General features: G+C 42.3%; 4 protein-coding genes across 10 annotated transcripts; all 4 read left to right on the top strand.

The window, feature by feature from the left end:
- The first annotated feature begins 13,705 nt into the window (after positions 1-13,705).
- On the top strand, positions 13,706-51,137 carry jakmip3 (Janus kinase and microtubule interacting protein 3). 5 transcript variants are annotated; one of them, XM_034558940.1, is made up of 23 exons: positions 13,706-14,074; positions 14,853-15,052; positions 15,118-15,360; positions 15,886-16,125; positions 16,785-16,985; positions 21,334-21,447; positions 22,346-22,492; positions 23,504-23,641; positions 30,959-30,994; positions 31,496-31,567; positions 32,260-32,364; positions 32,694-32,822; positions 33,002-33,085; positions 35,184-35,246; positions 35,564-35,662; positions 35,894-35,992; positions 38,425-38,484; positions 42,074-42,139; positions 42,458-42,526; positions 43,047-43,124; positions 44,311-44,541; positions 46,461-46,526; positions 50,780-51,137. In XM_034558940.1, the coding sequence occupies exons 2-23, from the start codon at positions 14,915-14,917 to the stop codon at positions 50,879-50,881; spliced, it is 2,580 nt and encodes an 859-aa protein (XP_034414831.1). In that variant the 5' UTR covers positions 13,706-14,074; positions 14,853-14,914; the 3' UTR covers positions 50,882-51,137. The 5 variants fall into 5 exon arrangements, 4 of the variants coding, with proteins under 4 accessions (XP_034414831.1, XP_034414830.1, XP_034414829.1 ...); XM_034558939.1 differs by having other exon boundaries at positions 22,346-22,501; positions 38,425-38,478; XM_034558938.1 differs by having other exon boundaries at positions 22,346-22,501.
- A 5,548-nt stretch (positions 51,138-56,685) lies between these two features.
- On the top strand, positions 56,686-70,881 carry dpysl4 (dihydropyrimidinase like 4). 2 transcript variants are annotated; one of them, XM_034559129.1, is made up of 15 exons: positions 56,686-56,837; positions 57,180-57,268; positions 58,906-59,090; positions 59,172-59,336; positions 59,950-60,011; positions 60,133-60,213; positions 60,333-60,401; positions 61,541-61,661; positions 62,845-63,001; positions 63,391-63,532; positions 64,801-64,885; positions 65,108-65,193; positions 65,291-65,470; positions 65,911-66,076; positions 68,055-70,881. In XM_034559129.1, exons 1-15 carry the CDS (start codon positions 56,799-56,801, stop codon positions 68,144-68,146), a joined length of 1,719 nt encoding a protein of 572 aa, XP_034415020.1. In that variant the 5' UTR covers positions 56,686-56,798; the 3' UTR covers positions 68,147-70,881. The 2 variants fall into 2 exon arrangements, with proteins under 2 accessions (XP_034415020.1, XP_034415019.1); XM_034559128.1 differs by having other exon boundaries at positions 56,709-56,837; positions 58,906-59,336; positions 68,055-69,429.
- Positions 70,882-76,847: 5,966 nt separating this feature from the next.
- si:ch1073-416j23.1 (rac GTPase-activating protein 1) lies at positions 76,848-85,382 on the top strand. The gene is made up of 18 exons (XM_034559376.1): positions 76,848-76,955; positions 77,179-77,381; positions 77,497-77,633; positions 78,536-78,608; positions 78,962-79,015; positions 79,087-79,182; positions 79,819-80,163; positions 80,399-80,549; positions 81,160-81,251; positions 81,597-81,758; positions 82,049-82,144; positions 82,218-82,416; positions 82,575-82,680; positions 82,803-82,935; positions 83,340-83,454; positions 83,912-84,023; positions 84,267-84,344; positions 85,279-85,382. The coding sequence occupies exons 1-17, from the start codon at positions 76,865-76,867 to the stop codon at positions 84,310-84,312; spliced, it is 2,211 nt and encodes a 736-aa protein (XP_034415267.1). The 5' UTR covers positions 76,848-76,864; the 3' UTR covers positions 84,313-84,344; positions 85,279-85,382.
- Positions 85,383-95,218: 9,836 nt separating this feature from the next.
- Positions 95,219-114,297, top strand: LOC117749196 (rho GTPase-activating protein SYDE1). 2 transcript variants are annotated; one of them, XM_034559448.1, is made up of 15 exons: positions 95,242-95,432; positions 100,897-101,177; positions 102,864-103,291; positions 103,334-103,455; positions 103,840-104,172; positions 104,421-104,616; positions 105,147-105,310; positions 105,833-105,922; positions 106,040-106,128; positions 108,098-108,235; positions 109,058-109,184; positions 110,327-110,502; positions 110,966-111,215; positions 111,301-111,597; positions 112,008-112,222. In XM_034559448.1, exons 1-15 carry the CDS (start codon positions 95,348-95,350, stop codon positions 112,196-112,198), a joined length of 2,967 nt encoding a protein of 988 aa, XP_034415339.1. In that variant the 5' UTR covers positions 95,242-95,347; the 3' UTR covers positions 112,199-112,222. The 2 variants fall into 2 exon arrangements, with proteins under 2 accessions (XP_034415338.1, XP_034415339.1); XM_034559447.1 differs by having other exon boundaries at positions 95,219-95,432; positions 102,864-103,455; positions 112,008-114,297.
- The last annotated feature ends 20,509 nt before the right edge of the window (positions 114,298-134,806 follow it).

Raw genomic sequence — 134,806 nt, 5'->3', positions numbered from 1 at the left:
CCTAACCCTAACCCTAACCCTAACCCTAACCCTAACCCTAACCCTAACCCTAACCCTAACCCTAACCCTAACCCTAACCCTAACCCTAACCCTAACCCTAACCCTAACCCTAACCCTAACCCTAACCCTAACCCTAACCCTAACCCTAACCCTAACCCTAACCCTAACCCTAACCCTAACATTAACTTAATTTTGATACTGCAAAAGTAAAAAAATCTCTAATCTTATAATCTTTCAATTCTGATACCACAAATCTTAATGATAGATATTCATTGATTCTTATCCCTTAAAAGTCCCTTAAATAAACTAAACCTGAACAAACTGCCTAAAAGCACGACTTAACAACCTACAGGCCTCAAACCGAGCCAGTGACCCCTCATATTTGCTGTAAAGTAACACGGCCTGGGACTTGATCATCCCAGGGGGGCCTTCCTCAGAAGAGGGTGTCTTGTGATAATGGCCGAAACACTCAATGATCCTGAGGTCCATAACTGACGAACATGTTCTTTGCAGAAAATTTGAAGAAAGGGGTCACTGTATACCTAACATGGAACCTTAGAAAAGACCAATCGTTAAACCAAGCTTTCCTCGACTCTAAATACAATGATCTAAATTAAGTATTCATGATATAATAAACTACCTTTTAACCTGAATTCTCTATCAACCATATCAACCCTCTGCTCCTCCGATTTATCCACCAACTCGTTCATTTCCCCTAAATAACGATTCTAACCCTAACCCAATCCTTTTTACTAACCCCAACCATTCGATTACGCACGTCAAACTTAACCCTATCTAACCCTAACCCAATCCTTTATACTAACCTCAACCATTCTATTACGCACCTAAAACTTAACCCTAACCGTTTAACCCTAACCCCAATTCCTAAATAACAAATCTAACCCTAACCCAGTCCTCTTTACTAACCTCAACCATTCTATTACGCACCTCAAACTTAACCCTAACTACTTAACCCTTACCCCGATTCTTAAATAATGAATATAACTCTAACCCAATCTTTTTTACTAACCTCAACCATTGTAACACTTACCTAAACCCAACCCACAATATTACCTCTTCTACCTTACCTTAAAAACCTCTTATAACCTAAAACTGTAGTCCCTTAGATACCAAAACTTAGCCACTTTATCCCCTCCTACCTTCCGACGCTCCCCTCCAAAGGAGTGCCGGATAGGTATGCAGAATCGCTTAATCCAAGCGAGGAAGGGTTCTTGGCGTATTCACACCACCCCTTCCTATTTCTGCTCCCCTTTATTCCGTATTACTCTGTGCAACGGGTTAAATCCGTATATTAGATTCAATTTCCTGGGTCAAAGTGTAAAGGCGAGGGGAATACTAAGTGATATGCGTCGGCCAGTGCATTGCCGTAAGTCTCTATTCAACTGCGAAGTCGTCGGACGACATGGGGAGATTTATGTGAATATCATATACACCTAACCAGCCAGTGCCATCGGACTACTAGGTCCCCTTTAAAGCGAATATACTTTGACCCAACCCCAATCCACCTTAAAATAATCTTAACCCAATCCAATCAAAACTCAAACCGGGCTCTCTTCTGCGCCTAATGTTGGTTCCGCTGGGGCAGTCTTGGACCGAGGTCAGCTATGCTGCCACGAAGGGTAACCCTGTTGTCTCTGGCGGTCCACGCGGTTTCCTTCATTGACTGCGGAATTTGGTTTTCACGGACATTGAGAAAACTTACAAACTACGACCCCCTCTCGTATAGCCCCCCTTAGAAATATAGAAGAATAGAACGATAGCTTACCTGATCTCCTTCACTTGGTGTCGGTTCTGCTGGGGGCTTACCTGGTCCGTGGTCAGCTCGGCTGCCGCGAAGATTTCGAATCTGCTTTCTGGGTTTGACTGCTGGGGAACCGACTATAACTGTAGGAGACAGATTAAATAACTTAGAAACTACAACATAATAAGAATTTATAACTACTACAATCATATAACAACCAAGCTAACGTTAACTATAGAAACTACAACAATCCTATAACAACCAACCTAACGTCTAAATAATCTTAACCCAATCCAATCAAAACTCAAACCGGGCTCTCTTCTGCGCCTAATGTTGGTTCCGCTGGGGCAGTCTTGGACCGAGGTCAGCTATGCTGCCACGAAGGGTTAACCCTGTTGTCTCTGGCGGTCCACGCGGTTTCCTTCATTGACTGCGGAATTTGGCTTCCACGGACATTGAGAAAACTTAAAAACTACGTACACCGCCACCTCTCATATAGCCCCCCTTAGAAATATAGAACGATAGCTTACCTGATCTCCTTCACTTGGTGTCGGTTCTGCCGGGGGCTTACCTGGTCCGGGGTCAGCTCGGCTGCCGCGAAGATTTCGAATCTGCTCTCCGGGTTTGACTGCTGGGGAACCGACTATAACTGTGGGGGACAGGTTAAATAATTTAGAAACTACAACAATACTATAACAACCAACCTATTACAGCTAACAAAATACCAATTATCCACTTTTAAATTTTAATTTAAGATTATTAATCAAAGTAAACAACCCAAAACCAGGCATGCGCATACTAATGAGCTCCGCCCCCTCAACTTTGACCCCAAAGATTCAAAAACATGATTGTTCCAAAGATTATCTTACAACAAATCCTTATTACACAGTTATAAATACAAACACCCACACACAGGTGCTTAATACAACCCCCAAACATTAACCATAAGTATTTAAAGATCAGTGAACCTAAAAAAAACGAACTAAAAACAGTGTTATACTCAAAAAACGTGGCTACAATTATAAACACTAACACACAGTTGCCTCTTATATATAACCCCCACACATTAACCATAAGTTATTTTAGTTCATTAATCACAATAAACAAGCTTATATCGTTTTTCGCATACTAATGAGCTGCACCACGAGCGAAACACACTTCTGACTACAATTATAAACACTAACACACAGTTGCCTCTTATATATAACCCCACACATTAACCTATAAGTTACTTTAGTTCATTAATCACAATAAACAAGCTTATATTGTTTTTCGCATACTAATGAGCTGCACCACGAGCGAAACACACTGCACCAATATAGACCAGGGCTCTCATTTAACACTTATAATAGAACCTTCCTGGGGTCGTGCGGTGTATGGGGCACAGGAAGGGATTCTCAAAATGAGTTATATAGACCTTATATAATATAATAATTGTAAAAATTAAACCAATTTTTAAAAAAATATACTTTAATTATTTTAACATTTTAAATTTTAATTTTGATACTGCAAAAGTAAAAAAATCTCTAATCTTATAATCTTTCATTTCTGATACCACAAATCTTAATGATAGATATTCATTGATTCTTATCCCTTAAAAGTCCCTTAAATAAACTAAACCTGAACAAACTGCCTAAAAGCATGACTTAACAACCTACAGGCCTCAAACCGAGCCAGTGACCCCTCATATTTGCTGTAAAGTAACACGGCCTGGGACTTGATCATCCCAGGGGGGCCTTCCTCAGAAGAGGGTGTCTTGTGATAATGGCCGAAACACTCAATGATCCTGAGGTCCATAACTGACGAACATGTTCTTTGCAGAAAATTTGAAGAAAGGGGTCACTGTATACCTAACATGGAACCTTAGAAAAGACCAATCGTTAAACCAAGCTTTCCTCGACTCTAAATACAATGATCTAAATTAAGTATTCATGATATAATAAACTACCTTTTAACCTGAATTCTCTATCAACCATATCAACCCTCTGCTCCTCCGATTTATCCACCAACTCGTTCATTTCCCCTAAATAACGATTCTAACCCTAACCCAATCATTTTTACTAACCCCAACCATTCGATTACGCACGTCAAACTTAACCCTATCTAACCCTAACCCAATCCTTTATACTAACCTCAACCATTCTATTACGCACCTAAAACTTAACCCTAACCGTTTAACCCTAACCCCAATTCCTAAATAACAAATCTAACCCTAACCCAGTCCTCTTTACTAACCTCAACCATTCTATTACGCACCTCAAACTTAACCCTAACTACTTAACCCTTACCCCGATTCTTAAATAATGAATATAACTCTAACCCAATCTTTTTTACTAACCTCAACCATTGTAACACTTACCTAAACCCAACCCACAATATTACCTCTTCTACCTTACCTTAAAAACCTCTTATAACCTAAAACTGTAGTCCCTTAGATACCAAAACTTAGCCACTTTATCCCCTCCTACCTTCCGACGCTCCCCTCCAAAGGAGTGTCGGATAGGTATGCAGAACCGCTTAATCCAAGCGAGGAAGGGTTCTTGGCGTATTCACACCACCCCTTCCTATTTCTGCTCCCCTTTATTCCGTATTACTCTGTGCAACGGGTTAAATCCGTATATTAGATTCAATTTCCTGGGTCAAAGTGTAAAGGCGAGGGGAATACTAAGTGATATGCGTCGGCCAGTGCATTGCCGTAAGTCTCTATTCAACTGCGAAGTCAGCGGACGACGTGGGGAGATTTATGTGAATATCATATACACCTAACCAGCCAGTGCCATCGGACTACTAGGTCCCCTTTAAAGCGAATATACTTTGACCCAACCCCAATCCACCTTAAAATAATCTTAACCCAATCCAATCAAAACTCAAACCGGGCTCTCTTCTGCGCCTAGTGTTGGTTCCGCTGGGGCAGTCTTGGACCGAGGTCAGCTATGCTGCCACGAAGGGTAACCCTGTTGTCTCTGGCGGTCCACGCGGTTTCCTTCATTGACTGCGGAATTTGGTTTTCACGGACATTGAGAAAACTTACAAACTACGACCCCCTCTCGTATAGCCCCCCTTAGAAATATAGAAGAATAGAACGATAGCTTACCTGATCTCCTTCACTTGGTGTCGGTTCTGCTGGGGGCTTACCTGGTCCGTGGTCAGCTCGGCTGCCGCGAAGATTTCGAATCTGCTTTCTGGGTTTGACTGCTGGGGAACCGACTATAACTGTAGGAGACAGATTAAATAACTTAGAAACTACAACATAATAAGAATTTATAACTACTACAATCATATAACAACCAAGCTAACGTTAACTATAGAAACTACAACAATCCTATAACAACCAACCTAACGTCTAAATAATCTTAACCCAATCCAATCAAAACTCAAACCGGGCTCTCTTCTGCGCCTAATGTTGGTTCCGCTGGGGCAGTCTTGGACCGAGGTCAGCTATGCTGCCACGAAGGGTTAACCCTGTTGTCTCTGGCGGTCCACGCGGTTTCCTTCATTGACTGCGGAATTTGGCTTCCACGGACATTGAGAAAACTTAAAAACTACGTACACCGCCACCTCTCATATAGCCCCCCTTAGAAATATAGAACGATAGCTTACCTGATCTCCTTCACTTGGTGTCGGTTCTGCCGGGGGCTTACCTGGTCCGGGGTCAGCTCGGCTGCCGCGAAGATTTCGAATCTGCTCTCCGGGTTTGACTGCTGGGGAACCGACTATAACTGTGGGGGACAGGTTAAATAATTTAGAAACTACAACAATACTATAACAACCAACCTATTACAGCTAACAAAATACCAATTATCCACTTTTAAATTTTAATTTAAGATTATTAATCAAAGTAAACAACCCAAAACCAGGCATGCGCATACTAATGAGCTCCGCCCCCTCAACTTTGACCCCAAAGATTCAAAAACATGATTGTTCCAAAGATTATCTTACAACAAATCCTTATTACACAGTTATAAATACAAACACCCACACACAGGTGCTTAATACAACCCCCAAACATTAACCATAAGTATTTAAAGATCAGTGAACCTAAAAAAACGAACTAAAAACAGTGTTATACTCAAAAAACGTGGCTACAATTATAAACACTAACACACAGTTGCCTCTTATATATAACCCCCACACATTAACCATAAGTTATTTCAGTTCATTAATCACAATAAACAAGCTTATATCGTTTTTCGCATACTAATGAGCTGCACCACGAGCGAAACACACTTCTGACTACAATTATAAACACTAACACACAGTTGCCTCTTATATATAACCCCACACATTAACTATAAGTTACTTTAGTTCATTAATCACAATAAACAAGCTTATATTGTTTTTCGCATACTAATGAGCTGCACCACGAGCGAAACACACTGCACCAATATAGACCAGGGCTCTCATTTAACACTTATAATAGAACCTTCCTGGGGTCGTGCGGTGTATGGGGCACAGGAAGGGATTCTCAAAATGAGTTATATAGACCTTATATAATATAATAATTGTAAAAATTAAACCAATTAAAAAAATATACTTTAATTATTTTAACATTTTAAATTTTAATTTTGATACTGCAAAAGTAAAAAAATCTCTAATCTTATAATCTTTCAATTCTGATACCACAAATCTTAATGATAGATATTCATTGATTCTTATCCCTTAAAAGTCCCTTAAATAAACTAAACCTGAACAAACTGCCTAAAAGCACGACTTAACAACCTACAGGCCTCAAACCGAGCCAGTGACCCCTCATATTTGCTGTAAAGTAACACGGCCTGGGACTTGATCATCCCAGGGGGGCCTTCCTCAGAAGAGGGTGTCTTGTGATAATGGCCGAAACACTCAATGATCCTGAGGTCCATAACTGACGAACATGTTCTTTGCAGAAAATTTGAAGAAAGGGGTCACTGTATACCTAACATGGAACCTTAGAAAAGACCAATCGTTAAACCAAGCTTTCCTCGACTCTAAATACAATGATCTAAATTAAGTATTCATGATATAATAAACTACCTTTTAACCTGAATTCTCTATCAACCATATCAACCCTCTGCTCCTCCGATTTATCCACCAACTCGTTCATTTCCCCTAAATAACGATTCTAACCCTAACCCAATCCTTTTTACTAACCCCAACCATTCGATTACGCACGTCAAACTTAACCCTATCTAACCCTAACCCAATCCTTTATACTAACCTCAACCATTCTATTACGCACCTAAAACTTAACCCTAACCGTTTAACCCTAACCCCAATTCCTAAATAACAAATCTAACCCTAACCCAGTCCTCTTTACTAACCTCAACCATTCTATTACGCACCTCAAACTTAACCCTAACTACTTAACCCTTACCCCGATTCTTAAATAATGAATATAACTCTAACCCAATCTTTTTTACTAACCTCAACCATTGTAACACTTACCTAAACCCAACCCACAATATTACCTCTTCTACCTTACCTTAAAAACCTCTTATAACCTAAAACTGTAGTCCCTTAGATACCAAAACTTAGCCACTTTATCCCCTCCTACCTTCCGACGCTCCCCTCCAAAGGAGTGTCGGATAGGTATGCAGAACCGCTTAATCCAAGCGAGGAAGGGTTCTTGGCGTATTCACACCACCCCTTCCTATTTCTGCTCCCCTTTATTCCATATTACTCTGTGCAACGGGTTAAATCCGTATATTAGATTCAATTTCCTGGGTCAAAGTGTAAAGGCGAGGGGAATACTAAGTGATATGCGTCGGCCAGTGCATTGCCGTAAGTCTCTATTCAACTGCGAAGTCAGCGGACGACGTGGGGAGATTTATGTGAATATCATATACACCTAACCCTAACCCTAACCCTAACCCTAACCCTCTAACCCTAACCCTAACCCTAACCCTAACCCTAACCCTAACCCTAACCCTAACCCTAACCCTAACCCTAACCCTAACCCTAACCCTAACCCTAACCCTAACCCTAACCCTAACCCTAACACTAACCCTAACCCTAACCCTAACCCTAACCCTAACCCCTAACCCTAACCCTAACCCTAACCCTAATCCTGGGGTCGTGCGGTGTATGGGGCACAGGAAGGGATTCTCAAAATGAATTATATAGACCTTATATAATATAATAATTGTAAAAATTAAACCAATTAAAAAAAATATACTTTAATTATTTTAACATTTTAAATTTTAATTTTGATACTGCAAAAGTAAAAAAATCTCTAATCTTATAATCTTTCAATTCTGATACCACAAATCTTAATGATAGATATTCATTGATTCTTATCCCTTAAAAGTCCCTTAAATAAACTAAACCTGAACAAACTGCCTAAAAGCACGACTTAACAACCTACAGGCCTCAAACCGAGCCAGTGACCCCTCATATTTGCTGTAAAGTAACACGGCCTGGGACTTGATCATCCCAGGGGGGCCTTCCTCAGAAGAGGGTGTCTTGTGATAATGGCCGAAACACTCAATGATCCTGAGGTCCATAACTGACGAACATGTTCTTTGCAGAAAATTTGAAGAAAGGGGTCACTGTATACCTAACATGGAACCTTAGAAAAGACCAATCGTTAAACCAAGCTTTCCTCGACTCTAAATACAATGATCTGAATTAAGTATTCATGATATAATAAACTACCTTTTAATCTGAATTCTCTATCAACCATATCAACCCTCTGCTCCTCCGATTTATCCACCAACTCGTTCATTTCCCCTAAATAACGATTCTAACCCTAACCCAATCCTTTTTACTAACCCCAACCATTCGATTACGCACGTCAAACTTAACCCTATCTAACCCTAACCCAATCCTTTATACTAACCTCAACCATTCTATTACGCACCTAAAACTTAACCCTAACCGTTTAACCCTAACCCCAATTCCTAAATAACAAATCTAACCCAGTCCTCTTTACTAACCTCAACCATTCTATTACGCACCTCAAACTTAACCCTAACTACTTAACCCTTACCCCGATTCTTAAATAATGAATATAACTCTAACCCAATCTTTTTTACTAACCTCAACCATTGTAACACTTACCTAAACCCAACCCACAATATTACCTCTTCTACCTTACCTTAAAAACCTCTTACAACCTAAAACTGTAGTCCCTTAGATACCAAAACTTAGCCACTTTATCCCCTCCTACCTTCCGACGCTCCCCTCCAAAGGAGTGTCGGATAGGTATGCAGAACCGCTTAATCCAAGCGAGGAAGGGTTCTTGGCGTATTCACACCACCCCTTCCTATTTCTGCTCCCCTTTATTCCGTATTACTCTGTGCAACGGGTTAAATCCGTATATTAGATTCAATTTCCTGGGTCAAAGTGTAAAGGCGAGGGGAATACTAAGTGATATGCGTCGGCCAGTGCATTGCCGTAAGTCTCTATTCAACTGCGAAGTCAGCGGACGACGTGGGGAGATTTATGTGAATATCATATACACCTAACCAGCCAGTGCCATCGGACTACTAGGTCCCCTTTAAAGCGAATATACTTTGACCCAACCCCAATCCACCTTAAAATAATCTTAACCCAATCCAATCAAAACTCAAACCGGGCTCTCTTCTGCGCCTAATGTTGGTTCCGCTGGGGCAGTCTTGGACCGAGGTCAGCTATGCTGCCACGAAGGGTAACCCTGTTGTCTCTGGCGGTCCACGCGGTTTCCTTCATTGACTGCGGAATTTGGTTTTCACGGACATTGAGAAAACTTACAAACTACGACCCCCTCTCGTATAGCCCCCCTTAGAAATATAGAAGAATAGAACGATAGCTTACCTGATCTCCTTCACTTGGTGTCGGTTCTGCCGGGGGCTTACCTGGTCCGTGGTCAGCTCGGCTGCCGCGAAGATTTCGAATCTGCTTTCTGGGTTTGACTGCTGGGGAACCGACTATAACTGTAGGAGACAGATTAAATAACTTAGAAACTACAACATAATAAGAATGTATAACTACTACAATCATATAACAACCAAGCTAACGTTAACTATAGAAACTACAACAATCCTATAACAACCAACCTAACGTCTAAATAATCTTAACCCAATCCAATCAAAACTCAAACCGGGCTCTCTTCTGCGCCTAATGTTGGTTACGCTGGGGCAGTCTTGGACCGAGGTCAGCTATGCTGCCACGAAGGGTTAACCCTGTTGTCTCTGGCGGTCCACGCGGTTTCCTTCATTGACTGCGGAATTTGGCTTCCACGGACATTGAGAAAACTTAAAAACTACGTACACCGCCACCTCTCATATAGCCCCCCTTAGAAATATAGAACGATAGCTTACCTGATCTCCTTCACTTGGTGTCGGTTCTGCCGGGGGCTTACCTGGTCCGGGGTCAGCTCGGCTGCCGCGAAGATTTCGAATCTGCTCTCCGGGTTTGACTGCTGGGGAACCGACTATAACTGTGGGGGACAGGTTAAATAATTTAGAAACTACAACAATACTATAACAACCAACCTATTACAGCTAACAAAATACCAATTATCCACTTTTAAATTTTAATTTAAGATTATTAATCAAAGTAAACAACCCAAAACCAGGCATGCGCATACTAATGAGCTCCGCCCCCTCAACTTTGACCCCAAAGATTCAAAAACATGATTGTTCCAAAGATTATCTTACAACAAATCCTTATTACACAGTTATAAATACAAACACCCACACACAGGTGCTTAATACAACCCCCAAACATTAACCATAAGTATTTAAAGATCAGTGAACCTAAAAAAACGAACTAAAAACAGTGTTATACTCAAAAAACGTGGCTACAATTATAAACACTAACACACAGTTGCCTCTTATATATAACCCCCACACATTAACCATAAGTTATTTTAGTTCATTAATCACAATAAACAAGCTTATATCGTTTTTCGCATACTAATGAGCTGCACCACGAGCGAAACACACTTCTGACTACAATTATAAACACTAACACACAGTTGCCTCTTATATATAACCCCACACATTAACTATAAGTTACTTTAGTTCATTAATCACAATAAACAAGCTTATATTGTTTTTCGCATACTAATGAGCTGCACCACGAGCGAAACACACTGCACCAATATAGACCAGGGCTCTCATTTAACACTTATAATAGAACCTTCCTGGGGTCGTGCGGTGTATGGGGCACAGGAAGGGATTCTCAAAATGAATTATATAGACCTTATACAATATAATAATTGTAAAAATTAAACCAATTAAAAAAAATATACTTTAATTATTTTAACATTTTAAATTTTAATTTTGATACTGCAAAAGTAAAAAAATCTCTAATCTTATAATCTTTCAATTCTGATACCACAAATCTTAATGATAGATATTCATTGATTCTTATCCCTTAAAAGTCCCTTAAATAAACTAAACCTGAACAAACTGCCTAAAAGCACGACTTAACAACCTACAGGCCTCAAACCGAGCCAGTGACCCCTCATATTTGCTGTAAAGTAACACGGCCTGGGACTTGATCATCCCAGGGGGGCCTTCCTCAGAAGAGGGTGTCTTGTGATAATGGCCGAAACACTCAATGATCCTGAGGTCCATAACTGACGAACATGTTCTTTGCAGAAAATTTGAAGAAAGGGGTCACTGTATACCTAACATGGAACCTTAGAAAAGACCAATCGTTAAACCAAGCTTTCCTCGACTCTAAATACAATGATCTAAATTAAGTATTCATGATATAATAAACTACCTTTTAACCTGAATTCTCTATCAACCATATCAACCCTCTGCTCCTCCGATTTATCCACCAACTCGTTCATTTCCCCTAAATAACGATTCTAACCCTAACCCAATCCTTTTTACTAACCCCAACCATTCGATTACGCACGTCAAACTTAACCCTATCTAACCCTAACCCAATCCTTTATACTAACCTCAACCATTCTATTACGCACCTAAAACTTAACCCTAACCGTTTAACCCTAACCCCAATTCCTAAATAACAAATCTAACCCTAACCCAGTCCTCTTTACTAACCTCAACCATTCTATTACGCACCTCAAACTTAACCCTAACTACTTAACCCTTACCCCGATTCTTAAATAATGAATATAACTCTAACCCAATCTTTTTTACTAACCTCAACCATTGTAACACTTACCTAAACCCAACCCACAATATTACCTCTTCTACCTTACCTTAAAAACCTCTTATAACCTAAAACTGTAGTCCCTTAGATACCAAAACTTAGCCACTTTATCCCCTCCTACCTTCCGACGCTCCCCTCCAAAGGAGTGTCGGATAGGTATGCAGAACCGCTTAATCCAAGCGAGGAAGGGTTCTTGGCGTATTCACACCACCCCTTCCTATTTCTGCTCCCCTTTATTCCGTATTACTCTGTGCAACGGGTTAAATCCGTATATTAGATTCAATTTCCTGGGTCAAAGTGTAAAGGCGAGGGGAATACTAAGTGATATGCGTCGGCCAGTGCATTGCCGTAAGTCTCTATTCAACTGCGAAGTCAGCGGACGACGTGGGGAGATTTATGTGAATATCATATACACCTAACCCCTAACCCTTACCCCCTAACCCTCAACCATTCTATTACGCACCTAAAACTTAACCCTAACCGTTTAACCCTAGCCCCAATTCCTAAATAACAAATCTAACCCAGTCCTCTTTACTAACCTCAACCATTCTATTACGCACCTCAAACTTAACCCTAACTGTTTAACCCTTACCCCGATTCTTAAATAATGAATATAACTCTAACCCAATCTTTTTTACTAACCTCAACCATTGTAACAATTACCTAAACCCAACCCACAATATTACCTCTTCTACCTTACCTTCAAAACCTCTTAGAACCTAAAACTGTAGTCCCTTAGATACCAAAACTTAGCCACTTTATCCCCTCCTACCTTCCGACGCTCCCCTCCAAAGGAGTGTCGGATAGGTATGCAGAATCGCTTAATCCAAGCGAGGAAGGGTTCTTGGCGTATTCACACCACCCCTTCCTATTTCTGCTCCCCTTTATTCCGTATTACTCTGTGCAACGGGTTAAATCTGTATATTAGATTCAATTTCCTGGGTCAAAGTGTAAAGGCGAGGGGAATACTAAGTGATATGCGTCGGCCAGTGCATTGCCGTAAGTCTCTATTCAACTGTGAAGTCGTCGGACGACGTGGGGAGATTTATGTGAATATCATATACACCTAACCCTAACCGAAAAGAATTATTCGTTTGATCTATTTTGAATTATTTCCCATTTGTGAGTGACCCCTATTTGTTTCCAGACGAGGCCCCCAATTTTAGATGTGGTGTATATATTTAGATTCTACATGTTTATCTATTGGGGTTTTTCTCCCTTTTTTATATATTTATATATATAATATTTCTATCTATCCATTATATAATTTATTTATCCTTGAGTTTATTCATATATATATATATATATTTATTTATTAAGGAAACATCAATGTTTTATTTTGCTTTTACTCCGTCGTCCCCCTGTCTGTTCGTTTTATGAATTCTTCTTCCCACAGTCTTTTAAAGCGCGGGAACCTGCAACCCCCATGGCGTGATTCATGGAGCGCCTCCCTGTCTTCCCCTTAACATCTTCTCTCTAACTGCCCCGGTGGTGCTCGATCTGCTGCCCTGATGTTTTAATAGTGCCAGTGCCTCCCGTGGAGGGCCACGTCCCATACCAAACCTAACCATAATCCCCTAACCCTATGAGAAAATCATATACATCTAACTCTACAAATCCTTATTACACAGTTATAAACATTAACACCCACACACATTTGCTTAATACAACCCCCAAATATTAACCATAAGTATTTAAAGATCAGTGAACCTCAAAAACGGACTAAAAACTGTGTTACTCAAAAAACATAGCAAACTGGTGATGAGATGTGATGACCATGAGTACCCAGCAGAGGGAGACAGACCGTTGGTGGGTCAGCTCTGTGTCATACTGAAGGATGCTGGGAGGAAGTGGAGGATGACGCCAGCAGAGGCTACAGAGGAGCTAACAGCATCAACATACAAACACACACTGGCAAGAGCTAAAGGCTTACAGACAGACAGACAGAGATTGGTGGAAGGAGGCAGATGCCAGCAGCACACACTCAAACACACACACACACACACTGACAGAGGGAGCTGCAGTGAAGCTGGCTGGTTAGCATGGAGGTAGATGCCGGCAGCACACACACAAACACACACACACACACACTGACACAGGGGGAACTGCAGTGAAGCTTGCTGGTTAGCATGCTTAGAATATATGTCTAACCAATAGACACACACATACACACACACTCTCTCTCTCAGCTATGCAGTGTCTGAGGCTTCTTATTGGACGGTGAGTAATCTACATCTAATTATCTGTGGGTGCTCAGCTAGGCCTGTGTGTATGTGTTTGTGCACGCTGCATGTTGATGGGTGTTCCTATGAGAATAATCATATATTGCTGCTGTGCAGAGTCAACTGCCAGACAGCGTTGGTTCTTATAATTATTATAATATTATACAACCACACAGTACACATATGAGTACTACTGCTACTGCTAGTATTGATACTGCTACTACTACTACTACTACTACATTACTATAAATACTGATACTACAACGACACATCATCGACAACTTGTCCAAGGTACTTATACTACTACTAGTGACGCTATGCGTACTATTACTGCTACTACTGCTCTTTCCCCAAGTGTTTGTCCTGGTGTCAGTTACTACAGGGTTGCGTAGATAGTAGTATTACTTGTATTGTAATACTCACAGCATTTTATCTTCCATGTTATGTTAGAACGGGAAATGCAGAGTGTTAGAACTGAGAGCTATAAGTACATCAATATGTAACATGTAGATATGTTAATATGACAACGTAATCTACTGGTAATGTTTGCTTGTATGTATTTTATTGGATGAAACATAATCTTGAATGTTTTTCTCCATGAAGCTTAAACAGACCCTAAACAGAGAGGGTTCAATGTGAAGGGGTTAGAACCACTAACCCCAAACAGAGAGGGTTCAATGAGAAGGGGTTAGAACACCTAACCCTAAACACAGAGGATTCAATGCGAACAATGAAACCAGAGGAAGTCCACAATTGTTGATTGTCCACATTTCCAGATGTAGTCAAACTTCTGATTGACGGACAGCTCTTTGGGGGGGGGCGGACTCTGGTGGCGGAGATGATGTCAAAGAGAGGAGCAGGGGGGCGAGGAAAGGGGGAGCGACCTGATGCCATGGCAACTCTTCAAGCAGCCAATGAGGAGCTGAGAGCCAAACTGACAGAAATCCAGATCGAACTACAACATGAGAAGAACAAGGTAAGGACTACAAATCCCAGAGTACCATTGGGATCACTATAAACTACTGCTGATACTGATTACAGGTAAGCCGTCTGGAGAGAGAGAAGAGTCAGGAGCTGAAGGCGGAGCACCATCGGGCGACGGTCACCGTGACCGAGTTGAAGACCAAACTTCACGAGGAGAAACACAAGGAGCTGACGGTGACTAGAGAGACGTTACTACGGCAACACGAGATGGAGCTGATGAGGGTCATCAAGATAAAAGACGGAGAGATTCAGCGGCTGAACGGCCTGGTGCTGATGCTGAGGGACGGATCCACGGACAAGGTGATGCCGCTGATCCACACCTACCTGTCTGTCTGCATATATACCTTGATCGATAGATATAATTGATCATCATCTGTATAACAATAAAAGTTTATGCAGTCTTTCTGATAATATTTCTAGAAGGAAGCATATAAAAGGTAAATAAAATTGGTCCAAGCACAGAACCTTGTGGAACAAACTGAGATTGATCTGATGAATAGGATTTAATCCAGTTTAGTGCTATTCCTGCCAGTTGAATGTTCTAGTCTCTGGAACAAGATGTGATGGTCAATGGTGTCAAAGGGTGATTTAACTCCTCATCTTCTCGTTCCTCAGCTGAGAAGGATGATTTAACTAGTTTTGTCTTCCTTCAGGAGCGGATGATAATTCACTCATCTATTCTTTCTCCAGATGTGGATGATAATGTAACTCTTCCTCTTGTCTATCTTTAGCTGGGAAATATCATTTGATTTCTCCTCTTGTCCGTCTTCAGGAGTGAAGAATAAATTTGAAATATTTAAGACTCTCCGTCCTGTCATTCTTTAGGTGAGGAGCGCCCTACTGGCAGAGGTGGAGGAAGCGAGGAGGAGCTGGGAGTTGGAGCGTTGTCGCCTCCAGCAGGAGGTGCAGGAGCAAAGAGGAGCAAAGAAGAATGCTGAGGAGGCTCTGACATCGGCACAGCAGGCCTGCCAGGTCAGAGCAGCTGAACTGCGATCAGCTCATCACCAACACCAGGAAGAGCTGAACAGGACCAAGAGAGACTGTGAGAGGGAGATCCGCCGACTGGTACGAGTCACCATGACACATAACTGTTTACACACTTGTGAATATGTCACTACTAGTTTGGTATTTTCATCTTCCACCCCGACCCAGTATTACAACCACAATAACATCCATGTAGAAAACAAGAAAAAAGAAAACAAAGACTGCCACAATACAATGAAAAGACACTGTTCCGAGTCAAACACAGACTCCTCATACAGAACACACTCAGTATTTACGGACTCAGCAGTGTCTCACTTTAACTTCAACTAAATAGAAAGCAGCTATTTAGGAAAGTCATAAATAATTACATATAATACTATAAGAGAAGCTTTTCATTCAGACTGAGGTAACCAGAGTTCCTGTGATGCGTAGTGTTGGGCGGTATTATTATATTTCTGCTCATAATCATAGTTCTGCTGCTGGCGTTGGTCATCTCTGTGGGATCGATGACATTTTGCATTGGGTCTAATTGTCGTTGGGTCTATTTGACTGGGGTCTGGCTGAGCTCAGGAATGTTGAGTTCAGCCACGCCCCTTTACCTATGTGTCTTCCTAACCTTGTTCCTTACCTCTCTGACTCACCAAATCCGACCTAACCTGCCTAACCCCATCTACCTGTCTGTCTTTAACCTGTGTACATGTCTGTCTTTCCAACCTGTCTACCTACCTCTTTGTATGCAGATGGATGAAATTAAGTTGAAGGACAGAGCTGTCAGTGTTTTGGATAAAGCCCTGGGGCTGCAGGCTGGACACGCCCACCGCCTCCAGCTGCAGGCTCAGGCTGCTGAGCAGCAAATCGCAGCACTGAGAGATGCACAGAGGGTTGGGCTATACTACCCTGGTCAAGCCCTTAACCCCACCACTAACACTGCTCCTCACACTGTAAGCTCTACTTCATCCTGCATGAAATACATTCACTTCATGTCACAGTTTAAAACGCAGCATGTTAACTAGTCGTGGTTAACGTTAAACTTGAACTTGAAGTCATGGCATTCCACGACAGACTCCATCTTCTTCAGAGTCACCAGGACCACTGCTCAACTAGATTTGAAACATCCCAAAACTCACACACTCTACAGAAAAGTGATGTGGTCCCCAGGATCACACAATTCAGTGCTCACTGTTCACATGTCCTAGCAACCTTTAAATGCAGAAGAGGTCACATGGCCAGGTGAAGAGAACCAATAAAAAGCATCTTGCTGGATTAAACTTCAGAGGTTAGTAGTTTATGACTTCCCTTACTTCCAAGTCAAGTAAAAGTGACCACATATAGACTATCAATAGAAAATGACACAAATAGTGGCAGATACTGTGGGCTCTTACTGGAAGACGTCACAAACAGTGAAATATTCTTTAGATTCTTATTCAAAGATGTCACAAATAGTGGCAGATGCTTTAGACTCTCAATGAAAGATGTCACAAACAGTGGCAGATACTGTCGACTCTTATGGAAGATGTCACAGTGGCAGATATTTTAGACCAGGGGTGCCCACACTTTCTTGGCTTGCGAGCTACTTTTAAATAGATCTACCTACATTAATAATTCATATAAATATATATATATATTTATAAATATATATTCATATATATACACTAAAAATGTTGACTTTTCCTTGCAGCTCTGTTACATATATATATATATATATATATATATATATATATATATATATATATATAATATATATATAGCATTATTAATATAATATTGGCTGGCATAACTTTGCATAACTGCATGAACCCGTATGACACAAATCTTTGGTCATTACATTTTACTCTGAATGGAATCAGCCAGGGTTGCATTGTCCGGACAGTAGCTGCTAGTAGCCAGCCTCAGGCAAACTTCCAAATGGTCATCAGTCATGATGGAACGGTGTTTGGACTTTTTTTTTTTCATGTGGGAAAAGGCTGACTCACATAAATAAGTAGAGCCAAATAATGCAGTCAAGAAGGTAGTGCATTTCCTCATGTTTGGGTACTTTTCCTCTGTGAGTAAGTTCCAAAAAAGTCCATGAGCTCTGGACTTCATTATGTAGTGTTAACATCTCATCTCATCCTCCACTCCAGACGAGTTCAGGTGGAACAGCTTTGTAATTTTTGATGCGAGTGAATCAACCTCAATGTCTTCCAGAAATGGGTAGCACATGAATGTAGTGACTGGCTCCAGTAAAGCAAAGTCCTGACAAACACTTCAAGCTGCTCTGTGTAGCGTGCAATGTCAAGTTGCGCACATGCCTTCCGTTGTGTCTCCAGCTCTGACGCAAGATTTTGGAAGTTCCCCAAATCATGGCGCTGCAGCTTTTAGGACAGATGTTGCATTTTTCGTTTGACTGAGCTGATCATATCAACCACAGTTTTGTCTTTTCCTTGCAGCTCTAAATTAAGCTCATTCAACATGTTGGTCAGATCGGTTAAAAATGCCAAGTCTAGCAGCCACTGATCGTCATTTATTTGGTTGTACAACATGGAGAAACTCCTTAATCACCGGACAGAGCATCGTCCTCCCTGCACTTGGCAATAAATCCATTCAAGCGGCCGACTATTGCGGGCGCACCGTCCTTGGTGATTGACATTAATTTGCACACTGGGAGCTGGGTTCTGTCGATAAAGTTTTTGAAATACTGAAAAATGTCCTCTCCCCAAATGTGTATGGGCAGTATGGTTAACAGCTCTTCTTTTGCAGTCATGTCTGTAAACACCATCTGAATAAAAATGCACAAATGGAGCTATAAGCGCAAGTTCAGAAAGGAAGACCATACCCCTCAAGCCTGCCATTTATTCCTCACATGTCTGCCAATCATTCCTCACACATGCTCACTCATTGTTTACTTGCTGTCATTGTTCTGCGCCGTCAATCATGACACCAGCTGGGAAGATCAGCTGATACCCTCTATCCAATAAGCACACGGAAACAATGACATTGTTAGCCAATCATCTTGCTGCTGTTTCATTTAAATATGACTGTCTCTCTACCTTCAGTTCATTCATGTTGCTGTTACGCACCCCTCCACCTCCCCATCTCCGCCCAGCCTTCACAGATCCATCAGCTTCATCAACTCATCATTCTATCAGCTCATCAGCCACCACCAGGTCTGGACTCCACGGGGGATCTATCTCGTTGCTGATCGGGTGCAGTCGGCCCTCAATTGCAAATCTGCCCGTAGAGTCCAAGCGCCAAAGACTCTGAGACTTCATCATTTCATATCATCTGTTAACAATAAACATTATCCTTTCTTTATTTAACTGGTCTCTCCCTGATTGAACTGGGCTGTGTCAGTTACGTCCGCAGACTTGTCCAATTGCAGTGAGAAATACTTGCAGTCCGCGATGTCCTTCCAAAGCTGCTGTGTCAAATCCACAGCCATGACTTCACAGTGCCTTGTAACTGTACTTCTTGATAGCTGGAGAGCTTTGATTGAAGATATTTCTGGTTTGTTCTTAAAGTCCCGAAACAATGAGTCCGCTGCTTCAATGAATGCTTCTTTTATCATCTCTCCATCTTGGAAGGACTTCTTGTGCTTAATGATGGAGTGACTCACCCGGAACGACGCTTCGGTGGCGGCTTTTGCTTTTGAGGTCAACTTTGAAAAGAATTACTGCTGTCCGGACAACCGTGATTTTTGTTCCTTCACATTTCTCTCTCAGTTCACTTTTCGATGGGAAGTCAGTGTCGTAGTGTCGGTGAAGTGCCGATCCACATTTCACTTTTTTGGAATAGCGATAGTAGCTTGGCAGATCAGACAAATGCACTTCGAATATGACGTTGTGAAAAAAGACTCTAACCCATTCCGCATGGAAGTGGTACGTTTTTGGTTTCTTACTTGGTCCCGTTCCCCCACTCATTTTTATAATTATTTCCTTCTTTAATACACATAAATTGGAAGGCTAACTAATTAGCTAATTAGCTCGTCGGAGTTTTGCCGTAGCTCGTGCGGTTGACTGCACATGTGTTGTGACCCGCATCTTGGACTGGCTGCTCTGTATGTCAAGCAAGTGGCAAATGCCGTAGGGAGGATACTTTTTTTTTAATGTCATGCGATCTATCCTCACTACCTTTGACGTATTGGGCAACCCTGCTTTAGACTCTCATTGACAGACGTCACAAACCATGGCAGTTACTGTTGTCTCTCAATGGAAGATATCCCAACAGTGGCATATACTTTAGACTCTCAATGACAGATGTCACACACAGTGGCAGATACTTTAGACGCTCAAGGACAGATGTCACAAACAGTGGCAGATACTGTGGACTCTCACTGGAAAATGTCTCAAGCAGTGGGAGATACTGTATATTTACTGTATGTAGATACTGATTTATTCAAATATTCAAGAGTATGAGTTTGTGATGAGGTTTGAAACAACAGACCATGGAGGTTTGTGATTTAAAGTGCAAAGACTACAACAACTCATCATAAAAGACCTATCCAAGGTTCTATCAATAGTAGTACTATAATCCCAGCACAACTCATCATCGCAACCTCTCCAAAGTACCTATTGTACATCTACCACCACTCCTACAATAAAACATCAACATACTGTGAAGCTTGGTTATTGAAAAAATACTTCTACCACCTCATGATGCTCCTGCTACTAAACACACAGCAAACCGTGAAGCTGGGTTATTGAATACAACAGATTACATTACAAGTCATTTAGCTGACGCTTTTATCCAAAGCGACTTACAATCAAGTTCATACACTGTAGACACAGCTACAGGAAACAACAGGGTTAAGTGTCTTGCTCAAGGACACATCGACTAGGGTGGGGATTGAACCACCAACCCCCTGATTGAAAGACAGACCTGCTAACCACTGACCTACAGTCACCCCCGTATCCTTGGACATGAGCCTGAGCGGCTGTTTGATCCTTAGCACAGAAGCTACATGCACTTTTTGGAGAGATGACAGGAGCTCTGTGATGGTTTGTTAGTGAAATGCAGCTTGGGAGCCCAAGTTGGGTTCTCTCTTTATGGCTTCATGTCAACAGGCTTATTGTAAATAGTGTTCTAACTGTACACTGAACATGGAAACATAAGATGACTTCTAAGATATATAGAAAGAACATGAAATACCTCTGTAATATAATATTACAGAATATGTGTGTGTGTGTGTGTGTGTGTGTGTGTGTGTGTGTGTGTGTGTGTGTGTGTGTGTGTGTGTGTGTGTGTGTGTCTGTGTCTGTGTCTGTGTCTGTGTCTGTGTCTGTGTCTGTGTCTGTGTGTGTGTGCGTGCAGTCTCAGGAGGACCGGGACACGCGGAGGTTTCAGTTAAAAATCGCTGAGCTCAGTGCCGTCGTCAGGAAGTTGGAGGATCGAAATGCTCTGATGTCTGAAGAACGAAACGAACTGGTAATAAACACATGACAGAGACATCTTTCAATAACTGTAAATGAACCCTATGGCCCTTATCGACATAATCCAGCTCTGAGTCGATAATCCTGACCTAAACCAACAAAATCTGAACATTCAAACAGTCCTTGAAAGGTCCAGCCTGAATTGAGGACCTGCCAAAATGTCTTCACAATATATTCATGTACTCACAAGGTAGAAATGTCCTGACATTATATACATGTCCTCACAATATATTTATGCCGTCAATATATACACATCCTTACAATATATAAATGTCCTCACAAGGTAGAAATGTCCGAACATTATACACACATCCTCACAATACATACAAGTCCTCACAATATATACGTGTCCTTACAATATATATGAGCCAATAAAGGCTACATATACATGTCCTCACAATATATACATATCCTCACAATATATATGAGCCAATAAAGGCTACATATACATGTCCTCACAATATATACATGTCCTCACAATATATACATATCCCTTAATGGAAGATGTCACAAATAGTGGCACATACTTTAGACTCTCAATGGCAGATGTCACAAACAATTGCAGATACTTTAGAAGCTAAATGACAGATGTCACAAACATTGGCATATACTGTGGACTCTCGCTGGAAGATGTCACAAACAGTAGCATATCCTTACAATACATACATGTCCTCACAATATACAAATGTCCTCACAAGGTACAAATATCCTCCTTCCAAGGTCTAAAACCCAAACTGGTCCTCACAAAGATACGCACACTTCATACACACGTTCTCTGGCTGTATTTTAAATATTGTGTTATTTTAGTTTTTCTTTATTTTCAGTATATTCCATATTTTCTTTTTCTCTATATTATCTGTATTTTTACATTCTATATTATTTGGCTTCTGCAGCTGACGCGTCTGAGAGAGACAGAGAGTCAGTTTAATCCTCTTCTGGACAAAAACAAGCGTCTGAGCAGGAAGAACGAGGAGCTGGCGCTCACGCTGCGTCGCCTCGATAACAAACTGCGCTTCGTCACACAGGAGAACATGGAGATGGTAACTATGGTAACCACAATAGCTTTTATCCCAGCAGCACTAACCAGGAATTTGACTCTTTATTTGGGGTTTTTGGCATCTCGCATAAATATAAATTGCAGCTCGGGTCAAGGCCAACAAAGATGGGCAAATAAAGTTAAATAATAAACAATAGATGGTGCAAAAAAGGTAAATAATATACAAAGATGGGCCAATAAAGGTAAATAAACAGGACTGAACACAAGTGGTGAAACAATAGGGCAGCTGTGGGTCAGTGGGAAAGCAGGTTGTCCTTCAATCAGAGGATCATAGTTTTGAACACCAGCCCCTGACGGGTTTGGGTTATTAAGTACATATTGATTGTATTCAGTTAATGAGGGCTCAGTTTGTTCCAGATGTTTTGTTCATGTTCAGTGAATGAGGGCCCAATCTTTTACAGATGTTTTATCATGTACAGTTAAAGAGTGCTCAACCTTTTACAGATGTTTTGATCACGTTCAGTTAAAGAGGGCTCCAACCTGTTTTCTATCTGCATCTAAAGCTCACTAAAACATGCCAGTTATATACAAAGCTGTGAAAATATTTGAAAAGACCCTTGTTAGATGTTCAAAAGTTCCTCTTTGGGGAATGTAACCAGAGAAGGTGACCGGAAAACTGAAGCAAGACAGAAAGGCTGCCATCATGAGAATAGCATAACGTGACCTCTGTACCGGTGCTAGTTTGGTCCCAGTCGAACGAGCGCGAAAGGTATTATGTTATTAAACAGGAGTTAACAATGTAGAAGGTAGAATTATTAAGGTATTAAAACACAGAAACTACGTATTTGGTCAAAGTGAGTTCAGACCGGAATCAGACTTGTTGACATCTTTCAATCTAAAAAGTATTATCACAAATATTTTTTGGGGAGAAGATTAGAATAACTGCAGCTTGTGAGATTAGTTATTATATTATATTATATTATATATATATATATATATATATATATACACATACATACATACATACATACATACATGCATATAATCTCCACAGAGAAGACCAAGTTCTTTAAACGACCTGGACCGGAGCCGCGCCACCAGTTACCATGGTTACAGCCAGGATGAGAGGGAGATGGAGTTTCTACGTTTACAAGTTCTGGAGCAAAAACACATCATCGACGACGTGTCCAAGGTACTTCTTCTACTACTACTACTACTACTATTTTACGACTACTACTAGAACTACTACTTTAAATACTGCTACTACAACAACACACCATCAACGACTTGTACAAGGTCCCTAAACTACTACTACTATTGCATTACATTACATTACATGTCATTTAGCTGATGCTTTTATCCAAAGCGACTTACAATAAGTGCATTAAACCATGTCCAAACTCAGAACAACAAGAATCGAGAAAGTACAATTTCTTCAATAAAGTTAAACTACAAAGTGCTATCAGTACGAGCCATTTAAGAGCTACCTTCCCTATTCAAGGTATAGTCAAAAAATATGTTTTTAGTTTGCGACGGAAGATGTAGAGACTTTCTGCTATCCTGATGTCAATTGGGAGCTCGTTCCACCATTGAGGAGCCAGCAGAGCAAACAGTCGTGACTTTGTTGAGTGTTTAGCTCGTAGTGACGGAGCTACGAGCTGATTGGCAGAAGCCAAGCAAAATGAACGAGCTGGGGTGTACAGTTTTACCATTTCCTGGATGTAGACCGGACCAGATCTGTTTGCAGCACGGTATGCAAGTACCAATGTTTTGAAGCGGATGCAGGCGGCCACCAGTAACCAGTGAAGGTCGCGGAGGAGCGGAGTAGTGGGGGTAAATTTCGGGAGGTTGAAGACCAGTTGAGCAGCTGCATTCTGGATGAGCTGTAGAGGCCGAATGACATTAGCAGGTAGACCTGCCAGCAGGGAGTTACAGTAGTCTAGCTGTGAGATGACCAGAGCCTGGACCAGAACCTGTGCTGCCTTCTGAGTGAGCAGAGGTCGTATTCTCCTGATGTTGTACAGCATGTACCTACAGGAGCGTGTTGTTGCGGTAATGTTGGCAGTCAGGGAGAGTTGACTGACAGGTGTCACACCGAGGTTCCTGGCAGTTGGAGTCGGGGCCAACACTGAGTTGTTGAAGGTGATAGACAGGTCGTGGGTGGGAGAGCCTTTTCCTGGAATGAAGAGAAGTTCAGTCTTGTCCGGGTTAATTTTCAGGGGGTGTGCAGACATCCACTGAGAGATGTCAGTCAGACATGCAGAGATTTTGTGCTGTTACCTGTGTTTCCGATTGGGGAAACGAGAGGATCAAGTGGGTGTCATCAGCGTAGCTATGGTAGGTGAAGCCATGCGAGCAAAGTTAGTGTACAGAGAAGAGAAGAGGACCAAGGACTGAGCCCTGAGGGACCCCAGTAGTGAGAGGACAAGGCTCAGACACAGATCCTCTCCAGGTTACCCGGTAAGTGCGGTTGGTGAGGTAGGATGAGAAGAGTGAGAGCGCGGTGCCCGAGATACCCAGGTCCTGGAGGGAGGAAATAAGGATCTGGTGGTCCACTGTGTCAAAGGCAGCGGAAAGGTCTAGAAGGATAAGGACAGAGGAGAGAGAGGCTAGCAGTGTGAAGCTGCTCAGAGACAGCAAGGAGGTCAGTCTCTGTTGAGTGGCCTGCCTTAAATCCAGACTGGTGGGGGTCAAGAAGGTTGTTACTGTGGAGAAAGAAGGAGACTTGGTTAAAGATAGCTCACTCTAGAGTTTTGAAAAGGAAGGGGAGGAGAGAGACAGGTCTGTAGTTGTTGACTTCAGACGGGTCGAGAGTGGGTTTCTTCAGGTTTCTTCTTGACTCTTGCCTCCTTCAGAGAGTTAGGGAAACAGCCAGTTGAGAGGGAGGTGTTAATAAGATGGGTGAGAAAGGGAAGAAGGTCGGGAGCAATAGACTGGAGAATGTGAGATGGGATGGGGTCAAGGGGGCAGGTGGTTGGGCGGGTAGAGGTTACCAAGGTAAGAACTTGATTGGGAGACAGGGGGTGAAAGAGGGAAGGGAAGAAGATGAAGTTAATAGAGGTGTAGTTATAGAAGATGAATTAGTAAATGAGGAGCGTATGTTGTCTATCTTTTTTGTAAAGTAGTCAACAGAGTGGCTTGGTAGAAGGGTGGAGGGAGGAGGGGGACAAGGGGAGTCAAGGAGGTTGGAAAAAAAGAACTTTTTGGGGTTAGAAAAAGAGCATTCAATTCTGTATTGGTTAAGGTTAGTATTACTACTTTAAATACTGCTACAACAACAGCACATCATCAACAACTTGTCCAATGTACTCATACTATGAATACTACTACTAATACTAATACTACATTAAATACTGCTACAACAACAGCACCATTGACGACTTGTCCAAGGTACTTTTACTAATACTACTTCTACTACTTCTACTACTACTACTACTACTACTATTATTCCGACTTCTACTATACCACTACTACTTTAAATACTGCTACAACAACAACACACCATCAACGACTTGTACAAGGTCCTTAAACTACTACTACTAATACTACTTTAAATACTGCTACTATAACAGCCCATCATCGACGACTTGTCCAAGGTACTTTTACGACTACTACTACTTTAAATACTGCTACTACAACAGCACATCATCGACGACTTGTCCAAGGTACTTATACTACTAATACTATGACTATTTTAAATACTGCTACAACAACAGCACATTATCGACGACTTGTCCAGGGTACTAAAACTACGACTACTACTATTACTACTTTAAATACTGCTACAACAACAGCACATCATCAACAACTTGTACAATGTACACATACTACTACTACTACTACTACATCATCAACAAATTGTCTAAAGTACTCTATACCAGCGGTCCCCAACCCCCGGGCCGTGGGTCGGTTGATACCTGGTCGCAAAGAACGAGTGAATGAAAAAAAAAGTTTTTATCAAAGTTGTAAAAAAGTTTTATTTTTAAAAAGGACCGGATACATCCGTCTGTGCATCTGAGCCTCTCACGAGGTCACGAAATACGTCACACATCTCAAGAGGTCACGTATTACATATCAGTAACCTAGCAAACCCACAAGCAAGAGAAAATTAGTTTTAAAAAAAAAACGTCTTTGGAGAGCTTCTTTGTGAAGCAGGTGCAATGACAGCGACGAAAACTAAGTTACGGAGCAGACTGGACATAACAAACACACTTCGGGTGTAGTTGTCTCCCATCACCCCGAGATGGCACCGGCTCGTTGCAGATAAACAAGCTCAGGGCTCCCACTAATTCGGCGTCATGGTGAGTTGTATTTTTATGCATTTTATGCCGGTCGTATCATTTTATTACGTCATATTTATCGCCCACACTGTGAAGGCCGGTCCGTGAAAATATTGTCTGACACGAAACCGGTCCGTGGCTCAAAAAGTTGGGGACCGCTGCTCTATACTACTTCTACTACTACTACTTTAAATACTGCTACTACAACAGCACTTTATTGACAACTTGTCCAAGCTACTTCTACTACTACTACTACTACTACTTATATTCAATTCAATTCAGTTCATTTTGTAAAGCCCACAATCTGTACACTTAGGACATCCCTGACCTTTGACCTCACATCGGATCAGGAAAAAAGTATGAAAGAGTACGATGACGCGGTTGTAAAGTGTGTGAGTGCGCCGGAGCTCCACCAACAGGTCCCTCTCAATGGCCATGGACGCCAGTGAGGACAGCCGAGCCTCGACAGTTGCATTTCTGGAGTAAGTTTTGATGCGTTTTAAGGCTGAGAATGTCTGCTCCACAGTGGCAGTAAACACCAAGACGACGCTCAGTCGCAAATAAAAGGCATTCCCAGCAATACAGTTTGCAACTCTTCTCCGATGCTGTCATCCAGGAATATCGTTCGGAGTTGACGAACTGAAAGTGACGCATAAATGTTTTTTCTTGCTGGGTCAAGGCTGTTAGCTGTTGGGTAAGGCGGCCATTTGCTATGATTTCGTGCTTTTCCTCAAACGTCCTCCTTGAGAATGGCGTTGCTAGTAAATCTGCCACCACTTCCGGTTCTAGGACTCCTCCTTCAGCCATAGATGAAAGAACTAAAATACTAGGAATTCAATTACTTCTGAGACTTTCTGCTGTCCTGATGTCAATGGGGAGCTCGTTCCACCAATGAGGAGCCAGGACAGCAAACAGTCGTGATTTTGTTGAGTGTTTAGCTCGAAGTGAAGGAGCTACAAGCAGATTGGCAGAAGCCGAGCGAAGTGAACGGGCTAGGGTGTACGGTTTGACCACGTCCTGGATGTAGAATGGACCCGATGCAAGTACCAACGTTTTGAAGCGGATGAGGGCGGCCACCGGTAACCAGTGAAGGTCGCGGAGGAGCGGAGTAGTGTGGGTAAATTTTGGGAGGTTGAAGACCAGTCGAGCAGCTGCATTCTGGATGAGCTGTAGAGGTCGAATGGCATTAGCAGGTAGACCTGCCACGAGGGAGTTGCAATAGTCCAGCCGTGAGATGACCAGAGCCTGGACCAGAACCTGTGCCGCCTTCTGAGTGAGAAGGGGTCGTATTCTCCTGATGTTGTACAGCATGTACCTACAGGAGCGTGTTATTGCGGTAATGTTGGCAGTCAGGGAGAGTTGACTGTCGAGCGTCACTCCGAGGTTCCTGGCAGTCGGAGTCGGAACCAGCACTGAGTTGTTGAAGTTAATAGATAGGTCGTGGGTGGGAGAGCCTTTTTCTGGAAGGAGGAGAAGTTCAGTCTTGTCCGGGTTAATTTTCAGGTGGTGAGCGGACATCCACTGAGAGATGTCGGTCAGACAGGCAGAGATTCGTGCTGCTACCTGTGTTTCAGATTGGGGAAACAAGAGGATCAGTTGGCTGTCGTCAGCATAGCTGTGGTAGGTGAAGCCATGCAAGCGAATGACAGAGCCAAGAGAGTTGGTGTACAGAGAGAAGAGAAGAGGACCAAGGACTGAACCCTGAGGGACCCCAGTAGTCAGAGGATAAGGCTCAGACACAGATCCTCTCCAGGTTACCCGGTAAGAGCGGTCGGTGAGGTAGGATGAGAAGAGTGAGAGCGCGGTGCCTGAGATACCCAGGTCCTGGAGGGAGGACATGAGGATCTGGTGGTTCACTGTGTCAAAGGTCTAGAAGGATAAGGACAGAGGAGAGAGAGGCTGCTTTAGCAGTGTGAAGCTGCTCAGAGACAGCAAGGAGGGCAGTCTCTGTTGAGTGGCCTGTCTTGAATCCAGACTGGTGGGGGTCTAGAAGGTTGTTACTGTGAAGAAAGGAGGAGACTTGGTTAAAGATAGCTCGCTCTAGAGTTTTGGAAAGGAAGGGGAGGAGAGAGACAGGTCTGTAGTTATTGACTTCAGATGGGTCCAGAGTGGGTTTCTTCAGGAGAGGGTTGACTCTTGCCTCCTTCAGAGAGTTAGGGAAACAGCCGGTTGAGAGGGAGGTGTTAATAAGATGGGTGAGAAAGGGAAGAAGATCGGGAGCAATAGACTTGAGAATGTGAGAAGGGATGGGGTCAAGGGGGCAGGTGGTTGGGCGGGCAGAGGTTACCAAGGTAAGAACTTGATTGGGAGACAGGGGAATAAAAGAGGAAAACAAGGGGGAAGAAGGTGAAGTTACTGGAGGTGTAGTTATGGAAGATGGATTAGTAAATGAAGAGCGTATGTCGTCTATCTTTTTTGTAAAGTAGTCAACAAAGTGGCTTGGTAGAAGGGTGGAGGGAGGGGGTGGACCAGGGGGGTCAAGGAGGTTGGAAAAAATTGAGAAGAGCTTTTTAGGGTTAGATAAAGAGGATTCGATTCTGGATTGGTAGAACAGACTTTTGGCTATGAAATAGATATATTTTATTTTTTTATTATTTATCAGATCAATCTCAATTTGTATTTGTAAACGATGAAGCCTTGATGACCACCAACATTAATCACGGAGTTCCACAAGGTTCTGTGCTTGGACCAATTTTATTTACCTTATATATGCTTTCTTTGGGCAACATTATCAGGAAACACCATCAACTTTTATTGTTATGCAGATGATACTCAATTATATCTATAGATCAAACCAGAGGAGAACAACCAGCTTGCTAAACTTCAAGCATGTGTTAAAGACATTAAAACATGGATGACCTGCAACTTCCTGATTTAAACTCAGACAAAACTGAAGTTATTTTACTGGCCCTGAACACCTCAGAGATCAATGATCTGGTGATGTGGTTTCTGTAGATGGCATTGCCCTGGCATCCAACACCACTGTAAAGAATCTCGGTATTATCTTTGATCGGGACTTGTCCTTTAACTCCCACGTGAAGCAAATCTCAAGGACTGCATTTTTTCATCTATGTAACTTTTCAAAAATGAAGGACATCTTGTCTCAAAAAGATGCAGAAAAGCTGGTTCACGCGTTTGTTACTTCCAGATTAGATTACTGCAACTCCTTATTATCAGGCTGCTCTAATAAGTCTCTTAAGTCCCTCCAGTTGATCCAGAATGCTGCAGCTCGTGTACTCACAAAAACTAAGAAAATAGATCACATGACTCCTGTATTAGCTGCTCTGCACTGGCTCCCTGTAAAATCAAGAATCACATTTAAAATTCTTCTCCTCACCTACAAAGCCTTGATTGGTGATGCACCATCATATCTTAAGGAGCATGTAGTACCATATTGCCCCACTAGAGAGCTGCGCACTAAATGTGGGGCTACTTGTGGTTCCTTGAGTCTTAAAAAGTAGGATGGGAGCCAGAGCCTTCAGTTATCAAGCTCCTCTTTTATGGAACCAGCTTCCACTTTCAGTCCGGGAGGCAGACACAGTCACCACATTTAAGAGTAGACTAAAGACTTTCCTCTGTAATAGCGCTTATAGTTAGGGCTGAATCAGGTTTGCCCTGGTCCAACCCCTTGATATGCTGCTATAGGCTTATAGGCTGCTGGGGGACATGTTTGGATAGACTGAGCTCCTATCTACTCTTCTCTCTCTCATTATGGATGAATTTACATCTCTCCTTTGCACCTTACTTACTCTATTTCCTCCCCGGAGTCTTTGCAACTTCACGTTTCATAGGGTCCATTAGACCTGGCTGTGTCTGAAGCTGGTCCTGGGTCCTGGACCTCATTGGTCTGGCCTCTTTCGCAATGCCTCTGTAGCCCTGCCTCCTGCCATGGTCGTGCTGATGCGCTGATTTATTGGGGAGTTTTTCCTGATCCGATGTGAGGTCCTGGGACAGGGATGTCGTATGTGTACAGATTGTAAAGCCCTCTGAGGCAAATTTGTAATTTGTGATATTGTGCTATACAAAATAAACTAAATTGAATCGAACTACTACTACTATTTCTTGAAATACTGATACAACAAATAACATAATTGACAACTTCTGAAGCTACTCATACTACTTCTACGAGTACTTTATTCGACCGTTTATGCATTCTTTTTCTTCCAGCCTGATAGATTCTAACAGACTGATGTTTCAGAGTTTTTAAATACAACTCTTTATTTTTTCAGGCTCTGGAGACAGCTGGTTATGTAAATAATGTTATAGTGAGTATTGATGAGTACTTCTACTATTGTCAGTCCTTCATCTGCTACTGAGATGAGTGCTTCTACTACTGTCAGTACTTCAACTGCTAATCCTTTACTCTGTAGATGTCAGTTATGTCATTCATCCTGGAACATTTAGCAGGTGAAGATATTTCTTGAAAGAATTTGAGATCAAAATCTCCTGAAACAGACTTAATATTGGAATTGAATGAATGAATGAATGATTACATGAATGAATTAACTGATTAATTAATACATGATTTAATGAATGAATGATTACGTGAATGATTACATGAATGATTGATTAAATTAATTAATGATTCAATGAATGAATGAATATATAAATGAGTCAATGAATGAATATATAAATGATTCAATTAATGAATAAATTATTAAATGAATGAATCAATGATTAAATGAATGCATTGATGATAAAATGAATGGATGAATGAATAAATAAATGATTCAATAAATGAATGATGTTATCTGTGAATCATTCAGGAGAGAGACATGTTACTGAGATACAGACGACAGGAATCAGTCGGGAGGAAACGAACCTTCAAAGCCTGCCGGGTAAGAACGTCTTAATGTTTTCAAATTTGTTTCCTCTTCTTTTGTCTTCATGTTATTGTCCTGTTGTTCTCCTGCACCATTGTTCTCCTGTTCTATTGTTCTCATGTTCTAGTGTTCTTCTTCCCTATTGTTTTCCTATTCTTTTGTTCTCCTGTTCTGCTCTACTGATCTCTTCTTCTCCTGCTCTATTGTTCTCCTGTTTGCTTTGTTCTCCTGCTCTATTGTTCTCTTGTTCTCCTGTTCTATTATTCTTCTGCAATATAGTTCTAATTTTCTATCGTTATACTGTTCTCTTGTTACCCCCCCCCCCCCTCCTCTCTACCTCCTTCTCTTTCATGGATTATGGAGGTCCATTCATACATTCTGTCATATTCAATGAATGTGTTTATGTACAGTAACTCTGTAACTCTGTTCATTCTGTACACATGAAATATATTGCATCCATCCAGAGGGATCCTCCTCTTTTGCTCTCCTGAAGGTTTCTTGCCTTTTTTCCCTGTGAAAGGTTTTTTTTCTATTATTTGGGAGTTTTTACGGATCCAATGTGAGGTCCTGGGACAGGGATGTCGTATGTGTACAGATTGTTAAGCCTTCTGAGGCAAATTTGTAATTTCGGATATTGGGCTATACAAAATAAACTGAATTGAATTGAATCTTTTTCCCCTGCTCTTTTGTACTCCTGTTCCATATAGGTCATAGAGACGTTCTATGGCTATGATGAGGAAGTGTCTGTGGACTCTGATGGATCATCTTTGTCGTTCCACACTGACAGAACTCCTGAAACAGAACCAGACGAGGTACACAGAAGCACCTGGACCCTATTCGGGTCTCTAGTGGATCAGTGGGTCCACCAGAGACCTGAACAGGGTCCAGTTGCATCGTTTACTGAATGAAGTCTGATCTTCTCTTCTCTTTTACTTTGGACTTCATAGCAGAATAGTTTTCATTTCATTTGTTTAATGTCTATTAAATGTTCTCTTTCTTTGATGTGTCGTGATGTCGCTAAGCTAGCCGCACAAAGACCAGGACCAGGATCATTGAAGACCAGCTGGTTTCAGACCAAAAGCTGGTTCTGTTACTGGTCTCACTGGTTCTGTTCTTTTACTGACTTCATTGCATGTTTCAGGTGTGTGTGCGCGAGGAGGCTGAGTTTCGTTACTGTCAGCTGACTCAGGAATATCAAGCGCTGCAGCGAGCGTACGCCCTGCTGACGGAGACCAGCGGAGTCCACTATGACGCGGAGAAGGAGATCAAGGTCAGCCAGAGCAAGGCACCAACAGGTCGATTGTTCTATTCTGTGTAATGAAGCGAGGCACCAACAGGTTGATGGTTCTATTCTGTGTAATGAAGCAAGGCACCAAAGGGTTGATCGTTCTATTCTGTGTAATGAAGCACGGCACCAACAGGTTGATGGTTACATTCCCTGTCTTACAGACCAGAGAGCAGTTGCTGACTGAAATCAGTCAATATCAAACCAGAGTGGCAGACCTGGAGTCCGCACTGGAACAACAAGGACAGGTAACACACACACACACGCACACACACACGTTTACTACTATAAAGCAGGATTTGGGGTTACCGAGGTAACTTCAGGTTCAACCCTGTGTTTTTTGAAAAGCTTGATACAAGTTCAGTCCATTTACCTTTTATCATTTAAAATGTGTGTTTTTGTAATGCCAATCATTGCTATAGATGATTTAACAAAGTAAGTTAGATGATGATAATAAATACTTTATTGGCTGACGGCCTGTTAGAAATGGACTGAAGTGAAATGAACCAAGGAAAAAAACAAAACTCTTATTCGATGAAACAGATTTAGAAAAAAGGAAATAAATTGCAACATATGTTTGATACCACAGTAATGTTTTATCATGACTGAAGTATCATAATATCATATCGTGGGGCCTCTGGTGATTCCCACTCCATCATGAGATTATTAATTTCTAGAAAAATAACTTCTGTTTTATTTGAGTTTAACATAAGATCATCCAGGTTTTTATCTCCTTAAGGCTGCTTGTTGGTTTCGTCTGGCTTGATTGATAGATATAATAATAGATATGATAGATATAATGATAGATTTAATAATAGATATATATTTTGGGAGTTTTATCTGATCCGATGTGAGGTCCTGGGACCGGGATGCTGTATGTGTACAGATTGTAAAGCCCTCTGAGGCAAATTTATAATTTGTGATATTGGGCTATATAAAATAAACTGAATTGAAATGAATATAATAATAGATATAATAATAGATATATTAATAGATATAATTGAGGATCTGTTATGGTTTGTCTCTGACCCCAAGCGCACGACAACAGCAAGGTTTAGTTCTAGCCGAACACACGGCGTAGTTTATTGAGCACAACAAGTCGCTTAGAAAAGAAACACAAAAAACTCAAAGTGTCCCCTTAGTCCACGGGTGATCGAACATCAAACCCCAAAAAATCCAAGAAAATACTCCACACAAAAAAAGTCAGCAAAGACACAAGGGAAAGTTCAGTGACGACACAAGGAGGAAAGTCCACGGACATCATGGCACGAACTCGCAACGTCAGCACAGACAGTCCTGATCTTTATTTATATATATTTATATATATTTATATATATATCAGCACAGACAGTCCTGATCTTTATCCCCCGAATACAACGAGCTGACGAGCTGCAGCCGTGGGACGAGCTGAGTGGCTTCAGGTGTGAGTTGGAGCTCACCTGGCTTGTCCCCGCCTCCAAGCCCGTAGCTCCCTGGCAGCGCTCTCTGAGGTACCGGGTGTCACTGTGTGAATGGGCTGAGGAGGGAGTCCGGCTGGCTGAGTCCTGACAGGATCCTCTGCATAACAATGAAAGTGTATTGAGTGTTTCCTGATAATATTGCCTAAAGGAAGCATATATAAGGTAAATAAAATTGGTCCAAGCAGAGAACCTTTTTGAACTTAACGTTGGTGGTCATCGAGGCTTCATCGTTTTCAAACTGAGATTGATCTGATAAATAGGATTTAAAACAGGTTCCATTAATGCCAGTTGAATGTTCCAGTCTCTGGAACAGGATGTACTGGTCAACATTGACATCATTAATTTATTTATAAATTAATCTTTTTTCAAGAATTTTTTGGCAGTTACACTGCGCTCGAATTATTGGAAATGTTTGGATCACACAAGTCAGTAAGAGTCCTACAAAGCGCTGGATTCTGATTCTACAAATAATAGTATTCTTATCTCCAACTGCTCAGAAAGACTTTAAACACATTGAATAGACATGTAAACACAGTACAGCCCTACTCAGAAGATATTAAAGTAAGCCACTTTACCGCTTTGAGTTATGTTTTCTTATTTTTTTCATTTTGCTCTCAACTCCATTTCACACTGCCGGGGTTGCAGCTGAACAAATAAGACAATAAAATTGTCATAAAACCAATAATAGCAAGGGGGATATAGAGCCCCCCAATTTTTTGTAAACATCTGAATGACCAATCACATTGCTTGGTAAGAACTTCTTGTTATATTATGTCTACTGACACTGCTGTCTATCTGTCTGTCTGCCTGTCTGACTGTCTGCCTGCCTGTCTGTCTGTCTGTCTGTCTGTCTGTCTGTCTGTCTGTCTGTCTGTCTGTCTCTCAGGATGTGAAGTGGGTCGAGGAGAAGCAGGCATTGTATCAAAGAAATCAACAGCTGGTGGAGAAGGTGAAGAAATCTGTTGGTTTGTTTAAAACACAGGAAACATATTGATATCATTCAGTGTGACTTCATTAACTCATCATTCTCTCATGTCTATCTATAAATCCACTTAGAAATAGAAAGAAGTAATCCAGCTATAGTCATCATCCATGTGTACACATATCATTGAGACACTGTTAATGGAGAAACTTAAAATACATGCTGTGTTTGTGTGTGCGTGTGTGTGTGTGGGTGCGTGTGTGTGTGTGTATGTACATATATATACAGACCCAATGTTTTTGGTATTGTGTCTGGCTCTGAACATATATTTCTGATATTTGCAGATAAAACAAATGGAAGGTGAGGAGCTGCAGCTGGAAGATGAAATCCAGGACGTCAGAGATCAAAACGAACTGCTGGAGTTTCGGATTTTAGAGCTTGAGGTAAAAACAGACAAACATAGACATCAATCATATCAACAAAACAGTGAGACAGAAATAAACAACAACAAGTTAAAACAAACTGACATAAACTTAGTAAAACATGAATAGCAGACGTAAACAACAAAATAAAACATATGTAAATAACAATAATAATAACAGACCAACAACAAAAAGTTAAAACACACTGACAAGGGTGTCTCTGTTTCTATGGAAACCATGTTTACTGTTCAGGAGAGGGAGCGACGCTCACCTGCCATTAACTTCCAACAACTCCATTTCCCAGAAGGCCTCAGTCCCCTACAGATCTACTGCGAGGCTGAAGGGGTCTCTGTGAGTAACCCTACACCCGTGTACACCTGTAAACACACCTGAGGACACTTTGGGCTGTTGTCATTTTTTTGTTTGTGCATCCTCGATTCCTTTCCTTGCCTCCTCTCCTCATTGTAAGTCCTGTCCACGGGCAACGCAAGCAGAGGAATCTTGGGAGAGTTACGAGGAGTCGAGGAAACGGGCATCAAACAAAGGAGACATTGTTGCCTCGCAACGTAATTTTATATAGACATCGAATAAATTAATATAATACATATGATGTATCACAGATGATACAGCTGTGATACATATATATGTATATGCATGTATATATAAATATATATATACATGTATATACAGTTGTATCATGTGTATATATATATATATATATATATATATATATATATATATATATATATATATATATATATATATATATGTATATTCATGTATATATTCATGTATATACATATATACATGATATGGTACTACAAGCTCCAAGATATGATGGTGCACCACCAATCAAGGCTTTGTAGGTGAGGAGAAGAATTTTAAATGTGATTCTTGATTTTACAGGGAGCCAGTGCAGAACAGCTAATACAGGAGTCATGTGATCTCTTTTCTTAGTTTTTGTAAGTACACGAGCTGCAGCATTCTGGATCAACTGGAGGGATTTAAGAGACTTATTAGAGCAGCCTGATAATAAGGAGTTGCAGTAATCTAGTCTGGAAGTAACAAACACGTGAACCAGCTTTTCTGCATCTTTTTGAGACAAGATGTAACTGATTTTTGAAATGTTACGTAGATGAAAAAATGCAATCCTTGAGGGGATGAACAATCAGGGACAGGGCAGACAATCACAGGGACAGGAAGTGCAGGGAAACATGACACAAGAGACAAGGACTTCAAACAGGAAACAATACACCAAAACCCAGACCATGACAGTGGTACATGTTAGTAAAGACACATAGATAATATCTAGTAGAGAGGTACTAACTTAAGGTACTACTCTGAAGGACTGCGGTACATCTTAGTAAAGACACATTGATAATATCTAGTAGAGGTACCAATTAAAGGAAACACCTCTTTAAGCAGCCTTGTCGGGAGAGACAGGTAGACGGTTTAGAAGTAGAAACCGTTGAAGACAATTGGTCTAGGTTAATGTGAGAAAAGCCATCCAAATATACACCAGGCTATACAGCCATTTCCAAGGCCACTCCACTTGAGGGCAGATCGGCACTGGTTCAGGGCAAGAGATCATCAATCTTGCCTCTAATAGTTCAAATCTTTTCATTGAAGAAGTTCATGAAGTCATTACTACTGAGGTCTATAGGAATACACGGCTCCACAGAGCTGTGACTCTCTGTCAGCCTGGCTACAGTGCTAAAGAGAACCCTGGGGTTGTTCTTATTTTTCTCTATTACTGCTGAGTAATAGGCTGCTCTGGCATTACGGAGAGCCTTTTTATATGTTTTAAGACCATCTCTCCAAACTAAGTGTGATTCATCCAGATTGGTGGAACGGCATATGCTTTCAAGCTTGCGTGATGTTTGCTTTAGTTTGCGAAGTCTGATGGTTATACCAGGGAGCAAACCTCATTTTTTTTAAATTATCCTTTGTTTTGTTTTCTTCTTATATATGTATATGTATACATACTTACATATATAACTGTGATGTATCATATATATGATCTCTTTAAGATGAGCATCAGTGTTCATAGCAACGTAGATGTTTACTTTGAATTCAATTCTTTTTATCTACATGAAATGAAATACACAGAAATGAATGCTGAACACTACAGAATGTTTATTGACATAATATTTAACCATATTTTCATTTGTAAACATCATATCAGGATTATAGTAGATTAATTGGATGTATCTATATTCAAGTTAAAAACATAATTTACGTCAAGGTGAATGTCATGAGAGAATGTAGTAAATTTAATAGGCACTACACAAAGGGTGATCATCTGATCACAGTGTCATTTGTACAGTTTCACCATGATTTGAGATTATTTCTCTTTGATTTGTCATGGTTGCCCAAAGGACCTCTGCAAAGGATACACCTATGTTTCCTCGCTTATAGCTCCTGGAAAGTGAGGAGACGAGGAGGCACAAAATAGAGAAATATGATGTTTGTATGTTGCTGTTCTATTGTGTGTGTCTGCATGTTAGTTAGTCCTGATGACCTTGCATGGTATCTCATCCCATCATGATAGCTCCTCCCATTATGGTAGCTCCTGCTATCATGGCAGATCTTACCATCATGGTAGCTCCTCCCATCACGCTGGCTCCTTCCGTCATGGTGGATCCTTCCGTGTTAAAGCACTTATTAAAGACTAGAAAAGAGACATACAAGTACAGTCCACACACCTGAATACACCTACAATCACCTGAGCTCACCTGAGTAGTTATTAGTTTTCCTGAATCATGTTTATTGCTATCCCTCAGGACATTGCTATCTGTGAGTTGATGAAGAAGCTGGACATTCTAGGAGATAACGCCGTAAGTGTATGTTGATTTTAATTTGTACATCTATGTGTTTTCAATAGTAAAATCAATCAATTTGGATCTTCTATCATCAGAAGCACCAGATTTATTAGTTCAGTTCTGATAATTTGGTCCTAAACCGGCAGCTGCTCCTCTTGTTTAACACGGTGTCATCCTCCCTCATCTTTCTGCTGTCACATGTGACTGGCTGATAACATTTCTTGTGAAAATGCTGATGAAAATGTATTTATTTATCTACATGTTGTTGATGGGTTTTTACTATGCTGCTGACCCTGTGTTGACGTGTTCTTAACATGTTGCTGAAATTTTGTTGACCTTTTCTTAACATGTTGCTGACATTTTATTGACCTGTTCTTAACATGTTGATGATATTTTGTTGACGTGTTATTAACATGTTGCTGACATGTTGATGTGTTCTTACTATTCAATTCAATTGAAGCAATATATGTCATGTGTACAGAATGAACAGCATTGTAGCAGTTGTGTACTCTCTTGCGTTGTGTATTATTAACTCAGTCACACTTGAGTTTGTATTGGCCCCAACCAGCTGTTTATTCAGGCAGAAAGCTCCAGCAGATTTGTGACATGGACATAGCTGTTAACGTAACAGACACACAGACATTAGGTTTCTCACGGCCCACCTCATGGCAACAAGCTCCGGGGACACGGAGATAACTGTGGAGGTCTGGATCGTGGTCCATGCCTACTACTACATGCCTACTCCATTTCTCTCCTGAAGGTGTCTTCCCTTTTTTCCCTGTGAAAGAGTTTTTTTCTATTATTTGGGAGTTTTTCCTGATCCGATGTGAGGTCAAATGTCAGGGATGTCATATGTGTACGGATTGTAAAGCCCTCTGAGGATAATTTGTCATTTGTGATAATGGGCTATACAAACTGAATTGAAATAACTTGAAGTACTGCAGACTGGCTATGTAAACAAAGTGACATTTTAACTCAACATACCTGGTAACATAACAGACACAGATACATTAGGTTTCTCACGGCCCACATCGTGGCAACAAGCTCCTGGGACTGACAAAGCAAACAAACAATTATTTTTGCTAGCACAATGTTACAGACATTTTGGTAACCTCAACAAAGTATGACAACTTATGATTTTTAACACATAACCTTAAGTAATAATAAATAATAATAACAGAGCTTGTTACGGATCAACCTACACTGTAAAATGTAATAAGTTGACTTTACTTAAAAAACGTGAGGAAACCGATTGCCTCAACATTTCTAAGTAAAGTAGCTCATTCATTTTAAGTTCTTAAAACTGAAAGTTTAGGCAACTCATGTAATTGCAGTAAACATTAGTATAGTTAATTATTAATTAGTTTAACTTTAAAATGTAAATTCAGACAATGTAAATTCTTCTGATGTTGTACAGCATGTACCTACAGGAGCGTGTTGTCGCGGTAATGTTGGCAGTCAGGGAGAGTTGACTGTCGAGTGTCACACCGAGGTTCCTGGCAGTCGGAGTTGGGGCCAACACTGAGTTGTTGAAGTTAATAGTTAGGTGGGTGGGAGAGCATTTTCCTGGAAGGAGAAGTTCAGTCTTGTCCAGGTTAATTTTCAGGTGGTGTGCGGACATCCACTGAGAGATGTCGGTCAGACATCCACTGAGAGATGTCAGTCAGACAGGCAGAGATTCGTGCTGCTACCTGTGTTTCAGATTGGGGAAATGAGAGGATCAATTGGGTGTCATCAGCGTAGCTATGGTAGGAGAAGCCATGCGAGCGAATGACAGAGCCGAGAGAGTTGGTGTACGTACAGAGAGAAGAGAAGAGGACCAAGGACTGAGCCCTGAGGGACCCCAGTAGTGAGAGACAAGGCTCAGACACAGATCCTCTCCAGGTTACCCGGTAAGAGCGGTCGGTGAGGTAGGATGAGAAGAGTGAGAGCAGAGCCTGAGATACCAGGTCCTGGAGGGAGGACATGAGGATCTGGTGGTTCACTGTGTCAAAGGCAGCGGAAAGATGCTCAGAGACAGCAAGGAGGGCAGTCTCTGTTGAGTGGCCTTGAATCCAGACTGGTGGGGGGTCAAGAAGGTTGTTACTGTGAAGAAAGGAGGAGACTTGGTTAAAGATAGCTCGCTCTAGAGTTTTGGAAAGGAAGGGGAGGAGAGAGACAGGTCTGTAGTTATTGACTTCAAATGGGTCGAGAGTGGGTTTCTTCAGGAGAGGGAGGTCAAACCATACACCCCAGCCCGTTCACTTCGCTCGGCTTCTGCCAATCGGCTTGTAGCTCCTTCACTTCGAGCTAAACACTCAACAAAATCACGACTGTTTGCTGTGCTGGCTCCTCATTTGTGGAACGAGCTCCCCATTGACATGAGGACAGCAGAAAGTCTCTACATCTTCCGTCGCAAACTAAAAACACATCTTTTCGACTATACCTTGAATAGGGAAGGTAGAGCCGTAGTAGCACTCTAGTAGCACTTAAATGTCTCTTACCGATAGCACTTTGTTGTGACCCTAACCCTAACCCTACATATGCGGCCTATTCTTGCTATCTGTCCCTAACGTCTGTCTCGAAATGGGAAAAAAAGGCTTTTAAGTTTGCTGCTCCTGCGGCTTGGAATTGGCTGCAGACTGATTTGGGTCTATGGGAGCTGGTCTTTTTAGGTATTTTGACAAATAGATTGAAAAAGTTGGAGGAAGGTTCATCTGGTTGTAGATGTTTTTTTGACTGAGGTATGTCCACCTGTGTGAACTGGGATATGATGACTTGAGTCTTAGTTTTGGTTTTACTCATACTATGATCTAAAAAAATATTATTTTAAACTTTTTTTATTGTCTGCCACTGTTTTATGTTGTATGTCTGAATCTTTTTTTAATGTGCTACTGCTGTCTTGGCCAAGACACTCTTGTAAAGGAGAAATCTCAATGAGGCTTTTCCTGGTTAAATAAATTTAAATATAAAAATAAATAAAATATTGCTGACCCGTTGTTATTGTATTCTTAACAGGCTGCTGACACATTGCTATTCAATTCAATTCAGTTTATTTTGTATAGCCCAATATCACACATTACAAATTTGCCTCAGAGGGCTTTACAATCTGTACACATACGACATCCCTGACCTTTCACCTCACATCGGATCAGGAAAAACTCCCCAAAAATAACCTTTGACAGGGAAAAAAGGGAAGAAACCTTCAGGAGAGCAACAGAGGAGGATCCCTCTCCCCGGATGGACAGATGAATAGATGTCATGTGACCAGATGAACAGAGTTACAGTTACATAAACACATTACATGAATATGACAATGCTATGTTATGTTGACGTGCTATTAACATGTTGCTGATGTATTGATGTTGGTTCTTCAGTGTTGTTGACGTGCTATTAACATGTTGCTGTTATGTAGACATATTATTAACACATTGCTATGCTATGTTGACGCGTTATTAACATGTCGCTGATATTCTATATTGCTGACTCATTGTTGATGTGTTTTTAATACATTGTTATGTTATGTTGACTTGTAATTAACATGTTGCTATGTTATGTTGACACGTTATTAACATGTTGCTGATATAATTCTATATTATTGACGTGTTGTTGTTGGCTGGTTTTCTTGCAGAATCTGTCCAATGAGGAGCAGGTGGTGGTGATCCAGGCCAGAACGGTTCTAACTCTAGCAGAAAAGGTAACAGTAACACCTGAACACAGCAGTCTGTGAGCCTGCTGTCCTTTCAGTTCACCCTAACCTGACAGTTTGTGTTTGAATGTCAGACCTCCTGCTGAGCCGGACAGCTCATCATGTTAGTCAGAGTACCAGAGGACCATATGACAGTTATTTGTCTCATTCAATTATTTAGCCTCTATCTCTGTTTTTAGTGTACGTTGTTAGATGTTTGTTTATCCCCTTGGAAGACTCCTGAAGATGAAAATGCTCTCTGAGCATGGGACAGCAATTAACCCCCTTTGTTCATTTAACTGTCTCTCTACCTGTCTCCCCGGTCAGTGGTTGGAGTCCATTGAGGGGACAAAGTCGGCTCTACAGCAAAAGATGTTGGACATTGAAAGTGAGAAGGTAAAGAAATGTACTTCACCTCACCCTCTTGTCTATAAAGTCTAATATATGAAACAGAAAAAAACGATAAGATAGTGACAGCAGAGACAGATCTAAACAGGGCTGTTGAAGTTTATGGTTGACATCTTACCCCAAAATCCACGAGGACGCCTCATGGCAACATTGTTCTCAAACACAAATGAATTCCACTTGAAGGCGTTTGGTGATTGTTTACACTGAACCAACAGATGAGCTTTTTGTCACGGTGAAAGATAGATTCAATCAAACTAAATGAAATTGTTTATGAGTGTATTTAAGTTTGGTACATAAACAACATACAAACCCACAGCAGATGTTGTTCTGCAGATGGAGTCAAACAATTCGTTAGTTGGTCTCAAATCGTCTGTTTCAAATGGATTTACTTCCTATGGAGAAAACAAGAAGTCGCTTGTTTGATTCCCAGTAAGTCTGACAGCAGATCAGCAGCAAATCAGCAGCAGAAACCTTAGGTGACCTTTGACCTCTCTGTGTTGTTTACCAGGATCTGTTCAGTAAACAGAAAGGTTATCTGGATGAAGAGTTGGACTACAGGAAGCAGTCAATGGATCAGGCTCATAAGGTCAGTAGCTACAGAAAAAGAGACACAACAAGCAGGTGATCATGAACCAGAGAGATGTGTGGTGTTTTGTTTTAAAGTTGTTGCAGAACGATTCATTGAAGCCAAAACAAATATGAAAACCAACTCAGGAGGTCCAGAATAGCTGATCCTGCACAGTCCAACAAAAGACAGGTTAATGCCGGGGTCACGCCTGCATTCCTGCTTTGCAATTCATGAGCAACATATGTTTGTGAAATGTCACGATGTGGTCCAAGAAAAGCAAAATCCATCAAAAATAGAAACAGAATTTACAATTGGATATACTTCTTTACTTTCTTAACATAATGGTTGTGCAGATGATCTGGATTGGATCACTGGATTTTAAATGATCCAATGGTGTCAAGCATTATCTCATTGTACCTGGAGAGACAGGCAGAGTCGGAGCACCTGGAGAAATCCCCCTTACACTACCCCCCATCTCCATTCTGAACTGTTTCTGCTGTGGAAGCCTTCAGGTTTCTGGGATCCACCATCTCTCAGAATCTCAAGTCGACTTCTAAAATAGACACCATCAGGAAGAAGACCCATTAGAGGATGTACTTCCTCCTCCAGATCAGGGGGTCTAACCTGCTTCAGGAGCTGCTGATGCAGTTCTACACCTCAATAATCCAGTTTGTTCTCTGCACATCATCACTGTGTGGTTTGGATCAGCCACCAAACAGGACAGGACATAGACAACAATGGAGAACATGATTGGTGGCAGCCTGCCCTGCATCCAGGACTGACCCACCTCCAGAGTCAGGACACATCACTGCAGACCTTCAGACCTGAACTCAGCTTCAGCTTCTCCCTTCTTGGAGACTGCAGAATACTGAAGGCCAAAACAACCAGAAAAAGAAGAGTTTCTTCCTGCAGGATGAACATTAACATCAGTCAGTAACCTTTTCCAGTAAATTATATATTTTAGTGTAAACACTCACTGTTCTTTAACATGTCATTATCATCAATTCTACATAAATAACAGCAACAGGTTTTACTGCTGGGCAACAAATATTAACTCAGGTATACAGGGATTCCCACAACAGCACCAGTCACTAATTCCTATTCTATTTACATTTTTAAAAGCATAAATAAATTAAAGCACAGTTATAATTTATTCTTCTGATCGGATCCTTATCTTATCTTAAAATGTTTGTCCTTGACACAGAGGATCCTGGAGCTGGAGGCCATGTTGTTTGAGGCTCTGCAGCAGGAGGAGTTCAGGATGGAGGGATTAAAGATGGAGCAGGGTCGCCTGTCTGAAACACTGACGGAGGACGAGAAGGACGGGCTGAGGAAAGCAATGGACCAATGGAAACGTTCTGTGATGTGTGAGCTGAGAGAGAGAGACACCCAGATCCTTAGAGAGAGGATGGAACTACTGCAACTGGTACAACAGGTATGCTTTTAAACAACAGGGTCCTATTCCTCGTACGTGGTTCAACTAAGTCGATCAAATGTCCTATTATCCAGCTTAAATTAACCCGCTAATTGAAGTCAGGCTATGTTGTTTCTCAAAGGCTGATCCATGCTCAAACAATCTTGTTAATTGGAACCAGACTTCAGTAATCAGGATAATTGTGCCTGCAAATAATGGCCAGCGATGGCAAGTGTGATCGTTAAATCTGTTACATAGGCATGGACCACGATCCAGACCTCCACAATCCATGAAACAGAAGGAGGAAGAGAGGAGGGGGGGGGGGGCATCAACAGGGCCATGGCAGGAGGCATAGTGTTGATGCATTCTTAACAAGCAGCTGACACGTTGTTGTGTTATTAACATGTTGCTTACATTGTGTTGATGTGTTATTGACAGGCTGCTGACGTGTTGTTAATATGTTGCATATATATAACATATACATATATATTTATACATAATAATAATAATAATTCATTTAATTTATATAGCGCTTTTCGTGATACTCAAAGACACTTTACATAACATAATTATAACATCCTAAAAGCTAAAAAAATAACAACTAAAATTACAGGTAAAACAAATAGGGACTTTCTCAGTTACTCGGACCCTAATATATATAAATAATAAGAACATAGAGCAAACAATAACACATTAAAAGCAGTTCTGAACAGGTGGGTTTTGATTTTCGATTTGAATATGGAAAGATCAGTGCATCCATTCGTCCCATTCGTCTGTGCATTGACTTTGCATGGAATCTACTCGCAAGAATTTTGTGTACACAGCATAAGTGTTGGGAAAACGTATCGGCTAATTTTAAGTGCCTCATCACCCCAATCAATCCGATTATATTTCTTTAAATGTGCCTACTGGCAGTCGGCTTAATGCCATGCATCATCCAATGAGATCTAAAATAACTATCTCAACTCTTTCAGAACAAGTAGATAATATATATGTGTGTATATAGATGTATGTGGAGATGACCATATATAACTTTTGTTGCATTTACTCGGACATGGCCAAGGAACGTAATGAACACATCCATAAGTTTCTTAAGCACTAAATAAACTTTACGAACAGCACGGCATACAACGGCTTTCCCGATGTTCTGCATTGCCGACAATGTACAACAATGTACCATAAGGATCTGCATACAGTCTGTGAGACAGTCAATGCCCGAAGGCGTGTGGTGTTCAATGTATGGCTCGAGAAGCTCTGTAAATAAATAATTCCTTGTGGGAAGAATCGATAGTGCACGTATAGGAAGTCATCATCATGTGATAACGGATCTTGGCGATCCCGAAGAACTCTCTCCCTATAAAACGCTAATCTAACTAATATTGCTCCTTCATGAATGGGATCTCTGAGGAAGTTAGCGGCCATTTTCTTCCGGGGGAGTGGCCAGTTTATCCAGCTAGACTGAATGAGCCTGCCCTGGAGCAGGTTCAAATTTTTGGATATGTTGCTATGGTGATTTTGCCGAACTTGCTTCATGGAACCAAAAGGCCTGACTTGTGTAATCTCATCCGGAAAATGATCCAGCTAACTACGTTAGCCAGGTACGACAAATAGGGCCAAGGTACAATTTAAACAGATAAACATTGAAACAACAGGTAAACATTGAAACAACAGTTATTCTTTTAAATAAAAGGTAAACATTGAAACAACATCCAAGCTTTTAAACAACAGTTAAACACTGAAACAACAGGTAAATACTGAAATAACAGGTACAATGTAAAGTTCAGGTAAACACTGAAACAAAAGGTAAACATTGACATATCAGGTAAACATTTATAAAACACTAAATATTTAAACAGGCAAGCTTTTAAAAAACAGGTAAACACTGAAACAGGTACAATGTAAACAGTTTTGTGTGATGACATGATGTTTGTGTTTAACAGAGGAACAAGGAACTAGAGGAAAGCATAGAAGCACAGAAGCGACAGATAAAAGAGCTGGAGGAGAAGGTAATAGAAACACAGCTCATCACCATGTTAACACACTGTAAAATCTGTCAGGATGTAAATAATCAGCTTCCTGTGACTTTCCACTGGCTATCCGCTTCTTTTTCTTCCAGTTTCTATTTCTGTTTCTATTCTTCTCTTTGGCCTTCATCCTCTGGTCCTAACAGCAGCTGGTGAGTCAAACAGCAACGTGTTTTACTGCTCAGCAACACATCTAAAGGCAACGGGCAACTACAGGGCAATAACATCTACCCCAGGTACTGAAGGTATACAGAGGTAGCTCCAGATATATAGTTTGTACTGAAGGTATACAGAGGTAGCTCCAGATATATAGTTTGTACTGAAGGTATACAGAGGTAGCTCCAGATATATAGTTTGTACTGAAGGTATACAGAGGTAGCTCCAGATATATAGTTTGTACTGAAGGTATACAGAGGTAGCTCCAGATATATAGTTTGTACTGAAGGTATACAGAGGTAGCTCCAGATATACAGTTTGTTCTGAAAGTATACAGAGGTAGCTCCAGGTACAGAGGGTGTACTGAAGGTATACAGAGGTAGCTCCAGATATATAGTTTGTACTGAAGGTATACAGAGGTAGCTCCAGATATATAGTTTGTACTGAAGGTATACAGAGGTAGCTCCAGATATATAGTTTGTACTGAAGGTATACAGAGGTAGCTCCAGATATATAGTTTGTACTGAAGGTATACAGAGGTAGCTCCAGATATATAGTTTGTACTGAAGGTATACAGAGGTAGCTCCAGATATACAGTTTGTTCTGAAAGTATACAGAGGTAGCTCCAGGTACAGAGGGTGTACTGAAGGTATACAGAGGTAGCTCCAGATATATAGTTTGTACTGAAGGTATACAGAGGTAGCTCCAGATATACAGTTTGTACTGAAAGTATACAGAGGTAGCTCCAGATATATAGTTTGTACTGAAGGTATACAGAGGTAGCTCCAGATATATAGTTTGTACTGAAGGTATACAGAGGTAGCTCCAGATATATACTTTGTACTGAAGGTATACAGAGGTAGCTCCAGATATACAGTTTGTACTGAAAGTATACAGAGGTAGCTCCAGGTACAGAGGGTGTACTGAAGGTATACAGAGGTAGCTCCAGATATATAGTTTGTACTGAAGGTATACAGAGGTAGCTCCAGATATATAGTTTGTACTGAAGGTATACAGAGGTAGCTCCAGGTACAGAGGGTGTACTGAGGTATACAGCGGTTAGACCAGGTACATAGGATGTACCGAAAGTATACAGAGGTTACTCCAGGTACACAGGATGTTCGGAAGGTATGCAGAGGTAGCTCTAGGTATAGAGGATGTATTAAAGGTATGTAGAGGTAGCTCCAGGTATACAGGATGTACTGAAGGTATACATGGGTACCAATCAAATCTATGCATTCTCTGTGCTAAACATTACGTCTCTCGACAGACAGCGCAGACAGATGAGGAAGTTAGAGGCAGGTTACACATGAAAAGACGATAGAAAGAAAAAGAAAGATAGCGATAGATGTAGAAAACAAAGGGAGAGAAACGGACGACTGCGCCGGAGAAAGTTGAGAAAAAGTAGAGTGAGGCAGCGAAAGGAAGCGAAACATAAGGAACAAATGCCGCTCTCCAGAAAAAGAAAAGTGGACAGCGAAAATAGAGCATTTATTCCGGAATGGAGAGATCCATTTCTGTTCATACTTCCCACAGGGAGCACAACACCAGTCTGTCTTATATGTTCAGAAACCGTGCCAATGTGAAACGCCATTATGAGACAAAGCATAACACTTTTTGAACACAGCCCAATATGAACAGTCCACCAGGATCCTGAGCCACACATTCACTGACCAACAACATGCTCATGAGTGTTCCCTCAGAGTTGCTTGGATTTTGGGTCAACACAAAGCCATTTACTGATGGAGGGCTTGTCAAAGAATGCATGAGTGTCGTCGCTGAAACACTACTTGACGGAAAACCAAAACAAGAGCTTTGTGATAAGATAAAGCAAATACCCATGTCAGCAACATCTGCCACAAAGAGAAGTGAAATATTAACTCAGGACGTGCTAACCCAGCTAAATGAAGCCATGCAAAAGGCACCATGTGTAGGCTTAGCTGTGGATGAGTCCACTGACATCTGTGACAATGCTCAGCTGTTAGTGTACATCAGATTTTTCAACACAGACCAGAAAGCATTCTGTGAAGACCTGTTAGGTCTCACTCCCCTTCAGACCAGTACAAGAGGAGAAGATATCTACCTTGCCATTAAGGGGATGTTAACGAAGAGAGGAAGAGAGCCACAACAAGTGGTTTCAATAGCCACAGATGGAGCCCCTGCTATGACAGGGAGAGAGAAAGGAGCTGTAGCAAGACTGAAAGAGGACAATCCAGAGCTCATAGCTTACCATTGCATCATTCATCAATCTGTCCTCTGTGCCTCCCTGTCAGATGAGCATGCTGAGGTGATGAATACAATGATGGAAATGATAAATCTTCTCAGGGCATCCTCTTCCACCCAGCATCGATGCTGAGGGAATTCCTCAGAGAAGTTGATGCTAATACTGATGATCTTTTGCTGCACAATAATGTGAGATGGCTCAGCAAAGGGATAGTCTTAACGCGCTTTTGGTCCATCAGGAGGGAAGTAGCATCTTTTTTGAGCTAAGACATCAGAAGGCAACACCGTTTTCTCTCTTTTTAGAAAATGAGAAACAGATGGATAATGTGGCTTTTTTGGTTGATATCACTTCACATCTGAATGAATTGAATTTGAGGCTACAGGGCAAGGACAATTCAATTTGTGAACTGATGACAGCTGTCCGCTCCTTTCAAAAGAAACTTGAGTTGTTCAAGGAAGACCTGCAGGGAGACTGTGCACCTTTCCCAGCAGTGCAGGAACAGGTTCAGGGAGAAAGAGATGTGTCTTCTTTTGTTGACTTCATTGATAAGCTGATCGTAAACTTCAGCAACCGTTTTGACAGCTACAGCTTTGGACAGCAGCTCACCGTGTTCATTCAGAACCCATTTATCATCACTGATGTCAGGGGCTTCTCAAAGGAAGTCACGCAGCACTTTAAATGGGTAAATCCTGGGCCTCCAGATGCAACTGGCTGATCTCCAAGCAAATGTGTCCCTGAAAGAGCAGTTTCTAAGAACTGACCCTTCCACTTTCTGGCTCCAAATGGTCCTCGAGACAGTTTTCCCAGGTCTGAGGAAAGTTGCCATATACATCTTAACCATGTTTGGCTCCACCTACAACTGTGAGGCAGCTTTCTCCACAATGAACATCATCAAAAATAAATATCGCTCGAGGCTCACCAATGAGCACCTCCACATGTGCATGAGAATGGCCCTGACTCTATTCAAGCCCAGGTTTAAAATCCTGCAGGTCAAGCTAGAGCTCAATTCTCCCACTGAGCAAAAAAGTGGGGGAATGGGATATAAGAGTGATGCTCTAAAACTGTTAAATTGTTTAGATGTGTTGAAATTTATTATCTGTAAAATTGGTTGAGACTGTGAAATAGAAACGGGGAAATTTAAGCTTTTCCTCCCTTTATTTTATTTTTCTGAAGTTAAGCACTTTCTTTGAACATGCACAATTTTCACTTTGTATTTATTTTATTTTAAAATGCAGCACTACTTTTATTTAGTTCATGAGAGAACATTATACATATCTGCAGTCACGCATATGTCCAGTTCAATCTTACGTGATAATAAATATTGTTAAAAAGTGTTTTAATCGTACTGAACTTATTTGATTTGACAGGTATTGATTACATGCAGATGTTGATACAACTACCAGGCTACATAAATATATATCACACTAAATAGTTAGACATTATGATCTTTTGGACCTTTGCTTCAAGAAGATGTCTCTAACTGGACCTCTTTAAATTTTAGTTGAATACCCCTGGTATATAGGGTCTAATAAATATATATAGCGTCTACAAAATGTCTACTGAGTCTAATACATGTATAGAGGGTGTAATAAAGTATATAAGGTGTACAAAAGGTATACTGTTTGTAATAAAGGTATATAGAATGTAATAAAGATATATGGTGTACAAAAGGTGTACTTTCTGTAATAAAGGTATAGAGTGTACACAATGCATACTGAGTGTAATAAAAGTAAACAGGGTGTACCCCAGGTCTAGAGTTTTTCCTATCCCTTTTAGCTCTGAAGCTTCCAATGACTGTATTAAATAATTTAATCACATCAATGTAAAGCTTTTAATGTTCCCATTTGTGTTTTAGTGTCTGCAGGCCTCCAGAGTCCAGCTGCTGAACATTCAGCAGGGTCAGCTCAGTCTGGATCAGACCAAGCAACCTGAGGATTCAGAAGGATTCAGGGTATAAACCAGCGGTTTACAGACTGAGGCTTGTCGGCTTTACTGCCTCACTGACCTGCCTCTGAATGCTGTCAGCCCAACAGAGCCGGACACAGCTGTCAGCTGAATCTGGAACTACACAGTCGCATCTCAAAGACGAAGACATGGACCGCTACAGATTTATGTGTGCGTTTCAAGTGATGAAAACCACAACCAGCAACATGCTTTCTAGCTCACTGTGAGCTACTGTTGACCGATAACTTCTGGTGCAGACACCTGATGTGCAGCTGATGAACACACATTGTGGCCTGACGGGGCCCGCAGGACTAAAGTGGTGCTGGACTTCATACAGTGTGAGCTCACCCAACAGGACTTCATACAGTGTGACATCCCCCAACTGGACTCCATACAGTGTGACCTCACCCAACTGGACTCCATACAGTGTGACCTCACCCAACAGGACTTCATACAGTGTGACCTCACCCAACTGGACTTCATACAGTGTGACATCCCCCAACTGGACTCCATACAGTGTGACCTCACCCAACTGGACTTCATACAGTGTGACATTCCCCAACTGGACTTCATACAGTGTGACATCCCCCAACTGGACTCCATACAGTGTGACCTCACCCAACAGGACTTCATACAGTGTGACCTCACCCAACTGGACTTCATACAGTGTGACATCCCCCAACTGGACTCATACAGTGTGACCTCACCCAACTGGACTTCATACAGTGTGACATTCCCCAACTGGACTTCATACAGTGTGACATCCCCCAACTGGACTCCATACAGTGTGACCTCACCCAACTGGACTCCATACAGTGTGACCTCACCCAACAGGACTTCATACAGTGTGAGCTCACCCAACTGGAAGTCATGCAACATTAGTCCATCTAGCTCGACGTAATGCAGTGTTAGCTGAGCTAACTTAGCTGAATTCTAACAGTTGACTTGTTAAGGTTGATTGGGTCAGTTACAGTCATCTAACCTGTTTGTGGGATCTTGAAGCTTCAGGGAAAGAGGCAATAGATATTCAGTAAAATGGTTGCTAAGTTACTTTGATGAGTTCACACAGTAGAAACACTATAAAACATGAGAAACTGTTGAATGGAATGTTCTCCTTGGTCCTGAGATAGGTTCAGTTGAATTTAACTCTTTTCTGATTGTCTGATCCACATGCAGACTGGAGAGTGAACTAACATCATGGATCTACACGTTTACAATGTGTCACTTTTCAGCCCCCTTGAGTCCCGGGACCAACAATTGATGAAGGAATCTATTTTTCACGGCATCAGGAGGTCTGCTAAAGCTGAAACAACTGAACAACAGGAACATAGAACGAAATAAACAATGTTCTGATCTGAAGAAACAAAGAAGTCTGAAACAAGTTTAAGAACCGGTCCAAAATATTTGATTTAAAGAACCACAATTGACTAACCTCACTCTGCAGAATTTAGATTTCATTCCGGTGATGTTCCAGATTATAAAAAAGTGAGATTTCACACATTAACTATGAGATGGAGGAAAGTAACATAAGTAGGGTCAGTTTTTTAAGATAATTTCACGATGCAACAAATAATTAGAACAAATAGATAATATATATATACACAATAAATAGTTGTATACATACAACAAATATATATAAATATATGATATTTTGCAGTTTGGTTCATTTTTTTATCAGATTAATGTTTTCTTTTTCAGTTAAAATCCTCCCTCTAAGCTTTGATCGTTTATCAGGGCTTTGAGTTTCACTTGACACCAATTTGTTTAGTTTTTATTCTTGACTTTTAAAAACACTACATGATTTACTTAAAATGTCGAGTATCTCTCAACTGAATGGGGTTCAGACCACGATGAATAAAACTGTATGCTGCTCTTTTACTTCTATTATTTAAGAAGATATTTTTCTATCTCTGCTGTGAGTCTGAACTGAGTGAACATTCGAACAGTTGGCTGTTTAATGTAATTAAGGATTAAAATTATGGAAAAGAGAGTGAAGACAAAACTGTGTTTTGTGGTTGAAAACAAGTGTTTCACAAATTGTTATTCAAATTCGGATTGTTTCTTTTGTCTTTTATTCATAATATTTTATACTGCACTGGAACACGGTCACAGAGACGGGACCTCACTGGAACACAGAGACGGGACCTCACTGGAACACAGAGACGGGACCTCACTGGAACACAGAGACGGGACCTCACTGGAACACAGAGACGGGACCCCACTGGAACACAGAGACGGGACCTCACTGGAACACAGAGACGGGACCTCACTGGAACACAGAGACGGGACCCCACTGGAACACAGAGACGGGACCTCACTGGAACACAGAGACGGGACCTCACTGGAACACAGAGACGGGACCTCACTGGAAGACAGAGACGGGACCCCACTGGAACACAGAGACGGGACCTCACTGGAACACAGAGACGGGACCTCACTGGAACACAGAGACGGGACCCCACTGGAACACAGAGACGGGACCTCACTGGAACACAGAGACGGGACCTCACTGGAAGACAGAGACAGGACCTCACTGGAACACAGAGACGGGACCCCACTGGAACACAGAGACGGGACCTCACTGGAATACGGAGACAAGACCTCACTGGAAGACGGAGACGGGACCCCTCTGTAATACAAAGATGAGACCTTACTGGAACACAGAGACGGGACCTCACTGGAACACAGAGATGAGACCTCACTGGAACACAGAGACGGGACCTCACTGGAACAGAGACAGGACCCCACTGGAATACAGAGATGAGACCTCACTGGAATACAGAGACGGGACCTCACTGGAATACAGAGACGGGACCTCACTGGAACACAGAGAAGGGACCTCACTGGAATACAGAGACAGGACCTCACTGGAACACAGAGATGAGACCTCACTGGAATACAGAGACGGGACCTCACTGGAATACAGAGACGGGACCTCACTGGAACACAGAGAAGGGACCTCACTGGAATACAGAGACAGGACCTCACTGGAACACAGAGAAGGGACCTCACTGGAATACAGAGACGGGACCTCACTGGAATACAGAGACGGGACCTCACTGGAACAGAGACAGGACCTCACTGGAATACAGAGACAAGACCTCACTGGAATACAGAGACAAGACCTCACTGGAACAGAGACAGGACCTCACTGGAAGACAGAGACAGGACCTCACTGGAACACAGAGAAGGGACCTCATTGGAACACAGAGAAGGGACCTCACTGGAAGACAGAGAAGGGACCTCATTGGAACACAGAGACGGCACCTCATTGGAATACAGAGATGGGACCTCACTGGAACAGAGACAGGACCTCACTGGAATACAGAGACAAGACCTCACTGGAAGACGGAGACGGGACCCCACTGTAATACAAAGATGAGACCTCACTTGAACACAGAGACGGAACCTCACTTGAACACAGAGAAGGGACCTCACTGGAAGACGGAGACAAGTCCCCACTGTAATACAAAGATGGGACCTCAATACAGACTGGACCTCACTGGAATACAAAGATGGGACCTCAATACAGAGACAGGACCCCACTAGAACACCGTCACAGAGACGGGACCCCACATCATCCCATAGCCCCATAGCTAATACCCCACAGTTAAGGGAGCCCAGCTGGCAACTGACAACCCGACATTAGAGTAGCTCAGGAACTTGGGAATGTGGCTCAGCAGGAATGGGTGTTGGCCGGACCCCGGACTCAGCATCTGGCTTAATGTCGAAGCCCCGTCCCGATGGGCTTCATTTCAGCATTACTAGCTATTATTATTGACAACAGAGCTGACAGCTTTGACAAATGCCAAAAACAATTGTGTGCTGGCACTTTCACATCCTGCAGCTTCCTCCTTGCAATGAAAACTCAGCAACGGAGGAGTTCTGAATATTTGGACGGCAAATAACAATACGGAGAGGCTTTCTTTAAAGTTTGAGAAACAAACAAACAAAGGCTTCATTATCTCTTGTCATCTGTGGTAGGAAACAATTAGATTAATTTCATTCACTCGTCTCTCCGGACTGAAATACTGTCACATGATGCCTTTGAGATTCAGGAAGTGACTTTTCAGTTCTTAACATGGGAGCTTCACGTTAACATGAAATTACAGACTTTGTTACGGTCCACTGAGTGTGTGTGTGTGTGTGTGTGTGTGTGTGTGTTAGAGACAGAACAGTATGAGATGAAGTGAATGTGACAGGAGGAGAAATCGCGTTCAGACTGAGGCGTCTTCAGCTCTCAGCAGTAATGAGCACTGACCTGTGAGCATCAAATCGATAAAGTCAAACAGTTAAACAAGTCTTTGATGTCACATGATGATGTCAGACTTCCCTCTTCACTTGATGAATAACCAATACCAGCTCACAGTATTCTGCAGCAACAGCATGGTTGTGATGATTAGATGTGAAAGTATTCCTGTCATTCTCTGGGGAAGTCTCACATTGCATGAAGACTGCTGGAGTTCCAGAGGTTCCAAAGGATTTAAAACAACAACCTCTCATGAAGATCTGATTCAAACCTCCTCCTCCTCATAGCTTCATCAGGACTCATTTCTCCTGTTGTTCCTCCCTGCGATCAGTTCCTGTCAGTCTCAGTTTGAGGTCACAGTTGCTTCCTCCTCCTCCTCATTCTTCTGCCCCCCCACTGCTCTTCTTCCTCTCCTTGGCTCGTCTCAGATCAGATCTCTCCATGATGTCTGGGAGGAGGTGTTCTCAGGAGGACGATTGCTGCTCTCTCCTCTCCCGGCTGGGTTCGGACTCTCCTCGTCCTCGGATGAAGTATGGAGGGATGTTCTGCAGCGTCGAAGGAGCGTTCGAGAACAAAACTCTGAACTTTGAGTCGTTCAGTCCGCAGACGCAGCGTCGCCGAGCTGCTCGAACCCAAAGCCAGGGCCCTGATGGAGGAGGAGGAGGTCAGACGGTGGTGTTTCCCTCTGGACACACTCAGGAAAGCTACGGCGAGAGAGAGGTTATAGAGATTCATAACTCTTAAGATGTGTTTGTGTTTGAAGGCTGCTCAACGAACAAATGATATATGACATATATCATATTTAAGTCATTTAAAAACAAGGATTGAAATATTTGAATGTATTTGTTGTTTATATTTAGTGCTGAAATACAATAATAAAACAATTTTACCTGATTAACATATGTTAATCTCTCAGTTTAGTGATTTAATAACTGACCACACTAAAGATACAAGTGATGAATATATATATATATATATATATATATATATATACATATATATATATATATATATATATATATTCATCACTTGTATATTTGTATATATATATAAACTATAGGAAGGCTATTTATGAATAAAGAACAATATTGTTCTTGCTAATAATTGTTATGTATTTGAGGTATTTGTAGTGTAGTTTAAATGAATCATTGAAATTCAGACACATTTGTGATTTAAAAATAAAATAATCCATTCATAAATAATGACAATAATTTGTAATTGTCTCATTACGTCACCCCCTCCGAGAAATATTTCCGCGATCACTTGTCAAAATAAAAGTATGTGCAGTCGGTGTTTAAAATGATTCAGGCGTTTTTAGTGATAATTTAAGGTTTTACTGATGTGAGTACTTTGATTACTTTAGTTAGTACTTTGATTACTTTATAGTCCTTATATTCTGATTATAATCAAGTAATTTGTTTTTTATTTAATATGTGATCTCATTGAACAGTGGGTGTATTTGAACTTTTATTACTTCCTTCTCTTTAAAAAACAATATATTTACTTGTGTGTTTCACCTTAAAATAGAGATAATGTTTGTGTACGGGACTTTATTTTGAAGCTCTTAACCGGAAGCCGGGTGTGTATGGTCGGATCGTGACGTCATTAGCGACCGCAACAAAAGCAGTGTGCGTGTGTGTGTGAGGGAGCAGATCAATCAGCCGATTTTAGATCGATTAGGATGGCGTTCCAGAACCAGAAGAGCAACGTCAGAGCCGCGGTAGGTCCAACCGAGCCGAGCCGAGCCCGCAGCACCGGGAGAACCGGGCCGGTCAGGGAGGATGCTGCAGCTCCACCTGTCAATCATCGAGCTGACCCGGATCAGCCTTGGACCTGTCTCGGTCCAAGGCTGGACCTATATATATATATATATATATATATATATATATATATATATATATATATATATATATATATATACACACACAATATACTTTTTGGGGATCTATTTAAGGTTTCAAAATAAAAGATCCTGTCTGGAACAACTTGTTCATCAGATCATTTGTTTATCTCATGTGTCTCTCCTCCTGTTTTACCCAGCATCAACTCTGTCTGTTTCCAGGGTAACCGTCTGATCATCAAAGGAGGAAAGATCGTCAATGACGACCAGTCGTTCTACGCCGATGTCTATGTCGAGGATGGGACCATCAAGTAAATATAATGATATTATTATTAATTTATGCTTTTTGCTGACAGTGCATGTTTTCAGTGGTCTAGCTGGACATCCATGTGTGTTGTGGGTAGGGATGGGTATTTTTTTTATTTTTTTCCGATACCGGTGCTAAACCGATAATTTTAAAACGATAACGGTGCCTGAACGGTGCCTGAACCGATACTTAAAAAAACAAAACACACACACAAAACGACGATTGACGAGATTAAAGAAAGGCTTTTTTTTGTTCAACCTGAACAAAAAGTATTTTATAAATATAAATAATACAAAATCCGTGGCTTCAAACTACAGCTTCAAACTTCTTAACTTCAAAATATGAACAATAACAACTGTTTACAGTACACTTAAATAAATATAAATAAATACAAAACACACACACTGTATACAGCTTCAAACTTTAGCAATTATTTCGCAGAAATATGATCATATTTGGCTTCTTTGGCAAAATACGACGCCTCTCCTGACTGATTGCATGTCCTGCACAGATGGTGTCGATCAGGCCTGTACACACATGTATGTGTCTGAAAGTGCAGACTTCATCCACCACCAGGCTGCAGGGTCTGGTCCTGATGGGATTGAAGGCAGACTTTTGTAGAGTTCAATCTCTTTCTGGACCTGTTCAGGGATGGAGAGGCTCTGCCTTTAGTGGTCATGAAGAAGCTCTCGGTCCTCTTCCTCCAACAGCTTCTCTAGGGCTGACTGCTTGGCACAATAAATACATAAAAGTAGTGTTTAGACAAACGTGCTTCAAAAGAAATGCATTAATTTGAATAAATAAAATACATTGGAGGATATTTATTAGTCTTTTTTACTAATTGTATTAGTGGAACAGATCTTATTAAACATTGTTTTCACATCACTTTTTACCTGAACCATGGAGATTCCACAGTGGAAAAAGAATGCAGTCCCAGGACCACACTTTTGGTCACAGACCTGTGGAGTTCCTCCACCTGGTCTTTTGTTAAATGAGCCTTCTACCAAGCCTTGAATGTGGTCTCTGTTGAAGCTGCAGAGCAACAAATATAAAAATAAATAATATTAAATATGTACACGCAACAGAAGCATCACTGCACATGCCATCGCTAGTTTCATTAACATTACACTGACTTGCAGTTAGCCGTTTGCTAGTAGCTAGCTCTCTATGGTAGGCTAGCTAGCTAGCTTAAACTTGGTTATAATGCCTAATTTATCATTTGTTGTTATTAGGCCTACTTCTATAAATACAAGACTTGCTATCAACGTTACGGTACTAACCTGAGTTAAGGCTGCTGTTGTCATCATCGGTCTCGGGTCTCCCCATTGCCGGTGCCAGGGAGCTCCCAGACTGCCCGCTGATGTGCTCGGCACGGGCTCACACGCACGCAGGCAGTCGAACATGGTGCATGCCTCTGCATTCGAGTGGATGTTATGCATTGTCAGATGTTTCATTACATTATATGTGTTCCCCCCTTTACACGCAATTATTTTGTTACATTTTGCAAAATACAGCCACACTTTTGACCGTTTACCTTTCCAGTACCATATTGGCACCGGTTTTCGGTACCTGACCTTAGTTCTGGGTAGACCTCTTCCTCTCTCTGACATCATCAGACTCACTTCCCCTCATCCTGATCAGACAGATTGGTGAGAAGCTGATCGTTCCGTCCTGCGTGAAGATGGTGGATGCATACGGTCAACTGGTGATCCCCGGAGGAGTCGATGCCAACACCAACCTGCACACTCCACAGAGAGGCATGCACCCGGCCGACGACTTTTACCAGGGAACCAGGGCCGCCTTGTCCGGAGGAACCACCACCATCAGTCAGATGATCTACTACCTATCAATACTCCACCTGGCCCTGCACACACCAGTAGTAATACCTGTGATGCTTGTGTTTACAGTGGACCATGTGCTGGTGGAGCCGGGGACTAGTTTATTGACGGCGTTCAATCAGTGGAGGGAGACGGCGGACCAGAAGGCGTGCTGTGACTTCTCTCTCCACCTGGACATCACGCGCTGGCATGAAGGACTATGCGAGGAGCTGGAGACACTTATCAAAGATCAAGGTCTGAGAAAAGACCCATGAAGTCCTAATCCTGAACAACTCAGTCCTGGTTGATGAAGAATGTCTCTTTGAGTGACAACAAAATAATTCAGAGTTGTGTGCATGAAATGGAGAAAAACTGTAATATAGCATATCTTTCTGGGACTGTCACCACAGACACAATGTTCATTATACTGCTAATACATGAATATTGCAATACTTTCACCAGCAGGCCACAAGCCTTCGAAGTTAGTGACCCTTTAAATAAAAAATCAAATAAAAGACCCAAATGTCACTAAAGACACTACAGATACTAAAGACAGTAAAGACACAAGTCCATGTAAAATCACAGATGTACAAGTACAAGACAGAACAAGTTGAACACACTGTAATGTACTATGTACGGATCTATATATTAAAGTTATTATTGACTGAGGTTTATCAGTGACTTTAGAAGCAGGCCTTGTGGGAACATAATGACTGATTGCACCATAAACTAATTTCAAAGAAACTACAGTTCTATGATTTCTGAATTACAGTCAGATATTATATCAAGATATTAAAATGTCTAGAGACATCTGAAACGTGGGTTTAAAGAGATGAACGTTATATTTACTGTAATATTTCTGCTTCAGGTGTGAACTCCTTCCTCTTCTTCATGGCCTACAAAGACAAATACCAGAGTTCTGACTCTCAGGTGAACTACAGTTAAACTATTATTGTTGTTTATTTTTTGTTGTTGTTGCTGAGATTGGTTTGGGTTAGTTCATGTCAATGTCTTTATTGGACTGAATCTGCTTCCTGTGTTCGGGTTTCAGCTCTATGAGGCGTTTGGGGTACTGCGGGATCTTGGAGCCATCGCACAGGTCCACGCTGAGAATGGTGACATCATTGATGAGGTAACCCACCTAAAGTACAGTACAATACCGTAAACGAAATGAACCCAGAGGACACAAACCAGCTCAAGATTCATTATTGTTAAAATGTTCACAGTACATTTAACTGGTTTGTGTTTCAGGAACAGAAGAAGCTTCTCTTTCTCGGCATCACTGGACCTGAAGGACATGTTTTATCACACCCTGAGGAGGTACACACACCTGTCATCATACCTGTAACTACTTCTGTAATCCTGTAACAATTCTCCCTCCTAATGAAACCTAAAGGGAAAAGTACAACGCTATTTTAAGGGAACGGGCAGATCTGATATTGAGTGCTCAGTCCCTGCTTAATATGATTGAAACCACCAAGAACGGCAAATGTGAAACGGTCATAAAAGAAACCAAATAGCTACTCTAGTAGCACTGGAAGCGACAGTCATTCAGACACAGTCGGTGAAATTCACCGAGCTGTGTGAGGCAACGGAGATGATGTTATGAACCCAAATACGAGGGTGTTAGATGTTCCAATGTTTGTGGGATGTCCACAACAAGTATAAAGCAGAAATAGTGTTTTTTCTTCAATTCAATTTCAATTCAATTCAATTCAGTTTATTTTTTCATTTTTTTAACAAAACTTTACAATCTGTACACATACGGTCCCTGTCCCAGGACCTCACATCAGATCAGGAAAAACTCCACAAAAAAAGTATTATAAATTTATTTATTCTTCTGTTGTGGATGGCAGAAATGATAACTGTTTCCACGGAGTAAAGCCACAGAGATAAGCCACGCCCCCTCTAAGGCGCGAATGAAGTAAATGACGCGAATAAATCACAACTTGTCGGGCGAGTAAACTCACGCGTCTAAAAGACTAAAAGACTAGATGTGCTCATGTGATTGGTTGAAAATGAAGGCATATTTGAATCCAGCCACGGCAGGGGAGTCTCAAAAAACCCACACACATGTGGAGCAATCCACAAACAAATGCAGTACGATCCACAAACAAATACATACAAATCCACAAACAAATGGAAAAAAATCCACATAGAAATGCAGAAATATATTTGTGATTTTTCTTTTACATTTATACAAATGTATCTATATCTATATCTATATCTATAGATATAGATATATATATAATTTATTTATGTGTGCATTGGAATGTATTTTTGAATCGTTCTGCATGCATTTGTGAGTCTAATTTAGTTGTAAATCCTTCTGAGTACTTCTGTAATCATGCCTGTAACACACCTGTCATTACACCTGGTATCACACCTTTCACACACTTGTAATTACTTCAACACACCTGTGAAACTATCATCTTATAAATGTCCACCTGTGTGCTCAGGTGGAGACTGAAGCGGTGTATCGGGCAGTCACCATCGCCAAACAGGCCAACTGTCCGCTATACGTTACCAAGGTGATGAGCAAATCTGCTGCTGATGTCATCGCTAAAGCCAGGAAAAAAGGTGACATTCTCATGTGTTCTTTCGACCTCTCGACCCACGTCAGGTTCAGATTGAACTAAACATTTCATTTCAAAGAGCTGTTCTGATGTCGCCCCTCTTTTATAAGTGGCTGCCAGTCCACAGGTACTGTCCCACGAGACAAAGTCCATAGGTACTGTCGTACTGTCCCACGAGACAAAGTCCACAGGTACTGTCGTACTGTCCCACGAGACAAAGTCCACAGGTACTGTCGTACTGTCCCACGAGACAAAGTCCACAGGTACTATCGTACTGTCCCACGAGACAAAGTCCACCAAGGCAGTCCAATATCCAGATATTTCAGCATCTCAGGGTACATTTCATGGAGAACAAGTCATTTGGGTTGAGGTGTTACTAAAAGTGCATTTTCAGTCCAGTTCAACAGTTTTCCTCCCTGCTGAGAAAAGTTTGGACTACGTCCTTCCTCTTCCTCCTGAGTAATGTCCCGATTAGTCAGAACCACTTTGAGGCCTCCTGAAAGTTCTCTCTGAATTCCTATCAGAGTTTTTGCTTTCTGACCTCCTGATACCAGTCTGCTGCTTCAGGATCACTGTGGCCAACCAATCAGACGGGCTCCTTCACTGCTCGAGGACTATAGCTAGTTCTTCTGACACCACCTCTAAGCAGCTCAGAGCAGTTCCAAGAAGGCCAGATACTCTGAACTGTTTCACTGTTATGCAGACATCTAATTATACAGCTCTACTAAATAGATCACAAACACCACCCAATCCACAATCCCCAACTGCCTAGAGGACATACAATTCTGGACTAGCACCAATTTCCTCAAGATAAACTCCAACAAATCTGAAGTCATCATCGGCCCAGAACCCAGTAACTCCAAATACACCAACAGCTTCTCCGTCCCTGTTGATGTCTCCGCCATCTTCCCTATTCCAACATCCACAACCTTGAAATCATTTTAGACTCAAACCTTGAGCCTCTTCCCAGGTCTGGCCACGAATAGGTTCTCGTCTCCCTATTCTGGATGAGGTGCTGCTCTACTTAATTGCTGATCCAGTAAGGGTCTTTAAATGGCTCTCTGTCTGGGAACCATTTTGCCTTAGAAGACCCAAGGTGCAACTGTCCCTCGAAAAAACCCTCCACGACCATACAGTTGTTATTTTCAAACAGATTGGAGGTCAAATCCCCGCATTTCTGTCCTCAGGTATTGTGGTGTACGGCGAACCAATCACTGCCAGCCTTGCAACTGACGGCTCTCACTATTGGTCCAAAGACTGGGCCACAGCTGCTGCATTTGTCATGAGCCCGCCTCTCAATCGGGATCCTTCAACTCCACAGTACCTGACCTCCCTGTTAGCATGGTTAGTATGACTTGACCTCCCTGTTAGTATAGTTAGTATGACTTGACCTCCCTGTTAGCATGGTTAGTATGACTTTACCTCCCTGTTAGTATGGTTAGTATGACTCTGCCTCTCTGTTAGCATGGTTAGTATGACTTGACCTCTCTGTTAGTATGGTTAGTATGACTCTACCTCTCTGTTAGCATGGTTAGTATGACTCTACCTTTCTGTTAGCATGGTTAGTAGGACTCTAACTCTCTGTTAGAATGATTAGTATGACTCTACCTCTCTGTTAGTATGGTTAGTATGACTCTGCGTCTCTGTAAACATAGCTAGTATGACTCTACATCTGTTAGTATGGTAATAAATTCATAAACTTGACCTGGGCTGTTTGTTTGTGTTTTTTCCAGTGGAGATCTCCAGGTGACGTCCAGTGCTCAGGCCAGCTTCTCCACAGCTCAGAAAGCTGTCGGTAAAGATGACTTCACTCTGATCCCAGAGGGAACCAACGGAATTGAGGAGAGGATGTCTGTGGTGTGGGATAGAGCTGTGGTAAGATTAAATTTCAAGGAGGAGGATCCCTCTACCCGGATGGACAGAAGCAATAGATTTCATGTGTATAGAATGACCAGCGTTACAGAGAACACATTCAATGAATATGACAGAAATGTATGAATAATTAGTAGTAGGCATGGACCACGATCCAGATTTCCACAATCCATGAAACAGAAGGAGGAAGAGAGTAAGGGGGGAGGTGGGTGCATCAGCAGGGCCATGGCAAGAGGCAGGGCTACGGAGGCAGGAGGCCAGTCCACCAGGCAGGAGGCATCGCAAAAGGGCCATTGGGAAGGAGGGAAGGAAGCCAGGTCCAGGCCAGGGGCTGGATGCAGAAAGCAGGGACAATGAGTCAGGACCCAGGACCCCATCACCAGATAATTGATTTCTGAGATGTTCTGAGATTGAGATTGATCCGATAAATAAGATTGAAACCAGTCTCTGTAATAGGATGTCATGGTAAATGGTGTCGAATGCAGCACTATGGTCTAACAAATCAAGTACAGAGATGAGTCCTTTATGTGATGCAATTAGGAGGTCATTAGTAATCTTCACCAGTGCTGTCTCTGTGCTGTGGTGTTTTCTAAATCCTGACTGAAACTCCTCAAATAAACTATTATGATGTAGAAAGTCACACAACTGATTTGCGACTACTTTCTCAAGGATCTTAGAGAGGAAGGGAAGGTTAGAGATTGGTCTGTAGTTAGCCAACACCTCTGGATTAAGAGTGGGCTTCTTCAGGAGAGGTTTAATTACAGCTACTTTGAAGGAATGTGGTACATGGCCTGTTAGCAAAGACACATTAACAATATCCAACAGAGAGGTGCCAATTAAAGGCAACACGTCTTTAAGCAGCCTCGTTGGGATGGGGTCTAAGAGACAGGTAGATGGTTTAGAAGTAGAAACCGTTGAAGACAATTGGTCTAGGTTAATGGGAGAAAAGCTATCCAAATATACACCAGGGCATACAGCCGTTTCCAAGGCCACTCCTCTTGATGACAGATCGGCAGTAGTTGAGGGCAAGAGATCATCAATCTTGCCTCTAATAGTTAGAATATTTTCATTGAAGAAGTTCATGAAGTCATTACTACTGAGGTCGATAGCAATGCAGACATGCTCAATGAAGTATCATTTTTCCTTATCTGAATTGTGGCTCTACAAATCGAAGGCGTTGTATTGAACTGTACTGTATAGATGTTTACTCTAAACTATCATAAGGTTTCCACAACATAATGGAATATGAATGTGTCATTCTTTCCCTGCAGACTACAGGGAAGATGGATGAGAATGAGTTTGTCGCAGTAACGAGCACCAACGCATCTAAACTCTTCAACATTTACCCACGCAAAGGTATCCCACTAGTCAGAAGACATTCCAATGTGTAGAAGATATACACACTGTTGCTGCTCTACATTTACTAACACACCAGTGTAACAGCACACATTTAGTTCAGCTTTGATTCTACACAGGACGAGATGGAATAAACTGTAACATTAATGTAAATATTATAAATGTAAAACACTATTCAGACATCTGTAACACACTAGACTGGTGTATCCATCCCGTGTTCAGGAAGGATCGCTGTAGGATCAGATGCTGACATCGTCATTTGGAATCCAAAGGAGACACGAACTGTTTCTGCAAAGACTCACAACCTGGTAACAACACATCAATCTTCATTAAGTATCAAAATTAATCATATATCGTCTTAAACTGGCCACCATTGTTCACACTATGCTGCCTGTTTGTGTGCAGACAGTGGAGGTGAACATACTGGAGGGTTTGGAGCTTCGAGGCGTGGCGTCAGTGGTGATCAGCGGCGGTCAAGTCGTTCTGGAGGACGGAAAACTCAACGTGGCCAAAGGTTCAGGACACTTCATTCCCAGAAAGGGTTTCCCAGACGCGGTCTACAAGAGGATCAGAGCCCGTAGCAAGGTAACTAAAAGGCTGGTTAAAAAGTAAAATACCTTACCTTCTGGATAACCAGTTATCTTTCTAAAACTCTGTTAAAGGCTCAGAGCCCACAGCCAGTGGTTAACCAACTGGTTAACCTGTAGGATCATTGCTTGTAGCAAACAGACAGACAACTGGTCAACCTCCTGACTTACTGGTTAACCAGCTGGTCTACTTGTACATGTAAGTCACTCAAACTCTGACAAAAGATCACAGTTTGTAGCACTAACTAGTTAATCAGATATTTGACTCACAAGTTGTGTACAGGTGGATGCCAACAAGCAACAACAAACTGGTTCATCCTCTGTCTATACAGTTAACTATTTGAACAAGTAGATTTCTCATAGACTGATCAATTAATAACTGACTGATCAATCCATTATGAATATGTGTTTCTCAGAAGTTTTGTCTCTTTGTCTTAGATGGCTGAGGCTCGCGGTGTCCCCCGTGGCAACTACGATGGTCCGGTTCATGATGTCATTAGCATGACAACATCGGTCCCTCCCACTCCGACCACCAGAGGGACCACCTGTCCAAAAACCCAGGCCAGCCTCCGAAACCTCCACCAATCAGGATTTACCCTGGCAGGTAGTGTTCACGAACGCGGGACACACACATGTATCTGCAGGATTCTGATGTGTTTCTATAATCTGAGCAGACTCAGTAGTATTCAGGGTAAACCGTTTAGACCCCATGAAGTTTATACATATAACAGCTGAATACTGCAGTTAAATATGAAGAAGAAGAAGAAGAAGAAGAAGAAGAAGAAGAAGACAGTTTGATAACACAGCGGTCGTCAACCACCAGGCCGCGGCCCGGTACTGGTCCGTTGGTCCCTTGGTATCGGGCCGCACAGAAAGAATGAATGAAAAAAATGTTGATTGATTATCAAGGTCGGAAAGATGTTTTATTTTGAAAAATGACCGGATACATCTGTTTTAAAAGTATGTTTCAGACAACAACTCTGTTGGTGTTCTGGATTAAAAAGAATATCTTAAAATTGCCAAAAAAGAACTGAAAACCCTGCTTCCATTTACAACATCCTATCTTTGTGAAGCGGGGTTTTCTGCAGTGACAGCGACCAAGCGACCGGAGTAGACTGGACATAAAGAACATATTTTGGGTGTCATGGTCTCCCATCACCCCGAGATGGGACCGGCTCGTTGCAGAGAAACAATGTCAGGGCTCCCACTATATCTGCGTAATCGTGAGTTGTATTTTTTGCACGTTATATTTGTTTTTATGCCGGTCGTATCATTTTATTCCGTCATATTTATCGCCCACACCGTGAAGGCTGGTCAGTGAAAATGGCCGGTCCGTGGCGCGAAAATGGTTGGGGACAACTGTGATAACAAATGAGGCTAAAACAGAGAAAACGTTAAATGTGGACGTTTTTGCATTTGGGCAGAGCAAGTGACAGTCAAAGCTTCATGCATTCTCTCTACTAACCAGCAGGAGGTGACTCCTCTGGTTGTATAGAAGTGTATGTTTCATGTGTTAAAGAGGCATTCTCTATACTGACCACCAGGAGTGACCCCTCTGGTTGTATAGAAGTGTATGCTTCATGTGTTAGAGCTGCATTCTCTCTCCTGACCACCAGGGGGTGACTCCTCTGGTTGTATAGAAGTCTATGCTTCATGTGTTAAAGGTGCATTATTTCTACTGACCACCAGGGGGTGACTCCTGTGGTTGTATAGAAGTATATGCTTCATGTGTTAAAGGTGCATTCCCTCTACTTACTACCAGGGGGCGACTCCTCTGGTTGTATAGAAGTCTATGAGAAAATGTCTCTACTTCTCTCTTTATTTATTCCCTCAGTAAACATTGTAAACATGTCGAAAGCTTAGAAAAGATCTATACAAGTACAGGTCTATTTAGCAGGAGGTGACTGTGGGTCAGTGGTTAGCAGGTCGCTCTTTTAATCAGGGGGTTGGTGGTTCAATCCCCGCCCTAGTCGATGTGTTCTTGAGCAAGACACTTAATCCTGAATTGCTCCCTGTAGCTGTGTCTACAGTGTATGAATGTAACTTAATTGTAAGTTGCTTTGGATAAAAGCGTCAGCTAAATGACATGACATGTAATGTAATTTACAGCAGGGTATGCTTTAGGGCGGGGCTACAAGCTGACAGATCTCTATAACGGCGTTGTCCAAGTTTTTGTCTTACAACTTTAACCCTTTCACTGTTTTACTGTGTTTTCACATTATGCTAGTTAATTGTTACCCTTTGGTTGCCTAAGAATGTCTTAGTCTTGTTAATTTATACTTAGCTAGTTTTTTGTCCCCCAGGGTGTTATTTATTAATGCTAGCTAACGTTACCAATGTTACGCTTGTTACGTTGTTACATCACTATTTTAACACAAACCATGATTTCTTTTCAAAAAATTTGTTTCTCCACATTAACAACGGGGCATTGTGTGTTTCTGCCAACATTGGACATGGCTGATCTCAAACTTAATTTTTATGAAAAGAATTTAATGTTATTCAACTTTTCAACATATTTAGTTTCTGATGAATGGGTTTGTATACTTCACTAATTCAGATAATCGTCTTGTTATTCTATCCAGGAACTCAGATCGATGACCACATACCTCGTCGCTCTGCTCAGAAGATTGTGGCGCCGCCTGGTGGTCGATCCAACATTACATCCTTATCTTAAAATGAGTAGAAACGAGCTGTCAAAACACTGCAGTTTCACCTTCACTGCTTGATACAGCTCAACCCTTACATATCCTATAACAGTAGAACTTTAGGTAGTACAAGGTCCTACAACAACCTTTCAACTAGTACTCCACCCTATAACAACTACTACTGAACCCAACAGCTAGTATTTAATAGTTCATAAACAGTACTAAACAGTAACTAGCGATAAGGAATCCTACAATAATGTTACATTGACTCATACTTACAACCTACAACTCAAAAATGAGTTATATATGCCCTAAAACAAGTACTAGACATTTCAATACTTTAGTAGAATCAAACCCTTCGACAACGATCCAACTAGTGCTAAATTCAGACAAAGGTACTTCAACTCATTCAACTCGGTACCAATCCTGCTACAAAGGTAGTAAAAGTACCCTGCCCTACTAAACAATGGTACGACATTCACAGAAGTACAAAATCTTGCAAACCCTAAAATATATTTTACTTCAACTAGAACTGAATGTTACAGTGACAATAATATAACACTCCAAAAAGTACTCCATACAGCCAGCACCTAATCCTGATAGATGTGCTTCAGTTTTAAACCCTAAAACTATTCAAATGACACAATCCCTGGAACAGGGGTACTACAACACTGCAAATCCTACAACAACCACATAACTAGTAGAAAACCCAATATCAATAGTACCTAAAAAAACACTGAAACATATACCGTACAATACGTAATAAGCACTAGAACTGTACAACTAGCGCTATATCCTACAACAGTGGTACTGAAACTCTACAAATACTCATTCAATGTTACAAATCCTACAACTACTGTACAACTAGTACTTGATGTTACAAAAAAATCCCACACAATGTTACTACACATACCACGAAACAATACAACTATTTACTAGATCCTACACTTAGTGTACTTCCACAGAACAATAACAGCACTACAACCTCTCATCTAGTACTAAATCCTACAGCAATGGTACATTAACCAAAAATGAATTGGTTGGTTACTGGTCTCAGAATCAGTCATCTGACGTCTGTTAACCCTTAAACATGTGTACTCAACAGCATTCCATTATATCTGTCCTAAAGTCATCACTTCATTGTGTTCTCTTTGACTCTCGGTGCTCTTGATAAAGGCAAGAGCCCTGGTAGCACTTACTTACTAGTAAGGCAAGGCATATTTATTTGTATAGCACATTTCAACAACAAGGCAATTCAAAGTGCTTCACATAAAACCATTAAAAGCATCAAAACAAAATGCAAAAGAAAACAATCAAGAACATTCATTAAAACATTTTAAACAGTCACAAAGCAAGAATAGAATAAAAGTTGCAGTGCAGATGTTTAGTTCCACGTTTAGTTCTGACTCTTGGACCAGGAAGTAGACCAGTCCCAGACCACCTGAGGGTTCGGGATAGTTCATAAGGTAGCAGCAGATCACACATGTATTTAGGCCCTAAACCATTCAGTGCTTTATAGACCAGCAGCAGGATTTTAAAGTAACTTCTTTGTTGGACAGGAAGCCAGTGCAAAGACCTCAGCTCTGGAGTGATGTGATCTACTTTCCTGGTCTTAGTGAGGACTCGAGCTGCAGCGTTCTCATTCTGAATCAGCTGCAGCTTTCTGACTTAGGTATCACATTACTTCATCATCAGACATCTGAACACAACATAGTAGATATATAAGTACTTCCAGTACAGAGTTTTCTTTGGTATAACTACTATACTTGTTGTTCTCAAATATTTTTTTCGGCTTCATCAAGAAACTTCTTCCATTCTTTCCATAAATGCAGTCTGCTCATCATGAATTTAATTCATATAGTCCAACATTCATTGTTATCATGACTCTAAGGTCAATAATAACTCTAGTTCTTTAATATTTCATATCTCTTTCTCAAATCTGTATTGGTCTGTTGTAAATTCAGTCGGGTCTGTTTTAATCTGGACTGACTGAGTTGCACGCTGAGTCCAGTCTGGACCAACTCATTATCTTTACTTTTAATTGACTTTTAAGTACATTTTAATTATTGATAAAATAATTGACAGTCAACTGTTTTTTTCTGAATGCAAAAATTGAATCTGAAACTTTCAAACTAACACTATGAGACTTTTAGTCATCTTCAAAACATCAACTGACTATAAGTGGTGCTAAAAAATCCAGTCGTAGCCTGCAAGTAGCAAACCCTTCAATACCACACCCCCTACAGCAGGGGTATTCAACTAATGTTCAACAAGGTCCAGTTCGAGAAAATGTTCTCATTAAAGGTCCGAACATCAAGTAATGTCTAACTTGATATGATTTAGTTCCATATGTATTGAAGTAGCCGAGCAGTTCATTCAACATCTGTATGTAGTCAACAACTGACTGTCAAATCAAAGAAAGAAAGAAATAATATCTCAACAATATGTATTATTGGTTTTAAAATGTAACTGGATGAATTATAAATACTCTAATAATAAGTAAACATCCGTATCTCATTTCAATAAGGGCTGGATTTAAAAATGGGAGAACAAAAATATTCCAGAATGAAACAAATGTTTATCTTATAAAGTACTTTTTTTTAACATAAATAAATGTAACTTAATTGTCTTTGTCCTGTAGCTTTAAATTCAGTTCATTCAGGTGTCTAGTGATGTCAACAAAAAACACCACGGTATTATATTATTCTCTTATGAAATGTGTGTGCTTGGACTAAATCTGTTATTAAACCACTTGTTTCTGCTCTATTCTCTCCGTTGACATTATTGTTGGACAGTGAATTAATGAGTTATGATTCTGATCATATTGGGCTCTTGGATCATTTATGTTTCTGTTCCTTCATTTTGGATGTGAGTCGGTACGTTTGCTCCAAAGAGTTGAGCTTTGTCTCCTAGCTTCACATTGACGCTTTTAATGATCGTCACGTTCTCTGAACACATGAGACATAATAGTTATGAACTTCCTTTGAGAATGATGAACATAGAATAGTCTATTAAAGAAGAATAAACATAGAAGAGTCTGTTAAAGAATCATGAACATATAAGAGTCTGTTATCGAAGAATAAACATAGAAGAGTCTTATGGTTAAAGAATAATGAACATAGAAGAGTGTTATAGAAGAATACATTACATTACATCACATTTCATTTAGCTGACGCTTTTATCCAAAGCGACTTACAATAAGTGCATTAAACCGTGATTCCAAACTCAGAACAACAAGAATCAAGCAAGTACAATTTCTTCACTAACGTTAAACTACAAAGTGCTATCAACACTATGCCTCCTGCCATGGCCCTGTTGATGCCCCCCCCTCCTCTCTTCCTCCTTCTGTTTCATGGATTGTGGAGGTCTGGATCGTGGTCCATGCCTATGTAACAGATTTAACGATTACACTTGCCATCGCTGGCCATTATTTACAATTATTACCGTTATTAATAATCCATATCATTTATATATTGTTTCTTCTTATTTGGTCGGTATTATTCCCTCTTATTTTTGTCAATATGTGTGCATCTTTACCTGTGAGTCCTCTGACTTCTGGACTTCCTGGATCTTGGAGTACATTCTTTAATGAGGTTTTTTTGCTATATTGCTATTGTATCTGCTGTATTTAGGTACACTAGATTGCTACTCTGTACTGTCTTTCTTATCTGAACTGTGATTCAACTGAGCTCTTTTCTGCTTTTACTCAAGTGACTGAAAAGGCAACGAAACCAGCTAGGGTTTAAGTATTTGTTCTGTAATTCAATTCTACTAGGGATTTAGCTCTATTTTGCTTTCTACCTTGAGGTAAACAGACCTGTGTCCTTTACATTACATTACATCACATTTCATTTAGCTGACGCTTTTATCCAAAGCGACTTACAATAAGTGCATTAAACCATGAGTCCAAACTCAGAACAACAAGAATCAAGCAAGTACAATTTCTTCACTAACGTTAAACTACTGAGTACTATCAGTAAGAGACATTTAAGTGCTACTAAAGTGCTAAACAACAAAGTGCTCTCGGTAAGAGACATTTAAGTGCTACTAGAGTGCTACTACGGCTCTACCTTCCCTATTCAAGGTATAGTCGAAAAAGATGTGTTTTTAGTTTGCGACGGAAGATGTAGAGACTTTCTGCTGTCCTGATGTCAATGGGGAGCTCGTTCCACCAATGAGGAGCCAGCACAGCAAACAGTCGTGATTTTGTTGAGTGTTTAGCTCGAAGTGAAGGAGCTACAAGCCGATTGGCAGAAGCCGAGCAAAGTGAACGGGCTGGGGTGTATGGTTTGACCTCCCTCTCCTGAAGAAACCCACATAACCCATAACTACAAACCCATAACTACAGACCTGTCTCTCTCCTCCCCTTCCTTTCCAAAACTCTAGAGCGAGCTATCTTTAACCAAGTCTCCTCCTTTCTTCACAGTAACAACCTTCTAGACCCCCACCAGTCTGGATTCAAGGCCACTCAACAGAGACTGCCCTCCTTGCTGTCTCTGAGCAGCTTCACACTGCTAAAGCAGCCTCTCTCTCCTCTGTCCCTATCCTTCTAGACCTTTCCGCTGCCTTTGACACAGTGAACCACCAGATCCTCATGTCCTCCCTCCAGGACCTGGTATCTCAGGCTCTGCTCTCACTCTTCTCATCCTACCTCACCGACCGCACTTACCGGGTAACCTGGAGAGGATCTGTGTCTGAGCCTTGTCTCTCACTACTGGGGTCCCTCAGGGCTCAGTCCTTGGTCCTCTTCTCTTCTATCTGTACACCAACTCTCTCGGCTCTGTCATTCGCTCGCATGGCTTCTCCTACCATAGCTACGCTGATGACACCCAATTGATCCTCTCATTTCCCCAATCTGAAACACAGGTAGCAGTACGAATCTCTGCCTGTCTGACTGACATCTCTCAGTGGATGTCCGCACACCACCTGAAAATTAACCCGGACAAGACTGAACTTCTCCTCCTTCCAGGAAAATGCTCTCCCACCCACCTGACTATAACTTCAACAACTCAGTGTTGGCCCCGACTCCAACTGCCAGGAACCTCGGTGTGACACCTGACAGTCAACTCTCCCTGACTGCCAACATTACCACAACAACACGCTCCTGTAGGTACATGCTGTACAACATCAGGAGAATACGACCTCTTCTCACTCAGAAGGCGGCACAGGTTCTGGTCCAGGCTCTGATCATCTCACGGCTAGACTACTGTAACTCCCTCCTGGCAGGTCTACCTGGTAATGCCATTCGACCTCTACAGCTCATCCAAATGCAGCTGCTCGACTGGTCTTTAACCTCCCGAAATTTACGCACACGACTCCGCTCCTCTGCGACCTTCACTGGTTACCGGTGGCCGCCCTCATCCGCTTCAAAACGTTGGTACTTGCATCGGGTCCATTCTACATCCAGGACATGGTCAAACCGTACACCCCAGCTCGTTCACTTCGCTCGGCTTCTGCCAATCGGCTCGTAGCTCCGTCACTACGAGCTGAACACTCAACAAAGTCACGACTGTTTGCTACCATGATCATTTTGTATTGTTTTTTTTTTACATGTTGTTGTATCCTGGCAGTGTTAGCATCAATCATTGAAGGCACTGTAGCTACAAACTCAGATCCAACATGGCGTCCTTATTCAACACTGTAGTACAGACTCAGATCCAACATGGCGTCTTTATTCAACACTATGGCCGTTTCTCAATCCAAAGTACGCTGAGTACAGACTTGTATTCTTTTGGAGTCTGGACTTGGGAGTTTGGACTCTGGAGTCCAGTATCCAGAGGACGGGAGGACACAGGACGGTCTTTCTGCAATTGGAACAGCAGCGAACTTGACATCACCATGTCAACTGTTCTTGCTCATGAGTTTACTCTAATTATTCACTGTAAATTATTTTTACAGTCAAACTAAATATGACAACCCTGCTTTATTATTATTTTGAATTGTGTGTGTGTGTGTATATATATATATATATATATATATATATATATATATATCCGGACACATCAGAGCCAGCGGATCATTGAAAGTCCTGCCGACATCAGGCTGTTCTCGGCGGCCACACTGAGCGCTGACCGCTCGGTGCTGCAGGCTCACCGGTCCGAGAGCCGGACCTCAAATCTCTGAAACCATCGGCGCTTTTCTTTTGTCGGCTGAATGTCGACAAACCGGCCACAGATTTGATGATTAAACTAATAACTTCTCGCCTGAAAACACCCTAAAATTACATTCCGGGACTCAACAACAGTAGTATTTAGAAAAAGTCCATTTTCAATTGAGTATTTTCTCCTCCGCCATTGTTCCCCGTCGCTGGTGCGAAATGCATTGTGGGATTGTAAACGCTCTCACGTTATCCCGTGAGTCTTGGACGGAAAGAGACGACGCAACAAGGTTTATTTGGGGTTCACAAAAGCTCTTTTATTGCGTATCGCACACAAACACGGCACTCTTGTCGCACTGCCTTCCTCTTCCCCGTCACTACTGCTCCTTTTGAGGGAAAAACAGACACCCACACACACACTCATTAACCGCAACTGGGCTGATTAACCCTCACCCCAGCTGAGGTTGATTAGACCTGTCCTGACACCATTCCCTGAACCCCCCCCCCCCCCACCACCACCACCACCACCACCACCCACTCTACAGCCGAGCCTAACCACACCCCACTGTCACAGGGATATTGGCTGTCCAAAGTACGCACAAGTCTCCTCTGATGCATCCTTTGGGAACTGGGCGGATCAAGTCACATCCGGGCAATTGGAACAGTACTTGGGCCGCGACTGATGACGTTTCACAAGTCCACAAGTACGAACAAGAATGCATATTGAGAAACGGCCACAGACTCAACATGGCGTTGTTGTACCTGCAGACTGAACTGTTGCTTGAGCAGCCCTTTGTTTGTCTTCACAGATGCACGAGAGCCAACATGGCAGTATGTAAATCAAGAAAATGCAGTGCACTTGTTGTTGTTGTTCCTATAGAGAAAATAAAACTACTTTAAGATTAGAGAGCTGCATGAATAAACTGTGAAGAGAAACCCAGCAGAGTGAGATGTCAGTTGTTGTACATCAGTGATGTTTCGCAGCTGTGATGTTTACTCCTTTTGGGTTAGCATGTTTAGCATCTTGGGTTAGCATGTTGCTAAGTAGGCCTACAGGTAAACACAGATGAACATCAGTTCTCCAGGTTTTTGTTCAAAAAGCAAAGTGTGTCACAATATCTGTCTCTAATAAATGTATTCCAAAACCAAAAACATTAAAAACTAAAGTAAGTCTAAATAAGATAGTAGAGAGTAGAAAAGAGAGATCCTGTGTGTGTGTTCTTTTCTTCCTATCAGAGATAGATCTTATTCCATCTGAGGTAACGTTACAAACACAAAGTTAACAACACAAAATAAATACTATGTAATCCATTTAAGTGCATTTTTTATTATAAATGAAAGACACGACAAGGGAACCGCACCGATGACATCACCACCAATAGGACGAGCAGGTGAGGTCACGTGATCGCTGACACGGGCAGGTTAAATGAGCCAAGCAGCTGGTGAGCGCACAGTCAGAGCTGCGAACTGCGGTGAGTTGATCTCTTCATTCACTCAATAACTATTTCACTCATTGATCACTCGGCTGCGTGCGTGCGTGTGCGGACTGGCTGCTGGGTCCTCTGCGTGCGTGTGTACGGACTGGTTGCTGGGTCCTCTGCGTGCGTGTGTGCGGACTGGCTGCTGGGTCCTCTGCGTGCGTGTGTGCGGACTGGCTGCTGGGTCCTCTGTGTACGGACTGGTTGCTGGGTCCTCTGCGTGCGTGTGCGGACTGGTTGCTGGGTCCTCTGCGTGCGTGTGCGGACTGGCTGCTGGGTCCTCTGTGTACGGACTGGTTGCTGGGTCCTCTGTGTACGGACTGGTTGCTGGGTCCTCTGTGTACGGACTGGTTGCTGGGTCCTCTGTGTACGGACTGGTTGCTGGGTCCTCTGTGTACGGACTGGTTGCTGGGTCCTCTGTGTACGGACTGGTTGCTGGGTCCTCTGTGTACGGACTGGTTGCTGGGTCCTCTGTGTACGGACTGGTTGCTGGGTCCTCTGTGTACGGACTGGTTGCTGGGTCCTCTGTGTACGGACTGGTTGCTGGGTCCTCTGTGTACGGACTGGTTGCTGGGTCCTCTGTGTGCGGACTGGTTGCTGGGTCCTCTGTGTACGGACTGGTTGCTGGGTCCTCTGTGTACGGACTGGTTGCTGGGTCCTCTGTGTACGGACTGGTTGCTGGGTCCTCTGTGTACGGACTGGTTGCTGGGTCCTCTGTGTGCGGACTGGTTGCTGGGTCCTCTGTGTACGGACTGGTTGCTGGGTCCTCTGTGTACGGACTGGTTGCTGGGTCCTCTGTGTACGGACTGGTTGCTGGGTCCTCTGTGTACGGACTGGTTGCTGGGTCCTCTGTGTGCGGACTGGTTGCTGGGTCCTCTGTGTGCGGACTGGTTGCTGGGTCCTCTGTGTACGGACTGGTTGCTGGGTCCTCTGCCTAAACCGACTTTTAGCACGTGCGTTGATTGGTCTGGAATTATATTCAATTACTTTGGTGTTAGGCGGCCTGAAGTGTGCTTGTGTGTTCAAACTTGTCTTTGGTTATAAATGTGTCTTTACTGGTTCACTAGTAATAAAAAGCAAATGTTCCTTTTAACTTTGCACTGTGGACGGGATGAAATGACCGCTGTGTCCCTTTCTGTTGCAGCTGGAGGTGTGGGGGGAGTTGGAGAGTGATGGAGAACTCTCGGCACATGGTGGAGGAAGTGTTGGCTCTTTGTCTCCAAAAGATCATGATGGAGGAAACCAGCATGAGCACTGATCTGGGTGAGACTGCATCAGAACCCGAGGAAGAACTTTAGGTCCATCTCAGTCCAGAACAACGCAACGTTCTTTTAGAACCCTGAGTCTTGTTTTTATTAGTTGTGCATAGTGCCTCTTTTATGGGATTAGTTGCTATGGTGATGAAGACCGTCCAGACATTCCTCTCACAACAAACCTTCTTCTCTCTGTTTGAGGATGGTTGAGATGTTTCCTGCCCTTCTTTCAGAGTTAATACAAGTGGTGAAAAACCTTGAGGCGGCGAGGAAGCAATGGCTGCACGCCGAGCTGGAGTTGAAGAAGTACAAAGAGCTGCTGGTGAAGTCGGACGTGTCCAAAGCTGCTCTGGAAGTCAAACTGAAACACGCTCGGAACCAGCTGGACGTGGAGATGAGGAAACGATACAAGATGGAAGCAGACTTCCACTACCTGGTGCGTGAGAGTTTTTTTTTTTTACCCCTCCACTGTTTAGACTATCTTGTCTGTAATGAAGTGTCCGGCCTGTAGGGGACGCTGACAGCCCCTCCCTTTCCTCTCTGATTGGCAGCAGAGGCAGATGCAGCTCATGTGTGACATCCTGGTCCATGACAGTAAATCCAGCGCCTGGTTGAACGCGGAGCAGAAGTCTCTTCTGGCCACATTTGAGCACAAGGGGAACACGACTCTGCAGCGGAGCAGCAAACGGTAGACGGAGAGTTTGTACACCTGGTTTACCTGTCGCACCAGTTCTGTAGTTCCTCGTGCTCCCTCTTCACTCCCTTTCCAAAGGTGTCGATCAGGGTGATCGGGCCAGATCTAAACCACAGCCCTTCAGCTGATTGTGTTCTATTGTGTTCTCTTCACTCTTAATGATCTTAACTTCCCTCCACGGGGACCTGCTCTGACCTCCACAGGTAGATCCTAAAGTTGCACCTGTTGCTCCAACTCTGGCTGCTAGTTGGACAGCTTTCACTCCAACGCTCTCTACATGAGTGTAGAATGTAATCTCCAAGGTGATTCTGATGATAAGGCATCTACCAAGGTCTTCCCTCAGCTCCCAGTATGTTGCCTCTCCCAGTAAGCCTCCATCAATGGTGCCAGACGAGATCTTGTCGCTGTCTCGCCTTGTTGGATGAATTCAGAGTGGCTGTTTGTCCACACAGTGTGCAGGAAGATCTTTCTCTGCTGGAATCCTGCAAACATAAGAAACTATGAGGTGTTTGTGTACATGTTGGTTCATGGACAACATGTGGACTGCTGTAAAGGGTGCCATTTAACCCAAAGCTGAAGAAGCAAGTTGTGACAAAGTGATGGTGGACACAGCAGTTACGTCCTCGTCCATGCAGCTCCTCAGTGGTGGTTTGGGTTTGACTGGAGTCCAGAGATAAATGCTCAAAGTAATGAGAAGGCTTCCCAACCTGGACTAAGGAACCTGTATACGTGAGAAGATCAGAACTCTTCAAGAGATTTACTTGGTTTCCGAAGGTGAAAAGGTTGCAGGAGTAAATTCAGGAGATAGTGGAGTTTCAGACGTTTTTTGTGAAGGCAGGATCTAATGACCTTCAGTGGTGGGTGAGGTTTTAAAACATTTTCTTGTGTACATTCAGGTTGTGTGTGATCGACGAGTCATCTTTCCTGTCACACTCCGATATCAGCTACGACCGGACTGATGATGACGTGGTACGATCAATAAACAGGAAATATTAAACGACCAGTCTGTCTGAATGTTAACAGTTGAAGAATCCTTCAAATCCCAGGAGATATGTCTGATTTTACATTGATCTCTTTCCCCATTCATATTAAACTCAAGTTGAGACACATTTCAGATGGCGAGTCAAGTTAATTTATATTCCATCTTTGTCATGTTAATGCAAAGTGCTCTCAATAAAACATTAACTCAAGGTTTAAAGCCTTATAACCGTTCATGGGTTTTCTTGTTGGTGGAGGAAACGGCCTTGAAACTTGATCATTTGTCAAATTGTAACATTAAAAATGACGGTGATTTGATGGTAGGTTGTGTCGTATTGTTTCAGGATCTGGACACGACTTCCATTAAACCCCTGAGGTCTCGAGCCAGAGAGAGGAGGGTGAGTGTCTCCCCCTTTATGTACTTCCAGCTGCTTGTAGTCTGTTCTGACGTTCTCTTGGTTCTATGCAGCGTTCGTCCATGGGACTGCCTGTCGGACCTCAAGTCGGGAAGCGAGGGCGAAGCGGGAATGTTTCTGCAGCGCTGCTGGAGATGAAACCTACCGAGGTGAGCCGCTAAATGAAAATAATGCAGTGCAGTAAAAAACACTTTGTATTTGCTTGATAACAGATTCATGTAAATGTCAAGGACCTAAAAAATACCTATATAAATCAGCTTTATTGGCCATGTATGTGTGCACATGCATGGAATTTGACTCTGGTTACACGTACACTCGTCGTATATGCATTTAATTTACAAATAACAGGATAAAAATACATTAAAGACAACATAGTAGCAACATGTATGTACAATATAAAAACAGTGACAATGAATTGGGGACGTTGGTGCAGAAAGTGGTGGTAGTGCAGATGGATGTGTCTGATTTTAAGTGTTCATCAGAGTGACAGTGGAAAGTAGTTGTTTCGGTGTCTGGTGGTTTTGGCATACAGTGCTCTGTAGTGCCTACCAGAGGAGTTGGAACAGCTTGTGTCCAGAGTGTGAAGGTCTGTAGTGATCTTTCCAGCCCGCGTCCTGACTCTGGAGATGTACAAGTCCAGGATGGAGGGCAGGCTGGAACCAATAGTTTTCTCTGCAGACCTGACTATCCGTTGTAGTCTGTCTCTGTCCTGTTTGGTGAAAATCACATTTGTCAATGTACTTGTCAGTTTCCACCATCCATTTCCTTCCCCTTATCCCGGGAAGGGGCCATTCCAGATGTCCCCAGCAATGTCTTCCAGTTTCTCCTTGGGGAACCAGACCAGATCTATACTCTCAAGTCTGTTCTGGGTCTACCACGGGGTCCTCTTACCAGTTCAGATGTCCAGGAGGATCCTGATCGATGCCCGAACCATCTCAGCTGGTCCCTTTGACACAAGGAGCAGCAGCTGGTCGGCTGAGTCTCTGAGGCTGAGTCTAGCCACCAGGAGGAGGGAGCTGAGTACTGATGGAAAACAGAATCATGACAAGGGAAATCCCACGATGAGAAACATGTTTAAATTTGTTCAGAGCATTCAAACAAGTACAGGATGGCTCATAGCAATGACCACGGTACCTCGTATTTCCACAGAACCCTCCTCCCAACAGGAGACTGGATGAGCAAATTCCCATGACTCCAACAGACCTGCAAGGGTAAAGAGCTGGTCCACTTTACCAGGCCAGGATAGAACCCCTTATCCCTGTGTGAAGTGTTTTCTAACTCCACATCCCAGAATCATGACGGTTTCTTCTTTTGTATACTGGATCAACTCGTCCTTATGTGGTTTCTCTTGTTAATGTTGAGCAGTGGGAGACTGAAGTTGACTTTGTCACTCAGGAGGTCCACACGTTTGCGAAGGAGCTGCTGATGACCCCTGAGACTCGGATCAACGTGGTGATGGGAACCGCACCAGAGACCTCCGAAGACCCCGTCTATACCCCCACCCAGGAGTGTGGAGGTGATTGTGACACAATGGTACCTCTTGGTGCTCTGTATTTTGGGTGTAGATCAGCGGTGTCACTGGCAGGAGTTTCCTCTGTTCATCTCGTTTGAAGAGATTTTTTGTATCGTCTTTTTGACTGACTTCCTTTACCTTGTTCTCTCCCTGTGATTTGAGATTTTCTTTGATTGGAAAGCAATCCATTGTTATAGTTGTTGCACTAAATATTACAGAGCATGAGACTGTGTCCGAATAATGGTGTTGACCGTTTCCTTGAATTCAGTAGCAATATTGGTACATTAATAAAAAAAACAAATATACATGAGGTTGCATTATTAGACTTTCATCGTCCCAAAAGATCCTTCACCAGCCCATAATGTATTTGTGTATTTTAAAGAGTAGGTCCCCTGTCTAGCCTTAACCGCTTGCATGACTACTGTAGCTGTTGGAAGTATTTATGAATGATTTGTATTTGCTACATTATCATATAAATGTTTGCTGCCACACGAGCTGCTGATTAAAGCTCGGTGAGTAACTGAATTTGAAGAGTTTCCTCATATGAAAGTTTTGACTGTCTCAAAACGCGTGCATTGTTTCAATCAATTGAGATCATGTGTTTTTGTTCCAGACCAAACCTCCGTGTGGTTTCCCTGTGACAAGACGGAAGCACAGATGGAGAGAGCTGAGAAAGCCGTCGCACACGATTTCCTTTCTAAAACCGTATGAGCGGGTTCATGTGTAATGTGACATTAGTACTTCTGTTATCAGGTGCAGACATTTCATTTGACTGAACAGGAGATTACAGTTAAAAGACGGCTGACAGTTTTATACATAACATATTGTGAGTCAAATGTGAATCCTGAATGACTGCTTATTCCTCATTAACAATGGATCTAGGTACCAAGTTGACTTTGACTCATCTGATTTAAGAAGTGACCATTGAAGCATCAAAGGAAGATGAGCTGAGCCAGATGAATGTGTTTGGAAATGGACTGGTCAATGTTTTTCTTTACTGGGCCGAGGTCACAGCTGGTAAGAGAGCTCCACTTTATCTGCACCCTCCAGGTGATCCGGCCCGAGATGTGCCTGCCGTGCGGGAAGAGGATGCGCTTTGGGAAGATGGCGGCGAAGTGCAGAAACTGCCGCGCAGTCGCTCATCCAGAGTGCAAACTAAAACTGAGTGACCGCTGCTTGGCCACAGCCACGACAGGAAGTTCAGCTCAACAGGTACCTCGAGTCCTTTTTTACAGCTCTCACACCAGATGCTTCAGAAGCAAAGACTCCGTTTCTACTCCATCTACTAAAGACGAGTCACTCAATGTCCAGTGAGTCACGATGGACATTACAGGAGTAGTTAGGGGATGAAGACTTCAATGAGCTCCTCTTCAAACATCATTTAGGAGTGCACACAAGTTATTTAGACTTGGATCAGCGTCTGTTCATGTTTGGCCTCATGCTGCTCTATAATAATAAACAATCTTTTTTTATTCCGTTATTCTTTTTGTCGTCATCTTCAGAACTCGTTGGAGGATTTTGCTCCAGTGATGAACCCCAAAGTGCCTCTTCTGATGGTAGAGTGTGTGACTGAGATAGAGAGGAGGGGCCTGGAGGAGGTGAGCTGGTCCTCAGCTGGTTCTCAAGCATGCGTTGTTCAGGCTGGTTCATGATGTGTCCTGATGTCTGCAGAGAGGACTGTACAGGGTTCCTGGAGGGGAGCGTCTGGTGAAGGAGCTCAGGGAGCGGTTCATCCAGGGGAAAACGCCACTGATGCTCAGGAAGGTTCATGACGTCCACGTGCTGTGTGGTCTGCTGAAGGACTTCCTGAGGAAGCTGAAGGAGCCGCTCATTCCCTTCAGACTGCACAAGACCTTTATGGACGCTTCAGGTGTGAAGGACTTCATCCTCATTGATCAGCGCCATTACGGGGTCAATAACCTGAAAATAAACAACTTGTCAGTGTAGTTGGAACACATCAGTTGGAACTAGAACACATTGTCTCACTTGGAACATGTCTGTGATCATCTAACCGGCACTGTGTTTTAGAGCTGCCTGATGAAGACAACAGCACGGCCATCATGTATCAGGCCATTGCACAGCTGCCAAAGGTCAACAGAGACACGCTGGCATTTCTCATGCTTCACTTGCAGAAGTAAGAGCTTTCAGCTCTTTTCTGATGGAAAACAAATGGAATATCTGCTGCATTTTGTCTTGATTTATGTGATTTCTGCAGCACCGAAGTTTGATGTCATATGTCACTTCATGATTCTTAAGGGTGATGAGGAGTCCTCAGTGTCTGATGGACAAGAATAATTTGGCCCGGGTGTTTGGACCAACTATAGTGGGACATGGGATGTCTGAACCGACTCCAACAACCATTATGAGAGACATACACATTCAGCCAAAGGTTTGCTTCTTTCTAAATGTCTTAATTGTAATATGTGGATATTAGAATAAGCATTGTTCACCTGAACAAACCGCTATCATGGTTCTTTCATCTTAAAGTAATCAATTTTCATGTCAAATTTATTTGTATATCTCAAATGACTATTTAGCCTCAGAGGGCTTTACAATGTAATAATTAATCTGCCTAACAGTTAAAGTTCATGGAGCGTTTTTTAATAATGCAAAGGAAGCTTTAGATTGGGGGGAATAGACTTGGTACACAGAACCTTGTTGTGGAACTTCATAGTTTACACAAACTGGGATCATCTCAGTGCTGTTGTACAATGTCACACAACAGATACTTGAGTACTAATCTTGTCCGTCTTTGGTCTCAATGGTTCATTACACCTGTTGCTCTCTTCTCAGGTTATCAGCCGCATGTTGTCCCTCCCTGAAGCCTACTGGAGACGTGTCCTCACCGTCCGAACTGATAAGATCTCGTCCTCCACCAGTAAAACCCACAGCCTGGATGATGTGCATGGTTGGTGTATTATTGTACACTAGATCCAATCGTATCGCTGGTCTTATTAGCTGCCTTTTGTTCCACTTGTGTTCACAGAACGTGTCCCGATACCACTTTCAGAGTTAATTAAACTTTCACTCCATTAACAGGAAGAAAATACGTTGTGGTGATGTCCATCTTTTAATGCAAAGTAGAGTACAATGGAGATGCACGCCATCCCAATCCATGTACAGGCACACATTATCTACCCGCCACGCACACAACTGAAGTATTTCCTTTGATTTAGAGATCTGCATCCACATGGACATCTCACTCCCTTCCTCCTCGTTCCTGTTGGCTATTCTGCTTTTCAAACAAAGTATCGTCCGCTATTCACGGCCCGCCTTCAACTGCATTCATGGAGAATTTTATTTTATTTGTTCACTGTGTAACCATTAAAGGTGAAGTCACTATTGTAATGCACCCCATTTACCAGGTCGGTTGTTTGAGCCATTGACTTCGCCAGAGTTAAGTAGCTTCTACAAAACTCCCAGCAGAGGAACTCTGAGTGGCAGGACTCGGAACCAGAGCAACGATCTCTTCAGAACGTAAGACCAGGTTCAACCTTCAGTCCACTACCATTAGCTCTGTTTGATTTATTAACCCTTCTAATGCTGCTCTCCACCTTCAATATCATCACACAACTAAACGGGTGTAGCTTAAAATACATCAGCTGGTTACCAATATGACACTTAATACGGTAGGTTTTACTAACTGGAATCCTAAATGTTGTTTACTCAGCCGTGATGGATTTCAGGTCTTGAGATTCTGTCGTTTCTCTTTTTCTCCAGAGGTCGAGCAGAACCAGCGCGGAGGTTCTTTACTTCACCCACTTGATCCACTAACCTGAACCACAATCTGACTATACAGTAGGTACTACCCCCCTGACCCTGTCTACAGTCTGTACTACCCCCTCACCGTGTATACAGTATGTACTACCCCCTGACCCTGTCTACAGTCTGTACTACCCCCTGACCCTGTATGTAGTCTGTACTACCCCCTGACCCTGTCTACAGTATTTACTACCCCCTGACCCTGTATGTAGTCTGTACTACCCCCTCACCGTGTATACAGTATGTACTACGCCCTGACCCTGTATGCAGTCTGTACTACCCCCTCACCGTGTATACAGTCTGTACTACCCCCTCACCGTGTATACAGTCTGTACTACCCCCTCACCCTGTATGCAGTCTGTACTACCCCCTCACCGTGTATACAGTCTGTACTACCCCCTCACCGTGTATACAGTCTGTACTACCCCCTCACCGTGTATACAGTCTGTACTACCCCCTGACCCTGTCTACAGTCTGTACTACCCCCTCACCGTGTATACAGTATGTACTACCCCCCTGACCCTGTCTACAGTCTGTACTACCCCCTCACCGTGTATACAGTCTGTACTACCCCCTCACCGTGTATACAGTATGTACTACCCCCTCACCGTGTATACAGTCTGTACTACCCCCTGACCCTGTCTACAGTCTGTACTACCCCCTCACCGTGTATACAGTATGTACTACCCCCCTGACCCTGTCTACAGTCTGTACTACCCCCTCACCGTGTATACAGTCTGTACTACCCCCTGACCCTGTCTACAGTCTGTACTACCCCCTCACCGTGTATACAGTATGTACTACCCCTGACCCTGTATGTAGTCTGTACTACCTGCTGATCCTGTATACTGTGGGTACCTCCCCTCTGAACCTGGCTAATGCAGTGGGCACCACACATTCAGAAACTCTTATTAATAATGATGATCATGTTACCTTTTTAGCTGTTTAATTTACGGCTGTGCATCCTCAGCAGGTGGGAGAGACTGGTTAAACTGGTCTGCCATTACAGTTCCAGACGTCTGAACAGAAGAACCAATCACAGGACCGCTTCCCGCTGCTGCTGGCTGTTCTCTTTAAACTGGACTTGTGTTATTGCTAAGTTTTGATTTTATTACAACACTAAACTGTGAAAAATATAAACGCCTACATGTTGTGGAAGAAACTTGAAATATACTCAATAAAATATTTGACTTCAAATGATGGTGTCACGTTTACCTGATAAACACTTACAGAGGGAAACCTGAGATTTATCCATCATAAGTGAATGCTAGTTATCAATAAGTCTTTTTGAGGTGAAGTTTGATTATTAATGAAACACCGTCCTCTGAATTAGAATTATGTTCAGTTTCTGGAGCTTCAGACTGAACTGAGAGAAGCCTGATGTGTGGATCCACCCTGTCCTGTGTGTTGACTTAAGCTCCACACTAAATGAGGTGTTCAACACAGTCCCGATGTCCGGTCCTCACAGTGACATGAAGGGGAGTACTGTCCAGCTACACACACGCACAGTCCTTGTCAGCTGATTTCTCCATTTACAAAAAGGGTGACAGTAGTATTAGTAGTTACCAAATAATATCAACAGTATTTGTATTACCTGGTCTGTTGCAGTAATGTTTGCTCCATGGTTCAACAGCAGTTTGAGTACAGACAGATTCCCCGTTGACAGGCAAAGTGGATATCAACTGGTAGCAACACTGGATTAAGGCTGGTACCGACAACTAGATTAAAACTGGTAGCAACGCTGGATTAAAACAGGTACCAATGTTGGATTAAAACTGGTAACAACTACAATAAAGCCGGTACCAACACTGGATTAAAGCTTTTAGGAAGTGTGGGAGAAGAAGTTCCTCCTCTTGTAATGGCTAAAGTGTTTGTGTTGTCAAGATGAGACTGAGTTCATTACATAAGGTGGTTGACGTGTGTTCCCAAATTCTAATGTGTGAAATCTAAAAAAACCTGTCTGTACCTCCATGGATTAAGGATTAAATGGCTCATGCTTGATTCTGATTATGGGAGTGTGATCTGCTGACAAAATACCATGTGTCAGAGGTGAGAAGGTATAAAGATACAGATTTTAGTCTTGCTCATTGCGTCACGGTTAGGGAGGGGCCAAAGAACTGCATTTTCAAATCCAAGCAAGTATAAGCTAATCGTTTAATGTTTCTCATATACTCATAAGAGTGGTATTGATCTTCTGATCTAACTCTTGCAAAGAAACATGTTGCATGTATTCCCAAAATGTAAAGCTATTATTTTAATGATAAGTTCATGGGGCCGAACAACTAGTTGGTACAAAGTGACTTGTCTGACATGAGCGTAACATCCCATGTTTAACACCAGTGAGGGCGAAGGCCAAAGCATTTCCTCGTCACTTCCCCACAGACGCTTTTTATCGGGCTCAGTTTCTCTTCTACAAAACCAAGTTTGGACATGATAGCATTCATTTCTGTGTTTTTTTAAGTTTAAAAAGTGGCCCGGCTTAGAATCGATCTCTCCCCACACGCTATAAGTTGCAGATTGATTGATGGATGGACATGATATTTATTATTGATTTTAAATGGTACAGTACAAGCTGACGTAAGCAAACTTCAATCTCTGTTTTTACAGTTTTCTCTGAAATCTTTTTTCATAAAATCTAGACTGAATTTGTGTCAAAATACCTTCTCTGAAAAATAATTTAGCTCAAAAGGTTTTACTGTATAATACTAACTATTAACTTCATAATATATACTACTACACAATCAGTCTGTTATATTAACTTCATAATATATCATACTACACAATCAGTCCTTTCATATTAACTTCTTTCATGGATTGGAGTTTCATTCATACATTGTCATATTCATGTAATATGTTTATGTAACTATTATAGTAATGTTCATTCTGTACACATGACATCTAAAGTCCTAGAGTCCTAAAAAGTAGGATGGGAGCCAGAGCCTTCAGTTATCAAGCTCCTCTTTTATGGAACCAGCTTCCACTTTCAGTCCTGGAGGCAGACACAGTCACCTCATTTAAGAATAAGAAGACTTAAGACTTTCCTCTTTAATAGTGCTTATAGTTAGGGCTGAATCAGGTTTGCCCTGGTCCAGCCCCTTGATATGCTGCTATAGGCTTATAGGCTGCTGGGGGATGTTTTAGGATACACTGAGCACCTCTCTCCTCTTCTCTCTCTCCTTATGGATGAATTTACATCTCTCCATTGCACCTTATTAACTCTGCTTCCTCCCCGGAGTCGTTGTGACTTCACGTCTCATAGGGTCCATTGGACCTGGAGGTGTCTGATGCTGGTGAGCCGGCCTCCCATTGGCCCTGCTGATGCCCCGCCCCCCCTCCTCTCTACCTCCTTCTGTTTCATGGATTGGAGTTCCATTCATACATTGTCATATTCATGTAATGTGTTTATGTAACTTTGTAACTCTGTTCATCTGGTCACATGACATCTATTCTTCTGTCAATCCGGGGAGAGGGATCCTCCTCTGTTGCTCTCCTGAAGGTTTCTTCCCTTTTTTCCCTGTCAAAGGTTATTTTTGGGGAGTTGTTCCTGATCCGATGTGAGGTCAAAGGTCAGGGATGTCGTATGTGTACAGATTGTAAAGCCCTCTGAGGCAAATTTGTAATGTGTGATATTGGGCTATACAAAATAAACTGAATTGAATTGAATAATATATAATACTACACAGTCTGTTATATTAACTTCATAATATATAATACTATACAATCAGTCTGTTATATTAACTTCATAATATATAATACTACACAGTCTGTTATATTAACTTCATAATATATCATACTACACAGTCTGTTATATTAACTTTATAATATATAATACTATACAATCAGTCTGTTATATTAACTTCATAATATATAATACTACACAGTCTGTTATATTAACTTCATAATATATCATACTACACAGTCTGTTATATTAACTTTATAATATATAATACCATACAATCAGTCTGTTATATTAACTTCATAATATATAATACTACACAGTCTGTTAGGTTTGTAGACAGGTGGGTAGGTAGAAAGGTAGCTAGATAGGTAGGTAGAAATCTGTGTACACAGGTAGGTAGGTAGGTAGAACAGTGTGCAGGTAGGTAGAAAGGTTTGTTAGTAGGTAGATAGGTAGGTAGAAAGGTGTGTAGGTAGGTAGAACGGTGTGTAGGTAGGTAGAAAGGTGTGTAGGCAGGTAGAACGGTGTAGGTAGGTAGAAAGGTGTGTAGGCAGGTAGAACGGTGTAGGTAGGTAGAAAGGTGTGTAGGCAGGTAGGTAGAAAGGTTTGTTGGTAGGTAGGTAGATGGGTAGGTAGAATGGTGTGTAGGTAGGTAGAAAGGTGTGTAGAAACATGAACACATACAAAATGACACCAAAAAAAGCATTAAGCCTGAATGGGTGTTTCTTCTCCTCCTATGAATCGCCACCTTAACGTGGTGGAGGAGTTTGAGTGGCTCAGTGATCCTGGGAGCTATGTTGTCCGGGGCGTCAGCCCCTGGTAGGGTCTCCCAAGGCAAACAGGTCTCGGGGGAGAGCCCAGACTAAGAGCGGTTCAACAAACCCTGATGATAAGCAGCCCACGGATTGTAGCCACCTTGCCCGGACAAGGGAAACCGGGGCACCCTCCCGGAGCCAGACCCAGGAGGGGAGCTCGTCGGCGAGCGTCTGGTGGCCGGGCTTTCGCCCATGGGGCCCGGTCGGGCTCAGCCCGAAAGAACAACATGGAGCAGCAGTCACCCTGTGGACCCACCACCCGCAGGGAGAATTATCGGGGTCGGGTGCTATGTAGACCGGGCGGCGGGCCAGGCGGGAGACCTGGGCGGGCCGATCGCCGGCAGCATAGACTAGCTCTAGGGACGTGGAACGTCACCTCACTAGCGGGGAAAGAGCCGGAGCTGGTGCAGGAGGTGGAGCGGTACCAGCTAGATATAGTTGGGCTCACCTCCACGCACAGCATGGGCTCTGGAACCAAGCTCCTGGAGAAGGGTTGGACTTTGTCCTTTTCTGGAGTTGCCCAGGGTGAGAGGCGCCGGGCGGGAGTGGGGATACTCACGAGCCCCCGGCTGAGCGCCGCTGTGTTGGAGTTTTCCCCGGGGAACGAGAGGGTCGCCTCCCTGCGCCTACGGGTTGCGGGGAGTAAGGCTCTGACTGTTGTTTGTGCTTATGCACCGAACAGCATTTCGGAGTACCCGGCCTTCTTGGAGTCGGTGGGAGGGGTCCTGGAAAGGGCGCCGCCTGCCGACTCCATAGTTCTCCTGGGAGACTTCAACGCTCACGTGGGCAATGACAGAGAAACCTGGCGGGGCGTGATTGGGAGGAACGGCTTGCCCGATCTGAACCCGAATGGTGTTTTGTTGTTGGACTTCTGTGCTAGCTACAGTTTGTCCATAACGAACACCATGTTCGAACATAAGGTGGCTCATAAGTGTACCTGGTACCAGAACACCTTAGGCCGGAGATCAATGATCGACTTTGTAATCGTATCATCTGATCTGCGGCCGTATGTCTTGGACACTCGGGTGAAGAGAGGAGCAGAGCTGTCAACTGATCACCACCTGGTGGTGAGTTGGATCAGATGGCGGGGGACTCGGCTAGAGAGACCTGGCAAGCCCAAACGTGTAGTGAGGGTGAACTGGGAACGTCTGGCAGAGGATCCTGTCCGGGAGGTCTTCAACTCCCACCTCCGGAAGAACTTCTCACAAATCCCGAGGGAGGCTGGGGACATGGAATCCGAGTGGACCTTGTTCAAAGCCTCTATTGTGGACGCGGCTGCTCGGGGCTGTGGCCGGAAGGTCATCGGTGCCTGTCGTGGCTGCAACCCTAGAACCCGGTGGTGGACACCGGGGGTGAGGGTAGCCGTCAAACTGAAGAAGGAGGCCTTTCGGGCCTGGCTGGCCCAGGGGTCTCCTGAAGCAGCTGACGGGTACCGGCGGGCCAAAAGGGCTGCAGCGACGATGGTCGCGGAGGCTAAAACTCGGGCATGGGAGGAGTTCGGGGAGGCCATGGAGAAGGACTTTCGGTTGGCCTCAAGGAAGTTCTGGCAAACCATCCGACGGCTCAGGAAGGGAAAGCAGGGTCTACCCCAGGCTGTTCTCAGCAGGGGGGGGGAACTGCTGACCCGGACTGGGGACATCGTCGGGCGGTGGAAAGAGCACTTTGAGGAACTCCTAAACCCGGCCAACATGTCCCCCGGAGAGGGGGCAGCGCCGGAAGACTTTGGGGTGGATTCACCCATATCCCTGGCAGAGGTCGCTAAGGTAGTCAAAAAGCTCCTTGGTGGCAAGGCGCCAGGGGTGGATGAGATCCGCCCTGAGATGCTGAAAGCGCTGGACATTGTTGGGCTGTCTTGGTTGACACGCCTTTTCAGTGTCGCATGGGGGTCGGGAACAGTGCCCATGGACTGGCAGACCGGGGTGGTGGTTCCCATCTTCAAGAAGGGGGACCGGAGAGTGTGCTCGAACTATCGTGGTATCACACTGCTCAGCCTCCCGGGAAAAGCTTATGCCAGGGTGCTGGAGAGGAGGCTCCGACCGCTTGTCGAACCTCAGATTCAGGACGAACAGTGCGGATTCCGTCCCGGTCGTGGAACAGTGGACCAGCTCTTTACCCTCGCAAGATTACTGGAGGGGTCCTGGGAGTTTGCCCAACCAGTTTACATGTGCTTTGTAGACCTGGAGAAGGCTTTCGACCGGGTCCCTCGGGGGTTTTTGTGGGGGGTGCTGCGGGAGTATGGGGTGCCGGACCCGTTGGCACGGGCCATCCGGTCTCTGTACGCCTGCAGTAGGAGCTGTGTTCGTCTCCTCGGTAGTAAGTCAGACACGTTCCCGGTGGGTGTTGGCCTCCGCCAGGGCTGCCCTTTATCACCGGTCCTGTTCGTGACCTTCATGGACAGGATATCTAGGCGCAGCCAGGGGGCGGAGAGGATCCGGTTCGGGAGTCTCGGGATCGCCTCTCTGCTGTTTGCGGATGATGTGGTCCTGTTTGCCTCCTCGGACCGTGACCTCCAGCATTCACTGGGGCGTTTTGCAGCCGAGTGCGAAGCGGCAGGGATGAGAGTTAGCACCTCCAAATCTGAGGCCATGGTGCTCTGCCGGAAACCGGCGGATTGCTCCCTCCAGGTGGGGACAAACTGCCTACCCCAAGCGAAGGAGTTCAAGTATCTCGGGGTCTTGTTCACGAGTGAGGGTAAGGTGGAGCGGGAGATCGATAGGCGGATCGGTGCGGCTGCAGCAGTAAAACAGGCGCTGTACCGGTCCGTCTTAGTGAAGAGGGAGCTGAGCCGGAAGGCAAAGCTCTCCATTTACTGGTCGGTCTACGTTCCAACCCTCACCTATGGTCACGAACTCTGGGTCGTGACCGAAAGAACGAGATCTCGGATACAAGCGGCCGAAATGAGCTTCCTCCGTAGGGTGGCCGGGCTCAGCCTTAGAGATAGGGTAAGGAGCTCGGACATCAGGGGGGAGCTTGGAGTCGAGTCGCTGCTCCTTCGTGTCGAAAGGAGTCAGCTGAGGTGGTTCGGGCATCTAGTTAGGATGCCTCCTGGACGCCTCCCATTAGAGGTTTTCCGGGCACGTCCAACTGGTAGGAGGCCCCGGGGAAGACCGAGGACACGCTGGAGGGATTATATCTCCCGGCTGGCCTTGGAACGCCTCGGGATCCCCCAGAATGAGCTGGAAAGTGTTGCGGGTGAAAGGGAGGCCTGGGTCGGCCTGCTGAACCTGCTGCCACCGCGACCAGACCCCGGATAAGCGGGTGATAATGGATGGATGGATGGGTGTTTCTTATGAACTAAGTAAAGAAAAAAGAAAATAATTTCTTCTTACCATCATCATCGCCTCCTCTTCCTCCTCCTAGTCTTCATCCCTGCTGATCAGCTCAGATCTTACAGTGGAAAGAAAAACAACCTTCGACCTGTAAGACAAATAAACTTCCTCCCGTTTGATCTCAGAATCTGAAGTTGTGTTCCCCATATTCATTACATTACATTACATGTCATTTAGCTGACGCTTTTATCCAAAGCGACTTACAATAAGTACATTAAACCATGAGTCCAAACTCAGTACAACAAGAATCAAGCAAGTACAATTTCTTCAATAAAGTTAAACTACAAAGTGCTATCAGTAAGAGCCATTTAAGTGCTACTAAAGTGTTAAACTACAAAGTGCTATCAGTAAGAAACATTTAAGTGCTACTAAAGTGCTACTAAAACCTAAAAAAATAAATAATAATTCACCCCTAAATATAGACACACACACACACACGAACACACACACACAGCTACGGAGAGCAATTCAGGGTTAAGTGGTCAAGGACACAACGACTAGGAACTGCCGATCCTCTGTTTTAAAGACAGACCTGCTAACCACTGACCCACGGTCGGCCCATACACACACACACACACACATACAAAAACACACACAAACCCTGCTGGTGATCTTGCAGGAGACGACTGCTGACCTTGTCTGACCTTCAGTAACCAAAGAAGAAGATTTTAGTACTTCCAAAAACAGTAAAAGAAGAAAGTACAGTTCGGAAAAGTACTGTAGTGGTCCTGTAGTAGTACTGTAGTAGTAGTACTGTAGTGGTAGTACTGTAGTAGTCCTGTATTAGTAGTCCTGTAGTAGGAGTCCTGTAGTAGTAGCCACTGAAGTGCTAATCGGTCTTTATTCAAGGTATAGTCGGAAAAGATGTGTTTTTAGTTTCTGGCGGAAGATGTAGAGTCTTTCTGCTGTCCTGATGTCAGTGGGAAGCTCGTTCCACCACTGAGGAGCTCGTTCCACCACTGAGGAGCTCGTTCCATCATTGAGGAGCTCGTTCCACCACTGAGGAGCTCGTTCCACCAATGAGGAGCTCGTTCCACCACTGAGGAGCTCGTTCCATCATTGAGGAGCTTGTTCCACCACTGAGGAGCTCGTTCCATCATTGAGGAGCTCGTTCCACCACCGAGAAGCTCGTTCCACCATTGAGGAGCTTGTTCCACCATTAAGGAGCTTGTTCCACGACTAAGGAGCTCGTTCCACCATTAAGGAGCTCGTTCCACCACTAAGGAGCTTGTTCCACCACGGAGGAGCTCTTTCCATCACTGAGGAGCCAGGACAGCAAACAGTCTTGATTTTGTCGAATGATTAGCTCGCAGTGATGGAGTCACAAGTCCATTGGTAGATGCCGAGCGGAGTGAACGGGCTGGGGTGTAAGGTTAGACCATGTCCTGGGTGTAAGGTTAGACAATATCTTGGATGTAGACGGGACCCGATCTGTTCACAGCACGGTACGCAAGAACCAATGTTTTGAAGCGGATGCGGGCGGCCACCGGTAACCAGTCAAGGGAGCGGAGGAGCGGAGTCATGTGGGTGAATTTAGGTTGAAGACCAGTCGAGCTGCTGCATTCTGGATGAGCTGCAGAGGTTGGATGGCCTTAGCAGGTAGACCTGCCAGGAGGGAGTTACAGTAGTCTAGGCGTGAAATGACCAAAGCCTGGACCAGAACCTGTGCCGCCTTCAGCGTAAGACGGGGTCGTATTCTCCTGATGTTGTACAGCATGTACCTACAGGAGTGTGTTGTCGCAGTAATGTCGGCAGTCAGGGAGAGTTGACTGTTGAGTGCCACACCGAGGTTCAATTCAATTCAATTAAATTCAATTCAGTTTATTTTGTATAGCCCAATACCACACATTACAAATTTGCCTCAGAGGGCTTTACAATCTGTACACATACGACATCCCTGACCTTTGACCTCACATCGGATCAGGAAAAACTCCCCAAAAATAACCTTTGACAGGGAAAAAAGGGAAGAAACCTTCAGGAAAGCAACAGAGGAGGATCCCTCTCCCCGGATGGACAGAAGCAATAGATGTCATGTGTACAGAATGAACAGCATTTACAAAGTTACATAAACACATTACATGAATATGACAATGTATGAATGGAACTCCAATCCATGAAACAGAAGGAGGTAGAGACTACAGGACTACTACAGAACTACTACCACAGAACTACTACTCCAGGACTACTACTACAGGACTACTGCTCTGAGTACGTGTTTACTTGCCATAACCTACCTGTGAGTATATCAACTATATACTATATCAAGAGTGGGCAAACTACGGCCCACGGGCCGGATCCGCCAAGTATTATGAATTAGTATTCTGATCCGATGTGAGGTCCTGGGACAGGGGTGTCGTATGTGTATAGATTGTAAAGCCCTCTGATGCAAATTTGTAATTTGTGATATTGGGCTATACAAAATAAACTGAATTTAATTGAATAGTAGTAGTCCTGTAGTAGAAGTCCGGTGGTAGTAGTCCTGGAGTAGTAGTACTGAGGTAGTAGTCCTATAGTAGTAGTCCTGTAGTAGCAGTACTGTAGGAGTAGTCCTGTAGTAGTAGTCATGTAGTAGCAGTACTGTGGGAGTAGTCCTGTAGTACCAGTCCTGTAGTAGTAGTCCTGGAGTAGTAGTCCTGGAGTAGTAGTACTGAGGTAGTAGTACTGTAGTAGTAGTCCTGTAGTAGCAGTAATGTAGGAGTAGTCCTGTAGTACCAGTCCTGTAGTAGTAGTCCTGTAGTAGTAGTCCTGGATTACTGAGAGCTGGAGCTTTCACTTCTAATACAAGCTAGATGGTTTCATGAAAAACACTGTGTCACGTTATACTTTGTTTCCATGGGAACGGAATAGAAGCTGTGATCACCACACACACAGAAGGAGGAATTACTAGTTATTGAGGAAATATTACATATTAAATGGTGTGAAGCTTGAATACAGCTCATTTTAAGAAAAGTTTAGTTTGTGGACACTACATTTCCCATGAGTGCTCTGTTCTTCTGCTCCTCTGATCTGGGGGGAGGAACAGGGGGAGGGAGAGAGAGGGGGAGTTTGGGAAAGAATGTGTGGAATTCATTTCCTGTTCTGCAGCTCAGAGTCGGAGTCATGGCCGAGTGTGAACACTGTGACCTAAACACCATGAAAGAGCGCTGACTCCTCTGCTGGATCCTCGTCTCCAGGACCTCCACCTAGAGGAGCAGGAGGAGCAGGAGGAGGTCCAACATGGCCGAGCCCCTGCTGAAGAGAACCTTCTCTAGGCTGAGAGGAAAAGACAGATCCAGAAGGAAGACCGACCCCAAAGTGAGCGGTGAGAAGCTTCACACTTTATTCACTTATTATAATACATATTTTACTCCAGATTACTACGACTACTACTGCTACTGTTACTATTATCCTTACTACTACTACTACTACTGCCTACCCCAAGTGAAGGAGTTCAAGTATCTCGGGGTCTTGTTCACGAGTGAGGGTAAGGTGGAGCGGGAGGTCGACAGGCGGATCGGTGCGGCTGCAGCAGTAAAACAGGCGCTGTACCGGTCCGTCTTGGTGAAGAGGGAGCTGAGCCGGAAGGCAAAGCTCTCCATTTACTGGTCGGTCTACGTTCCAACCCTCACCTATGGTCACGAACTCTGGGTCGTGACCGAATGAACGAGATCTGGGATACAAGCGGCCGAAATGAGCTTCCTCCGTAGGGTGGCCGGGCTCAGCCTTAGAGATAGGGTAAGGAGCTCGGACATCAGGGGGGAGCTCGGAGTCGAGTCGCTGCTCCTTCGTGTCCAAAGGAGTCAGCTGAGGTGGTTCATCTAGTCAGGATGCCTCCTGGACGCCTCCCATTAGAGGTTTTCCGGGCACGTCCAACTGGTAGGAGGCCCCGGGGAAGACCGAGGACACGCTGGAGGGATTATATCTCCCGGCTGGCCTTGGAACGCCTCGGGATCCCCCAGAATGAGCTGGAAAGTGTTGCTGGTGAGAGGAAAGCCTGGGTCGGCCTGCTGAACCTGCTGTCACCGCGACCCGACCCCGGATAAGCGGGTGATAATGGATGGATGGATGGACTACTACTGCTGTTACTACTGCTACTGTTACTATTATCCTTATTACTACTACTGCTGTTACTACTATGTTACTACTGTTACTAGTATCCATACTAATACTACTACTACTGCTGTTACTACTACTGTTACTATTATCCTTACTACTACTACTGCTGTTACTACTGTTACTATTATCCTTACTACTACTACTACTGCTGTTACTACTACTACTGTTACTATTACCATTACTACTACTACTGCTGTTACTACTGCTACTGTTACTACTATCCTTACTACTGCTACTGCTGTTACTACTATGTTACTACTGTTACTATTATCCATACTAATACTACTACTACTGCTGTTACTACTGTTACTACTATCCTTACTACTACTACTGCTTTTACTACTGTTACTATTATCCATACTAATACTATTACTACTGCTGTTACTACTACTGTTACTATTATCCTTACTACTACTACTGTTACTACTGTTACTATTATCCTTACTACTACTACTGCTGTTACTACTGCTACTGTTACTATTATCCTTACTACTACTGCTGCTGTTACTACTATGTTACTACTGTTACTACTGTTACTATTATCCATACTACTACTACTACTGCTGTTACTACTACTATTGTTACTATTATCCTTACTACTTCTACTGCTGTTACTAGCTACTACTGTTACTACTGTTACTATTATCCTTACTACTACTACTACTGCTGTTACTATTACTACTGTTACTATTGTCCTTACTACTTCTACTGCTGTTACTACTACTATTGTTACTATTATCCTTACTACTTCTACTGATGTTACTAGCTAATACTGTTACTACTGTTACTATTATCCTTACTACTACTATTACTACTGTTACTATTGTCCTTACTACTTCTACTGCTGTTACTACTACTATTGTTACTATTATCCTTACTACTTCTACTGATGTTACTAGCTAATACTGTTACTACTGTTACTATTATCCTTACTACTACTACTACTGCTGTTACTACTGTTACTATTATCCTTACTACTACTACTACTGTTACTACTGTTACTATTATCCTTACTACTACTACTACTGCTGTTACTACTGTTACTATTATCCTTACTACTACTACTACTGTTACTACTGTTACTATTATCCTTACTACTACTACTACTACTGTTACTACTGTTACTATTATCCTTACTACTACTACTACTGTTACTACTGTTACTATTATCCTTACTACTACTACTACTACTGTTACTACTGTTACTATTATCCTTACTACTACTACTACTACTGCTGTTACTATTACTACTGTTACTAGTATCCTTACTACTACTACTGCTGTTGCTACTGCTACTGTTAGTACTACGACTACTATTACTACTACTGCTACTGTTACTATTATCCTTACTACTACTACTGTTACTACTGTTACTATTATCCTTACTACTACTTCTACTACTTCTGTTACTACTACTACTGTTACTATTATCCTTACTACTACTACTGCTGTTACTACTGCTACTGTTACTGTTAGTACTACGACTACTACTACTACTACTACTGCTGTTACTACTGTTACTATTACTACTACTACTGTTACTAACATCTTTACTACTACTACTACTACTACTAATACTACCACTACTTGTACTTCTACTACTTTTTCTCCTTTCATCTCCTTCTTCTCCTTCTCATTCTTCTTCTTTTCTTTCTCCTTCTCTTCCTTCTTCCCGTATTCTCCTTCTTCTTTTTCTTTTTCTTCTTGTTCTTCTCCTTCTCCTCCTACTTCTCTTTCTCCTTCTTTTTTTCTTCTTCTTCTTCTCCCTTTTCCTCCTCCTCCTCCTTCTTCTTCTTCTTCTTCTTCTTCTCCTTCTTCTTCTCTTTCTCCTTCTTTTTTCTTTTTCTTTTTCTTCTCCTTCTCCTTCTCCTTCTCCTTCTTCTTCTCCTTCTTCTCCCCCTTCTTCTAATTCTCCTTCTCCTTCTTTTACTTACAGTTAACAAACTACTATATCTGTTAAAGTAAAAGTACAGATCCTGACAGATTCTGATCCTTATTTTCTGTGTAGTTGTATTACTTAATGCTTAATTGTTGACTCAGGTTTAATCAAAAGACATCTCTTATAATAATAATAATTATTATTATTATTTATATAACACACAAGCATCTTCAGTTTCCTGTCATTAGAATTCACAGTGTGTGCGTGGCTATTTCCTGTTTATTCTTATTGCAGTGCGTTCTTGTTTAATTCCATGAATACAGATGATTTCATGTTTTTCACTGAACATTAAACTTTTTTTAGTTAAAATATAGAAACAATGAAGCTTTCTTCAAAAAAAAAGAAACTAAACTTTAACGAGAATTTTAGTTTCCTGAATCGACTGAAAGCTTTACTTTGTCTGATGCTCAGTGCGTGTGTGTGTGTGTGTGTGTGTGTGTGTGTGTGTGTCTTTAACCCTCTCATGAATAGTGAATACACCATCAGTGTTTATTCTGAAAAACAGAGCATTCATTGACATCAGCAGACACACTGTTTATTCATCACCCTCCACCACCATCCTCTTCCTCCTCTCTTCTCCTCCTCCTCATCTCCTCTTCTTATCCTCCTCTCTTCTCTTCCTTCTCCTTTTTTTCTCCTCCTCACTTCTCGTCCTCTCCTCCTCCTCCTCCTTCTCCTCTCCTCCTTCTCTTCCTCCTCCTCTCTTCTCCTCTTCCTCTCCTCCTCCTTCTCTTTCTCCTCCCCCTCCATTTCTCAGGCTTCTGCATTACAACCAGATGTTTTCATTGTAGCACGCACACACACGCACGCACACACACACACAAACATCCTCTATCAGGTCCTCTTTGGCTTCATTCAGATGACAGGAAGTGGCTGACCTCTGGAGAGTATAACTTCCTGTCAGACAGTGTTTGTAAACTGTAAACCTTCTCTCTGTCTCTATAACTATAAACCTGAACCAGCCCTAACTATAAACCTGAACCAGCTCTAACTATAAACCTGAACCAGCTCTAACTATAAACCTGAACCAGCCCTAACTATAAACCTGAACCAGTCCTAACTATAAACCTCAACCAGTCCTAACTATAAACCTGAACCAGCTCTAACTATAAACCTGAACCAGCCCTAACTATAAACCTGAACCAGCCCTAACTATAAACCTGAACCAGTCCTAACTATAAACCTGAACCAGTCCTAACTATAAACCTGAACCAGCCCTAACTATAAACCTGAACCAGTCCTAACTATAAACCTGAACCAGTCCTAACTATACACCTGAACCAGCCCTAACTATAAACCTGAACCAGTCCTAACTATAAACCTGAACCAGCCCTAACTATAAACCTGAACCAGTCCTAACTATACACCTGAACCAGTCCTAACTATAAACCTGAACCAGCCCTAACTATAAACCTGAACCAGCCCTAACTATAAACCTGAACCAGCCCTAACTATAAACCTGAACCAGCCCTATATAAACCTGAACCAGCCCTAACTATACACCGGAACCAGCCCTATACAAACCTGAACCAGCCCTATATAAACCTGAACCAGCCCTATATAAACCTGAACCAGCCCTAACTATAAACCTGAACCAGCCCTAACTTTAAACCTGAACCAGTCCTAACTATAAACCTGAATCAGCCCTAACTTTAAACCTGAACCAGTCCTAACTATAAACCTGAACCAGCTCTAACTATAAACCTGACCTAGGCCTAACTATAAACCTGAACCAGGCCTAACTATAAACCTGAACCAGCCCTATATAAACCTGAACCAGCCCTATATAAGCCTGAACCAGCCCTAACTATAAACCTGAACCAGCCCTATATAAGCCTGAACCAGCCCTAACTATAAACCTGAACCAGCCCTATATAAACCTGAACCAGCCCTAACTATAAACCTGAACCAGCCCTAACTTTAAACCTGAACCAGTCCTAACTATAAACCTGAATCAGCCCTAACTTTAAACCTGAACCAGTCCTAACTATAAACCTGAACCAGCTCTAACTATAAACCTGAACTAGGCCTAACTATAAACCTGAACCAGCCCTATATAAACCTGAACCAGCCCTAACTATAAACCTGAACCAGCCCTATATAAGCCTGAACCAGCCCTAACTATAAACCTGAACCAGCCCTAACTATAAACCTGAACCAGCCCTATATACAACTGAACCAGCCCTAACTATAAACCTGAACCAGGCCTAACTATAAACCTGAACCAGCCCTATATAAACCTGAACCAGCCCTAACTATACACCTGAACCAGCCCTATATAAACCTGAACCAGCCCTAACTATAAACCTGAATCAGCCCTAACTTTAAACCTGAACCAGTCCTAACTATAAACCTGAATCAGCCCTAACTTTAAACCTGAACCAGTCCTAACTATAAACCTGAATCAGCCCTAACTTTAAACCTGAACCAGTCCTAAATATAAACCTGAACCAGCCGTAGCTATAAAAGCTCTCTGGTTGAAATATTCGTTTCACATTTAGAGACCTTCTTTTCTTCTTGCAGCCCAAATACAAAATGCTGACAGTGAGTTTAAACATCCTTTTCATTTAAAATCAGAGCTACTTCTTTAATAAAAATTCTGATTGTTTTGAGTTTTCAACAAACTGACATAAACCAGAAGATTGAGACTGGAACACCAAATTCCTCCTTTCTTCTCTCCTCAAAACCTAAAAAGCTTTAATTGGCCGCTAATGACAGCTGTTTCCTGCAGATGTTGCAGTAAAGTCTGACACCGTCCTCCAAACGTCTTCATCACCTTCATCACCATCGTCACCATTTAAGGCGCAGACCATAACTTCCCCAGCAACAGACCCTGATCCTCCCTCGCCTCCACAGAACTACATAACAGTGTCTAAGAAACAGCTGTGGGCCCGTCAGGGTTCTGCAGCTCCACGTACCTCGCTGCAGTCAAGCTTCACCCCAAGAAACTCTGATGGGATATCCCAGGATGCATCTGGGCAGGCCTGGAGTCACAAGCAAGCACAGAATAAGGTAGGAGATGGGAGTTTAATTGAATTGACATTCTCCTCCTTGTAGAATTGATCTGTCCTTTTAGTACCTTAATCTTATCTCTATGTTCTCCTCCCGGTAGTTGGATCTGTCCTTTTAGTACCTTAACCGTATCTTCATGTTCTCTTCCTGGTAGTTTGATCTGTCCTTTTAGTACCTTAACCTTATCCTCATGTTCTCCTCCCGGTAGTTGGATCTGTCCTTTTAGTACCTTAACCGTATCTTCATGTTCTCTTCCTGGTAGTTTGATCTGTCCTTTTAGTACCTTAACCTTATCCTCATGTTCTCCTCCTGGTAGTTTGATCTGTCCTTTTATTACCTCGACCGTATCTTCATGTTCTCCTCCTGGTAGTTGGATATGTCCTTTTAGTACCCTAACCGTATCTTCATGTTCTCCTCCTGGTAGTTTAATCTGTCCTTTTAGTACCATGACCTTATCTTTTTCTTCCCTTCATGGTAGTTTGATCTGTACTTTTAGTACCTTAACTTTATCTTCATGTTCTCTTCCTGGTAGTTTGATCTGTCTTTTTAGTACCGCAACCTTATCTTTGTGTTCTCTTCCTGGTAGTTTGATCTGTACTTTTAGTACAATAACCGTATCTTCATGTTCTCTTCCTGGTTGTTTGATCTGTCCTTTTAGTACTCATGTTCTCTTCCTGGATGTTTGATCTGTCATTTTAGTACCTTATGTTCTCTTCCTGGTAGTTTGTTCTGTCCTTTTAGTACCTGAACTGTATCTTCGTGTTCTCCTCCTGGTAGTTGGATCTGTCTTTTTAGTACCTTAACCTTACCTTCATGTTCTCCTCCTGGTAGTTTGATCTGTCCTTTTAGTACCTTAACCTTATCTTCATGGTCTCCTCCCGGTATTTGGATCTGTCCTTTTAGTACCTTAACTTTATCTTCATGTTCTCTTCCTGGTAGTTTGATCTATCTTTTTAGTACCGTAACCTTATCTTTGTGTTCTCTTCCTGGTAGTTTGATCTGTACTTTTAGTACCTTAACCTTATCTTCATGTTCTCTTCCTGGTAATTTGATCTGTCCTTTTAGGACCATAACTTTATCTTCATGTTCTCTTCCTGGTAGTTCAATCTGTCCTTTTAGTAACGTAACCTTATCTTCATGTTTTCCTCTTGGTAGTTTGTGCTGTCCTTTTAGTACCTGAACTGTATCTTCGTGTTCTCCTCCTGGTAGTTGGATCTGTCTTTGTAGTACCTTAATCTTATCTTTGTGTTCTCTTCCTGATAGTTTGATCTGTACTTTTAGTACCTTAATTTTATCTTCATGTTCTGTTCCTGGTAGTTTGATCTGTCCTTTTAGTAACTTAACTATATCTTCATGTTCTCCTCCTGGTAGTTGGATCTGTCTTTTTAATACCTTAACCTTATCTTCATGTTCTCCTCCTGGTAGTTGGATCTGTCCTTTCAGTACCGTAACCTTATCTTCATGTTCTCCTCCTGGTAGTTGGATCTGTCCTTTTAGTACCGTAACCTTATCTTCATGTTCTCCTCCTGGTAGTTGGATCTGTCCTTTTAGTACCTTAATCGTATATTCATGTTCTCTTCCTGCTCGTTGAATCCATTATTTTAATACAATCTTATCTTATTGTTGTGCTCCTTGTGTTGGATTTCTTTTCAGTGCTTTGACCAAAACTTCTTGTTCTATTCCTAGACAGATCAGTATGGCGACAAGAAGTGCCTCAGTCTGGCATCGGATATGACCAGCACCCCTTGTGTTCCTGTCGGTTCTACCACTGTCCTCCTTGAAGCCCAGAAGCCACCAAGAGCCTCTCCTGATGTACCAGCGTCCTCCAAGTTATCTGGCCAGCGAGCTTATCTGCAAAGCCTGGATCGCAGTAGCCGAGCCTGGGTGCTGGCGTCTGGAAAGACCCAGACTTCAGATGAGGCCTGTGGGGTTCAGCAGGAGAGCAACATCTGGTACAACCCAATTCCTGAAGAGGAGGACACAGGAGGTCCACGCAGGGAGAAGGAGATATGGAGGAGGAGGGACGAGATGGAGGACGGACGAACAGCCAAGAGGACGGGGTCAGCAGATACCAGAGCACAACTGGGAGGAGTCTTGGTGGGGTCAGCAGATACCAGAGCACAACTGGGAGGAGTCTTGGTGGGGTCAGCAGATACCAGAGCACAACTGGGAGGAGTCTTTGTGGGGTCAGCAGAAAGGCGTAGCGGTGAATTTCCACAAGAGGGCACTAATCTGAGTGTTAGTCATCATACTGATGACATCACCACAGAAAACACAGGTAACCAACTCCACTTTTATGTCTTCTACTAATATATATAATGCAATTGTAAAGTCTATGATCTATTATCATGAGGACGTGCTACAGTAAGTGAATAGCTATCGTACTCCCTCTCTCCCTCTCCTGCTCTCTATTACTCAATGTGTGTCATGTCTCTTTTTCTCCCCTTAAAGGGTTTTTTGGGGGAGTTGTTCCTGTTCTGATGTGAGCGTCAAAGGATGTTGTATGTGTACAGATTGTAAAGCCCTCTGAGAGTTTATGATTTTGGGCTCTACAAATTAAATTCAATTGAATATTTCAGGTCAATAGAGCCTAATGTATAATAAATAATAATAATAATAAACTTGACTAATGTTGCTACGTCTTTGTGTGTCTCTCTCTCAGATCCCGCCACCTCAGACTTCAGCTCCTCTTCCTTGAAGAAAGGGGGTGTGTCAGGTAGTGTCATTGACAGGCTGATGTCTCCTGGTACCGTGAGGAAACTCTCCTTTAAGATGAAGAAACTCCCAGAGCTGCGCCGCAAACTCAGCCTGCGCTCCTCTTCTCGTGCCCAACGCCAGGGAAGCGACAGCAGGGGGGGCGGCGATGAGTTGACCAGTAAGACAGCATCGTCCTCTGCAGCCAACCAGAACGTGATCAGCAGGTATCACCTGGATAGCTCCGCCCCTCCAGCCAGACCATTGCGACGGTCATCGAGAGGCCGCTCGGCAAAAGGAGGTCAAGTTTAAACGTATTTCATAAAGAGGGGACATTCATACAAATTGGAACTACATTATACCAGATAAGATTTAATATATATATATATATACATATATATATATATAATAATAATAATAATAATAATAATAATAACCTTGAAGCGTGCATCTATTAATGTATCTGCTCCCTCGCTAGCTATTGTCAACGAGCTAAACCCCTTGTCATATATGCTGACATTTTTACATAAAATATATATTCTCCTTCAGGGTATCTTAGTGATGGGGACTCCCCCGAACTGCTGCCACGGCAACAGGCCCCTCCTGTCTCAACTTCCCAGGAAGCGGCGTGGGACATGAGCTCCTTCCGACTGTATGTGAACTCCGACCCCCCGAGATGCAGCCAGCGGGTGACGGGTTTACTGACGGTCCATCTGCTGGGCCTGGAGGAAATGAAAACCAGCAGGTGAGATCACTGTCCAAAGTAACTCCTGGACTGAGCTAACAGCAGCTAACAGCGGCTAACGCAAGGTTGTTTAAAGGTCGTTGCTGATTGACAGTTAAAGACAATTGATCTCCTGAGAGCTGAGCTTCTATAAAAACTGCACTTTGTATTGGTCGAGAGAAGTGGGAAGTTTTCCCATTGACTTCAATACAGTCAGCGGTGGTTTGCAGCAGCATCTGGTGGACATTTGAAGAACTACAGCTCTATGTATTGTCAAATCTGATCTTTTCTTTCTCTAAATAACCATGAGCCTCAACTGCTGTTACCATGGAGAAGAAGACAGTTAGAGACATAAACCAGAGCTCTAGCAAATATATAAAATTGCAGAGTAAGAGAATTCAGCAACAACCTTCCTACAATTTAAATGGGAACTGATAAAGCTGCAGATTGTTTTCAGTTCCGTCAACACTGTCAACCTTTGCTTCCATCTGTATCGTTTGTCAGTGAAATGATTGTTTCCTTCCCGTCTGTGTGGATGTATGTCCTCTCAGGTCCGAGGGGAGTAAAGAGGTCTTCCTGGCCATCCAGATCGATGGGGTGACGAGAGCCAGGACTGCCCTCCTGACCCTGCAAGGCTCCTCCTTCCCATTGAACCACGCCTTCCACCTGGAGCTGGAGCGAGCCCGGCAGCTCCGCATCGTGGTGTTAACACCAGGTACAACAACTACTACTACTTCTACTACTTCTACTACTACTACTACTATACTACTACTACTACTACTACTACTACTACTATACTACTACTACTATACTACTACTACTATGCTACTACTACTACTACTACTACTATACTCTATATAGTACTTTAATATAGTACTATACTATTGGGGGCGACTGTGGCTCAGTGGTGAGCAGGGTCAGAGGATCGGTGGTTCGATCCCCTGCTCCGCTAGCCCATGTTTATGTGTCCTTGGGCAAGACACTTAACCCCAAAATATCTCCCGTAGCTGTGACTGCGGTGTATGAATGTGTGTGTATGTTAGTTACTGCTGATGTGCAGGTGGAACCTTAGCCCCTCCCATCAGTAATCAATACCTATTAATTATAATAGATATTATTCGGCATCATGACTTTTACTTTGGTACTTTATTGACACTAATCTGTACTTTCTAAAGTGAGTTACTTATACTTTACTGAAGTAAAACTACTGATTTAGCATTTTCTTTATGTGGTCCAGCAGCAGCATCAGGGTCTAAATCAGGTCCTGGTCCAACCAGGAACCGGGTCTGTGGTCTGGCAGGAGTCTCTATCCCTCCACTCTTTAAAGGTGCACTACATAACAGTATTGGGATATGATTGATTGGTTGATTGGTTGAATTAATGATTGATTGATTGATCCACCGTCATTATTTGAATGTATAAATAATGATTTTCTGTCTCTCAGGGAGTCGTAGTCAACAACTCTGTGTGAAGTTGGAGCCCCGAGGACTTCTTTATGTCAAACTGTCTCTGCAGGAGAACTGGGACACACAGGTACACAGTAATACTACTACTGGGACACACAGGTACACAGTAATACTACTACTGGGACACACAGGTACACAGTAATACTACTACTGGGACACACAGGTACACAGTAATACTACTACTGGGACACACAGGTACACAATAATACTACTACTGGGACACACAGGTACACAGTAATACTACTACTGAAAAAACACAGGTACACAGTAATACTACTACTGAAAAAACACAGGTACACAGTAATACTACTACTGAAAAAACACAGTAATACTACTACTGAGACACACATGTACACAGTAATACTACTACTGGGACACACAGGTACACAGTAATACTACTACTGAGACACACAGGTACACAGTAATACTACATTACATTACATTACATGTCATTTAGCTGACGCTTTTATCCAAAGCGACTTACAATAAGTGCATTAAACCATGAGTCCAAACACAGAACAACAAGAATCAAGAAAGTACAATTTATTCAATAAAGTTAAACTACAAAGTACTATCAGTAAGAGACATTTAAGTGCTACTAAAGTGCTAAACAACAAAGTGCTATTGGTAAGGGACATTTAAGTGCTCCTACGGCATTTAAGTGCTACCTATTCAAGGTATAGTCGAAAAAGATGTGTTTTTAGTTTGCGTCGGAAGATGTAGAGACTTTCTGCTGTCCTGATGTCAATGGGGAGCTCGTTCCACCAATGAGGAGCCAGCACAGCAAACAGTCGTAATTTTGTTGAGTGTTTAGCTCGTAGTGACGGAGCTACAAGCAGATTGGCAGAAGCCAAGCGAAGTGAACGGGCTGGGGTGTATGGTTTGACCATGTCCTGGATGTGAGGTTAGACCATGTCCTGGGTGTAAGGTTAGACCATGTCCTGGATGTAGACCGGACCCGATCTGTTCGCAGCACGGACGCAAGTACCAATGTTTTGAAGCGGATGCGGGCGGCCACCGGTAACCACTACTGGCACACACAGGTACACAGTAATACTACTACTGGGACACACAGGTACACAGTAATACTACTACTGAGATACACAGGTACACAGTAATACTACTACTGAGATACACAGGTACACAGTAATACTACTACTGAGATACACAGGTACACAGTAATACTACTACTGGGACACACAGGTACACAGTAATACTACTACTGAGATACACAGGTACACAGTAATACTACTACTGAGATACACAGGTACACAGTAATACTACTACTGAGATACACAGGTACACAGTAATACTACTACTGAGATACACAGGTACACAGTAATACTACTACTGGGACACACAGGTACACAGTAATACTACTACTGGACACACAGGTACACAGTAATACTACTACTGGGACACACAGGTACACAGTAATACTACTACTGAGATACACAGGTACACAGTAATACTACTACTGAGATACACAGGTACACAGTAATACTACTACTGGGACACACAGGTACACAGTAATACTACTGTTAGTGTACTCTTACCTCTTCTCAGGGATACTATGACCATCATCAGAGCTACAGACACTTTATAAAAAGTTCCCAATTTAAAATAATACATTACAGTGTTACGCTGCGTTCACACCGAAAGTGTTGCGAATTTTCGTGTCGCTTTACTCGGGTGAGTTTTACCCGCCAGACTATTTGTGGTTATTCGCGTCATTCGGTTAAAGAGGCAGGGCATATCTGTATTCTAACAGTCATTTCTGCCATTCACCATAGAAGAAATAACCACTATTTGTACGTTTTGAGGAAGTCCCACAAACGGACCATCAGACACCCTTGTGTCTGGGTATATATATATATATATATGCGGAGCATCTCAATGCTGATTGGCTTTTGCACTATTCATATCTATTCGCGTCTGTGCATTGATTTTGTATGTAATCTACTCGTGCAAGAAATTTGCATCGATTTTGGTTTGAACGCAGCAAAAAGGTTGATAGTTTGACTTTCTCGCTACAGCCCAACAGCGACGCCTCAGTACCTGCTAATGTGTTTGGGGTTGAACTTCACCATCTGGTGGAGAAAGAAGAGTCCACATCAATGATCCCTCTTCTGATCCAGAAATCTGTGGCAGAGATAGAGCGAAGAGGCCTGAAGGTATTTATCGCCTCATGATTAGCTCAACTACTGGTAGGAACGAATCAATCCTCAATTTCCTCAATTTCTACAAGCAGCTGCTTGTTGGTTTGGTCGGAAATTGAGGTGTGAAAAAAGCTCAAAGGAGTTAAATAGTAAAAGGAGGTCTACAGCAGAAAGTTAGGAGATTCATTATCAATTCAATTCAATGTATTTTGTATAGCCCAAGCATCAGCAGGGCCACGGAGGCAGGAGGCCGGCCCACCATGCAGGAGGCCGGCCCACCAGGCAGGAGGCATCGCGAAGGAGGCCGGACCAATGAGGCCAGGCCTTTGAGGCAGGAGCGTAGCGATAAGTGAACAGGACGAAGTCGCTGGTCACTTAGTTGTTTGGAAACACATAAAGCCAGAGCGACGGGTTAGCGTTGAGATTGGGTTATGTTTATGATTGGGTTAGGGTTGTGATTGGGTTAGGGTGGTGGGGGGTTATGTTTGTGATTGGGTTAGGGTTGAGATTGGTCACCCTGAGGACCAGACGCATTATTCAAAAATAACAATTGTGCTGGAATGATCCCTCTGAAGGCTTTTCTCTCTATTTTGGACTTTATCCACCTCTGACTGCTGTTCAAGACCCCGACTGTCTCTCTGTTTCTGTCTCTGTCTGTCTCTTTGTCTGTCTGTCCGTCTCTCTGTCTACCTCTCTATCTGTCTGTCTATCTGTCTGTCTGTCTGTCTGTCTGTCTGTCTGTCTGTCTGCCTCTCTATCTGTCTGTCTATCTGTCTGTCTGTCTGTCTGTCTGCCTGTCTGTCTGTCTGTCTGTCTGTCTGTCTCTCTGTCTGTCAGGTGGTGGGTCTGTACAGACTGTGTGGTTCTGCCGCTGTGAAGAAGGAGCTCAGGGATTGGTTTGAGAGGAACAGTTCAGCGGTCTGTCTTAGCGATGATCTCTACCCCGACATCAACGTCATCACAGGTCAGTAAACACAGCGGGTAATGTGGCTTCAGATTCACTCTCTTCCAAGGCAGCAAGGTCACAGGTCTGACATGACCTTTGCGTGATTTGTGCAGGGTCTCCTGACCCACACTGACTCCTTAGATAGATGATAGAGATATTATGGTGAGGGACAGGATGTGTATATTAGTCCGACGTGTCTCTACAAGTATCTGACCTGATATTATCGACACAGGGCTGATCCTGGTTGATCAGACATTCCTGCAGAGACTCGTGGCTGTGATGAACTAAACCTGAACTAAATGATCAGCCGTAAAGCCCGAACACACTGAAAGAATCTGACAAACATCTTTTGTTTGAAATGGCAAAACAACCATCAAAGATGTTATGAGACCCGTCAAACTGCTTTGACACTTCTTCATCCACCTTGTTTCCATTGTGGAGTATCAAATGAAGACCCAGCTGTTTCTGCTGCAGTCACATAATCTGTTCAGATAGAGCTAAGAGGAATCAAAAGATAATGATTTTTCTCATTTCTTTTATTAAAGAAATACATTGTTGATTACTGATTATCAGACCTAATTCTGGTGATTCTGGTAATGTAATGTAATGTGATGTATAAGAATACTTCATCAGCTGCAGGTCACTTGGTTGCAGACCAAAGCAAGACTTTGTTGTTGAAGGGTTCAAGTCATCTCTGCAGGACTGGGTCTGTACCAGGAGACCACCTCCAGGTCTGAAATCGAAGGCAATGCTGAACAACTTAAATCCACTTCTATTTAATGGCCATCAAAACCAAAATGCTGAACTTGATTCTTCCAAACCAGAGTCCACAGACATCACGGGGAGTCCATCCACTTCTTCTTTACAGTCCATGACCGGAATTCAGACAAAGAATATTTCTTAAAGCTTCACTCTGTTACACTTCTGACAACTGTGAGGGTTTTTGTAACATTTTCTGGTTTCATGGATATCACATCAAATCCCCTTCATAGTTTTGAAACTGGTTCTTCATGATCAGTATCGGGTGTCTGTGAACTACACACAATGAGATACTGCTAGTTCAGTGTGTTGTGTCCGATCTGATGGCGGCAGTCAGAGCAGGTCACAAGTTTGGTTACCCCCTCAATGGCTTTCCCTGATTGTCCTCTGTGTTTTATCAGGTATTCTGAAGGACTACCTGAGGGAGCTACCGTCTCCGCTCATCACCAGGACTCTGTACCATGTTGTCAGGGAGGCCATGACCCTACGACCCCCACATGCCCCACCAGGGACCCCTGATCCCCTACTGGCCCAGAGCACTGTGGAGCTGCTGTCCTGTCTGCCGCCTCCAGAGAGGGTAACACAGAATACTACTACTGCAGTACGACACTACAACATTCTATGTGTCCAACTGGACACCTTGTTGTTTTTTTCTTTTTCAAGTTGCCACATTTCTCCATTCTCATGGAAAGTTTAGTGAAATAGTTTCTTCAACATGTCGGAGATTTAATCTTTTGTGCAGTAAAAACTTGATAGAAGCTCTTTGTCGACACGTCAATGATTCTGATGCAAAGCTGTGTAATGTATTGTTGAGGTATTTTCACTGGCACCTCTGCAAGCCCACCTACGATTACCCATAACACCCCTCTCTTTGTAAATCTGCAGAGACTTTTACATGCATTCAATCTGCTTTGATTCCAGATTCATTCATTTAGGAACATATTCTTTGTCAGGATGCTGACGGAGACAGACATACATAAATAAATAAATAAACATCACACCGTTCATCTGGTGAACCTGGTCTGAATACTTCTCTCCAGGCCACACTGGCTCTCCTGCTGGACCACCTCAGCTTGGTTGCGTCCCTCAGCTCCTCTAACAGGATGACGCACCAGAACCTCGCCGTCTGCTTCGGCCCGGTGCTCCTCACCCCGACCCAGGAGGCCTGGAGGGGGGAAAGAGGAGAAAGAGGCGGAGGGAAGGGATTCAGTTACGGTGAAGAGATGGCGAGTGCGGTGAATTTCAAACGACACATTGAGGCATTGCACTACCTGCTGCAGCTGTGGCCAGGTGAGACCATGCTTAGATGCTGTGCTGTTGCCTTTAACAGGTGTCACATTGCTCATAATCTTTTGTTGCCTTTCTTCCTCCTCAGTGCCGAACCATAGATTCCCAGCAGACGACCACATCGATGTCTCCCTGCCTCCCTCCCCCGCCCTTACCCATAACCCTTTAGGACAGCAGGAGTGGCCTCCTGCCCTGCGATTGGCTCTGACCCAGAACCCTGAGGAGGAGGTGGTGGTGTCCCGGCGGGGCCGAGGTGGCCTGGCCCGGCTAGAGAGCCCACCACCAATCAACCGGTATGCGGGAGATTGGAGTGTTTGTGGGCGAGATCTTCTATCCGGACAAGAGGCCGATTATGACGAGGTGGCAGGAAGTGAAAGTGACAGAGGTACACAAAGGAAATCAATCTTCATCACTATACACGTCTTTATTCCTAGAGTATAGAGTTTTAAAATATCAGCAGCGAGTGGTTCTGTTAGTCAGTTCCACTTTGGTTGAGTCGGAGCAGATTTAAGGAAAAAACAACTGCTTTGTGGTTGAACACCAGGAAAGAGTCCAAAATAAAACGGTGCCGATTCCATATTGATCATCTTCGTCCTTCCTTTGGTTCATACATATATTCAGACAGGAACAGGAAGCAAATGGCACCTTCAGGAAATGTTTATTGGCTCAAATCATGAATCTGTTTTGTTAAAAGCTGCACCACCAACACACCGTAGTTCGACTTCAAGAAACCTTCTGAACATGTTGATCCTTTCTGGTCCTCTGAAGTCTCACTCCTTCTTGTTGCTGTTTCAGGCAGCGGGGATGAAGAGGAAGAGGAGAAGAAGGAGGCGTGGTCCTCAGGAGGCAGAGGAGGAGGTCTGTACGTGGAAGAGTTCATGGATTTTGATGCTCCATTCAACTGCCGACTCAGTCTGAAAGACTTCGACACTCTGATCCATGACTTAGACCGAGAGCTCGCCAAGCAGATCAACATCTGTCTGTAGAACCAGATTCATTTATTTCTGTGATCCAGAGGTCAACAGAGGTTTCCATAGGCGTCGGCCCTCTAAAGATGTGAACTGAACTATGTTGTTGTTCTGGGAATCAAGGTAGCATCCTGTTGGAACCTGTTGGATCCTGTTGGAACATGTTCGGCTGTTTGCACTGCTAAAGCCATAATTTTTACTTGTTGAAACTTTTAGTGAACAAACTCATTGCTCTGCTGCTTCTGTCCCACGACCGCCATTATGCTTCAAACCAGTCCACGAACCAATGGGTGACTACGTGCACAGTCGATGATGTAGTCCTGCAGGTTTCTGAACCCCCTACAGGTTTCTATACCCCCAGCTGATGTTTATACCCCTATGTTTGTTTCTGTACTCCCTACTGGTTTAGGTACCCCCAACTGGTTTACGTACCACCTGCTGGTTTAGGTACCCCCAGCTGGTTCATGTACCCCCAGCTGGTTTATGTACCCCCAGCTGGTTCATGTACCCCCAGCTGGTTTATGTACCCCCTGCTGGTTCATGTACCCCCAGCTGGTTTATGTACCCCCAGCTGGTTCATGTACCCCCAGCTGGTTTATGTACCCCCAGCTGGTTCATGTACCCCCAGCTGGTTTATGTACCCCCAGCTGGTTCATGTACCCCCAGCTGGTTTATGTACCCCCTGCTGGTTCATGTACCCCCAGCTGGTTCATGTACCCCCAGCTGGTTCATGTACCCCCAGCTGGTTTATGTACCCCGTGCTGGTTCATGTACCCCCAGCTGGTGTATGTACCCACTGCTGGTTCATGTACCCCCAGCTGGTTTATGTACCCCCAGCTGGTTCATGTACCCCCAGCTGGTTCATGTACCCCCTGCTGGTTCATGTACCCCCAGCTGGTTCATGTACCCCCAGCTGGTTTATGTACCCACTGCTGGTTCATGTACCCCCAGCTGGTTTATGTACCCCCAGCTGGTTCATGTACCCCCAGCTGGTTTATGTACCCCCTGCTGGTTCATGTACCCCCAGCTGGTTTATGTACCCCCAGCTGGTTCATGTACCCCCAGCTGGTTCATGTACCCCCAGCTGGTTTATGTACCCCCAGCTGGTTCATGTACCCCCAGCTGGTTTATGTACCCCGTGCTGGTTCATGTACCCCCAGCTGGTTCATGTACCCCCAGCTGGTTCATGTACCCCCAGCTGGTTTATGTACCCCGTGCTGGTTCATGTACCCCCAGCTGGTGTATGTACCCACTGCTGGTTCATGTACCCCCAGCTGGTTTATGTACCCCCAGCTGGTTCATGTACCCCCAGCTGGTTTATGTACCCCCAGCTGGTTCATGTACCCCCTGCTGGTTCATGTACCCCCAGCTGGTTCATGTACCCCCAGCTGGTGTATGTACCCACTGCTGGTTCATGTACCCCCAGCTGGTTTATGTACCCCCAGCTGGTTCATGTACCCCCAGCTGGTTCATGTACCCCCAGCTGGTTTATGTACCCACTGCTGGTTCATGTACTCCCAGCTGGTTCATGTACCCCCTGCTGGTTCATGTACTCCCAGCTGGTTCATGTACCCCCTGCTGGTTCATGTATCCCCAGCTAGTTTATGTACCCCCTGCTGGTTCATGTACCCCCAGCTGGTTCATGTACCCACTGCTGGTTCATGTACCCCCTGCTGGTTCATGTATCCCCAGCTGGTTCATGTACCCCCTGCTGGTTCATGTACCCCCAGCTGGTTCATGTACCCCCTGCTGGTTCATGTATCCCCAGCTGGTTCATGTACTGCTGGTGGAGCAGCAGAGCGATGTGAGCTGCAGCTGGTAGTCAGTATTTTCATGGTACAGAGTTTTAACTGTGATGATGTTGTGAAGCCACAGAAGGAATTCAAGGCCATATCAGTGTTACCAATGATGTTGTTTTTATCTGTTTGCTCATCTTGTTTTTTGACAGTATTTCTTTTTTTGCACAAGGATAATAAGCACTTACGTTTTCTTTTATTGATTATGACGATGTTTCTATGCAGATAACCAAAGTGTTGAAGCACAGTTCCTGTTGGAACAGACCACAGCAGCTTGTCTGTATGTCTTATTAACCAAACGATTAAACACATTAGTAGTAGTAGGATGTTTTTTATGTATAAGCCAATGATTTTTACATTTTCAAAGACAAAGTTGAAAGACACTTCAGTTCTTCAAACAAGTTCAGTTTGAAGATGTAATTTAAGGGTGCAGTCACACGAGCAGCATTAACATCAGGAATATTCAAAACAAATGTTTTGAAACTCAAACATCAGAAATATATTCACATTAAGGGAATAGATTTCAGTGATGTGGGACCGGAGTGAGTCCAGGTCTGGTTATTTATCTATAATTCATATTGATTATATTTATTCAAACTAAGCATCTGTTCATAATGAGGTTAATTACTTGCTGTTGATAATGATCATGTGACCTGTCAACATTACAATACATTTACATTACATTACATGTCATTTAGCAGACGCTTTTATCTAAAGCGACTTACAATAAGTGCATAAAACCAAAAACAACAAGAATCAATTCAATTCCTTCAATAAAGTTAACATGTTTCTGGTAACATGAGAAGCCTTCTTACCTAATTTGTTTACCTATTTTTCAAATTCTGTAAATAATAGTAAAAAGGATACATCAAATAAATCATAGTTGTGATTATAATTAACATATATAATTACGTCTAAATTAACAGTTCATGTTGTAGTTTTTTTTTTATTTAGAGCTAAGTTCTGCCTGTCAGTCCTGCCTCAGGGTTCTAAACGCACCAACATTTTCCGTGACGTCAGGGCTGGAACGCTTGTCTTTCTTTTGATTGGCAGAGCCAGTGAGCGACTGGCAGCTCAGAGCGCTGATTGGCTGCTTTCTCTTGTCGGGAGGCGTGTCGCAGTGCGCGGACCTGCAGCTTCTCCTCCTGAAAATGGCTGAAAAACAGAAAGAAAATAATTAAAATATAGAAAAGAATGAGAAACAGAGAGCTCTCGTGCTCGCTCGGTCTGTATGGGACTCTGCTGGACTCTACTGGTTCCCAATGCACTGTACCAGGTAAATCTGAAACTGCGCCACAGCAGCGGATCCACTCTCTCGCCTTTAATATAGTTATATAAGTATATATTCAATTCAATTTAATTCAGTTTATTTTGTATAGCCCAATATCACAAATTACAAATTATCCTCAGAGGGCTTTACAATCTGTAAACATACGACATCCCTGACCTTTGACCTCACATCGGATCAGGAAAAACTCCCCAAAAATAACCTTTGACAGGAAAAAAAGTGAAGAAACCTTCAGGAGAGCAACAGAGGAGGATCCCTCTCCACGGATGGACAGATGAATAGATGTCATGTGACCAGATGAACAGAGTTACAGAGTTACATAAACACATTACATGAATATGACAATGTATGAATGGAACTCCAATCCATGAAACAGAAGGAGGTAGAGAGGAGGGGGGGCGGGGCATCAGCAGGGCCAATGGGAGGCCGGCTCACCAGCATCAGACACCTCCAGGTCCAATGGACCCTATGAGACGTGAAGTCACAACGACTCCGGGGAGGAAGCAGAGTTAATAAGGTGCAATGGAGAGATGTAAATTCATCCATAAGGAGAGAGAGAAGAGGAGATAGGTGCTCAGTGTATCCTAAAACATCCCCCAGCAGCCTATAAGCCTATAGCAGCATATCAAGGGGCTGGACCAGGGCAAACCTGATTCAGCCCTAACTATAAGGGCTATTAAAGAGGAAAGTCTTAAGTCTATTCTTGAATGAGGTGACTGTGTCTACCTCCAGGACTGAAAGTGGAAGCTGGTTCCATAAAAGAGGAGCTTGATAACTGAAGGCTCTGGCTCCCATCCTACTTTTTAGGACTCTAGGAACCACAAGTAGCCCCGCATTTAGTGAGCGCAGCTCTCTAGTGGGGCAATATGGTACTACAAGCTTCTTAAGATATGAAGGTGCATCACCAATCAAGGCTTTGTAGGTGAGGAGAAGAATTTTAAATGTGATTCTTGATTTTACAGGGAGCCAGTGCAGAGCAGCTAATACAGGAGTCATGTGATCTCTTTTCTTAGTTTTTGTGAGTACACGAGCTGCAGCATTCTGGATCAACTGGAGGGACTTAAGAGACTTATTAGAGCAGCCTGATAATAAGGAGTTGCAGTAATCTAGTCTGGAAGTAACAAACGCGTGAACCAGCTTTTCTGCATCTTTTTGAGACAAGATGTGCCTGATTTTTGAAATGTTACGTAGATGAAAAAAAATAAATATATAATACATATTTATATATATAATAAATATATATATATATATATATATATATATATATATATATATAAAGATGTGTTAGAAGAGCAGGAAAGACCTGACAATATTTATTATATTCATAATACTACATTTTCTTTGTATGATACTATACTTTACTATTTACTATAGTATACTGTACATACAACATATAGGAATACAATAATAACGTGTACAATTAAATAGAGGGATTCAATATAACATTATTTAAACAATATAAATAGATCAAATGTAACTTGGAAAAAATAAATATGGAGAAAATATAACAAATATAAAATAAAATATTCCACATTATGAATTAAATAATCTCTAGCGGTCTCCCTAATATTATTTGACAGACCACGAGAGCTGATGGAATTTTGGGGCCCAAACAGAATAACTTCAGATTCATAGAAACTTAATTATGTTTTTGGGACTTCCAGGATTTAGTTTCAGAGATGAGGAACTGAGGGTTTTAAATAAATACACCCACACATAACCGAGCATCGTCAGCACAAACATGGTTTTAAGGCATTGTGTGGACAGAAAACCGAAGGGGACCCAGAACGGACTGTTGAAGAGGGATGGATCAGTTCCTTGGTTCCTTTTGACTATTTGTTCATCTGTTGCTTGGTTCCTCTGACTATTTGGTTCTCTTCCTTGGTTCCTTCGACTATTTGGTCATCTGTTCTCTTCCTTGGTTCCTTTGACTATTTGGTCATCTTTTCCTTGTGTTCCTTTGACTATTTGGTCATTTTTTTCCTTGGTTCTTTTGACTATTTGGTCATCTGTTGCTTGGTTTCTTCGACTATTTGGTTATCTGTTGCTTGGTTTATTTCACTATTTGGTTCTCTTCCTTGGTTCCTTTGACTATGTAGTTATCTGTTCCTTGGTTTCTTTGACTATTTAGTGATCTGTTCCTTTGACTATTAGGTCCTACCTTTTTTGAATATATTTTTTATTCAAATTCAAAGAACATAAACAATATTGCATTACATGTCATTTAGCTGATGCTTTTATCCAAAGTGACTTACAATAAGTGCATTAAACCATGAGTCCAAACTCAGAACAACAAGAATCAAGAAAGTACAATTTCTTCAATAAAGTTAAACTACAAAGTGCTATCAGTAAGAGACATTTAAGTGCTACTAAAGTGTTAAACTACAAAGTGCTATCAGTAAGAGACATTTAAGTGCTGCTAAAGTGTTAAACTACAAAATGCTATCAGTAAGAGACATTTAAGTGCTACTAAAGTGTTAAACTACAAAGTGCTATCAGTAAGAGACCTTTAAGTGCTACCAAAGTGCTACTACGGCTCTACCTTCCCTATTCAAGGTATAGTCGAAAAAGATGTGTTTTTAGTTTGCGACGGAAGATGTAGAGACTATCTGCTGTCCTGATGTCAATGGGGAGCTCGTTCCACCAATGAGGAGCCAGCACAGCAAACAGTCGTGATTTTGTTGAGTGTTTAGCTCGAAGTGAAGGAGCTACAAGCCGATTGGCAGAAGCCAAGCGAGGTGAACGAGCTGGAGTGTGAGGTTAGACCATGTCCTGGATGTAGACTGGACCCGATCAATTCGCAGCACGGTACACAAGTACCAATGTTTTGAAGCGGATGCGGGCGGCCACCGGTATCCAGTGAAGGTCGCGTAGGAGCGGAGTAGTGTGGGTAAATTTCGGGAGATTGAAGACCAGTCGAGCAGCTGCATTCTGGATGAGCTGTAGAGGTCGAATGGCATTAGCAGGTAGACCTGCCAAGAGGGAGTTGCAATAGTCTAGCCGTGAGATGACCAGAGCCTGGACCAGAACCTGTGCCACCTTCTGAGTGAGAAGAGGTCGTATTGTCCTGATGTTGTACAGCATGTACATGCTAACAGACATGATTAATGCCACTTAATGAGGCTTACTAGCGAGCTAGCCGGCTGCTAGCATTGAGAAAGAGGAGCTTGATAACTGAAGGCTCTGGCTCCCATCCTAATTTTTTGGACTCTAGGAAACACGAGTAGCCCCGCATTTAGTGAGCATGGCAGGAAGTGATGGAAGCTGGGAGCGATTGACTGTTACTTTTGTGTGTCCTTTCAGAATAAAATCTAAAGTCTATTTCTCTCATGTATTGCCATTCTGTAACAGAGTTACACTAAAAACAGTAGTTAGTTTTATATATATATATATGTCCTGAAAAAAAAGTGCCTGAATTCCAGTTCAACACAGTCAATCACAATTATATTATAATGATTATTTTTATATTATTATTATATATTATGTATTGGCTCCACAGGACGGAGATGTTTCATCACATCTTGTTTCTCTGCATGTCGTCTTCACTTCGTCCACCAGATGGAGGCAAAGCTCCAGGAAAGACTTAAGAAGACTTATGTAGACTTATGTATAGATATATAGATATTTATACAGTACATACACACAGACAGACACACACAAATATATACTGTGTATATAAAAACTGTACACCTGTTAAAATGCCAGATTTTTGTGATGTAAAAATTGAGACAAAGATAAATCATGTCTGAACCTTTTCCCAAACTTCTAACTGGGGATGTGGCTGTGTTCAGAATTAACCAATCACATTCAAACTCGTGTGAAATAGTCGTCAGTACACACCTGCCATCATTTAAAGGGATTAATCCCAGATAAAGTTCAGTCGTTCTAGGAGCATCTTCCTGACATTTTCTGAGTTGCATCTTACAGCAAAAGCCTCAGAGTGATCTCATTGTTTAGAGGTATTAGTCAGAAGAAGAGTACCAAATAATGTCCAAGGCATTCGATAAACCATGGAACACAGTGAAGACTTCATCATCAAGTGGAGAATATATGGAGAACAGTGACGTTAGCAACAACTGCACCTCCCTTCACAACCCGGATCCGCAACATTAAGAGCTGCAGGAATGTCTGGTGAGTACTGTCTGGGTACTAGATGTGACAACAACCTCCTGTACATTACATTTCATTTAGCTGGCGCTTTTATCCATTTTATACAATGATACACCGTAGAACAGAACCGCCGATACACTAATTAAAAGACAGACCTGCTAACCATTGACCCACAGTCGCCCTTCTTCACATGTTTGGGCTGTGGGGTCAAGGGAAGACATGGCCTCTTCTGACCAAGACAAACATCCAAGATTACATTTATACATTTAGAAAAAACATACAAGAATTCTCCCAGAAACATACATGAAGTCTCCTAAAAACATACCTTAAGTCTCCTAAAAACCAAAAACATACATGAAGTTTCCTCAAAACATACATGAAGTCTCCTAGAAACATACCTTAAGTCTCCTAAAAACCAAAAACATACATGAAGTTTCCTCAAAACATACAAGTCTTCTAAAAACATACAAGAAGTCTCCTAGAAACATGCAATGAGTCTTCTAAAAACATACAAGAAGTCTCCTAAAAGCATACGAGAAGTCTTCTAAAAACACAGAAGAAGTCTCCTAGAAACATGCAAGGAGTCTTCTAAAAACATACATGAAGTCTTGTAAAAACATACAAGAAGTCTCCTAAAAACATACAAGAAGTCTCCTAAAAGCATACGAGAAGTCTTCTAAAAACATACAAGAAGTCTCCTAGAAACATGCAATGAGTCTTCTAAAAACATACAAGAAGTCTCCTAGAAACATGCAATGAGTCTTCTAAAAACATACAAGAAGTCTCCTAAAAGCATACGAGAAGTCTTCTAAAAACATACAAGAAGTCTTCTAAAAACATACATAAAGTCTTGTAAAAACATACAAGAAGTCTCCTAAAAACATACAAGAAGTCTCCTAAAAACATACAAGAAGTCTCCTAAAAACATACGAGAAGTCTTCTAAAAACATAGAAGAAGTCTTCTAAAAGCATACGAGAAGTCTTCTAAAAACATACATGAAGTCTTCTAAAAACATACATGAAGTCTTGTAAAAACATACAAGAAGTCTCCTAAAAACATACAAGAAGTCTCCTAAAAACATACATGAAGTCTTGTAAAAACATACATGAAGTCTTGTAGAAACATACAAGAAGTCTCCTAAAAACATACGAGAAGTCTTCTAAAAACATAGAAGAAGTCTCCTAGAAACTTGCAATGAGTCTTCTAAAAACATACAAGAAGTCTCCTAAAAACATACATGAAGTCTTGTAAAAACATACATGAAGTCTTGTAAAAACATACAAGAAGTCTCCTAAAAACATAGAAGAAGTCTCCTAGAAACATGCAATGAGTCTTCTAAAAACATACATGAAGTCTTGTAAAAACATACATGAAGTCTTGTAAAAACATACATGAAGTCTTGTAAAAACATACATGAAGTCTCCTAAAAGCATACGAGAAGTCTTCTAAAAACATACAAGAAGTCTTGTAAAAACATACAAGAAGTCTCCTAAAAGCATACGAGAAGTCTTCTAAAAACATACATGAAGTCTTGTAAAAACATACAAGAAGTCTCCTAAAAACATAGAAGAAGTCTCCTAGAAACATGCAATGAGTCTTCTAAAAACATACAAGAAGTCTCCTAAAAACATACATGAAGTCTTGTAAAAACATACATGAAGTCTTGTAAAAACATACAAGAAGTCTCCTAAAAACATACAAGAAGTCTCCTAAAAACATACGAGAAGTCTCCTAAAAACATACAAGAAGTCTTCTAAAAACATACATGAAGTCTTGTAAAAACATACAAGAAGTCTCCTAAAAACATACATGAAGTCTTGTAAAAACATACATGAAGTCTTGTAGAAACATACAAGAAGTCTCCTAAAAACATACGAGAAGTCTTCTAAAAACATAGAAGAAGTCTTCTAAAAGCATACGAGAAGTCTTCTAAAAACATACAAGAAGTCTTCTAAAAACATACATGAAGTCTTGTAAAAACATACAAGAAGTCTCCTAAAAACATACAAGAAGTCTCCTAAAAACATACATGAAGTCTTGTAAAAACATACAAGAAGTCTCCTAAAAACATACGAGAAGTCTTCTAAAAACATAGAAGAAGTCTCCTAGAAACATGCAATGAGTCTTCTAAAAACATACATGAAGTCTTGTAAAAACATACATGAAGTCTTGTAAAAACATACATGAAGTCTTGTAAAAACGTACATGAAGTCTTGTAAAAACATACATGAAGTCTCCTAAAAGCATACGAGAAGTCTTCTAAAAACATACAAGAAGTCTTGTAAAAACATACATGAAGTCTTGTAAAAACATACAAGAAGTCTCCTAAAAACATACAAGAAGTCTCCTAAAAACATACAAGAAGTCTCCTAAAAACATACGAGAAGTCTCCTAAAAACATACAAGAAGTCTTCTAAAAACATAGAAGAAGTCTCCTAGAAACATGCAATGAGTCTTCTAAAAACATACATGAAGTCTTGTAAAAACATACATGAAGTCTTGTAAAAACATACATGAAGTCTTGTAAAAACTTACATGAAGTCTCCTAAAAGCATACGAGAAGTCTTCTAAAAACATACAAGAAGTCTCGTAAAAACATACAAGAAGTCTCCTAAAAACATACAAGAAGTCTTGTAAAAACATACATGAAGTCTTCTAAAAACATACAAGAAGTCTCCTAAAAACATACAAGAAGTCTTGTAAAAACATACATGAAGTCTTCTAAAAACATACAAGAAGTCTTCTAAAAACATACAAGAAGTCTCCTAAAAACATACAAGAAGTCTCCTAAAAACATACGAGAAGTCTTCTAAAAACATACAAGAAGTCTCCTAAAAACATACGAGAAGTCTTCTAAAAACATAGAAGAAGTCTCCTAGAAACATGCAATGAGTCTTCTAAAAACATACATGAAGTCTTGTAAAAACATACATGAAGTCTTCTAAAAACATACAAGAAGTCTCCTAAAAACATACGAGAAGTCTTCTAAAAACATAGAAGAAGTCTCCTAGAAACATGCAATGAGTCTTCTAAAAACATACATGAAGTCTTGTAAAAACATACATGAAGTCTTGTAAAAACATACATGAAGTCTCCTAAAAGCATACGAGAAGTCTTCTAAAAACATACAAGAAGTCTTGTAAAAACATACAAGAAGTCTCCTAAAAACATACAAGAAGTCTCCTAAAAACATACAAGAAGTCTCCTAAAAACATACAAGAAGTCTCCTAAAAACATACGAGAAGTCTTCTAAAAACATACAAGAAGTCTTCTAAAAACATACGAGAAGTCTCCTAAAAACATACAAGAAGTCTCCTAAAAACATACAAGAAGTCTCCTAAAAACATACAAGAAGTCTCCTAAAAACATACAAGAAGTCTCCTAAAAACATACATGAAGTCTTGTAAAAACATACATGAAGTCTTGTAGAAACATACAAGAAGTCTCCTAAAAACATACGAGAAGTCTTCTAAAAACATAGAAGAAGTCTCCTAGAAACTTGCAATGAGTCTTCTAAAAACATACAAGAAGTCTCCTAAAAACATAGAAGAAGTCTCCTAGAAACATACATGAAGTCTTGTAAAAACATACACGAAGTCTCCTAAAAACATACGAGAAGTCTTCTAAAAACATAGAAGAAGTCTCCTAGAAACTTGCAATGAGTCTTCTAAAAACATACAAGAAGTCTCCTAAAAACATAGAAGAAGTCTCCTAGAAACATACATGAAGTCTTGTAAAAACATACATGAAGTCTTGTAAAAACGTACAAGAAGTCTCCTAAAAGCATACGAGAAGTCTTCTAAAAACATACATGAAGTCTTGTAAAAACATACATGAAGTCTTGTAAAAACATACATGAAGTCTTCTAAAAACATACAAGAAGTCTCCTAAAAACATACGAGAAGTCTCCTAAAAACATACGAGAAGTCTTCTAAAAACATACAAGAAGTCTCCTAAAAACATACGAGAAGTCTTCTAAAAACATAGAAGAAGTCTCCTAGAAACATGCAATGAGTCTTCTAAAAACATACATGAAGTCTTGTAAAAACATACATGAAGTCTTCTAAAAACATACAAGAAGTCTCCTAAAAACATACGAGAAGTCTTCTAAAAACATAGAAGAAGTCTCCTAGAAACATGCAATGAGTCTTCTAAAAACATACATGAAGTCTCCTAAAAACATAGAAGAAGTCTCCTAGAAACATACATGAAGTCTTGTAAAAACATACATGAAGTCTTGTAAAAATGTACAAGAAGTCTCCTAAAAACATACATGAAGTCTTGTAAAAACATACAAGAAGTCTCCTAAAAACATACAAGAAGTCTCCTAAAAGCATACGAGAAGTCTTCTAAAAACATACATGAAGTCTTGTAAAAACATACATGAAGTCTTGTAAAAACATACATGAAGTCTTCTAAAAACATACAAGAAGTCTCCTAAAAACATACGAGAAGTCTTCTAAAAACATAGAAGAAGTCTTGTAAAAACATACATGAAGTCTTGTAAAAACATACATGAAGTCTTGTAAAAACATACATGAAGTCTCCTAAAAGCATACGAGAAGTCTTCTAAAAACATACAAGAAGTCTTGTAAAAACATACAAGAAGTCTCCTAAAAACATACAAGAAGTCTCCTAAAAACATACAAGAAGTCTCCTAAAAACATACGAGAAGTCTCCTAAAAACATACGAGAAGTCTCCTAAAAACATACGAGAAGTCTCCTAAAAACTTACAAGAAGTCTCCTAAAAACATACAAGAAGTCTCCTAAAAACATACAAGAAGTCTCCTAAAAACATACATGAAGTCTTGTAAAAACATACACGAAGTCTCCTAAAAGCATACGAGAAGTCTTCTAAAAACATAGAAGAAGTCTCCTAGAAACATGCAATGAGTCTTCTAAAAACATACATGAAGTCTTGTAAAAACATACATGAAGTCTTGTAAAAACATACATGAAGTCTCCTAAAAGCATACGAGAAGTCTTCTAAAAACATACAAGAAGTCTTGTAAAAACATACAAGAAGTCTCCTAAAAACATACAAGAAGTCTCCTAAAAACATACGAGAAGTCTCCTAAAAACATACAAGAAGTCTCCTAGAAACATGCAATGAGTCTTCTAAAAACATACATGAAGTCTTGTAAAAACATACAAGAAGTTTCCTCAAAACATGTGAGGAAATGTTCTCTCGTCTGATGAAACCAAGGTTGAACCTTTTGTCCATAATTCCAAAATGTATGCTTGTTGCTAAAACAACCCCAGAGAACCCCGTCCCCAGAGTGAAGGTGGAGGGAGTTAGGAACAGGTCCGAATACCAATCCAGTACAGCACAAAAACGTCAGGCTTTCGTAAGAAAGATGAAGATAAAGAGGCTTCATCAGAAGAAGATTAACGTCATTGAATGGCCCAGACCTGAATCCTGCCAGAACCAAGACCTGAATCCAGCCAGAGCCCAGACCTGAATCCAGACCTGAAACCAGTTGATTGTCTGTGGGGGGATCTGAAGAGATGGTACAACTGAGCTGAAATGAATTGAAAGAAATATTTTATTTCATCCAGCAGGGGGCGCAGCATCTCATCTAGACAATCATAGCAACCCTTGTAAAACCCTCTGAGGGGAGGTTTTGATTAGTGATTTTGGGCTATACAAAATAAACTGAATTTAATTGAATTGATGCAGAGGTTGATTGAGATGAAGAGGAGTGATGAAGAGGTTCAGACATCTGGAGCTGTCAGTTGATTGAAGACAACCAGAAGGGTCAGCTGACCTTCCCCTCCCACCACCTGACCTGCTGTCATGACTTTCCTGTATCATGTGTCCTGTGTCCTGTGTCCTGTGTCATGTGTCCTGTATCCTGTGTCCTGTGTCCTGTGTCCTGTGTCCTGTGTCCTGTGTCCTGTGTCATGTGTCCTGTGTCCTGTGTCCTGTGTCATGTGTCATGTGTCCTGTGTCCTGTGTCATGTGTCCTGTGTCATGTGTCCTGTGTCCTGTGTCCTGTGTCCTGTGTCCTGTGTCCTCTGTCCTGTGTCCTGTGTCCTGTATCATGTGTCCTGTATCATGTGTCCTGTGTCATGTGTCCTGTGTCCTGTGTCCTGTGTCCTGTGTCCTGTGTCCTCTGTCCTGTGTCCTGTGTCCTGTATCATGTGTCCTGTATCATGTGTCCTGTGTCCTGTATCCTGTGTCCTGTGTCCTGTGTCCTGTGTCCTGTGTCCTGTGTCCTGTGTCCTGTGTCATGTGTCCTGTATCCTGTGTCCTGTGTCCTGTGTCCTGTGTCATGTGTCATGTGTCCTGTGTCCTGTGTCATGTGTCCTGTGTCATGTGTCCTGTGTCCTGTGTCCTGTGTCCTGTGTCCTGTGTCCTCTGTCCTGTGTCCTGTGTCCTGTATCATGTGTCCTGTATCATGTGTCCTGTGTCCTGTGTCCTGTGTCCTGTGTCCTGGGTCCTGTGTCCTGTGTCCTGTGTCCTGTGTCCTGTGTCATGTGTCATGGCTCCTGTGTCCTGGTTCCTGTGTCATGTGTCATGTGTCATGTGTCATGTGTCCTGTGTCCTGTGTCCTGTGTCCTGTGTCATGTGTCATGGCTCCTGTGTCCTGGGTCCTGTGTCATGTGTCATGTGTCATGTGTCATGGCTCCTGTGTCCTGGTTCCTGTGTCATGTGTCATGTGTCATGTGTCCTGTGTCCTGTGTCCTGTGTCCTGTGTCCTGTGTCATGTGTCATGGCTCCTGTGTCCTGGGTCCTGTGTCATGTGTCATGTGTCATGTGTCATGTGTCCTGTGTCCTGTGTCCTGTGTCATGTGTCATGGCTCCTGTGTCCTGGGTCCTGTGTCCTGTGTCCTGTGTCATGTGTCATGGCTCCTGTGTCCTGGTTCCTGTGTCATGTGTCATGTGTCATGTGTCATGTGTCATGTGTCCTGTGTCCTGTGTCCTGTGTCCTGTGTCCTGTATCCTGTGTCCTGTGTCCTGGGTCCTGTGTCCTGTGTCCTGTGTCATGTGTCATGGCTCCTGGGTCCTGTGTCATGTGTCATGTGTCATGGCTCCTGTGTCCTGGGTCCTGTGTCATGTGTCATGTGTCATGGCTCCTGTGTCATGTGTCCTGGGTCCTGTGTCATGTGTCATGGCTCCTGTGTCCTGGGTCCTGTGTCATGTGTCATGGCTCCTGTGTCCTGGGTCCTGTGTCATGTGTCATGGCTCCTGTGTCCTGGGTCCTGGGTCATGTGTCATGGCTCCTGTGTCCTGTGTCATGTGTCCTGTGTCCTGTGTCCTGGGTCCTGTGTCCTGTGGCATGTGGCATGTGTCATGTGGCATGTGTCATGTGGCATGTGTCATGTGGCATGTGTCATGGCTCCTGTGTCCTGTGTCCTGGGTCCTGTGTCATGTGTCATGGCTCCTGTGTCCTGTGTCCTGTGTCCTGTGTCCTGGGTCCTGTGTCCTGTGTCCTGTGTCCTGTGTCATGTGTCCTGTGTCATGGCTCCTGTGTCCTGTGTCCTGTGTCATGTGTCATGTGTCCTGTGTCCTGAGTCCTGTGTCCTGTGTCCTGGGTCCTGTGTCATGTGTCATGGCTCCTGTGTCCTGTGTCCTGTGTCCTGTGTCCTGTGTCCTGTGTCCTGGGTCCTGTGTCCTGTGTCCTGTGTCCTGTGTCATGTGTCCTGTGTCATGGCTCCTGTGTCCTGTGTCCTGTGTCATGTGTCCTGTGTCCTGAGTCCTGTGTCCTGTGTCATGTGTCATGGCTCCTGTGTCATGTGTCATGTGTCCTGTGTCCTGGGTCCTGGGTCCTGTGTCCTGTGTCATGTGTCATGGCTCCTGTGTCATGTGTCATGGCTCCTGGGTCCTGGGTCCTGTGTCCTGTGTCATGTGTCATGGCTCCTGTGTCCTGTGTCCTGAGTCCTGTGTCCTGTGTCATGTGTCATGGCTCCTGTGTCCTGTGTCCTGGGTCATGTGTCATGTGTCATGTGTCATGGCTCCTGTGTCCTGGGTCCTGTGTCATGTGTCATGTGTCATGGCTCCTGTGTCATGCGGTAACATGAAGAAATTTCCTGTAGCTAATGAGCAAGCTACTCGATAATGTAATTATTAATCTATTCACATAAAAGATTATTTAGTCACTTAATTATTTAGTCATTTATTTAGTCATGTATTTATTCATGTATCTATTCATTCATTTAGTCATTTATCTTTTCATTTAGTCATTTATCTATTCATTTGTTTATGTATTTAGTCATTTATTTATCTTTTCATTTATTTAGTCATTTATCTAATCATGTATTTAGTAATTTATTTATATTTTCATTTATTCAGTCATTTATCTATTAATTAATTATTTAATGTTCAGTGTCCCCAGCGGCTCATTTAGAGAAATGTATTATATGAATACAGTATTTTAAAAAGGACCTTTTAAGGAATTTAAAAAAAGAATTAGAGCAATATGAACATATGTGTTTATTTAATATTTATACGTTTGTTTCTCCTTTTTAAAGTTTTTTTCTGTGTATATTTTGTATCTGAGGGACAGGAGTCTCACTGTTTTTAATACATCTTTTCCTTTTTATTTTGTTGTTTTCACCCTGACCTTTATAAGAGGATTTTTATGATTTATTTTGAAGCCTAATGATTAATTATCAGGTTTCATAAATCACTGGTGACGATCAGTTGATTCTCTCTTTTTCCTCTTGGTGTCGCTCTCTCCTCGCTCGCCCGCTTCTCTGCTGGGATGAAGGGAATTCCCAGAACTGGGACGACTGGAAATCCCTGTGCAGCACACACATACACACACATACATACATACATACATACACACACACATACACACACACACACACACACACACACACATAGACTCTGAAAGTGTTTTTCTGTTGAAGGTCGACTGCTTTGTTTCCTTCATTTTATTTTCAATTTTCTGGCTTTTCGCCTGTTTTTCATCTTTTTCTCTGAATCTCTGAATACCTGAAGTACAGTCCTACAGTAGAGTCCTATGGTAGAGTTAGACAGTAGAGTTAGACAGTAGAGTTAGACAGTAGAGTTAGACAGTAGAGTCCGACGGTAGAGCCCTACGGTAGAGTCCTATGGTAGAGTTAGACAGTAGAGCCCGATGGTAGAGTCAGACGGTAGAGTCCTATGGTAGAGTCAGACGGTAGAGTCCTATGGTAGAGTCAGACGGTAGAGTCCTATGGTAGAGTCAGACGGTAGAGTCCTATGGTAGAGTCAGACGGTAGAGTCCTATGGTAGAGTCAGACGGTAGAGTCCTATGGTAGAGTCAGACGGTAGATTCCTATGGTAGAGTCAGACGGTAGATTCCTATGGTAGAGTCAGACGGTAGAGTCCTATGGTAGAGTCAGACAGTAGAGTCCTATGGTAGAGTCAGACGGTAGAGCCCGATGGTAGAGTCAGACAGTAGAGTCCTATGGTAGAGTCAGACAGTAGAGTCAGACAGTAGAGTCCTATGGTAGAGTCAGACAGTAGAGTCCTATGGTAGAGTCAGACAGTAGAGTCCTATGGTAGAGTCAGACGGTAGAGCCCGATGGTAGAGTCAGACAGTAGAGTCCTATGGTAGAGTCAGACAGTAGAGTCCTATGGTAGAGTCAGACAGTAGAGTCCTATGGTAGAGTCAGACAGTAGAGTCAGGCAGTAGAATCCTATGGTAGAGTCAGACAGTAGAGTCCTATGGTAGAGTCAGGCAGTAGAATCCTATGGTAGTCAGACAGTAGTCACACAGTAGAGTCCTATGGTAGAGTCACACAGTAGAGTCCTATGGTAGAGTCAGACAGTAGAGTCATATGGTAGTCACACAGTAGAGTCCTATGGTAGAGTCAGACAGTAGAGTCACACAGTAGAGTCCTATGGTAGAGTCAGACTGTAGAGTCCTATGGTAGAGTCAGACAGTATAATCATATGGTAGAGTCACACAGTAGAGTCCTATGGTAGAGTCAGACAGTAGAGTCCTATGGTAGAGTCAGACAGTAGAGTCACACAGTAGAGTCCTATGGTAGAGTCAGACGGTAGAGTCCTATGGTAGAGTCAGACAGTAGAATCCTATGATAGTCAGACAGTAGAGTCCTATGGTAGAGTCAGACAATATAGTCACACAGTAGAGTCCTATGGTAGAGTCAGAGAGTAGAGTCCTATGGTAGAGTCAGACAGTAGAATCATTTGGTAGAGTCAGACAGTAGAGTCAGGCAGTAGAATCCTATGGTAGAGTCAGAGAGTAGAGTCCTATGGTAGAGTCAGACAGTAGAATCATATGGTAGAGTCAGAGAGTAGAGTCACACAGTAGAGTCCTATGGTAGAGTCAGACAGTAGAGTCACACAGTAGAGTCCTATGGTAGAGTCAGACAGTAGAGTCAGACAGTAGAGTCACACAGTAGAGTCCTATGGTAGAGTCAGACAGTAGAGTCCTATGGTAGAGTCAGACAGTAGAGTCACACAGTAGAGTCCTATGGTAGAGTCAGACAGTAGAGTCACACAGTAGAGTCACACAGTAGAGTCCTATGGTAGAGTCAGACAGTAGAGTCACACAGTAGAGTCCTATGGTAGAGTCAGACAGTAGAGTCAGACAGTAGAGTCAGACAGTAGAGTCAGACAGTAGAGTCAGACAGTAGAGTCCTATGGTAGAGTCAGACAGTAGAGTCAGACAGTAGAGTCAGACAGTAGAGTCACACAGTAGAGTCCTATGGTAGTCAGACAGTAGAGTCACACAGTAGAGTCCTATGGTAGAGTCAGCAGGTTAAGTTTTGTGATTGTTACCAGTTTCCACCTGAGCTGGTAAATGGTTCCTATTGGCCGAGACAGGTGACACGTGATGTGGTTCAGGTTGTGTATTTAGAGATTCAATTAGAACCAGACTCCTGTTTACATGGTTCTGATTCCCGTTTCTTCTTCTCTTGTAAAATCTCACACACGCATGCACACACAGTCAGAAACACACCACACACACGCACGCACACGCACACACACACACGCACACAAACTGACTAGTTTAATGTGACTCAATGTTTTTACCGAGTCAGCTGTGTGTGTGTGTGTGTGTGTGTGTGTGTGTGTGTGTGTGCGTGCGTGTGACAGCTGGCCCATCTGACTTTGCCGTGACATCTGGGGAACCCGCCGGTGAGCCGTACGAACGCCGGTTGATGTTGCCATTTAAATGCAAATGTGTGTGTAGAGAGCTCGCACCGTCACACACACGCACAAAAGGAAACACTTCACACACAATAAGAGCGAGGAGAGTTTAACACGCACACACACGCTCAAACACACACACACACACACTGTTAATCAGATTATAAACTGCAGAACAATTCTATCAAATTCAATTTCGTTCACTTGATAAATTATATTTATAATAATAATTATCTACCGGTTGGTAATTTACAGCTCATGAAATAAAACAACATTAAAGGATTGATTCATTTTCTTATGTACATTTTATAATAATCTTTAAAACATTTTTGTTCTCCTTCTCCTAAACCGAATCTCACAGAGAGATCTCGTGTTTAAGCCCTCTTTTTCTTCTTCTTCTTCTTCTTTTTCTTCTTCTTCTTTTTCTTCTTTTTCTTCTTCTTTTTCTTCTTTTTCTTCTTCTTCTTTTTCTTCTTTTTCTTCATCTTCTTTTTCTTCTTTTTCTTCTTTTTCTTCTTCTTCTTTTTCTTCATCTTCTTTTTCTTCTTTTTCTTCTTTTTCTTCTTTTTCTTCTTCTTCTTTTTCTTCATCTTCTTTTTCTTCTTTTTTCTTCATCTTCTTTTTCTTCTTCTTCTTTTTCTTCATCTTCTTTTTCTTCTTTTTCTTCTTTTTCTTCTTCTTCTTCTTCTTCTTCTTCTTCTTTTTCTTTTTCTTCTTTTTCTTTTTCTTTTTCTTCTTTTTCTTCTTCTTCTTCTTCTTCTTCTTCTTCTTTTTCTTTTTCTTCTTCTTCTTCTTTTTCTTCTTCTCATTCTTCTTCTCATTCTTCTTCTCCTCTTTCTCCTTCTCGTCCTCTGCTCCTCCTCCTCAGAGGACAAAGGTGTGAGCAGGTAAATATAATAATATAATAATAATAAACATAAAGTGTCACTTTGATGGATGAACTTCTTCAAGAAAATGAGATCAAAGTTTAAATCAAAGAATCCAAACAGTGATTCATGCGTTCGTCTTTTTCACGCACAAATTATTTGCACATTTTTTCTTTCATATTATTATATTGATATTATTAGTTTTTTAACACCAACTAAATAAGAACATTTGTGTTGTAATGTTTTGTTCTCATAATTCTTTCATCACATCAACATAATTATTACCAATCGTTCATGTATTCATGTTCATAATACATTTTTTGATAAAGGTATTTTCCATATTCAGGTTTAAATGAACAACAAAACAACGTTAGCACAATATATTATCATGAAATGCATAAATAAAATACAAAATATTGGTAACGCTGAGGAAAGTAAATTGGAAGTGTGAAAATATATTAAAATTAAAGTTTTTACATTTTAGGTCAAAATGACAAAATAAAAGCATAATTATCAACTAAATCCAGAGAAATCTGACGGGCAGGAAAAGATTGAGGTGTCCGTGATGGGACCACCCTCCTCCTCCTCCTTCCTCCTCCTCTTCCTCCTCCTCCCCCAACCCCCACTCCCCCTCCTTCTCTTCCTCCTCCTCCTCCCCCTCCTTCTCTTCCTCCTCCTCCTCTTCCTCCTCCTCCCCCAACCCCCACTCCCCCTCCTTCTCTTCCTCCCCCTCCTTCTCTTCCTCCTGCTCCTCCTCCTCCTCCTCCCCCAACCCCCACTCCTTCTCTTCCTCCTGCTCCTCCTCCTCCTCCTTCCTCCTCCTCCCCCAACCCCCCCTCCCCCTCCTTCTCTTCCTCTTGCTCCTCCTCTTCCTCCTCCTTCCTCCTCCTCCCCCAACCCCCACTCCCCCTCCTTCTCTTCCTCCTGCTCCTCCTCTTCCTCCTCCTTCCTCCTCCTCCCCCAACCCCCACTCCCCCTCCTTCTCTTCCTCCTGCTCCTCCTCTTCCTCCTCCTTCCTCCTCCTCCCCCAACCCCCACTCCCCCTCCTTCTCTTCCTCCTGCTCCTCCTCCTCTTCCTCCTCCTCCTCCTTCCTCCTCCTCCCCCAACCCCCCCCCCTTCTCTTCCTCCTCCTCATCAGCTTTTTATCAGAGAGAAAAAGCAGAATGATAACAATAAAGATTATTGATATGATGATTAATATTATGATGGTTGGTGTATTGATTAGTCTTCCACTTTTCTTTCTTCTTCTTCTTCTTCTTCTTCTTCTTCTTCTTCTTCCTCTCTATGTTTTTCATTCCTTGGTCCGGACTCGGTCCTCTCCTCCGAGACTCAGAGGCCTCGGAGTTACACAAGTAACAATGTTACACATAGTACAACAATGTTACACACAGTAGCACATAGTAACACAATGTTACACAGTGTTACACACAGTAACATAGTAACACAATGTGACACAGTGTTACACACAGTAACATAGTAACACAATGTGACACAATGTTACACACAGTAACATAGTAACACAATGTAACACAATGTAACACAATGTTACACACAGTAACATAGTAAAACAATGTAACACAATGTAACACAAAGTAACACAATGTTGCACACAGTAACATAGTAACACAATGTGACACAGTGTTACACACAGTAACATAGTAACACAATGTGACACAATATTACACACAGTAACATAGTAACACAATGTAACACAATGTAACACAAAGTAACACAATGTTGCACACAGTAACATAGTAACACAATGTGACACAATGTTACACACAGTAACATAGTAACACAATGTAACACAAAGTAACACAATGTGACACAATATGACACAATGTTACACACAGTAACATAGTAACACAATGTTACACTGTTACACACAGTAACATAGTAACTCAATGTTACACAATGTAACACAATGTGAAACAATGTTACACACAATAACACAATGTAACACAAAGTAACACAAAGTAACACAAAGTAACACAAAGTAACACAATGTTACACACAGTAACATAGTAACACAAAGTAACACAAAGTAACACAATGTGACACAATGTGACACAATGTTAGAAACAGTAATATAGTAACACAATGTAAGACAATGTTACACACAGTAACACACAGTAACACAATGTAACACAATGTAACACAATGTAACACAATGTAACACAAAGTAACACAATGTAACACAATGTGACACCATTCTACACAATGTAAAACATAGTAACATAATGTTACACAAAGTAACACACTGTGACACAATGTAACAATGTTACACATAGTAACAATGTTACACACAGTAACACAATGTTAAACAGTAACACAATGTTAAACAGTAACACAATGTAACACAATGTTACACAAAGTAACACAATGTTACACAGTAACACAATGTAACACAATGTAACACAATGTGATACATAGTAACACAATGCAACACAATGCAACACAATGTAACACAATGTTACACAATGTTACACAATGTAACACAATGTGACACATAGTAACACAATGTTACACAATGTTACACAAAGTAACACATTGTAACACATTGTAACACATTGTAACACATTGTAACACAATGTTACACATAGTAACACAATGTAACACAATGTGATACATAGTAACACAATGCAACACAATGCAACACAATGTAACACAATGTAACACAATGTTAAACATAGTACACAAAGAAACACAATGTTACACAATGTTACACAATGTGACACAATGTTACACAGTAACACAATTTAACACAATGTTACACATAGTAACACATAGTAACACAATGTAACACATTGTAACACAAAGTAACACAATGTAACACATTGTAACACAAAGTAACACAATGTAACACAATGTAACACAAAGTAACACAATGTGACACAATGTTACACACAGTAACATAGTAACACAATGTTACACTGTTACACACAGTAACATAGTAACTCAATGTTACACAATGTAACTCAATGTGAAACAATGTTACACACAGTAACACAATGTAACACAAAGTAACACAATGTAACACAATGTTACAAACAGTAACATAGTAACACAATGTAACACAATGTAACACAATGTGACACAATGTTACACAATGTTACACACAGTAACACAATGTAACACAAAGTAACACAATGTAACACAATGTGACACAATTCTACACAATGTAAAACATAGTAACATAATGTTACACAAAGTAACACACTGTTACACACAGTAACACAATGTTGCACAATGTTGCACAATGTTACACAATGTTACACAATGTTACACAATGTTACACAAAGTAACACACTGTTACACATAGTAACAATGTTACACACAGTAACACAATGTTAAACAGTAACACAATGTAACACAATGTGACACAATGTAACACAATGTTACACAATGTAACACAATGTTACACAATGTAACACAATGTGACACATAGTA

Source organism: Cyclopterus lumpus, chromosome 19 (genome assembly GCF_009769545.1).
Source record: "Cyclopterus lumpus isolate fCycLum1 chromosome 19, fCycLum1.pri, whole genome shotgun sequence".
NCBI classification, from domain to species: Eukaryota; Metazoa; Chordata; class Actinopteri; order Perciformes; family Cyclopteridae; genus Cyclopterus; species Cyclopterus lumpus.
Note: the sequence above shows the minus strand (reverse complement) of the source record. Positions and strands in the feature narration are given on the sequence as shown.

Coding starts and splice junctions, on each gene's coding strand:
- dpysl4 (XM_034559128.1), top strand. CDS start 56,799: ATGGCGTTCCAGAACCAGAAGAGCAACGTCAGAGCCGCG. Junction 60,214..60,332: donor ATGGTGACATCATTGATGAG/GTAACCCACCTA, acceptor TTTGTGTTTCAG/GAACAGAAGAAGCTTCTCTT. Junction 65,471..65,910: donor GGATCAGAGCCCGTAGCAAG/GTAACTAAAAGG, acceptor TCTTTGTCTTAG/ATGGCTGAGGCTCGCGGTGT.
- LOC117749196 (XM_034559447.1), top strand. CDS start 95,348: ATGGCCGAGCCCCTGCTGAAGAGAACCTTCTCTAGGCTGAGAGGAAAA. Junction 101,178..102,863: donor ACAAGCAAGCACAGAATAAG/GTAGGAGATGGG, acceptor TTCTATTCCTAG/ACAGATCAGTATGGCGACAA. Junction 109,185..110,326: donor CGACATCAACGTCATCACAG/GTCAGTAAACAC, acceptor GTGTTTTATCAG/GTATTCTGAAGGACTACCTG.
- jakmip3 (XM_034558938.1), top strand. CDS start 14,915: ATGATGTCAAAGAGAGGAGCAGGGGGGCGAGGAAAGGGGGAGCGACCT. Junction 15,361..15,885: donor GGGACGGATCCACGGACAAG/GTGATGCCGCTG, acceptor GTCATTCTTTAG/GTGAGGAGCGCCCTACTGGC. Junction 42,140..42,457: donor TTCTAACTCTAGCAGAAAAG/GTAACAGTAACA, acceptor CTCCCCGGTCAG/TGGTTGGAGTCCATTGAGGG.
- si:ch1073-416j23.1 (XM_034559376.1), top strand. CDS start 76,865: ATGGAGAACTCTCGGCACATGGTGGAGGAAGTGTTGGCTCTTTGTCTC. Junction 80,164..80,398: donor GGCTCATAGCAATGACCACG/GTACCTCGTATT, acceptor AATGTTGAGCAG/TGGGAGACTGAAGTTGACTT. Junction 82,936..83,339: donor ACATACACATTCAGCCAAAG/GTTTGCTTCTTT, acceptor CTCTCTTCTCAG/GTTATCAGCCGCATGTTGTC.